This window comes from Dermacentor variabilis, chromosome 3 (assembly GCF_050947875.1).
Source record: "Dermacentor variabilis isolate Ectoservices chromosome 3, ASM5094787v1, whole genome shotgun sequence".
Classification (NCBI taxonomy): domain Eukaryota; kingdom Metazoa; phylum Arthropoda; class Arachnida; order Ixodida; family Ixodidae; genus Dermacentor; species Dermacentor variabilis.
The window spans coordinates 164,238,044-164,382,222 of record NC_134570.1 but is presented as its reverse complement, the minus strand read 5'-3'; the positions used below and the strand labels follow the sequence as shown (position 1 = coordinate 164,382,222).

The 144,179-nt window shown below is 48.5% G+C and overlaps 1 protein-coding gene across 5 annotated transcripts; it reads right to left on the bottom strand.

The window, feature by feature from the left end:
* Positions 1-22,749: 22,749 nt before the first annotated feature.
* Positions 22,750-130,290, bottom strand: LOC142576490 (uncharacterized). 5 transcript variants are annotated; one of them, XM_075686635.1, is made up of 6 exons: positions 130,127-130,290; positions 56,769-57,039; positions 39,397-39,540; positions 33,749-34,041; positions 27,579-28,623; positions 22,750-23,382 (listed from the first exon to the last, which is right to left on the bottom strand). In XM_075686635.1, exons 1-6 carry the CDS (start codon positions 130,148-130,150, stop codon positions 23,162-23,164), a joined length of 1,998 nt encoding a protein of 665 aa, XP_075542750.1. In that variant the 5' UTR covers positions 130,151-130,290; the 3' UTR covers positions 22,750-23,161. The 5 variants fall into 5 exon arrangements, with proteins under 5 accessions (XP_075542750.1, XP_075542752.1, XP_075542749.1 ...); XM_075686637.1 differs by having other exon boundaries at positions 56,769-57,036; XM_075686634.1 differs by lacking the exon at positions 130,127-130,290 and adding an exon at positions 129,903-130,017.
* Between the last annotated feature and the right edge of the window lie 13,889 nt (positions 130,291-144,179).

Genomic DNA, 144,179 nt, shown 5'->3' with positions numbered 1-144,179 from the left:
CGTCTTTGTGGATGTGTAGCCCTAGAACTCGTAGGGTTTCCACTTTTGGGATGGGAGTTCCATTGAAGGTGACGTTGGGATCGGGTTCATCGTAGCTGGGTGGTCTGCCTCTCGTACTTGACTTGAGCACGAGATGTTATGACTTCTAGGGAGCGCAGCGTAGCCATTCATGATCTTAAATTATGGGTATGACCTGTCGTTCTTAGCGTGATAAGCATCAGTAAGCTCAGGCGATGAAGGTGTCGCAAATTCTAGTAGTATTTTATTCAAGTCACACAAAGGATTCAAATAGCCTCTAGAGTAATAACGCATCGCTAATTGTTCAAATATTCTTCAGGACTGTCCATGATACACGCCACCAACCATGCAATGTGCTAAGCAGCAGCTGTAAAAACAGCGAAGAATAATAAACGTACTTAATCGAATTACACGACTGTGGAACGGATGCACGAGGCTGTTCAGCACTTGTGAAGTCTCACTGCTTGCAGTAATCTCGCCAGATGAAAGCGTCGAAAAAGCTTTTTGTCACGGCGAACAAGCAGCAACTAAGTAGCAATAATAAAAAATTAATAAGCTATAATAAAAAAAATAATGTCGTCGTCAGCGGGTGTCGAATGCAGGTACTTCCGCGTAGTAGTCGGAGATACTACCCCAATGCTAGAAGTTCAGCGGAACACGGACGAAACATGTTCTAAGGACATGTTCAATCACCAACTCGCCCAGCTTGCCGTGTTAAGAAGTTTCACTTCGACACAAGGCCGTATTTCTGGCATTAATCTGTTATTTCGAATTGTCTAAACACCCCTCGTACGATTTTTGCTTATTTTAGCGTTTGCGAAGACCAAGCCTTGCACCTTCTAGATATCTTCAAGACTGACCATTTATTTATAACGTATTTAATACGCATACAGTCACATGTAAGCGCCTCTTTCGTCAGAAAAGAGGGAACTCAGCCGCGCTGGAATCGATTGCCATCGAAGCGAGCTACTACTCATACATTCTCTCATGATCGGGCAGGTATCAGCATACAGTATTCACCATTTTAAGCAGACGAAGCAGCAACAAAGTATAAGTTTCTACGAACAACGGCCGAGTAGGCCTTTAAGTGTGCGCAGAAGCACGACGTTCCACACGACACCATATTACATACACGCACCACAAATAATGAATATTTATTAACAGTTTGCTTAGTGACATAAGTTTATGGCACATTATCGTGCAGAAGAGTCTAGACAGCTGCGTATAAGTGAAAGAGCAAGCGATGCAAGTTTTACGTCTGTTTCTGGGAGAAAGGCGACGATCGATCAGCTGTTTGGTGAAAAGTTGGGCTTTTCCCCTTCGGGTTTGTTCACGTTTCAGTAAATGGGTGGATTGGAGGATCGCAGTTTAGGTTTCGACATACTTGTAACTGTGAAATGTACGAGCAGCAACTGCAGCCCGGATAGTTTGCCACCCATCACTCAAGCAAATCGCTAGCACTTTGCATATGTGCAGTGCGGTGAGGCCAACTCGCACACACATGCGAAAAAATATAAATAAAAGTGTAACGATCGCCGGCAGCAAGGCTTTCAAGCTTCTTTTTTTAATGCGAGGGCAAATGTATGCACTATAATCTGCACCATCATCTTTGTGAGCCACATAAAAAATTTTAGCCATTAAACATCCGACGACTACTACGTTCTCTCTGCGGTACACCTGCACGTGTGGCCAGCTTAAAACACACATTGTGCCGTTGTAGTGATGAAGAAAAGTCATACGGTATCAAAACAGTGAGCCATGAAATTTTTTATTGGGCAAACTCGTGCCCAGATAAACAACAAACACTCAAAGCACAACAGCAGCGAGCACAGTCGCCGGTCGTCGAAATCTGGCCTCCAGGTCAAGGGCATATTGACACGTGCACTTGTTTTTCTTTTTCGGTTCACCGCTTTTCACCGTCTAACAAATGTTATCGCTCAGCGCGGGACGCGCCCGCATGTATCGGAAGTTTCTGGAATGTTATCGATGGTTCTTTCTGCTGTTTGTTGTCGCCGAAGCTTGTGTAATCATTGTATGTGCGATGCGAATTCTGTAGAACTTTCTGGAAGGCACGCGGGCACCAGCGATTACTATGGAACATTCGATGGCTCACGTATAAAAGGCGAGGCGCTTGACCGGCAGATCAAATTTTCGACGATCGCCGACAGTGTTCGCCGCTGTCGCCGTTCTTTCAGTGTAGCCTGTTTTTGAGGGCACAGGTTCGCCCAATAAAACGCTAGTTTCGTCATTCCCAGTTTTGCTGCTTTCTTCGATGTCACTACTACGTGACATCTGGTGGAGATGCTAGTGTGTTCTTGTACCGAACGCCCCTGCAAAGCTGCGATCCAAGCCCGAAAACCGAGGACAACACCAATGTTGCCAAGGACCAGTGAGCTAGCCGTAGGCAGCAAGGACTGCTACCGGAATACGGACCTCTTCCCTAGAAGACCAGAGGGAGCAAGCCCAAGTCAGCAAAGCCTATGGCTGCCCCGGCGTCCCCCATTCTGCTGCAACAACCTCGGAACCCACCTACCTTCCGTGGATCATTGTCGGAAGACCCAGAAACCTGGCGGGAGACCTATGAACGAATCGCGACTGGAACTGCGGCGACAAGCTGCGGCATGTATACTTCGCCTTAGAAGACGCCGCCAGAACGTGGTTTGAGAACCGGGAGTCGACCCTGACAACATGGGACCTGTTCCGTAGCGTCTTCCTGCGGACCTTTACGAACGTCGTACGCAAGAAAAGGATCGCAGCTATGCTAGAAGCCCGAGAATAACTACCCAACGAGAACATAGCGACCTTCACTGAGGAGATGACTCGCCTGTTCCGCCACGTCGACCCGGGTATGCCTGAGGAGAAGAAAATTCGGGTTCTCATGCGTGAAATAAAGCAAGAGCTCTTTGCCAGATTGATACGCAACCCGCCCAGGACCGTTGCTGAATTTGTTTCTGAAGCCACAACCATTGAGAAGACGCTCGATATGCGGACAAGGCAGTGTAACAGACGAAACTACACCGATGTTCAGGCACTCGGCAGTGACAACATGCGAGAGACCATTAGAGTGGTCGTTCGCGAGGAACTGCAGAAGCTCTTCCCAAGGTCGCAGCCTAAGTGGCCTTAATCGCAGACATCGTCAAAGAAAAGGTTCAGCGATCGCTTTAAGTCCCCGTCGTGCAACCAAAATCACCGCAGCCCCAGCCGGACAGACAGAAAAACTTTATTCGTAGCAAGTGAGTTTGGACTCTTCTCCATGGGTTCCTGGGCCACCGCACGGTCCCACACTACGCCAAGACGTTCATGTTTCTTTTGTTCATGACGTCGGCAGCCCGAGCCACCGCAGTAAGCTGCGATGTTGGGTCCGTAGACGAGAGCGGGGCCTCCCAGTCCTCCCAGCTTGAGATGGCAGGCTGTCCCTGCGGGGGAGGATCAGCAGGGTAGCTAATAAGGATATGGGCGAGTGTGGCGTGAGTATCGCCGCATAGGGAGCATGTAGGGTAGATGCCACAGTAGTGGGATAGCGGGATAGATAGTGGGATAGTGGATAGTAGGGGATGGGAGAGAGCGGGTTCGGAGGATCTGTTGGGAGTGGGTCAGGGAGGAGTGGGGAGGAGGGTAAGTCCGACGGTCCAAACGGGCTACTTGCGTGAGCTCCGCAAAGCTGTGCGCCCGCTCCCTCGAGAAACCCGGATAGATGCTGTACTGAGCCCGGCAAATTAAACCTCGGGCCAATTTATCGGCAGCCTCGTTTCCGGGGTTCCCAGAGTGAGCCGGCACCCACCGGAGCTCTACCCTGCGTGGTAAATTGTGGGTGGGGGTGTTCCAGAAGTTCCAGGCAGGAGTGTGAATCCTGCTTCTGGCAAACTTGGACAAAACAGTCTGAATCGCTAAAGATGTATTCAGCATACGAAAGGGCAAGGGCTAAGGCGATGGCGGTCTCCTCTGCCTCCTCAGGTGTAGAGACCGAGGGAAGATGGTGAGTTAGGGGTCGGGGTAGGGTTGCGTTGTAAGCAACTGCTACAGCTTCATGCGTTGTACATGCGCCGTCTACCCAAATGGCTTTCTCGACGTGTCCGTAATACTTGTGGAGGGCATTTGCGCGAGCTATGCGGCGAGAGATGTGACACTGGGGATGGACGTTTCGAGGAAGGGGTTTCACTACAAGGGCTGTATGAATGGGTCGAGCAATGGCTATAAGGGTTGACTGATTAGCGGGTATGTTGATGCGAAGGGAGGCGAGGATATGGCGGCCAGTGGCGCTCGCGGCAAGTCTTAAGTACTGCGTTTGAAGGTGCGCCTCACCTAGTTCAGGAAGCGTGTTATGCATGCCTAGTGCAAGGAGTTTGGCTGTGCTAGCACTGCGGGGTAGCTTTAGGGCTGCCTTAGTTTCAAGGCGGATCATGGCGTTCACGCGCTCGGTTTCCGTGCGGTTCATCTTGAGATATGGAGTGGCGTACAGAGAACGGCTAAGCGTAAAAGCATGTACAACTTTCACCCAGACCGAAGCATTTACCTACGCTGCCGTCGCCCGCCGTCAAGGTCCCTTTCCGCGACCGCGCCAGGGCGCTGTAACGCCGCAATTCCGTCGTCCACCGCCGCCGCCGCCAGCGCGCCCACCCGTCGCCCAGCGCAGCTACGCGACGAAGACTGACTTTTGGCGCGCCCCCGACCACCGCCCGCTCTGCTACTATTGCGCAGAAGCCGGCCATGTGTGCCGCCGAAGCCCATACCGCGACTTGGGACTGCGAGGGCTCACCGTCAAGGCGCCGCGTCCACAGCTTGGGGAGCGCTCTCGTGACATTGCCGACTACCTCGCCGCCACTCAGTGGCGTTCTCGAAGACCGCCCCGTTCACCGTCACCAGGCCGCTACCTGTCGCCGCAACGACGACCACACACTGGCCCAGCCCGGGGCCGGTCTGCGAGCCTATATTGCGAAAACCAAAAGCAGCAACTGATGGAGGTGCAGTTGCTGTTCGTTGAACTGAAGATCCTCCGCCGCCGACGAAGACGCTGAAAAGACTATCTCAACGACAATATAAACGAAGTGCCGCCATCCCGACGAAACCTAGAAGCAAAGAATACGCCGACAAAAGACCTGACGACGTGACGTTCCAGCCACAGGTCAACACGCCGCAGCTGTGGTCCGACGCCAAGACCAAATTGCAACGCGCGACAGAGAGCCACCGACCTCGACGTGCTTCTCGACGGCCACGCAGTCACCGCTTTAGTGGACACAGGAGCTGACTACTCCGGCATGAGTGGACCCATCGCCGCCCAGTTGAACAAAGTTAAGACTGCATGAGAAAACCCACATATTTGGACAGCTGGAAGACACCTAATAACGCCGACTGGAATCTGCACTGCAAGAATTACCGTTCATGACCGGACTTGCCCTGCCACCTTCCGTATCCTTCAACAGTGTTCACGAGACGTCATTCTCGGCATTGACTTCCTGAACCAACACGGTGCAATCATCGACCAGAAGTCGAACTCGATAACGCTATCTGAAGATCAAGCGATACCGCCGGAGAGCCTTCGTAGTCGCCACGGCTTGAGTGTGCTAGAAGATCAAGTGAGCATCCCGCCTCGCTCCAGCACTGTCATATCCGTCGGCACCGAAACATACGCAGACATAGAAGGCTTCATCGAGGGCGATCAACGCCTACTTCTCGATTGTGAAATCTGCGTCGCAAGAGGGATCGCTCGGCTGCATGGAGGAAAAGCGAAAGTGCTGCTGACCAACTTCAGCCAGGAGTTCAGGCACGTCAACAAGGGCACGACGACCGCATACCTCGAAGAAATTGTGGAAACCAGCAATGCGTTTGTCCTCTACGATTCTGCAGCATCTACTCCGACGACCATAGTTTCGGAACAGAGTTCGACATAAATCCAAGTCTCACCCTGAGTAAGCAGCAACAGCTCAGAAATCTTCTCCGAATATACACCGACTGCTTTTCGACGTCATCGAGGATTCGACAAACACCAATTGCAAGGTAGCGCATAATAACCGAAGAGTGCCCTCGACCACTTCGCCAGAGTCCTTATTGAGTTTTAACACGCGAACGTGAAAAGAAGTTGACGAAATGCTGCACGAAGGCATCATTCAGCCGTCGAAAAGCCCGTGGGCATCTCCTGTGGTCTTGGTGAACAAAAAGGACGGAGCCCTATATTTCTGCGTCGATTATCGCCGACTAAACAAGATCACGGAGGAAGGACATATACACTGTAAAATAATTTACACCCTTAAAAGTGAAACAGGGTGTAAATGTGTGTATAACTCGCACCGTAAGGGTGTGATTTCTATAACCGACACCGTAAGGGTGTGAGTTATCGACATGTTTACACCCTTTTTCACATTTAGGGGTGTAAATTATTTTTACCCTTTCCCACGGTTAGGCGACGCATCGGATCGGCTACGCAACATAAAATACTTCTCCTCGACGGATCTCAAGACTGGCTACTGGAAAATAGAAGTCGACGAGAGGGATCGAGAAAAAACCGCCTTCATCACGCCAGACGGCCTCTATGTGTTCAAGGTCATGCCCTTCGATCTGTGATCGGCGCCTGCAACGTTCCAGCGCGTCATGGACACGATGTTAGCAGGATTGAAGTGGCAGACCTGTTTTGTTTACTTGGATGACGTCATCGTCTTCGCAGGAAATTTACACGATCGACTAGCGACAGTACTAGAGGCCATTAAGTCATCAGGGCTCACTCTGAAGGCGGAAAAGTGTTGTTTCGCTTACGATGAGCTTCTGTTCCTGGGTCACGTCATCAGCAAATCCGGAGTACGCCCCGACTCGCAGAAGACAGCTGCCATTACAAAGTTCCCACAGCCCATCGACAAGAAGGCAGTGCTTAGATTGCTTGACATGTGTGCCTACTACAGACGCTTTGTCCAGGATTTTCCACGCACCGCTGTAGCGCTTACACATCTAAATAAAGGTGATCGAGTACAAGTAGGAAACGCAGCAGGTCGACGCATTTCAAGAACTCAAACGACGCGGGCAGTCACTGCTGGTACTTGCGCACTTGGACGAGGACGCCGATACCGAAATCCACACCGACACCGATAGCCTAGCCCTGGGTGCCGTCCTAGTCCAGAAGAAAGACAGACTTGAACGGATGATAACTTACGCTAGCCGGTCACTGTCAAAAGCGGAAGGCAATTATTCTACGACCGAAAGGGAATGCCTCGCCATCATCTGGGCTACAGCGAAATTCCGCCCTTATCTATATGGTAGGCCGCTCAAAGTCGTCAGCGACCATCACGCGTTGTGTTGGCTAGCGAAATTGAAGGACCCTTCCAGACGCCTGGCGCGGTGGAGCCTCGGACTGCTAGAATATGACATCACTGTAATCTAAAAGTCCAGACGAAAGCACTCTGATGCCGATTGCCTTTCACGCGACCCCTTTGACCCGCCGCCGCAAGATGACGAGGATGACGACACCTTCCTTGCAATAATACGCGCAGAAGACTTCGCTGAACAGCAACCAGCAGACCCGGAGCTAAAAAGCCTCGTTGAGTATTTGGAAGGGAACACCGACGTTGTCCTTTTAGGGCATTTAGGCGAGCATTGTTTTCGTTCTCGCTTCAGAACAACCTACTCGTAAAGAACTTCTCACCATTCCGCGCCAACTACCTTCTTGTTATTCCCTCAGCGCTGGGTCCAGAAGTACTGCACGCCCTACATAACTATCTGGCCGCTGGGCACTTCGGATTCTTCCGGACGCTATCGAGTATACGGGAAATGTGTTACTGGCAGCACCTGACCGCGGACGTCGCCCGTTACGCCAAGCCATGCGGAGACTGTCAGCGACGTAAGACTCCGCCGTCAAGGCCAGCGGCATTACTACAGCCGACCGAGCCTCCTTGCCGACCTTTTCAGCAGATCGGGATGGATTTGTTGGGCCCCTTTCCGATGTCAGCGTCCGGAAACAAGTGGAGAATCGTGTCGACGGACTACCTCCCCCGCTTCGCTAAAACGAAAGATCTGCCGAAAGGCAGCGCAGCCGAAGTAGCGAAATTCTTCGTCGAGAACATCCTGCTGCGACATGGCGCCCCAGAAGTCCTCATCACCGACAAAGGAACGGACAGCAGAACTCACCCAAGCCATTCTGCAATACAGCCAGGCAAGCCACAGGAGGTGTTACGTTTCGCCTACGACGCGCGGTTTGCCGGCGCGGCTGCAACAAAGCGGCAGACATTTTGGCCCGTTCGGCGTCGCCGCTACGCCTCCCCGCCAAGCGCGTCCAGGCATGTTCCGATGCCACGTGTCTTCATGTGCGTGTGTGAGTGTATGTGCATATTGGTGCCCACGCTTGTCGAAGCGCGGCAGCCGGGGAGAGGAGCTCCCAACCCCTGTGAAGCGAGGGGGTCTGACAGGCGACACGACAGTGTGAGCCACCTTCTCCTCCCCATTGTGCCCGACCGGCGGCGACACGACAGTATGCGTCACCTTCTCCTCCCCATTGTGCCCGACCGGCGGCGACACGACAGTGTGAGCCACCTTCTCCTCCCCATTGTGCCCGACCGGCGGCGACACGACAGTATGCGTCACCTTCTCCTCCCCATTGTGCCCGACCGGCGGCGACACGACAGTATGCGTCACCTTATCCCATTGTGCCCGAGCGGCACAGTCACGTGCTCATCTATAGAGGGGTTCCTTCTTGCCCTCAACTGCGAGAGTATAAAAGCAGCTGCCCCCGGACGCCAAAGGAGGGCTCCGATTTCTTCTGTTGAGTAAAGTGCTCTCCCGTCTCTCTACTTCGGTCGACCTGACCGCCAACTCTTTGCGATGTTAGAATAAACAAGTTGTTTTGTTGTTACCAGTCGACTCATGCTTTGCCGGGACCTTCGGATGCTTCCAGTTGTACCCCAGGCCGCCAGGCCAACGCTACCCTTGGGGCTTGCGACCCAGGTGCAACAACGGGCGTCAGCGCCGAGTTCCCAACAACTCGTACCAGCGGTACGACCACAACAACTGTCTGCCAGCGGTGAGATCGCGACAACGGAGGCCAGCAGCGAAGAGATGCAGTTGACTGTATGCTGAGCAGCTCAACGACCATCCGGGAGCAGTGCAACGAGCCCTGTGTGATGACTGGTTGCCTGCAGCGGAACGACTGCGCGGAATTCTTGGCTGCGAGGTTTGGTGAGTGCGGGACTTTCTTCTTCTGAGCTTTGCCAGGCTTTTGTTAGTGTCAGAAACAGAGCTGGTAATTGTGGTTGTCGTTGCTGCCGGGTTAGTTTGCGGCAAGACAATAGTAGGCAGTAGAGAAAGCAGCATTCAGAGCAGCCATGGATTTGAAGTCGTTGCGCAAACCGAAATTGTTGGAGCTTGCAAGAGAGTTGGGTCTGGATGTCTCGGACAAACTCAGAAAACCAGAACTGCTAAAGGCTATTCTTGAGTTAGAGGCTGAGGATGACGAGCTGTCGGAATGCCTTGAGACTATTGAGGAGAGGTCAAGAAGACAAGAGCGCGAACACGCTTTGGAAATGAAGCGTCTCGAGGTAGAGATGGAACGCGCGCGTAATGGAAGTCAGGCACACGGCGCAGGAGAACGAGTATTGCTCAAAATGACTGACCTGATGCGGCCGTTTAAGCTTGGAGAGGACATTGGCTTGTTTCTGGTTAACTTTGAGCGAACGTGCGAGAAGCAGGGGTTCTCTCGGGAAACGTGGCCACAGCGCTTGCTCACTTTGTTACCCGGCGAGGCGGCCGACGTAGTCGCTCGCTTGGATAGAGAGGAGGCAGAGGATTTCGACAAAGTGAAATCGAGTCTGCTAAAAAAGTACAGGCTGTCAGCGGAGGCGTTCCGTCGGAAGTTTCGGGAAAATGAGAAAGGCACAGAGTTTGCGTACAGGCTTATGTCAAACATGCAGGAGTGGCTCAAAGAAGAGAAAGCGTTTGGTGACCACGAGAAAGTTCTGCAGTGTTTCGGGCTAGAACAGTTTTATAGTCGGTTACCGGAGAACGTGCGGTACTGGGTCTTGGATAGGCCAGACGTTTGTACGGTGGCTAAAGCCGCTGAGCTAGCCGAGGAGTTTGTGACGCGTCGGGCTCGCGGAGCTAAGGACGGTCAAAAGGGTGAATTTGGCTCGAAGTTTGAGAGGCCGAAGTTCACACCCATGAGAGCAAAGGGGAACACACGTAGTGCGGATGCGAGTGAAAGCAGTGCGACCGAACCTAAGGAGACGGCGGCAGCCGAAGCCGAACGCAGAAAGCGGTTCGAGATGAGGCAAGCGCGCGTTTGTTATACGTGCCAGAAGCCGGGTCACTTTTCGGCGCAGTGTCCGGAAACAAAACCAAAAGTTGTGTTTTTGTCAATATGCAGCACTGACGAGAACATGAAGCTTCTCGAGCCTTACATGCGAGACCTCCTCGTGAACGGGAAAGAGTGCCGAGTGCTTCGCGATTCCGCAGCTACGATGGATGTAGTTCACCCCTCCTACGTAGAACCCGATATGTTCACGGGCGAGTGCGCATGGATCAAGCAAGCCGTGGAAGCTCATAGCGTGTGTCTGCCCGTAGCAAAAGTGCTTATCGAAGGACCTTTCGGAGCGCTTGAGACGGAGGCCGCAGTGTCATCTATGCTGCCTCCCCAGTACCCGTACCTATTTTCAAACAGGTCCGATCACCTCCTGCGCGAGAAGGGGCTTTTGTTTGGTGAGGCTAGCGTTCAGGCATTAACCAGATCGAAGGTTCGGGAGCTCGCTGCAAAGGCGGTAGTTGCGGGGCCGACGTTGTCAAACAATGAAAAAGGGTCAGAGGAGCAGCAAGCTGATATTCAGAGCATGCCCGAACTGAATAAAATTGAGCCTGTAGCGTTGAAGGCGCCAGATACTGGAGAGGAAATGCCCGATAAGGGAAAGTTAGAAGAGCTATCTGCAGATTTGCTCATCGCGCCTACGTCAGACGGACTTGATAGGTTGCTAAAAGTCAGCCGGTCGGCTTTGATAGCCGAGCAAAAAAAGGATGGCAGCCTAGAAAACATACGCTGCACTGTCAAGGAAGGTATCGCCAGGAAAAATGCGCGTTTTGTGGAAAGAGGTGGAGTCCTGTACCGGAAGTATCTAGACCGCAGGGGAGTGGAGTTCGATCAGCTGATCGTTCCTCAATGCTATCGTCAGGATCTGTTGCGCTTGTCGCACGGGGGTTCGTGGTCCGGACACCTAGGAGTTAAGAAAACTAAGGACCGTCTCTTGCAAGAGTACTATTGGCCAGGGTGTTTTCGGGACGCAGACCATTTCGTGAGGACATGTGACACCTGTCAGCGGGTGGGCAAACCAGGGGACAAATCGAGGGCGCCGTTGAAGTTGGTACCTATCATTACGGAGCCTTTTAGACGGCTCGTTATTGATACAGTGGGACCTCTGCCGGTAACAGCCACGGGGTACAGACACATTTTGACTGTGATCTGCCCAGCGACAAAGTTCCCTGAAGCAGTGCCGCTTAAAGAACTCAGCTCAGTTGAGATAGTCAATGCACTACTGTCCATATTTGCGCGAGTTGGTTTTCCTGCGGAAATCCAATCAGATCAGGGCACAGTGTTTACTAGCGCTTTGACGACAACTTTTCTCGAAAGGTGTGGGGTAAAGCTGTTACACAGCTCAGTGTACCACCCACAGTCGAATTCCGTTGAGAAGCTCCACTCCGTCATGAAGCGCGTGTTGAGAGCCTTGTGTTTTGAACATCAAACTGACTGGGAGCTGTGTCTGCCTGGGGTGATGTTTGCTTTACGGACCGCGCCGCATGCGGCTACGGGGTTTTCGCCAGCTGAGCTGGTGTACGGTCGCTCGCTTCGGTCTCCGCTTCGCATGCTTCGAGAATCGTGGGAAGGCAGGGGCGACGACCCAGTCGTGGTGGAGTACGTGCTTAAGCTCCTCGAACGCTTAAGAAGGGCACAGGAGTTGTCAGGTGAAGCAATGGCAAAGGCCCAGCAGAGGGCCAAGGTTTATTATGATCGGACCGCCAGGGCCCGTCGTTTTGAGGTGGGCGATGAGGTCATGATATTGCGCACATCGCTAAACAACAAACTAGACGTGCAGTGGGAGGGCCCAGCACGAATTGTTCAGAAACTGTCGGACGTTAACTACGTGGTGAGTCTGCCAGGAAAGCGGAAAGCACAGCAAGTTTACCACTGTAATCTGCTCAAACCTTATAGACAAAGGGAAGCAGTAGTGAGCATGATGGTAAACGTTCCTGAAGAGCTTCCGGTCGAACTTCCGGGACTAGGCTCAGTGACGAACAGGGAAGACACCGGTCAAGTCATTAGTGGCCTTATCAGTAAAGCACCGCTGTCGCCTGAGCAGAAAGCCGAACTACACCAGCTCTTACAAGAGTTTCAAGGTCTGTTCTCTGAGAGGCCTGGTAGGACTTCTGTACTTACTCATGATATAGAACTTACCTCCCCAGAGCCAGTACGATCCAAGGCGTATCGGGTGTCACCCCGCCAGAACGATATTATGGAGGCTGAGGTAAAGAAAATGCTACAGCTCGGTGTTATTGAGGCAGGTGTGAGTGATTATACCTCCCCTTTGATTTTAGTTGAGGTACCGGGCAAGGAACCTCGTCCTTGCGTCGACTACCGCAGGCTTAATTCCATCACCAAGGATCAAATTTATCCGATCCCTAACATCGAGGAGCGCCTTGAGAAAGTTAGTAGCGCTCAGTTTATTTCCACCCTAGATCTTGTCAGGGGTTATTGGCAGGTTCCACTTACAGAAGAGGCTAGTAGGTATGCGGCGTTCATTTCACCAATGGGAACATTCCGTCCTAAAGTGTTGAGTTTTGGTTTGAAGAACGCGCCATACTGTTTTTCAAGCCTCATGGATAAAGTGTTGCGGGGACAGCAAGAATTCGCTTTACCGTATCTAGACGACGTAGCGATATTCTCCGCATCCTGGTCTGAGCATATGGCACACTTGCGGGCAGTGCTAACCCGCCTGCGCGAAGCGGGCTTGACAGTCAAGGCTCCTAAGTGCCAGTTAGCACAGGCCGAGGTTGTCTACCTCGGTCACATGATTGGTCAGGGTCGTCGCCGCCCCTCTGAAATAAAGGTGGCCGCTGTGCGAGACTTCCCGCAACCGCGCACGAAGACCGATATTCGGTCGTTCTTAGGTGTCGCCGGCTACTATCAGAGGTACATCCCCAGGTACTCTGATATCGCGGCTCCCCTGACGGATGCTCTAAGAAAAACAGAGCCTCAAACAGTCGTCTGGGACGAGACAAAGGAAAGAGCTTTTAGCGCCCTAAAGAGTGCCCTAACAAGCCAGCCTGTGCTACGATCGCCAGACTATACAAAAGGGTTCGTTGTTCAGTGCGATGCTAGTGAGCGATGCATGGGCGTTGTACTGTGCCAACGGGAAAATGGAGAAGTAGAACACCCCGTCCTGTATGCTAGTCGTAAGCTGACCAGTCGTGAGCAAGCGTATAGCGCCACCGAGAAAGAGTGTGCATGTCTCGTTGTGGGCCGTTCAGAAATTGTCATGCTATCTAGCCGGCTCGAGGTTTATCATTGAGACGGATCACTGCCCTCTCCAATGGCTGCAGACCATCTCTCCCAAAAATGGCCGCCTCCTGCGCTGGAGCCTCGCTTTGCAACAATATTCCTTTGAGGTGCGTTACAAAAAGGGGAGTCTCAACGGTAACGCCGATGGCTTAAGTCGAAGCCCCTAACGTAGGAATCAGCCTCAAAATTGTTTGTTACTGATGTTTTTCTTCCTGAGGCAGGATTTTTAACATATTGCTTTTGTTTAGTGTTTCAAAGTGATGACATGCTTTCTAGTGCAATTTTCCAATTTGTGGACGCGTTCTAAGTGCTGCTAGACTACTGTAAGGAACTAGGCAGTGGTATAGAAGGGGAAAGAGCCTGGCGGGGCTTAGTGAGGGTTGTGCCGTGCTTGCTGACTGAGCGGTTGAGTTTCAGCGTAGTTCTAACGCTTGCCGGGAACGAGAACAAAAATGTGAACTCTCCCGAAGTCACCTTGCAGTGTCCTGTGCGAACCTGAACGAGAGAACGAGGCCTTCTCTGTGCGCTGCGCTCAAGAAACGTCGAGGGACGCCCGACTTCGGTTATGAGCATCATCGAGCGACATCCCTCCGGACAGCGGATGCAGTCCCCTGTCCATCGGGATCTCCTTCCCCCGGCGGGGCGGTCTGTTACGTTTCGCCTACGACGCGCGGTTTGCCGGCGCGGCTGCAGCAAAGCGGCAGACATTTTGGCCCGTTCGGCGTCGCCGCTACGCCTCCCCGCCAAGCGCGTCCAGGCATGTTCCGATGCCACGTGTCTTCATGTGCGTGTGTGAGTGTATGTGCATATTGGTCCCCACGCTTGTCGAAGCACGGCAGCCGGGGAGAGGAGCTCCCAACCCCTGTGAAGCGAGGGGGTCTGACAGGCGACACGACAGTGTGAGCCACCTTCTCCTCCCCATTGTGCCCGACCGGCGGCGACACGACAGTATGCGTCACCTTCTCCTCCCCATTGTGCCCGACCGGCGGCGACACGACAGTGTGAGCCACCTTCTCCTCCCCATTGTGCCCGACCGGCGGCGACACGACAGTATGCGTCACCTTCTCCTCCCCATTGTGCCCGACCGGCGGCGACACGACAGTATGCGTCACCTTATCCCATTGTGCCCAAGCGGCACAGTCACGTGCTCATCTATAGAGGGGTTCCTTCTTGCCCTCAACTGCGAGAGTATAAAAGCAGCTGCCCCCGGACGCCAAAGGAGGGCTCCGATTTCTTCTGTTGAGTAAAGTGCTCTCCCGTCTCTCTACTTCGGTCGACCTGACCGCCAACTCTTTGCGATGTTAGAATAAACAAGTTGTTTTGTTGTTACCAGTCGACTCATGCTTTGCCGGGACCTTCGGATGCTTCCAGTTGTACCCCAGGCCGCCAGGCCAACGCTACCCTTGGGGCTTGCGACCCAGGTGCAACAACGGGCGTCAGCGCCGAGTTCCCAACAACTCGTACCAGCGGTACGACCACAACAGAGGACAACTGCCCACCACCCGCAGACGAATGATCTTACAGAGCGCCTGCATAAGTCCCTCGCCGACTAGCTAGCAATGTACGTCGACGTCGAACACAAGACCTGGGATGGCGTCCTGCCGTACGTGACCTTCGCTTACAACACGGCGGTGCAAGAAAAAAACACAAATCACGCCGTTGAAGATGGTTTACGGCAGAAATCCGGCGACGACTCTCGACGCCATGCAGCCGCACGTCACCGACGAAGAGAATCTTGACGTCGCCACCAATCTGGAGCACGTCGAAGAAGCCCGACAACTTGTGCGCATCAAGGATTAGCAGAGGACCGACAGCCGGCACTACAATCTCCGACGACGATACGCGGAGCACCAGCCCGGCGACCGTCTCTGGGTTTGGCCCCAATACGCCGACGAGGTCTTAGTGAGAAACTTCTGTGCCGCTATTTCGGACCCTACAAGATCATTCAACGCATTGGCGCACTCGACTATGAGGTCGTGCCAGACGCCATCACAGCGGCGCCGCTCACGACCTGAAATAGTCCATGTTGTGCGACTTAAACCGTTCTGCCGGCGCTAAGAAATTTCGGGAATTTGTACAGCTGAGCTTTGGACGTTCTTTCTTTTTAGACTGTATTACTTTGGACTTTCTTTGTTGTTTTGTTACTGTTTAGCAAGCCTCCTTTGTTTTTTTTTGCTCTCCTGTTATGTTTGTAGCCTCGGGACGACGCTTTCTGGGAGGGGGGCATTGACACGTGCACTTGGTCTTTTTCGGGTGACCGCTTTCCACCTTTTAACAAATGTTATCGCCCAGCGCGGGACGCGCCCGCATGTATCGGAAGTTTCTCGAATGTTATTGATGGTTCTTTCTGCTGTTTGTTGCCACCGAAGCCTGTGTAATCTGGTTGCATGTGCAACGCGACTTCTGTAGAACTTTCTGGAAGACACACGGGCAATAGCGATTACTCTGGAACCTTCGATGGCTCATGCATAAAAGCCGACGCGCTTGACCGGCGAATCAGATTTTCGACGATCGCCGACTGTGCTCGCCGCTATCGCCGTTCTTTGAGTGTAGCCTGTTGTTGAGGGTACAGGTTCGCGCAATAAAACGCTAGTTTCGTCATGCCCAGTTTTGCTGCTTTCTTTACCGCCACTACTACGTGACAATATAAACATTCCAGCCTAATTGCTTGTGCTAGCGCGAGTTTCGAAATGTACGTGCAGCACAGTTACACAAGATTGGCACTGCTACACAAGATCCGCGACAACATCAAAAAATGTTCCGGTACTTGTAGGCACATATTCTGCTGAATGAGAACTTTACTCATAGTTCACGAAAATGGTCACCGGAAAGAGATTCACATTCTAACATTGATATCAATATCGCTGCAGTTCCTCCACAAGAAGGTCACCGACTAAAGGAGAGTTACGACCTGGTGCGTTGCGACAGGAGCCTAGGCTTGTGCGTAACCTAAATAATGTACTGAAAGTACTGTATGTTAAAGGAGTGTAGAGAACAAATTTCTTGGCAGAATTTTTTTATATCAAGCTTTCCACGCTTCCGAAGAACACTTTCGCGAAGTATGATTGACCGCCAAAAAGGTCGTTTATATGAATATTAAAGTGTAAACATGAAACGCGGCTCCCTTCTGCGGACTCGTCGCGGTAGCCGCCGTGAAAACGTCGTTGTCGAGAGCAGACTAGTGTGACGTTAAAGACGCCGGCGGCGACGCATTTTCAGAGCGGCTGCACGTGCGTTTGCCGCAACACGGGCGGGAGACGCTAGTGCGCGTCTTCCACGTGGCTCGGCGCGTCGACGAACTTGGGCGCGCCATGTGGCGCACCTGTGAAATCGAGCAGACGAAGCACGAGTTCGCTGTCGTCAACGCTCTGGTGGTTCACGTGACCTCCGTAGCGTCGGGCACTCGACATTTGCGTCATTCAAAGGTCAATCACACCTGCTGACGCAGATGTGAGAACGAGAAACTGCGAGCTAGAAATCGCGCGGCGACGTTTCGTTACCGAGGACACGATCGTGCATACGCACGTTTTTTGTTCGTTATTATGGTCTTCTATAGACGCTCCGTAAAAGTGCAAGAAGGCCAAAAAAATATATGTCACACAGGAATTTGGTGCATGCACGCTAAATGCTTTCCAGGGTTACTTGCTAACTTACAGATAATTTGAAAGCTCGGTATCTTTTGCTATAGCCTAAATACTCTTCACAGTATATTGTACTCACTATTTAAGATACGCCCTTCGTAACCGCCAGGTGCGGTATCGGCACGCAAAGAGGTCGGCGCGGCAGGCGCAGGGTGCGGTCCCACCGTCTGTCCCGCAACAGTTTGGGGCGGCTTGCTCGCAGGGTAAGCAATACACGAAGCAACGAAGCGCAGCTCTCAAGCTCGACAAGCAGGAAGCAAACGAACTGACCGGACCTTTCTCGCAGCACGCTTATGGAAAGAATGTTTTGCTTTAGAACAAAAAGGAAGAGACGTTGCAAAACTTGGATCAGTCTACACGGGCGACACTGAAGTCACGCCACTGCAGCGATGGACACCAACACGGCCCGTGCAACAATAACGTTGGTGCTGCCTTTGCCTTATTTAGGAGAGTTTTCTTTTTAATGCGGGAAAATTACCGAGAAACAAAGTTTTCAAGCACCGTTGCAAGCTCTGCCTACCGAACACCAAGATTTTCTCGACAGGAACAACGTCCAATTCTAATCTTAGGAAGCACAAGAAAGATAAGTTAGAAGGCAACTTTTCAATAAATGCTTCTTCCATTGCTGTATTTTTCTCCTTCAAAGAGCCTTAGTCTGTGGGAGAAAAAAATTACCGACGATTACGTTACTTCCTAATGCGAAATTTGAGCGCAGAAAATAAGCTGTTTCACCTTTTCGATAGATTGAGGCAAAGAAATCGAGCAACACATGTATGCGCTATCACAGAATTTTTTTTTTATATTTCCCGTACTCCTGGATCATCTCGACGGCGGCGACGGTAAGCTTCTGCTTCGGCGGCACGCACCTCTGGATTCTGACGGCGACGGTGCTGGGCCTCTGCTCTGGCAGCTCGTTTAGCAGCAGCAGCAGCAGCAGCAGCAGCAGACGGAGGACTTCCATCGGTCGTCTCGCTCATGGCTCAGAAAGAACTGGCAGATAATTTCGCAGTGGCGAACGGCAGCGGCAATTTCGACTCGGGCGGAGCACATATACAGATCCGCCGCCACCGATCTGGCTCTCTGATTGCCACCGCACAGGGGTTGCATTGGAGGAGGAGCGAAGAAAGGAATTAAGTTCGAGCCGGCGCTTTGACAACCGGAGACTCGCAGGAAGAGGGGGGAGGGGGGCGGCGTGTACACCCCGCGGCAAACGATGGGGGCAGAAGCGCGCGCAGCAAGCGGACAACACGATAAAGGGAGGAGGGAAGAGATAGCAGCGACTGACTGATGCCGCTGACGCCGATAGTGAGTCAACCCCAGCTGCGGAGTTGGTTTCAGGGACAACGCCGCCGATGCCGACACAAACAATATGATACCCTCGCTTCCGCAGCGCTAAGAACCAGGTCTAGCCGTGGGAAGGTGGTCACGTATTCGTCGACGTGCCGGGACCTACGTGAAATAACCGGCGCGTCGGCAACTGAAGAGCACCCTATCCGCCACACAAGAACAGGGGGGGGGGGACCCTTTCCTCCTCTTTCTGCATGGCGGCGACGGTGTTCTATGCAGTCACGTTATCTTGACTCTCTAGCGGCGTCAGCGGCATCCAGCGGTATCAGTCGGTCGCTGCTAGCGCTGGGGGGATGAAAGGGGGGCGGAGCTGGTTACGAGGCCGACGACAACGCCGACGACGACGCGAAACCCAGGAACGGACGCCAAAGAGCTGCGCTCTAAAAATTGGTGCTGCATCCTTTGCGCTGCCATCGTATTTGCTTAGTGAATCCAAGTATATCACTGCTGGCAAAAATATGCTCGCGGTTGTGGCGTTGGACGTGGCGTTGCGCTCCTCAGCTCGAAGTCGCGGGTTGGATCCCAGCACCTGCGGCCGCACTTCGATGAGGCGACATGCAAAAACGCTCGTGAACGTTAAAAGAACGTTAAAGACCGTTAAAGAACTCCAGGTGGACAAAACTAACTGGGAATTCCGCACTACGCCGTGCGCCTTAATCCGATCGTGGTTTTGGCACGAATAACGCCATAGTCAGATTGTGTCTGGCCCGCGCAGTGTTAGCTGCTTGGATGAAAGCACAGGGGAATGTTGGCCGATCCCGAAGACGATGCAGGAGCGCGCGCTCTCTTGCACGCACGTGCGCACGCTACGCACCAGTCATCGCACGCGCCAGTCATCTAAAAGACCCTGTTGCCGTTGATAGCTATGCGTCTGAGTACGGCCTAATGCAAACAACAACAACAACAACAACAACAACAACAACAACAACAACAACAATAATAATAATAATAGTTAATTTTCCACTCTGTAAAGAACGACGAGCAGCGAAGCTGTGGAGCATTTAAACTCAATCGACGCATCTATTTATATATAGTTATTATTATTAAAGAATTAAATTGTGGGGTTTTACGTACCAAAGCCACTTTCTGATTGTGAGAAAGCGACACGTAATTCAACTTAGTCGAGGACTCCGGAAATTTTGACCACCTGGGGTTCTTTAACGTGCACCTAAATGTAAGTACACGGGCGTTTTCGCCCCCATTGATATGCGTCCGCCATGGCCGGGATTCGATCCCGAGACCACGTGCTCAGCATCTCAACGCCATAGCCACTGAGCAACCACGGCGGGTTATTATTATTATTATTATTATTATTATTATTATTATTATTATTATTATTATTATTGAAGGACACAGACGGCGAATACATCTTTTGACTGTGGAATGATTTCTTCTTACAATTTTACGCAGTAGTGCCGTTTGCAAGTATACCGCCGCATGGCAGACGGGAATTCCACAATATTTACAACTTCACTGCGAACTGCGCAAGTACTAAAAGTAGACGAAACTCGGCGTAATCTTAGAGTCGTCCTAGCGGCTGAGTGTCATGTAATTTTGTTCGGGATAGTTTCGATAAAACAAGCGTTACATCCGTTTCCGGTAACCATACGCCCTCCGTAGACGGCATGTATTGACAACAGACGGTAATTTCGTAACGTTTACAAGTTCACTGCGAATTACGACAAGTAGGTGAAACTCGGCGTAATGATAGAGCGGTCTTAGCGGCCAATTACAGTATGTTTTTTTTTTTTTCAACTTACCTACGTTACGTTGAGGGCTACAGAGCATTCGGGAGAAACTGGAGACGAAAGTTTTTTCCGTGTCGACGCGACGCGTAGACGGACGGACGGACATCGACCACCGCCGGAGGGTAGCTTACGTAAACAGCTTCGCTGTAAAAATCGCTGTACACGGCCCGGCTCGCCGGCCGGGCCGGTCTTGGGCTTCCGGGTAATCCGATGCCCGTGCGATGCCGGCGATAACCATGAACAGACTGCCAATATATTATATCCGCTGGACTGGAAATTCAAAATTAATTGGATCTGCCGCAGATCCAATGCTATGGGAGTGCAAAGATCAATACCAAGACCTTAATCCCGTGACCCTCTCGTCGAGATGGCACGCCGCCCTGCGCAGCTCCCATCTCGACGACCAACTCTGGGCGACCCAGCAGGCCTTCGAAGCGGCGAAGAGGCAAGACCTCGACGTCCCATCGTGGGAGGCCTAGGCCCAGCCGACTGAACTGCTGGTGCTCATTAAAGTTCACTCTCTCTCTCTGCCGCAGTCAACGTGACATTAAAACGTAAATTTTCCACAAACACACCGTACCTGTTAGAAACACAAACATCTAAAACAAATAGCTAGTGCACTACTTATTCCCGCGTCGCTATCAGTGCTTTCGCTTGGGGGCTTCTTGGTTGAAGTGCACAGTTTTAGCGTCATTTTTTTTTCGGGCCCCTTTCTGCAACATATTTTGTTTAAACTTTAATTTTTTTTTTAGGCTGGGAAATCTGGCAGCTCTTTTGGCAGCTCAAGAGAAAAAAGCGTAAATTTTTTTTTCTGGGACATTTTCCTTTTTCGCCGACCATTCGTATTTCTAGCCTTATGACATGCTGTTCGCACGGCACTGGCAAAATGTGAGCAGCACTGATGCTCACTACGTTGCTCTTCTCGAGACTTCACGAGACTTCATGTGCTCTGAAATTTTCAGCCTCAAATCTATCGTGATGCTTGCTTCTCTTCAGCCGCCTCTGAGAGTTAAAATGCGGCAGCGGCGTGACATCTGCCTCTATTAGTTGAAGAAAGGAACGGCGCTGATTTGCATTTCTTTTGCTTGACGTCCATCTTGCGACGTCATTCAACAAAGTTCTTTTTTTTCTTAGTGTCTTAGCACCAAATGCGCAGGAACTGATCGATTCATCGTTCATTTCGGGAATGACGTCAGCGTTTATTAAGCACCATCGTCGCCAGTTAAAAAAAAAACAGAAAAAAGAAATCAATCATTTACCATCTCCCGACAGGCTGCCGCTGCTCCGATGACGTAAATGTCTCATACGTTGATGGTAATTACCTGTAAGGTCAGAGTCGGTCTCTGCAGGTTTGTACCAGTTCATTTTCCGTAGTAACAGAGAAAGAGCAGCGGTATTTGACATTTCTTTCTTATGCCCCTTTACCCGATTCTTGGGCTATGTCGTATATACGGCGTTTCTTTTTAGGTGCACCAAGTTAAAAAAAAATGCTTTTGGAAGATAACACAATTGTGACTCGTAAACTAAATTATTCGATGAGGCGGACAACGAGTACAAAGTAGAAAAAAACTAAGAAATCCCGCTTTCCACAATCTTTACGAACGTTTACTACTCAAGCAAGTAGCTTTGTTTGGTTCTTTCATACGTCGGTATTCGGACTTCCACCGCAGATACGAAGACATCGGACGTGTGCTGTCGCGCAGCTGAGATGCGGTGCGCGTTCGTCAGTGCATTCCGATATTAAACGTATCGGACTAAAACACTCTCCTTGCGAACGTACAGTGTTCACAAACTTATGAGCTCTAGCTACGGCATTTGAATGGTGAAATAAATATTTTGTCAAGTTCTGCCAGGGATGTTGCGGAGCTTGTGAAAATAGGCACTGACCTATTGTAAAAACCCGACACGTAAATAAACTGCTTGGCTTTATACTAGTAAATGTTGCAGTGGTGGGAATGCCTATCTTTTTTTTGTCACAAGCTCTTGTAAACACCACTGCTTTGACGAGCAAATCGAGCGTGACTTAAAATTGACTGTCGCTGACAACGTACTGACAACATATTTATTCAGCTTTGTCTACTTAGTACCAAGTGCGACGTATAGCACTGCACTCCGAAAGCATAACGCTATAACGTCCTCATTTGCTCAGTAGCTCAGATTCAGTTAGAAACGATTCAGGGGGACTCCAGATCTACTTCACTTCAGGAACCATATGGCTGCTCTCTGGAAGATTGCCGTCTTGGTTATGGCAGCATGCTGTTCGCTTCTACGCAATATCGTGCACCAGGATGCCTCTTTTGAGACAGACAGAGAGAAAGAGAGTGAAAGGAAAGTAGGATAACGTAGACAGAAACGTCAACCAGAAGACCATCCGGTTTTCTACTCTACAGGCGTGAGGAAAAGTGGTAATATAAAAGCGAAAGCGTTGAGAGAGCCACTGTGCTGCAGAGGATGAATAAACAACCGTCAATCAGGCCGAATGCACTAGTGATTGAATAGCGCCTAGCCCTAGCGACGAATGCGACCAGGGCCCCAGTATTTTAGGCTGCCAAAGTGATTATCGAGTCAAACTGGTTCAAAATTTTCTGCCGAGCGAGACGTTGGACGTCGTACAGGTTCACTGCAGGTATGCTGTACAGGCACACAGGTATACATACCTACAGGAGTCGCACGTGGTATTATCGGCCATCACAAAACGGGATGAGTAATTTTACAAACACTTATTCACTAGTGTCTAGGGAATACGGGGCAACATCTGCGGGGCCATACGAGATATGGTTCCCATCATATGAGGCTCTAAGCAACGTGCACGAGGGCGCAACGCAGCGATCTCCCACTGCCACTTCGCCCTACGCGACATTGTCTCGTGCTCAGAGTTGCATGTCCGCGCGCCCCTACAGCGTCGTGTTATCGACCACTTCCGCCAGAGTGGGCAAGGGTTCGCCGGTGGAAACGTGCGCACCACTGTCCTGCGCAGGTGCCGTCATTCTGCTTTTTTTCGAAGATGGCCGACCGTTGATCCAGAGCCCGACGTTGAAGAGCAGCGCGAGGGCAAGCATTCCTGCCATCAGTTGAAAGAGTCCGTCGTACGAGCCGATCGTGTCGCGGAAGGCACCTGAAAAATGTGAGTTTGCGATATTAACAAAAAAATAATTCGGCAGAACCCATCTCACTATGACTGTCGACGTTAATGCGATTAGCATTCAATTAATGTAGTGACGCACCGTATTGCCACCACCGAGAGGCGTCATGTGTGAGCCACGTACTGCAGCCGAGTTGCGAGTTTCTATTTACGCCCAAGCCCAGTGCTCGACCGCTGTGTACCATGTTTCTAGGTGCTTTTTTCCCCCGAAGCGCCACTGCGAGCGCCCTAGATCCTTCTAGCTGCTTGGTGGCACTAGGAAGATGTTATGCCTGGGCGCACAATCTGACAAGCCAGCTGTCGCTAAGAGAAAGTAGGCTTTTCAAAACACGGTGCCTAGGCTATTTCAAAAGCAAAGTTGCGTTTGGAAGCTGAGGTAACACTGGACGAAATTTTTCAGCCTGAATAAAGGGATGTGATAAAAAGTTCGTCATGGTGGGCGATGCGCTTCGATCTACAAAATCCGGGATAATCGTGGGGGCATGTTGGGTTTCTTGCACAACGAGCCACATCTTCGATCCAATCAAGCGTCCTTACGTTCTTTGCATCACTATCTCTCTTCCAGCCAAAACAATAGCAATGGAAAGCGCCACACACGACGCATATTAAACAAACTATCGCGCGACGTCCAGGAACAAAAAACAAACAAAACAAAGAAATCACGCAGAAACACCTCCACGAGTTAGGCCAAGTATGCGTAAGCCGCGTGAGTATTGTGCCACTTGCTCATCTCCACGCAGCCCGGTGCCATTACCAATGCTATGTAACTTGATTAGGCCACGAACTTGTGCCCACGGCAGCGCAAGGATCATTGATGGCGCAAGCAAATCACTGCAGCTGGAGGCGCCAGGCGCGCTGATGACGTTCCGATCATTATAAGTCGTTATCGCTCTCTAGCGCCTTATCCATCCGTGTCGAACCGTTACGGACCGTCAACGTACTCAAGCGCAGGCTTCGCACGGCACCGCCGCGCGGACCGTGCCTTGAAAGCTATCTGCGATGGCCGCAAAGAATACCGACTGCTCACAGCTTCGCGCGCCGTGTTCTCGCCGCTTACCTGTAGTGTTGAAGAGACGTGTGCGCCTGTAACTCGAAAGCGATCTGTGGAAGTGGCAGAGTGAGGCGTTTGCTGAGAGCACCGTCGGCGCTGTGTTCTCGCTGCTTCGTTGGCGGTGAAGCGAGAGCCAGCGCAAAAGCGAACTCGCTCGCTGCTGCGGGCGCTATCTCGAAAGCGGTCGTCTTATTACGGGATGGACAGAGGGACGGTTTTCTCGTTGGGTTAGCATACAAATGCATTTAAATTTTAAGATTACCCACCCCGCCTAAACTCTGCCCAAGCGGGCTGGGCCGAACAGACTGCGCGCCCAGGCACAACCAGGGACGCAAAACCAGTACCTAGAAGTATCTAAGGCGTGTGCCGTAGCGCTTCGGCGAAAAAGTACCTAGAAACGGGGTGCGTGCGGGCGGCGCATGGTGGCGCAGCGGTCGAGCATTGGGCTCGGACGTAAATGGAAACACGCAGCCGGGTTCCTCTGTCGGGTTTTCCTCTAGATACGGCGCGCCATCTGGTGGCGCGCCCGCCAAGACCCTCTCCTGTTGCGCGGCATTCGAGATTGCTAAAAGGGGCTTTAGAGATTGCATCGGTGGCGCGCCATTGCGTCCTACCGCTGAGCATTAAGGGGAAGCTTTAGCTCGGAGACCTAATAGAGAGTTTTAGAATAGGGGCCCCAAACGCTCTGGGGCCCCAAAGAAATAGCGTCGAAGCCACTGCGCATGCGCGAGACGCTAACTGCGTTTGGGTTTTGCGTTGGGAACGCTATTTCACCGATTTAGCGGGAGCCCAAATAGCGGCCCCAAAAGCTTTGCGTCAGCAAACATGGCGGCACCCAACGAAGCGACGGCTCTAACCTATAGCAGTAAACTGGGTTCGGTTCGGGGTAACGCGTGAAGTTCGCAAGCTAGGAGAAGTGAGTGCGGTTATCGCTTTCTCTCAACTAGCATGTGTCATGAAGATTGATTCATTAGGCGCTGCGGATTCTGAATTCGATTGTGGATTTTATGGCTCGTAGGCCTAACACGGCTAAGCTTGGCTAGTGAAGGCACGTAAAGTTGGTCTGCTCAAAACTAAGTGCAACCAATTGTTTGCTGCTTACAGGACAACCTCTGAACTGTAATTAAACGCGAATACACGCAAGTCAAAGTTACTATGACTATCATAAATGGTATATTTTGTTTAATTATTTCTAATAACTTTTCTTTGACGCCGTAGTGGCGCAGTCAGCGCAAGACGCTATCCGCAAACGTAATACTCTATTCTAAAACTCTTCACTCCTGCGTGCCCCAACGCTAACACCCGCAAAGCTCTATGGGGCCCCGAACTATTGGGGCCCCTATTCTAAAACTCTCAAACATCTCAAAACTCTGGAAAGGAGAAATTGTTTTTCACGGCAACCACTGCAGCAATTTTGGATGAGGTTTGTTCCACTTAAAAAGGCAACATCCAGTGACAGTTCGGAGGAAATTTTCGGTTTAGGCCGCCAATGTTTTAATAAATATTGTTGAAAACCTCAAAATTTCATAGAACGATATTATTAAGTTTATAGCCCTGTAACTCAGCAATAAAACGCGATATCACAATTCCGTCAACTGAATCTCCGTATGGATTCGTATCAATGTTGTCCACCTTAGATGTACTATTTTACATCTAAGACAAAATTGATGTATTACTGTAGGTTGTCATATATACCACTAATATGTGATATATACCACTAATATGTGAGTAGAAATTTTGCAAAACCCGTGTAAACAAACTACCACTTTTACGTAAGATATAAATTGATACATCAAATTTGTCGGCTTTGGGTGTTCTAACAGATGCAGTTGATAGAACTGCGATATATGTTCTCGGTGCAAAGCTACGAACTAGTAAACTTCTTGCTTTTATTTTTTTCTTTCAAACTTGCCAAGCTTTGAAAATAGTTGTTAAGGAATTCAGTCCTTAAAGGGCCCCTCACAAGGTGCCATAGCAAATTTTGGTTATACGCTGGAAGTCGTCACGTGTCCTCTAGGGGGCGTTCTGCCGCAAAAAAATAAATAAAATGAAATCGGCTCATTAATAGCCGAGATAGAAATATTTCAGTGCCGCGAACCCATGATTTCAGCAGGCGGGCTCCACTGCCAAGCAAGATGCTCTCTCCACTCGCCCCGTCTAGCCTAAGCTAAAGCCCCTCCATCCACGCGCGACCGCCGCTTTCTACCTGGTCGGCGGAAACGTGTATGGAGGCGACTACGCAAGCGAAATTCCTTCACTGCGTTCTTCCGTACCGGACCTCGAGGATCGCGTGACGCATACGTCACAGGCCCCACCTTCTTTTTTTTTTTTTGCTCCTCGCTTTTTTCTTCGGTTCCACGCACTTCCGCCAACGGCGTCGCGCGCGAGATGTTGCAACAGCCTCTAGAGAACTTAGGGCCTTTTGGCTGTACTTCTCCCCTTTAGCTACGCCACGCGAAAGAAAGCCCACATAGAAGTTCCGTGCAGCGTGCTACGAAGCTACGAGCGGCGCACCTGTGTTGAAAATGAGACGCGGAAGACCGAGTGGGCGACGACGGCGATAACAATTCGATTAGTTCCGGGAACTCTGCCGCTCCTTGGATAGCTTCGGGGTTCAAAAAGTCCTGGCATGCCGCGACATGCTTCCGAGTGCACTTTCTTTCTGGACCTGAACCGTGCATGTAGTCTCTGGGCTTGTGCTGCGATTGCGGTTGTGTGTCCGGCAAGCCTCCATTGCCGCGGAATGTGGATTACGTTCATGCCAGGGTATGCCTAATAAGTGCTGCGTGCCCAATTGCTGGAGCAATTACAAATCGTGACCAAAAGATCATGCGTTCATGTTTCCGCAATATCAATGACAGGATATTGGGTGCCAATGCTAAGGCAAAGAAGAGAAAAGCTGGAATTCTGCGGAATAAGGCAGCTGTTTCTTTGTAAATAATTGTGCGAATGTTTCGTATCTTCATTGCTAAACTCATTTGAGGTGTCACACCACTCGTGTCACAGTAAGATCAGTATTGCAAGCGCAGCAAACGCCATCTTTGGTCTTTGTCGGTTAGCCATCAGATCGTATGTATCTTTAGGCCTAGCCATTACGCCGTGTAAGAGTTCGACTTACCTACTACAGGTGGCCGAACAAAGCTTCCCGCGGCAGAGACGAGTACCAGCACTCCGTAGGCCATCGGCAGGTTGTCTGTCCCCAGCTCTGTAGAGATGCGTTCGGATGTGCCAACAAGGATGTAGCCTCCGGGTAGTCCCAGAATCGCAGACACGGCCAAAAAGACAAGCTTTCCCGCGACCAACGGTATAAGTGCCGAAATGACGGAAAGCGAGAGATAGCACGCAGTAATCAACGACGCTGTCGACGCGAGTCCGTAGTCGCTCAGGAACGGTACGAAAAACCGGCCGACGGTATCCATAGCTGACAGGAGTGTCAGGGCGACGACTGACTCGCTGACCGGGACGCCAATGTCCTCGCCGAGATCGAACATGACTGAGAGGTACGAGTCCACGAAGAAGAGGTACGTCAAGAAGCTCAAGGTGTGGAAATACATCCGCGGCGCGCACAGCACTTCCTTGAGGCTCCTCAGGGCGGAGGACCGTGCTTCGACTGCGGTCACCTCGACAGTAGTCTCCTGTAGGTTTCCAAGTCCAGACGGACAGGTCACGCTTATCACCGTTCCTCTTCGCGAGAACGCATCCCCCTGGTTCAACGACAGCCGTTTGGCGGCAAACATGGATCCAGCGACACTCATCATGGTTCCCCTTCGCTCCATCGCTGCGTACTTTGGCGAAACCGTCGGAGCGATGGAAGACACCTCGCTTGGCGACGCTTCGCCCACGCTGCTGGCAAACATACTACTTCGTCGGGATGCGATGGAAGGACGGTGCTCGGGCGACGGTGAACATAGTTTGCCCGAGAAGTCCCGGTCGGCGTTCACGTTTGACGCTGTTCCTCTCCTAACCAGGTCGGCGACCATAAGTCGGCGCACATTGATAGTCGTGCTCTGCAGCACTTCAGTGGGTTTCGCGACGCTGATCACTGTCGATCGCCGCCTTCCGCGCGCCGGGATCGGATCTATTTCCACGCTGATTCTGCCAGGAACCTTGATGTCTTTGTTGTTACAGACCACGGAGACGCGCTGAGTGCCGCCATTAGCCACCTGCGAATTCACAAATGGACCTTCATGAGTGAGCGCAATAAAAGTGCAAAAATGAAAACAGAGTAGAAGAGAAATGGAGAAAAAGAAGCTGCTATATTGAAAAGCATATTAGCTTTTTACCCCGTTGTATTATCTCTAAATAAATGAAAGCGGAAAGCAATCCTTCCTGACGGTGTTGCAAAGTTTTGCGCCTGTGACAGATTGCGTGAATCCTAAATACTTTCCTAACTCTTTTTTTCATCGGATACATTATCTGACTGCTTCTAAGTAAAACACTACCAACAGTACTACTTGCATTGAAGCTGAAACCACTGCATACATTTCGGACCAATTCGTATATATCCTACTAAGTGCAAATAGCATCACCACGCCAATCATAGGTACCAAATGAAAGGTTCATGGACATTTGTAAATTTTACACTTGTTGAACAACGTAGTTGCATTCAGCGCACCGAACGCTGAACGAATTTCCTCCAAAAGAAAGATCCAGCTTGGATCTATTATTATTTTGTCCACATAGCAGCTGGACTGTAATATCACGCTCAACGTCTGCGCCCCCCCCCCCCCCCCGCAGCGCACTCTCCTCAACATTTGTCAAGGACAAGGGGCGACTACAGCTCTGTGTAATTTATACAGTGTTCTCTTCCCCTGTCTTCTTCGTCTTTATCAGCGGTCAGTATGATATGCTGAGCTTAAGGTTTCGAGTTCGTTTCCCACTCGGGGCAAACACATTCCGTTGGAGGCGAAATGCAAAAAAAAAAAACGCTCATGTACCGAGTTATCGGCGCACGTTAAATAACCTCATCTGGCCAAAATAATCCGCAGCCTCCCGCAATCAGCGTGCCCACAGCTGAAACGCGGCTTTTGTACGTAAACCCTCATTAACTATTACTACAGATTAAATTACATTCAAGTTTATTCCATAGCTGGCCACAAACCATGCTGTGCTCCTTACTACGAGCCCAGACCAATTTCTGTTAACGAAGGTATACATATGTTGCAAAAGTACGCGTCGACAAACATACGCGACGTACTACGAAATTGGCCACATGAACGCGCCGTGTCTTATGTGCAAATAAGAACATATTGATGGTTTTGGTGAACAATACGTTATTGAAAAGGCTGTCATTTGAAATAATGAAAATGTATATAATTGGCGTCCTAAAGTATGTAGCCATGCACAGTCGTGTTCCAGCCTTTTCACTCAAACGAGCCCGTGCCGACAAATGCTCTGCGATTCGCGCACGTCACAGAAACCTTCTGACTGCGCTTCTGCATAGTGCTGACCACTTCCCGTCCTTCCAGATACTCCGTGAAATGTGCGCGTCTGCGTTGCACCGGACGAGAACAGTAAACTGTGAAGCTGTCTCATTATCGTTTTCTTTATGCCCACCTTCCTTCATCTACCTAACTTGCTTTGCATGCGCAGTTCCCTCGCATCTTTCCAAGCGTAAATTTATGGTCTAGAGGCGCGCCCCCCAGGCCGACCTCAACATTGTTTTTTCATTAAAGGTCCTCTCTCCATTATTTGGCGGCGGCGGCAGCAGCGGCAGCGCTTCCGTTCTCTTGGCATCGATGTTGTAATTGGTTAGCTGCTTTGGGCGTTACATGGCCTGCTCAACTTGATTTCTTCCTCTTAATTAGAGCATCGCCTACTCCCGCTTGCTCTCCAATCCACATCGCTGTCTTCTTGTCTATTAAGCTAAGGCGCATAATTTTTCGTTCCATCGCTCGTTGCATGCATGGTTGTTATTCCTCAAGAATTTTTTGATAATCTGCACGCCTCTGCCTCACATGTTAGTAATGGCAGAACGCTGCGATTGTACAAATTTAGAACGCAGCTCTTAGGCGCCCGTTCCTGCGGCGCGCGTCGGCGTCCTGCCTCGTAACCGAGCAACCGAGCACAGCGAAAGATGAGAGCGAAGGTGCAGCGCAGCGAGGTATGAAAATATCGGAGATAGTGAAAATAGTGCGAGGAGGAAAGCGGAGGAGGAGGGCATGGCGAAAGCATGAGAAGAAAAGCATAGTGCCGCGCACGCGGGGCTTTGCGACGATGATGGCTACTAGATGGCGCGAGAGCAGCGCGGGCCGCCTGTATAGAAACAAAGCGCTGAATGAGCGGAGGTTGCCTGCGGCGGCCACTGTGAATCGCACTCACGCTTCAGCCACGCACTTCCTCTCGCGATCTGCCGATTAGCGAGCCATTCGCGCCACACTTCGCTCGTTTGCAACGTACCGGACGCGATAGGGTGTCCGCGCCCTCCAATATATCGCAAAATGAAAACAAGTATACAACTGCGCTCAAATTTTGCATTAGGGAGTATCGTAATCGTCGGCGAAATTGTTTTTAAGGAAATAGCGGTAAGCTGCTGGTCGGTAGTTGGTAATGCCTGCCGTCTCCGCTCCTACCCAGTTTTATTCTTCTGTGAGTTTCCTCCTCAGATCAGTCGCATCTGTGACGTATTGGTCCAAGATCAAGTACCGCGGGGGCGTGACGTAGGGATCGAGCATCGGGTTTTTATGCTCTACATTCTTTCGGGGCCCTATTGAAGAACGAATACACTTCTTGCCGTGAAGCGAACCACGCGGGGCTCACGCGATTGTCATCCGGCAACTAATTCGCCATACAGCCGTAGCGCACCATGATGAGTGTGATAATGAAGCGAATCGCATACTTTCACTTCAGGCGCAGCGGGAGCAACACCGATGGTACGCACGCGCTTTAAAGCCACCGCGCATGCACCGTTGCTATTGCGCCCCTACTGACGAGACAAGAGGTGATTGTACGGCGCTTTCGGCTTGGGGTTTGCGCATACACCTAACGTACTGAAAAGATGGCACTAGCGACCTGCTCGAGACGCCGAAGAACAGACAGAAAGGCTCTCCTGTCCAATGCGTCTAGCGCAGAAGTAGCTGTGGACGCTGCTCAGCTACACTGGAAGGGAATTGGAACTGAGAACATCGGAAGAATATGTCTTCCTCAGCTGCACATCTCGCTTAAGGCGCGGATACAGACCGGCGTTTTCAGCATGCCAGGCTGCGCCTGGCGAAGTCGGATACGTCACGCCCGCGACGCCAGGATCGCTGAAAATTTGTGTCAGGTGTATTTCGGTGCCTTGAGAGTCATCCGCAGCAACGTGGCGATTAGCTGTTGCCGGGGCGAAAGCGCACAAGTGCGCGGTGAGCGGGTGCTTTTACAGAGAAGTTATTTACCTGACGGACCTGTATGAATCAGCAATATGCGTGGTCTCTCAGGGGGGTATCTGGGCCTAGCGTCCGTAAAGTGAACAAAAAAGATGGCGCCGCTGCGTGGTCTCGAAAGAGGTTATCTGGGCTTACTAATGTCCGTAAAGTGATCAAAAATATGCTGGCACAGGGTAGTCCCAATGGGGGGGGGGGGGGGCTGTATCTAGGCTGGCTAACATCCGTAAAGTGAACAAAAAAAATGGCGGCCTTGCGCGGTCTCGAAAGGGGTTATCTGGGCTGATTAACGTCCGTAAAGTGAAAAAAAGATAACGAGCGATAGTACGGCGTAGAAGAAAGAACGGAAACGTGATTTCACCGCGCCGCCCCAGCGCAGGTGGGGGGTGGGGGTGCTGCACCCGCGCTGGCCGCTGTTGTTGTCGACTGCGTCTGCTGTCGTCTGCCCTCAATACAACGGCGCAGCAGTTGTAGCGGGAAAACACGGGGATGTGCGCCGCGGTGTGTAAGAACCAGATTGTGTATTGCAGAGGTAGACAATTGCAACAGTTGCAACTCCAGCAAAAGTGGGAAAAGCGAAAAGACCACGCAATGTGTGCACGACCGAGCAAGCCAATACGAGGACAGGCGTCGACAGCAGAGATACGACTATAACCAACGACAACGTGCTCGTGCCAAAGCGGAGAGAGCGGCCACTGACTTTGCCTCCGAAAAATATCAGCTAGAGCAGATGTGAGAGTCTAATCATTGGCGTCGAGCGCAAGCTACCGATGAAGATCGCGCACTAGAGGCCGCTCGTAAGCATCTAGCTAAGTCTTTCGAGTCTGCGTCTAAGTGGCAGAAGCGTGAGTGGCCACCTCCTTCGAGTTTCACCGGGGCAAATTGCAAATTCAACTGAATGTTTCTGGACACGGAAGTTGGCTACCGTTGCTCGGTCTGTGATCTACAGCTTCGCTGGCTAGTCCGCCACCACATGAGCGGTTCGGCCCGAAATTATTCTTCGTCCGCTTTAGCCATACCGTCCTCCTCCGCTTTCTTCCTCGCGGTCACCCCCCCCCCCCCTTTCGACGTCTTTCATACCCTGCAGCGCTCCGCTCGTTCGTTTGGTTACGCCGAGGGACGACGCCGGCACGAAACGCAGGAACGGACGCTTAAGAGCTGCGATCTAAAACAACATACAACGATTACGCCACGTGGTGCTCTGCATGGTAGTTCAGAGGATTCTGAACTACCGAGTGCTCGATATAGCTGCAATGAAAATGTACAGGAAAAGAAAAGAATGGCTCTAACCTCGTAGGTGGCTCTGTGCCGTTTCACGCGTGAGAATAAATGCAGAATTTTTGCCCACATAATTGAATATTTCTTAGCTAGGACCTTAACAACATTTGCGGAGCTTAAAAACAAAAAAAAATGTTTTTAGCACATCAACCGCTTCAATAGCTGCTGCCCAATTCTTTGGTTCGGTGAAGGCGCAAACTGAGCGTTGTCTCTTCAAAGTGTAACCGAATTGCAGGCCAACATGCTGCCATGCTGCCAGCCTGCAGAGATACCGCGCCACGTACTCTGGTCTAGCTGCTCTGGCATGAGATACGGCATGTTCTATTTCACGCGACGACCGCGTCCAACCACGCCCGTCGCCGAATGCCGCCGGTCGCACTGGCTGCGCCGTGACGCTACATTGTGGAGCGCCCATATACGCCATACTATATCCGCGCCTTTAGTGATCACGAAAAGCCTCTGAGCATGGTATACGGTCCACATCATAACTCGCTCCTTTTCTTTTTCATCATGGCTCCTGCCCTGGATGCTATGCCGTAGGAGACGGGGTGAAAGCAAGCCCTGAGGCATCTTTTTAATAAAGTCACCAACCGCCAACGTGCGGGTCACTGCAGCGAACGTTTCTGCTTGTCCCCTTTTAGTTCACCTGAGTGAAGGATTTTTGGTCCAGTGCAGCCGAAGCGTCCCGGATGTTCTTCTCCCACGGAGGGTTGCGTAGCAGCATTCCCAGAACCGGCACGTTGGCCAGGCAGCCGCCCAGCAAGAGAAAGGTGCCGCGCAGTCCGTACTCGCTCAGCAACCACTCGAGCAGCTTTGGAACCACCAGTGACGTCACTGGGGGGCCGGCCAGGTTCAGGCCCAGAGCGATGCCGCGGCGCTTGTCGAAGTATTGGGTCACGGCCACGATGGAGCAGCTGGTGATTATGCCGTGACCGGCTCCTTGAAGCAGCGAGGAAATGAACGGGGATATTGTGGATCTGATCGGTCGTTCAACGGGAAGCAAGAGTCTTGTGTCCTAAAACACTCGGTGTTGCATTGCCGAATTCGTTATACACAGCAAGGAAAGGGCGAGGATATTCATTGCACACACTATATGTTATTTATTCATTTCTTTAATAGGTGCCCTAAAGACCCTAGAGGGCATTACATGGGGGGTGGGAGGGGAGGGAGAAATACCAAATCTTTTTGTCAAACATAAGAATACTTGAGCAAATGAAAAAACAAAGAAATAGATTTGAATTGGGTAAAATGTAAACATCGTGGCAGAAAGGAACTTTAACGACACATTCAGAATGTTATTTCTAGGTAAATCAGGCGTAACGACAGAAATGTTGCACAATTCTAAATCTGCATAAATACCAATAATAGAAAAAAAAATGATTTCCGGGATATGAATCCCGGAAATGGTAACGCAGTATTATAATGTGAAGGTTGCGTGACACATATATATATATATATATATATATATATATATATAAAGTAGTAAAAACAGCAGGAAGAAATGAAAACGAAACGTTATACAATTCAAAGAAACGGATAAACATGCAAACAGCCGTTACTCATGGAGAAGATGCTCCAGAAGTTGCCTTTGAAAAATAACTGCTTTAGTGCAAGCGACAATATTTTCTGTTAACGCATCCAACTAGTTTAGGGATTGCACTAAAGGAGGACATTGATATGTTAGTATTAGAGCAAATATAGGTTGCACTTTATGTCCATGATCTCGTCTGGACGAAATGTGATGTGCTGGCTTAATGCGATTGGTTGCAAATGTTGTCTCGTCGTAATATAAAGAATAAAAGAATGTCAAGTACGAATGTTTGTGTCGGGTGTTCAGGGCGGAAATGTTGATGCTGCTTTTTAACAATGCTATGCTAACATAGGGAGAGTGTGAGGAAAGTATGAATCCTACCGCTTTATCCTGTACTGACTCGATGCGGTTCTGTAAAGTACTTGGTTGCCATATTTTCGATGCATATTTTAATGAAGACCTGATGAGAGATGGGTAAGCGTGAAGCTTCGCTCCTTAGTTGGCAGAACACAAACGATGTTTAACTAATCTTAATTTCTTAAATGCCTTCTTAGTTATGTCGATGAGCAAAACGTGAACAAGGTGAATGCAGGAGCCAACGTTTCGACAAGTGGCCTTGTCTTCTTCAAGGCGACGTACGCTTTCCTCGCCACAGTATATATAGGTGGGGTTCTTCTAACGGGGAGAGGGTGTGAGGCGTGAGGATGCGGAAACGAGGGAAGGTGTGTTAGCGTGTCGAATTGAGAGTAAAAGAACGCTGTGCACAAGGTCAAAGCCAGGGCCACCACTCACCCCCCCCCCCCCTCCCGGTCTGTCAACCCACGCCTGTTAGCCAGCGTCTCAAGGGCGTCTGACACACACAGCTGAAATAAAAGAAAAAAGAAATAAAAAGAAAAGAAAAGGAGAGGAATGCAAAGGAAACAAAAAGGCGCGTGGGATAGGCCAAGAAATCCAACTAAGTGTTGTTGCCTATAGCTTGAAGTTTAGCATAGCGAATAGATTCTAAAGCTCCCTTTGAAGGGAGCTTTAGAATCTATTCGCTATGCTAAACTTCAAGCTATAGGCAACAACACTCAGTTGGATTTCTTGGCCTATTTCCCCCCCTTTTTTTCCTTTGCATTCCTTTCCTTTTCTTTTTTATTTTTCGTTTTTTTCAGCCGGTGTGTCAGACGCCCATGACACGCTGGCTAACAGGCGTGGGTTGAACGAGAAGGGTTGAAATCTGGGCCAGTTGGTACATACTTGAAGGAAAAAAACCAGTCAAAAACACAAAGGACAAGAGGAGAGGTTCACACCACAACGACTGGTTGTGGTGTGGGTTGACAGACCAGGGTGGGGGGTGAGGGTGGCCCTGGCTTCGACCTTGTGCACAGCGTTCCTTTACTCTCAATTCGACAAGCTAACACACCTTCCCTCGTTTCCGCATCCTCACGCCTCACACCCTCTCCCCTTTAGAAGAACCCCACCTATATATACTGTGGCGAGGAAAGCGTACGTCGCCTTGAAGACAAGGCCACTTGTCGAAACGTTGGCTCCTGCATTCACCTTGTTCACGTTTTGCTCACCGTCTTGAATTTCCGTCTCCCGCATTCCCCGTCTTTCCCCTGGGTTCTTAGTTATGTGTGCTACGTGCGTATGCCAAGTTATATCTGTAGTTAAATAGACGCCCAGGTATTTGAAAGCTTTCACTCTCTCTATGATTGTATTGTCCATTGTGTAAGCATTTAGAGGAGTTTTATAAAGTGTAGAAAATGTCATAAGCTTTGTCTTTTTCTACGTTATACTCTATGTGTCAGAGCTTAAACCACTGGCTGAGTTGCACTGGGTCCAGTTATAAGACAGTGACGCCCTCGGGAGGTAATATCTGCGTGTAAATGACGCAGTCGTCAGCAAAAAGTATTATTTTAAAACCTATGTTATTGGTTAAATCATTCATGTAAATAAGAAAAAGCAATGGTGCCAGAACTGACCCCTGTGGTAATCCTGAGAGAACATGCGTGGTTCCAGATGTATGTTCCTTAAGAACAACTCGTTGATATCTATTAGATTTAGGAATTCGGCAATACAACCGGTTGTGGTGGAATCTAATTCTAGGTTATCGACCTTCTTCACTAGTTCGTTATGGACCCGCCGTGGTTGCTCAGTGGCTATGGTGTTGTGTTGGGCTGATGAGCACGAGGTCGCGGGATCGAATCCCGGCCACGGCGGCCGCATTTCGATGGGGGCGAAATGCGAAAAAACCCGTGTGCTTAGATTTAGGTGCACTTTAAAGAACCCCAGGTGGTCAAAATTTCCGGAGTCCTCCACTACGGCGTGCCTCATAATCAGAAAGTGGTTTTGGCACGTAAAACCCCAAATATTGATTAGTTCGTTATGCGTAACACGATCAAAAGCTTTTCCAAAATAAATGAATATTGCGTCTGTGTATTTTTCCTCATGATGTAGTCATGAAGGTCTGTAACTAGTTCAAACAATTGTGTTTGACAAGATTTTGACCATCTAAAAGTAAAGTGTTTATATTCAAACGGTAATAATGCGTGAAAAGAAAGTTTGCTGCTCATAGAGGTCAGTGATATCGGTCGGCAACTGTTAGGACTTGTGCAATTGCCAGATTTGAATGAAGAAATGACATGCGGCATTTTGCAGTCACCAGGAATGCTCCCGCTGTCTAAGGACTGCTGAAAGATGAGCGACCGTGAAATGGAGGAAACGTGCTTTGTCATTTGTAGAAGTTTAGTGTTGACGCCGTTAGGACCAGGGCTTGAATTAAGTGGCAACCGCTCAACAGCACAGGCTACGCTTAGTGCTCTAACGGTTGCCTGTGCACATGGGTGACGAAGAGCTGAATTTGTGTCCTCAAAAATAGCTTGAAAAAGTTACTCGGTAGTGAAAATTTCAGAAAAAATAATTAATAAATACGCCGGTTGTGGTTTCCGCGGGGACAGCGTTACCGCTTTCGTCGTTTATTGGATGAACTGCATGTTCTTCTTTAGGATTAATCATGCGCCAAAATTTTCTAGGCTTAGTTTGTAACAAGTTAGCTAACGTATAATTAAAAAAATTATATTTAGTCTCAATAATTGCTGTCTCACCAGTAACGTATTCCCCGTTGTATTTTTGCCAACCACTGTTCGTGTTTGTTTTGTTCGCTGTTGGTATGCTCTCTTTTTCCAATTAAGACATGTTTTAACATCTGCTGTGAACCATGGCGTATCTATTGTGGTTTTAATGACTATTTTAGGGATACAAGTAAGTTCAGTTGCCGTTGTTTTATCACGGACGACAATCCAGTCCTAATCATTTGTGCGGGTATTAAAAGTGGCTTCGAACATGGGGGCGAACTTATCCAACATTCGGTTTGGTTTTGTGGTGTCAGCTCTGGAATAGTTTAGTATCTCTGTTGTGACAGTATATTTTGCTTAAAAAGACAGCGGAAGTATACAGTGAACGAATCTGTGGTCGCTTATTCCCTGAAGTACGTTTGTATGAGCTTTTCCTGGAGTATCTATATATAATATAAATGCAGCACACGTCAAGCCTCTAGTCGGCTCGTGTGCCAGTTGAACCAAATCGAGCATCTTTATTGTGTGAAGAAAGTGGGAACGCTCGTGCAGATTAGCCGAACAGTTGTTCACACAGGACGTCGTCCATTTATACCAGGGTAATTAAGATCACCGCCTAATATCGCTTGCAATAGGGGTGCTCTATAGTCTTTATAGGGTTTTCTCTATACATTCCCTAAGAAACCTGGACGGGATTTTTCCTCTGTGAGCTTTTCTGAATGGTAATTTGCTGGTTTTATTGTCAAAGCTGTTAAATCTACTGCGTTAGGCTCGATCTACCGGCTACCGACCTTTTACTGTTCCTACATGGCTAGGTATCGAGCACGGGCGCAGAACTTTAACTTAAGGGGGTACTAAAGAGAAAAAAAAAATAACTTGAGCTGTGTTTGCAAATAACCATTATAAATGCTGGAAAGCGCACTCTTACCATGAGCATTATGACCTGGTAAGTGCTAAAAGACGCGAGAAAAAAATAGGGCTCGTGCCGCTGGCATGAAATTCCCGCACCCTAACACTGTGGTGTCACGGATTTTGATGACATCTGCTAGGGCCTGGTCAATCTTTTTTTTATTAGCGAGTATTTTATTAAATTAAATTATGGGGTTTAACGTGCCAAAACCACTTTACGATTATGAGGCACGCCGTAATGGAGGACTCCGGAAGTTTCGACCACCTGGGGATCTTTAACGTGCACCTAAATCTAAATCAGCGAAGATGAACTGCATTGTATTCTAAAGGAGCCAAAGACCACAAGCAGCACGTTTCAAGAACTCTTACCAATACGCATCAGACCAAATACCAAAATATATTTTGAAATCCGTGTCGTCCCAGTGACGTCCCGGCGCTGGGATTACGGCGTGAAATTCGAAAAGCAGAACTTTGACACATTTGTTCCTTATAACTATCTACGAGTAATTGCGACATTTACGAAGGTTAGCTTTTGAAGAAAGCACTTGATCAATCTAAGTTGATTTAGTGTGTCTCGAATTTTCTTTAATATGTCAACTAAGACGACATGTTCAAAGGCCGATGAGCGAGACATAAGGACGAAGGACACGACGAGGATAGGAAGCATGGGAGGTGTTTTCCATGCTGGTAAGCGCTGTATTCCACTTGACAGACGCACCGTGCACGTGGTGTTCTGCGTGTGCCCATTCATCCATACATATTTCCAGAGTACAGCAGACTAGATAAACTTACCTGTTACCACTCCCACTGTAAGCACGATGAACAGCGTTGAAGTAGCAAAGAATGACACGCTGTATCCGATGGACATCATAATGCCACCAAGGACGATGGTATAGCGTACTCCGAAACTTTTAATTAGTGCTCCAGCCACAAGGCCTGAAGAGAGATATTGGTTAAGGAATAAAAGACGTGGAACAACATTTTTCTTTCATGCATTGGTTCTCATTTACAGGAGGCATGCTGTCGGTCTCATATCGAATTGTGCATCAGTAATGTAAGCCTTTCATGGACACAATCTTTCATCCCTACTACCCGCACCCCCTCTCCCATCGTTAAAGAAGTCCAGGTGATAAACGTCAGAAAATCTTGAAATTGGGCTTGTTGGTGAGGTTACACTATTGTTTTTTTTTTGCGCTAGCGTTAGCAAACAACACGAACAAGGACGAAACACAAACGGGCGAGGATGAACATGTGAAGTCAGTGTTAATTGAGCCCTTCACAGGCAATGAAACGGCGGTTGAATGCGCATCTGACACCACACCAAAGCACACCAAATACAAGAATCCCAATGGAAGACAGCATTCGAGCAACGCGGAAGGTGTTCACGTCAAAATGGCAGCACGAGTGGAACCTGTGCTTAGCGAATGGAAGACTTGCCACCACCAAGAACAATTCGTCGAAATAATTTGGTGTGGACTAAGAATTAGGCTCCACACACCTGATCCACATTTTTTTTTACTTTGAAATGAGCACCAACCAGATGTCCACAGTTCTTAACACAATTAATCACCAAAATATTTTCATGAATTATGCAACTTACGCGTACCTTGACATGCCACTTTTTTAAGAGATGATTTACTTGAACCCCTAACGCAAGCCCTAAACTAATTAAATAAAACATGTCTTATGAATAAGCTTCATAGCAACACAGTTTTAGCTACTTTATTTATTGATCTTGTAAAACCTGGTGGCACGCGCCGCATAACCTAAGTTGCTCTAGCTCCATTAAATTCAATTTTACTAACTCTATGGTTTTCAAGGGCATCGGTAAATCATATGTGCTCCAACGTAATTTTATTTGTCTGAAAGCTTTATTATGTTCCTTGTGATATGTGATTAGTTACCCTAGATAAAAACGCTCCTTCACAACTTCATGAGGCCGACTTCTAATCGTGGTCTATTCTCTGTTTCGTCTATTTATCATGTATTTTAGTTTTCTGCCTATTAAAGTGGCGAATTAACTCTTATACATAGTCATTTTGCGTTCTCAGTAAACCCCCCCCCCCCCCCCCCCCCACAGTCACGAATTATGACAGACTGACAATGTGTGGTGTTTTTTGGCCCAAGGACCAGCTTTGGCCAATGAGTGCCAAAGAATGTTGGGGCGAAGTCAATGACGCGGTGAATGACAAGGGTCTGACGTAACGTGGCTTTTAAGAGGCCTAAAATTTTCACTGTAAGGTATGCAATGTATAGAAGTATTAAAATAATGTCAGGGACGATTGATGCGAGTGATTACCCTACATTATATTCCGGAAAGTGAAAAGAAAAAGAAACATCGCTTCCAGTAGCACTACTGCCTCACTGAGACTCTTGAGCACAAGGGCCTGGAGGCATGTGCGCTACAAAACAGTACGCTCGCAGCAACACCTTCTATATAGAAGGAGTGCTACGATTCTCTCGGGCTAGTAACATGTAGCACAACATCATTGAAAAACTTTGGTGCTGCGTTGGTCTAAAAAAATTTTTACTTCCGATGTGAGGGAATATGTAGTCTGTATGCCAGAAGAAAGTGCTTTTTTCATTCTGCTTGTGCTACCCGGTACTCCACTGTACTCCAGCAAGACGTGGAGTACAGTCAGCCTTTCGCCTCATCTGCCACGGAGAGGAGGTTCAGCGCCAGTCAAAAGGAATGAGTGAGTACCGTATGTGCACCCTATTCTGAGGCGGCAAAAGAGAACTTCAGTCGTGACTTTGCTAATGATGCCAGTTGCCCAAAAGTGGCTTAACTACATGAAGTTTATTAAATGTTTGGGCATATAATACAAGTGTTGCCAATAGCTACTGAGTTTTCTGCGTGGGAATGGCTTCAAGCCTGTGGCAGGAAGTGGTATGGACGGATTGCTAGGTTTCGTTGCTATAGAAGTTGCCATTTGATCTGCGAGCTCGTTACCCTCTATATAGGTACTTGTGCCCAGGCACCCAACATATTACAACCTGTTGGTCAGATGCATGCGTACTGTGGAGCAGATAATAGCGGTCGTTCATGACAGAATTTTTTATATTTTTGTAGCAATTGCGAAAGCTTTCACGACACTTAAGGAATCTGTGAATATAATAGCCTTTGGAAGCTTTGTTTTCTTGATGTGTTTAGTAGTCGACAATAGTGCATAGGCCTCTGCCGTATAGACACGGGGGTCTGGCTGCAGAACGTCGGATTCCGAAAACTATGGACTGATAGGTGCGTAAGAGACGCCGGTTTGTGACTTTGATGAATCTGTGTGAAACTTTGGGTGACTGACGCTCCAGAAAGTGCATTTGTATGTGCCCAGCTGGATCGTGTTTGTTACACCAATAAATGATTTGCCATAGTAGTTCTGTGGAAACCACCCGAACAGTTGGATGTCTGATTTTCGCTTTATTAATTACTTCTCTCCACCTTGCGGGTTTCCGCAGAACTACAACGTCAAACACTTGCCTGTGCTTCGTGTTGTCGATAAATTCGACTTCGCCCTGCCATCTGCTAGCCGCCTGGTTAGCTCAGATGGTAGAGCGGCAACCCCGGAAAGGCGGTGGTCTCGGGCTCGAGTCCCGGACCAGGACGAATTTTTCTTGAACTCTGAGAATTTTCTTTCGAGGAACCCGTATGGGTTTCCTTTGTAGCAATTGCCACGAACGGGTGGATGTCTGATTCTCCCTTTATTAACCAATAAATTATGCGTCACACTCAACGAGTTGCCATTGCCACGGCGGAAACAGCTCCGCTGGAGCCATTAGAGAATTTTCAAAGACTGGAACACCCATTTCTCACTGAGGTTTCTTAAACGCAGTGAAAAGGGGTTCTGTAACGAAGAAGAGTAGGCCTACCTGCGCCACAGCACCATCGCTACCGGCATGAGGTCGTGGTTGCTGTCTTTCGCCGAACGCTTTGATGAATATGTCGTTGCCTACGCGAGCCGAACTCTGACAAAGGCCGAAACTAATTACTCTGTTACAGAGAAAGAGTGTTTAGCCATTATTTGGGCCCTTGGAAAATTCTGTCCTTATTTGTATGGTCACCCTTTCGATGTCGTCACTGACCATCACGCCCTTTGTTGGCTGCCTACCCTTAAGGACCCATCTGGCCGTTTTGCTCGCTGGGCCCTTAAGCTACAGGAGTACGACGTCCGCGTTCTCTACCGTTCCGGCCGGAAACACACGGACGCTGACGCCCTTTCTCGCTCACCGGTCTCCGCTGACTGCGCTTGCCTATCCGCCCTTGAGCCCACACTTCCATCTCATGCACTGCGCAACATGCCGCCGGAGCAGCGCAAGGATCCCTGGATCAGTGCTCTCATCAGCATCCTTTCTGATCCATCCACCTCTTCACAATCTCGCGCTCTTCGCCGCCAGGCTACCCACTTCTGCATTCACGACGGCCTTCTTTATCGTCGTAATTACGTCTCTGACGGTCGCAAGTGACTTCTCGTGATACCCCGCCATCTCCGTGACCTTATCTGCGACGCTTTCCACGCAGACCCTCAGTGCGCACATGCCGGCCTCTTCAAGACCTATGCTCGACTACGCGTCCGATTTTATTGGCGCGGCATGTATAACTACGTCAGAAAGTTCATTCGCTCCTGCGCTCAGTGCCAACGCCGAAAATCACCTCCCGGACAAGTCTACCCGTCACAACCCCTTCCCTGCCCTAAGCAGCCCTTTGATCGTGTTGGTATAGACATATACGGACCGCTACCCTCCACTCCAGCAGGCAACCGCTGGATTATTGTTGCAGTGGATCACTTGACCCGCTATGCTGAAACAGTTGCTCTGCCGACTGCCACCGCCTGCGACGTTGCATCATTTCTGTTACGACATTTCTTTCTTCGCCACGGGGCCCCTCGCGAACTTCTGAGCGATAGAGGCCGCGCCTTTCTTTCCGATGATTTGAAGGCACTACTCGACGAATGCCGAATCGTTCACCGCACCAGTACAGCGTACCATCCACAAACTAACGACATGACCGAGCGCTTCAACCGTACTCTTGGCGATATGCTCTCCATGTACGTCGCCTCTGATCATTCAAGCTGGGACCAAGTTCTCCCTTTCGTGACGTATGCGTACAATACTGCGGCGCAAGCAACTACTGGTTTTTCCCCTTACTTTCTCCTATACGGACGAGAACCTTCTACTACGCTCGATACCATTCTTTCATATACACCTGACGCGTCCGAAAGTACTCCGCTATCTGAAGCTGCTCGTCATGCCTAGGAATGCCGCCAGCTTGCCCGCTCTTTTTCCACCGAGGACTAGTGGCAGCAGCAATCCCGTCAACCTGCCGGCCGTTCTGCACCAACTTTTTCGGCTGGCTCTCTCGTATGGCTTCGGGTACCCGCTACTACACCCGGCCTCTCCTCAAAACTTGTCGCAAAATACCTAGGACCCTACCGCGTTCTGGAGCAAACGTCCTCCGTCAATTACATCGTAGAGCCCCTCACGCCATCGACGGACCTACGCCATCGCGGCCGCGAACTTGTCCACATCTCTCGCCTTAAGCCGTACTACGACCCAATAGTAGTCTCTTTGTCTTAAGCCGCCAGAATGGCGCCTTTCTCTGCGGAGGGCGATTGTAACGAAGAAGAGTAGCCTGCCTGCGCCACAGCACCATCGCTACCGGTATGAGCCCGTGGTTACTGTCTTTCGCTTAACGCTTGTGACGGCTACCCGTTCGCGCCCGTTGCTAATAAATCTCTTAGCAGTTCTCTTACTGCAGGTCTGTTATGAAAGAGGGTGACACTAGCCATATCATTTAGAGTTGAAGAGAAGGGTGCTAATTGCTTGCGCTCCTATGAGAAAGTACATGAAGCTGGAGTACGACCTTTGAAGATGAAGCGACTATTCACTAGTTTCAATGTAGATACTTTCTACAGGATTTGTCCTGAAGGCACCGGTCGCCAGGCGGATGCATAGATGATAGACAGGGTCCAGAACCTTCAAGGCGGTGCAGGAGCCTATTGATACACTATGGCCCCGTAATCTAAACGAGTTTGAATTAGGCTTTTGTACAGGTTCAAGATGCACTTCCGCTCGCCACCCCACGTTTTGTATGATATAATTTTAAGAATGTTCATGGTTTTTAGGCATATAATTTTAAGGTACATCAGGTGTGGAATAAAAGTTAACTTTGGGTCCGAAATACTGCCTCAAATTTGTGCTCTCTGTTTACAGGTAAGCGTTAATTGACCATGCAACTCAATATGGGGGTCTGTGACCAGGCCTCTATTTCTACAAAAGAGGAAGCAGGAGCTTATAGTGGGATTTATCTGAAATCCATTCTCTTGTGCCCATCTCGATAATTTGTTCAGACCAAGTTGAGCCTGTCGTTCACAGATTGCGAGCTTTCAATATCCAAAGCCCATCTGCACGTCATTAACGTAAGCGGAATAAATGAACGTAACGAATTCATTTTTATAATAAAAAGGCTACAATTAAGTACTCCACCTTGTGGTACCCCGGTCTCCTGGATAAATGGCCTGAACAGAGCATTGACAACTCTAACACGAAACGTGCGATTCGATAAATAACTTTTTTATTAGGTTAAGTACGTTGCAACGAATAACTATTTACGAGAGATGTCGCAAAGTTCTGTAACACCAGGTGGCGTCACACGCATTTTCTAAATTAATGAACACCGTCAGGAAGAACTATTTGTGGACAAAAGCTTCACGAATGTATGCGTCAATCCGCACGAGGTGGTCAGTCGTGAATAGGTCTTCTCTAAATTCACATTGATAAAGTTCAAGCAATTTCTTTGATTCGAGGAAGCGTAATATCCGACGATTGATTATTTTTTCAAATAACTTACAAGGGCAGTTTTTTAGTGTTATAGGCCAATAACTTGCAATGGAAGATGGATCCTTACCCTGTTTCAAGACAGGGATTAAACCACCTCTTTACATGCTAAAGGAATGTGCCCTGTTGCCCACCTAGTATTGGAAAGAAACAGAGCCATTTGTGCATCAAGATGACGGTGTTTGATCATCAGGTGCATAATTCGATGAGCTCCCGGTGTGATGTCGCGGATCTACGACGAATCAAGTCGCTGATCTCTCAGCCATTGTTTTGTTTTTTTTTTAAGTGGATGGTACAGTGCGCCTCTATCGGTCACGCGAACATGTAGCGTGACGTAACGGAGCTCCGCATGTACACATACTCTGTTTATTAAAATAAGTTCCTGTTCAACTCTCAGCCTGGTCTGATTACATCTGCGCGCGGTCCGCGGAAGTGCGACCCTTTGTTCGCCGGACGGCGTCTACGACGGCTTCGTCGGCGATACGGCACCCGGAGCACTCTTCTCACGAGTATTCAAAGCAGCTCCGAGCTTGGCTGCACCAAAAGGACGGTTGTTATTGTTCACTTCCACTGTATTTGCGTTTCAATGCCGTACTTTCTGCTACATATTTGTGCATCAGGAAAGCTGCGGCGTTATGTTATGAACTAGAAGCACGCTCGAAATGCTCTCCAAGGGCACTGACCTGGTCTTCCTGACTCTGGCCTTGATCGTCATCTAGCGGCAAATGTTGAGAACGCCACATTAATAATTTTGTTACCCTGTACGTTTGTTTCTTGCGTATATGAAATTATACCCGAGATATACTTTTGCCAGCCCTCCCTTCCAGCAATATGTGCGTCGTGTTCTTCCACATTGTGATTTTATGTGTTTTAAGCTTATGAGGTTCTCAGCCATCGGAGAGTCACACAGGAGACAAAACACCTTGTTCTGCCTTCTGTGTGCTTCGTTACATTCCTTATTCAACCATGGAATGTGTCGTTTAGAAGTCTATGGTATGCCCATTGATGCGGCTTCAGTTAAATACGCTGTCGGGTATGCCACTGCATCATCAATATGAGGGCGCGGACATCATCCTAGGAACTGCGTAAGTTCCCGAAAGAGCATGCAGTCACCTGAATCGACTTCCCATCTGGGAATTTATGGATAGCAGTCATCTGGTTTTGTTAACTTAAAACAATCGGAAAATGATCACTTCCGTGAGGGTTCTTTATGACGTTCCACTCTAGCTACGCCATGAGTGTACCTGATGCTATGCTTATGTCTGTGGAGGAGAATGCTTTATGTGCAACGCTATAGGATGTTGACACTTTCTTAATAAGGAGGAACGCACGTGAGGAAATAAGGAAATGTTCTATTAAGCGGCCTCTCGCATCACAACGAGAGGCTCCCCAAAGGGAGCTATGCATGTTTGCATCTCCTACGACTATTTAACGTTCCGGAAGTTCATGAATAAGGCTCTGGAAATCTGTTCTGTGAATTTGACAGCGGGAGGGAATGTAAACGGAAGTAATGGTCACCATCTTTTTGAACATCAGCGCTCGGACGGCAACTGCTTCAAGGGACGTTTGGAGTTGCAATTGCTTATAGGGAACACTTTTATCAACTATTATAGCCACACTGCCCGACGAGGAGTGAAAGTCATCGCGGCCTTTCCGAAAATTGGCATATTGGGTGAGAAAGTTTGCGTGCCTAGATTTTAAGTGTTTCCTGGACGCGCATCACTTTTGGACTTAGTTTATAAAGAAGTTCTCTAAGATCCTCTAGCTTGTGCAGAAGTTCCCTAACATTCCACTGCAATATTTGCCCGTCCATTTTACAGAAGAAATGTGTGCTGTGTGCCTAATATATGAAAGTTATCTTACAGAGGCCTTCTGGGGCCCTGTGATGTGGGGTTTCTCTTTTTTGGAGCAGTCGAGAGATTCTAGACGCTCCTTGGGCGCTGGCGGCGCCGGTTGACTGGAAGTCCCGTCGATAGCCTCTTGCAGGGCGCTGGACTCGCGCTCTTGCGAGCTGTGCGTTCGCCTTGAAGGCCTCGCTTCGGGAGACGAGACTTCTGAGACCACCAACCCAGACGTTCACGGGCCTTTCTAGGATGGTGGAGCAGCGGTGGTTGCACCCATTTAAAGGGCTGGTCGCCGAGCCACGGCTACACTCTTGGTGGTCCGGGCTGAAGCCGGAGTCTGCTGCGGCGCTGCTTCCTTACGCGCCACATCAGCATACCTTGTGGTATGACGAAATCAGAAACGTTCTCGCGTTTCCTTGAAGGAGGTGCTTTCTTTTTTTTCCAGTCATGAATTCTCGTTTTCTTTTCTATGTCAGACAAGCTCGGGAAGGCGCTGTGTGGTTTGCCGTCGCAGTTCGTGCAATGTAGTGTGCCATCGCAGTTGTGTGAGGGGTGACCATGGTCACCACACCTCGCACAAGTTTGGTGGCCTCGGCAGCTTTGTGGACAGTAGCTATATTGTTGACATTTGAAACAACTTCGAAGGTTCCGGATGCAAGGCCTGACACGAATCTTAATGTATCCTGCCTCGATCGTCACGGGCAGAACCCTGGAGTCGAATATATGTATGATATATTTTGTTGGAATTTCTTTGTTCGCTCTCCTCATCTTTATCCGCTGGACATTATTCACGTTCTCACTCATCCATCCCCCCGTAAGCTCTGTCTCGATCAGTTCAATAAGTTAATCTTCTGAAATGACACCTCGAACAGCGTTCATTGCGCGGTGTTTGGTTACGATCACTGGGATGTCCCCGAGTTACACTAGCCTGGACTGCATTTCGCACTGTTTCTTGTCCCGTAGTTCACACAGACGGTCACTTTTGGCCATCTTCGGGGCTTTGTACATTTGCTTTGAGAGTCTGTCAGTGATTTTACTACGTGAAAACGTGAAATCATTCTCGCTGTCTTTTCTGTCTTGTCCCTGTGCAATAACTGTATTTGGGAAATTGATTGATTGATTGAATGAAAACATCTTTATTTGCTGAATATTCGTAGAACTCTTGGCTGGGCCGCCTAGTCCGGTAGTCCACTGGTTATTGCTGCTGCGCTGGCCCTCCCCACCAGCCAGTGCTGATGGTCAGGATCATCGCTGAGCAGAATAGCCTCCCACTGCTCTTCTGAGGGATTTGGAATGGGGTCAACTATGCAATTAAATTGGCATGCCCACACTGTGTGGTAGAGGTTAGCTACCTCTCCACAGTGTGGCCATTGCGGAGAGTATAGCGTAGGGTATCACTGGTGTAACTTAGCTGGCGTTGGGTATGTGTTGGTTTGTAGTCTCCTAAGGGTGTTCTAACTTATTGAGGGATTTATGTGGTGTTGGGTACTCCTTCCTGGCTGTTCTTTATGGTGTGAGATTGTCAGCATACACTGCTAAAGCATTTAGGTCGCAGCACCCTTCAAGGTCATCAGGGGGAGACGCCCGGCATAAAAGAGCTCGGGCGTGCCTATGAGCGGCTTCGTTTCCTCCTGGTAGTTCCAGGTGACCGGGAAACCAGATGACTGAGGCTTGGCTGGGTGGATGCTTAATCAGCAATGACAACCCTGACCTGTGAATTAATTCATTATTGAAGTTGCGACAGGCGTTCTGGGAATCGATGAACACATCGGCGCTTGGGTTAGATGCTATAGCTAATGCAATAGCTGCTTCTTCTGCGTGAGTGGGGTTGGATGTTTTCATCGAGGCGCAGTTCACGATCGATCCTGGAGGCGTTGAGACCACAATAGTCATCACTCCATTCTTTGGTCCTGCGGCGGCCACTTGAAGGGTGTTCTTCTACAGGGCTTCTCCTCTTGCTTTTCTCCTTTCGATGTTATATGCAGGATGCATATTCCGCGGAATGGGGTACACGTTGATGCATCTCCTCACATCACGTGGTACCTCTTCTCTTTGGTGTATCGTGTAGGGCAGATTAATATGAATCTTTTCAAACTTTCTCTTTCGTAAGGAAATGGAAAATGTAATCGTTGCGCCCTTTTTTTGAGGACGATTGGCAAGCACATGAAAATGTGCTGCCGTAGATTTATGCCAGTCTTCAGCAGAGAGGCGAGCCACCCACCACGAAGTCCTACAAGAGGACGCGAAGAAACTACTGCGTGCGCCACTACTACAACCTTCGCATAACGCAATATGCATAATAAAGGGTGGTTACGATACACAAGATTAACCCTTGCTATCTGGAAATGGGGAAATGGAAGGAAGCGAAAAGAACACCCGAAAAGAGGAAAGGCAAGAGAGAAAAAGAAATTGAAGAGTGGGATAGCGAAAAGGTGACTGTCGATTTCGACCAGGTGGGTCAGCCTGGAGGCACCGTCTTTGTGAAGCAGAGGCCGAAGAGATTTCTTGCCTCCGCCGGGGGGCTATGAAGGTCCGAACGCTCACGATCGCTTCAACCCCCAGGGCCCCCTTTCTTGAGACACTGCAAAACCGCGTACGGCTAAGCGCTGAAGGGTCCAACTCTGATGTGCTCGGGTACGTGGTGTCCCAACACACCAAACGCCTGCTTACGCAGACGTCCGTGCGGTGTATGACACTGTCGAGAAATGTGTCAAATGTACAAATATATTGCAAGATGCTGGCAGTGAACTGCAAGAAAGCCGAGCTGTAACGTTGATGCTTTGCACATTTTCTAGTAAGTCCTCATAATTACACACTAATTAAATGTATACTTATTGGGGAGTCACTCTTGTCAAGTTTCCTCAGACGAAGACCTGCATTTCCGACTAGAGTCACGTAAACAAGTCAGTTATAGGCTGCAAGCATTACGAGAAAGCAAACAATAATCTCATCGTGGTTCCTAGCGGAACGCGGTGCGCCAAGTCAAGCATGGCAGTGCCTTTAGCAAGGACGTCGTTTTTATCAACAGGAGGGGTCTATCCCGAAGCCTCAGAGACCACTCCATCCGGGTGGCTGAAGCGGGTCTCGAAGCCTATGGTATTGCAGACTGCACGTGCCGGAAACACGTCACTGATGCTATTTCTTAGACACCACCTATTTAGACGCCATCTATAGACAGCACAATCAAGTGAAATTCAGACGCATGGGGTAGTTAGCTGGTAAATTTACCCGAAGCTCAAAGTCCGTTTATTCTTTCTTGTTTTGCCACCATTTGATCGAACTGGTGAAAACTGGTCCCGAATGCACAAACCTGCGAACTGCGATTGAAGAAAATGATGTAAGTATTCTGTTCTGTAACTGAAGTGAGCCATCTGCATCCGCAGGCTGCTGAGGTCGTCTACGTAAGCTCTGTCATCTGTTCCATCTTTACCTGGCATAGTCGTAGTCTATTGAAATAATGCAGGTAGTACAATGCAATACGCGTTTATTATTCCATTATTATTCCATTGCAATATGAGGGGTGACAGAAAAAGCCACTGCAAAGCATCTTGACTGGGCTCCCATCTCCTTTAGCATGAGCAGCAATGAGTAGCTGGATTTGTAACATCAAAAAGAAGTTCACGCTAGGTACAAGCACGTATAGATGACACATTTTCGTTCCACAAGATCAGCATAATCAGTGCTATGTCGCAGGCAAAGGAAAGAAAGGAGAAAAGGAAAAGAAAGCGAAAGAAAGAGAGAAAAAATATTCGCCGCGACAAAGCCACGAACTCGTACGACATCTGAACAATATTACAGAAATATTTCGAAGAATTATTTGTTATATATGTAAGTATGTTTATGGAGCTTGTGCAGGTTTCGAAGGAATACACTGCGCAACGGAGAAGGATTTCTACAGTTTTACATGGAGCTTCGTGCCGCGGGTTTGACGCATGCTTCTTTAGCACGTGGAGTACTTAAGTAATCCTATTGAAAATGTGCATTTACCTCCTCTTTCACGTTCGAGTACAGCCGGTGCGTATACTTGCCTTTCGGTGTAGCTGCTGCATCGTTTTTTCGTCGCTGCTTTTTCTTCGACTTTATTTTTTTACAAGGTTCGTATTGTGAGGAACCCCTTCTATGTGCATCTCCAACGAAGAATATCCCCTGATGGTGCACTTTTCGAGATACATATATAATCAGTGCACGGTCTCAGTGCCGTCGTGCTTGGCTTTCTCACCAAAACTAAACGTTGTTACTGTTTAATAACTGTGGCAGTATGGACAATCTGGCAACTGAAGAGCCCGCCATCTCAAATTGTAACTATAAAAAAAAACACTAATTGCAATATCAGCAAAATGGGCAAAAAAAGAAATATCAGCTTTAGCAATGGCTTAAAGTGAGAGAAAGAACCACATACACAAAAGAAATCTACTGAGAACTTGACCAAGTTGCTAATGTATCCAAACGACGTACAACTGCAAGACTTGTGACAGCATGAGCAGTCAGCACATGACCTGCGATAATATGAATGGCCATGCGTAGCGTGAGAAAGCATATGGCCTGTGACAAGCATGGTAAGTATCTACTGATGCGGAAATAATTTGTCAGAAAAAATTAAGGCGTACACACACTGACACAAAAGAAAAGAAACGGACAACGCAAACACACTTTGTTTTGTTCCCTTCTTCTTGTAGCCGTGTGTGCACGCCAAGGTTTTCTTCTAACATGCATCCCTAGCAGCTAGCTCCATTTCCTGTCATTCTATGAAATAATTACGCGCCCGGAAAGTCACTAACGCGGAAGAGTTAGGAAATTAAACCAAAAGTGGTCGATTTTTGTGCTTGGTATTATTGATGCGGTCGCATTAAATTTTCTAATATAATAGGCCTACAGTACTGTAAGGATTTTCAATGCTGCTGTTTATCAGAATAATTGCTCTCTGCTTCATATTACATGCGAGACGCGGTGAAAGCTCTATCATTAAAATAAAAAAAACCATAAATGTGGTTGCGATGCACTCATACACAATTACTTCTATGTTACCTTGATGTGTTACGTTCTATACATAAAAACCAAAATCTACATTTCACAAAATTTCGTTTCCCACCTAAAGCCATTCCGGAAGTGCATTGATGGCCGCACGAATGTAGTCTACGTCAGTTCAGTGCATGTTTTTTCCAATGCCCGAAGAAGAGCAGCCAAACTGCGATGAGAAATACAGCAGACTGTGCTTTTAACCCAGGCCAGACTGAATAGTCAAGTGGGTTTACATCCAGACGGCGTGTGAGCCATTATAAAGTGCATATGAAATCAGGGAAGTTTTTTTAGAGCCCTATTGTTGCACCACCTTCGGCCTGCGAGCCAGAGGGGAATCCAGATGACACGTCAATCGACTGTTTCCGACGTATGATTCGGCCGAAGGCAGCACCTTTCGCCAGGATATGTACCAGACAATTTGCGCTGTTCCCTTTGGCTCCCCGGTTTCCAAAAAATCAGCGGCATTTTTCTGTCAGAAGTTATTGGCCCCTAAAGGTACCACTGATTGAGGACGATAAACTCTTCAAGAAATACTTCCACTGACATTGGCTTGTTTAGAGGCCACCTGTCACTACCCTATCGTTTGGTGGTTTAAAAACTGCTTGATATTGAACGCGTCTTCGTCTGGGAAGAGAATTATGCGTTGGCGTGCTGTGCTGCCAAAGCGTTGAGCAGATCTTTGCATCTGATGACCCTGGTCTCTTTTATGTGCTCCGTGAATCTGCGAGCTTTGTGAGCCTTGTACAGGTTCTCTTTTACAATTGTTCTGACAGAACGTTCAGAAATTCCTTCGTCTGGGAAATTTGGCTTTCTGTGCAGCTAATTTTTGGAGAGTGAGCTAACTTTTGCCGCCCCGTGGTAGAATGATGTATGTGTAAAATTGTATATAAGAAAATCTTTGTTTCTAAGTTGTCATTGGTTATGACCTTTACTTTTCTTGATGTCTTTGTCCATACATGAACATTATAATTATTATTACTATACATCATCATACATTGTTATGATTATTTTAATGATACTTGCTTTCTGCCTCTCAGCAATGTACGGGCAATCTAAGCTTACTCCCTTATTCATCATAAAAAAAATAGAAGGCAGGTTTCTTTCCAGCTGGCAATCTCAAAGACGCAAATACTACTGAGGAAAGAAAATGCAAATAAATAAGAAAATATTATAACAAACACTGCAGAGCTATAACACAAGTCAGAATCTCGTAAGTGTGTCGCCACGGGCATCCGCACGAGACGCATGACCTAGTTATTTAGTGAAATCACCAAGTAAGGTAAAAAGAAAACTACACCAGAGCTCGCCCGTAAACTTAAAGGCCAACTGCAATGACAATTCACTTGGGCTAAATTGCCTATAAATGCTTAGCGTAAACTATCACTGTAATCTTGGCAAAGCCACGGGGTTCGTAATTATGGGAATTTCCGATTAGCAGGCTTTAAATAGCGCCTAATCAGACGACGCGTGCGCACCTGGCGGTAAGCGGTAGCGATGCAGAAATGGCGAAGGCTGGAGAACCATACACAACAGCTGATCTCTCAGTTGCGCCTATAGGAGCCCAGGCGCGTGACTTGAGCTGTTGCGAGAATGCCGACGCGTTGCGTGGCCTTCGGGTGCTCGAACACATACTCGAGCACGATAGATAGCTGTGCAGTACACAACGCTGAGTAGAGGAAGGCCGGAAACATCTTTTTTGTCCCAGCTGTCCGGGCGCAGCAGGCACGTTCGACGCGGACCAGCCAACGCGCATAAAGCATGTAAACTGCCCATTTGACGAAGCTGCACACTCCACATTTCAACATTACACTCACTTACCCATGCAAAACCTGCTTGGCAAATGCTTTCTTGCAAGCCGCGAGTAGTACTGTGCCGGAAGTGCTGTAAGCAGCAATGGCGCACGAAAAACAAAGGGGCGATACTCTCGAGCCATCATTTCCGGTAGTAAATCATTCTCAAGACATTTCGCGCATCTCTACATCGTACAAGTCGAAGTAGACGAACGAAAGCTTCTCTGACAGAGCGCTAGAAACGCTGTCAGCAGGAACCGCATGCTCCATTTGCCACGGAGGAGAACGCGACATGGCAGCCGTGGTGTAGATTCGACCGAAACTCATGCGGGAAATGGAGTTGATGCTGCCAGAGCGAAATGGTCAAAACTTTATTGCGGCCGGAGTCCGGCCTGTCTGGCCGTGAGTTAACGTACACTTAGCACTCCGGCCGAGCTAAGCCTCAGCTACTTGTCATCCTTTACTACATATGGCGGTAGTTGTCTGATCGGTCGACGAGTCCGGTGTTTCCAGCGTGACAGGCCGCGGCCGGTGAAGTCGGATACGTCATGCCGGAGTCGCTAAGGTCACAAAAATGTTACCGTGCACTTTAAACGTGACCCGCAGCAGAGGGACGATCAGTTGTTGCCACAGCGAAAGCGCCGAAGTGTGCTGTGAGCGAGCGCTTTGATGTGGGTCGAAGGCGCAAACTCAACGCGCTCGCATCAGGGGACCTGAATTGTGCATTATACAGGTCAGCATGGCTGCAGCAGTAGCGCGCCATGCAACTTCTAGCGGCTCCGGCGTGCGATAGGACATGTCCTATTCCCGCGGCAGTCCCACTAGACTGTAGAGCATCCAATAGTTGTGTGAGCATTCTTTAAAGAGTACCCCAGCACGTCACGCGAAAAGTGTAATATCTTGTATCTGCACAAAAATTTGTAATTAGCGAAGCCATTTAGTCGCTATATTAGTGTATATTTAGATGACTGGTAGCTTTATGGCGATAAAGAACAATTAAAAAAATGATCGGGGAGAATACTCATAGGAATACATAACGCTATATAAAATATGCATAGGGAAGCTTGTAGTAGGGGTGGGCCAAGTTGAAGTTTGGGATGGGTCAACTCGGAATTTGAAGGTGCGCCAACTTGACAGTTTCGGGTGTGCCAACTTGAAATTTGGTGGTGGACCAACTTAAATATGGGGGTGGGCTGACTTGAAATTTGGACATGGGAGAACTGGAAATTTGAACATGCACCAACTGAAATATGGAGTGAGCCAGCCTAAATTTGGAGGTGGGCCAACTAGAAAAATGCAAGTGGGGCAACCCAAATTTGGGGGTGGGCGAACTTGAAATTTGTGGGTCGGCCAAATTGAAAGTAGGACGTGGGCCAACTCAGATTGAGGAGTGGGCAACTTAAATTGGGGGGTGGGCGAATTAAAATTTGGGGGTAGGCCAACTTAAATTTGGGGGTAGGCCGACTTGAAATTTGGACATAGGCGAACTTGAAATTTGAACATGCACCAACTGAAATGTGGGGCTGAGTCAACTTAAACTTGGGGGTGGGCGAATTTGAAAGTTGTGGGTCGGCCAAATTGAAATTGCGACCTGGGCCATCTCAAATTTAGGAGTAGGCAACCTAAACTAGGGGATGGGCGAATTAAAATTTGGGGGTGGGTCAAATGGAGGTTGTGCCAACCTAAATTTAAGGGTGGGCCAACTAAAACGTTGGGATGGGCCAACTTCAAACGGAGGTGGGCCAACTTCAATTTGGTGAATGGTCAACAATTGTACGACTTAAAATTATGGATTAAACTACACGAAATTTAGGGATGGGCCAAGTCAAATTGAGGGGTGGGCAAACTAAGATTTGAGGGTCTGCTTACTCATACATAGAAAATTCCAGTGGAGTTCCTGCATACTTTTTTCGCCGACGTAGTGTAACTGCGCCACGCGTGGATCGCGTCCGCGCTAAGCCGGACTACATACGCGCCTTTAGCTCGGCCACCCCAATGCACTCTTCTTCGAGCGGAGGCAGTGCGCATCGAGGCTCTGCTTGGAGAACGCAGACAACCTGATAGAGAAAACCGGCTTGTCTCGAAGACTACAGCGCGCCGTAAAAGAACATCGCGGGCACACAACGACGTTGACACATCGCACGAAGCAGCAAGCCTAGTATACTAACTCTGTGGCTAGAAGACGTGCGGGACCTGTTCGCTGATAGACGAGAACGGTATACAAGCTAGGGAAGCAGACGACCCAGGCGCTGGTTATCTAGAGTCTGCAGAGTACGTCGCTTCCCGCGACTGGTAATGGCAGTTTTTTTAAGTTTCGGTATGCATCGATTTTTGCGAGCGTTTCAAACAAAAAATCTTCCACAGATGCTACTGTACGTGTAAATTATCAGAAGCGGGGCTTGCTACGTTGCGGTTGGCCTTGAAGAACTGAATTGCGTAACAACGGATTGGCACTCAAACGACGCGGAATCGGCCCTCAGAGGCAGTTCGCCAGATTACTGTCCACTTGAAAGTCGAGATTGGCACCGACTGCACACATTTGCTCATCAGGACACGAACACGGTCCAAGAACTTTGCCCCTTTGACCTAGACAATGTATGCGTAAGTAACGAATAAATAAATAGACGAAACAGTACATCGTGCTGGGAAAGTGTACAAGGGCGCGCGTGAATCAAGTTACCGGCCACGTTGTAGAAACCCCCGTAGAGGGAAACTGGAACGGACGCATCGCCACGGCTCGCACCGAAGGTGTCCATGATAGAGTTGAAGAACATCCCGGTGCAGCGGTAGAAGCAGGACGATATGAAGTTGATGACGAAGCAGGTGATGGCTATGGCCCAGCTCAGCCGTCCATCGGGGCCCACGGCTGCGGAGCCCGTCTTGGCGCGGTCGCTGCTCGGGCGCTTGACCTTCGCAGCACAGCCATTGGCGTGCGGCGCGTGTGGATCCTGCTGCGGCGAAATGGATTATACGAGGCATTGTCAGCTTCCGGTGTACTTTCGCAAAATCGACAAATTATCTTCAAAATAAAAAAGAAAAGGTGGTTTAGCTTTGTAGAATGCATATTTTAGTATGTTACCAGGAACAAAAGTGACAACAAAATGGTGCTTACCAAGGAAATTAAAGGAAAAAAAAGAATATACCCGAAGGGCGAAGCACACAAAAGCGTTGCGCTACATCTCCTAGGCCTGCGCTCAAGCAATACGCGATAGCGACGAGTTGGCGCGATGCAGCGTGCGACGCGACTGCTGCTTCGCATTAGCAACAGTGCCCAGGCGGCTACCAGGCGTCGAACAACGATGGCGCGATGAGGAGCGATGCCAGCGACGTTGCACGAGACAGACGGTAAACCTTCGGCGTTTGTCAGTGCCGAAATAAGGGATTAAATAGTTTTATAGTTTTCGCAGACTTATTCAATATTTGAGACCTTGGTTATAGTTTGGCGCTCGTCGTGCGTTCCGCTTAGATCAGATTCTAAGGTGAAACGCACGTAGACGACGACGTACGTACATAAGAGAGATAGATAAAGCGACACTATCCACAACTAATATACACTCGCCACACCAGTCGTTGCAGCATTATTTAGGAATGCTGGAGGCATCGATAGAAGGGTTATGCATGTCGTGGAATGTTACTAAAAGTTCGGTACTAGTCTTTACGTTAACTGCACAGGTGCATATATATCTACAATACCGCCAAGAAATCATTCCTCAAATCGGCTGAGTCAAGCACCATGGTGTTATTTACGATGTTAAGCTCACCTAGCGCAGTAACATTGAACATATTAAAACAAAGGCAGAACGTGCCGTAGCTATGCTCCGCTGGCTCAGCCACCGTCGCTCTGTATTACGCAGGGATACGTTACTGATGATCTATAAGATGTATGTTCAGCCCATATTAGAATTCGGCTGTGTATAGGGAACGCATGGCCCTGGGAAGGAGTGCTCGGTGTTGCACTATTTCCTGGATCGACGCACACATTCCTGTCGCCCATGCGGTCGTAAGCCGTAGCGCATGCGAGGGTTGACTACAGTGGCTAGAGTCAAACAGCTTGGCTGTAACATAATTTCTTTTGTATTCGCATTGTTGCCCAGGCTTTGTTCCTGTGCTCCTCTTGCTTTTCCTGTGTTCCTGTGCTCCCCCATTTTGCTGACGGCGCGAGGCGACTGCATGTTCTGAAGGCCAGCGATCGTAGCCGTGCGGTTGTTAAATAGTTTAAGACGCAAATATAGGCTTTATCGTTTAGCCAGTAATAAAGTGAACTTCACTCCGCTGCCACAAATCAAGGTTGTCACACCAGATTAGAAAACTGATCTTTTCCTGAAATAAACTGAGTTACGGATCAGCGCTTGCGTGTTACCTTCCTGTGTCCTCCATCTTTTGTGTGCGCTGCAGTTTCACCATGAATATGCCCTCAAAAAATTTTTGTTTGAATTTCTGTTGAGATCCTAGTTCGCTCCTTATGTGTAATCAGAAATTCACAAGGAAATCAATACAAGATGTGCTAGCATTAGTTTTACAAGGCATTGCCTTCAGAATACAGACAAGGTTTTCTCGGTGGAGAACTAAGCAGACTTTGCGTATGGTACCTTATCGGTGAAATAAAGGTGTGTTTTAACATCACCTTCTCAAGAGGCATTCACAGGAAAATACGCACAAGGTCTTCTTGGTGGGAAACTAAGTATACTTTGTGTGTGGTACCTGATGTGCAAAGCCGAGGTGAGTTTTAGCATTTGCTTCACAACAGGTTTTCACATTAGAATACACATAAGGTTTTCCTGGTTCAAAACTAAGCAGACTTTATATGGGGTTCCTTATAAGCAATTTCACGACGTGTACCATCATTAGCTTCACAACAGCAGTTCACATGAGACTAGACATAAAGTTTGTTTGGTCGGTAAACTGTGCTGGTTTTATTATAGTGACCTCAGAGTGCCACGAAGTGTTGTTCCATATTGTAACTGCGCTAAATTTTGTATATGCTTATGTAAACAACTATGACTCATAAATTTACACAGCTTAGCGTGAATCTTACAGGCAACTAATCTACGGGCTTTAAAAAGCATTTTTAGTTGAAAAACGATGATGACATAATCGTTGGAAGAGACTAGGGCGGCTGCATGATCAAAATTATACCGCCATAACTGCAACTGCGGCATTGTAGCAGCGTTTATTTGTTTGATGTGTACTCAAAATGAATAGCAAGGGGATTCTGAAGCTCAAATTTACGATCTTTCGCCTTCGGCAGTCACTAGTAGCAATATAGAACTAGTAAAATTGCCTTAGACCACAAAATAGACCTAGCGAACCGACTAAGTTCGTTATCGATGCATCTGGTCTCAGACATAAACAATTCCGACAACAAAAAAATGAGTGTAATTTCAATAATGGCTATGGTGGTTTCAAGTAAAGTGTTTGCTTTCTGCAAGGTCCTCCCAGCTCTCAAGAAGCTATAAGCGCCGATAGAAAATTTTCTGAATGTGGTAGCAAATGTTCTTGTTTCTAACTTGCAGCTGTGGAGTACGTGTGAAAGCTAATTTGCTTTGCCAATGTGCACAAGATAAACGGCAGCGTGAGCAGTGCATGTTGCTATTTATTAGGTAAAATATGCGATAACAGCTGTGTTCCGGAGTGCCATTGTGGTAAGGCACTGGTTGATTTATAAAGGTCAGATTTTCGAATTCAGCTATTGCCACGATCGCTGGAAAAGCTTCCGAAATTTTCTATTCCTTTTATCCCTCTTTATTCCTGTTTTTTTCCTCAAAACTATTATTGCAAAATTTGGCGGTAATTCATCTAAACGGGTTACGTGTAACGAGTGAGATCATCAACAACTGACCAGAAATTTTGATGAGTAAAAATTGAGAGCACGTTAGAAACAGGAAAGAAATTTGCACATCACGCACCAACAAGACACATGGTGGCCAGTTACCTTTCTAAACACATCACGTACGAAGAAGGAAATTTACGACGAACTCTCATAAAGTTGTGAAGAGTTTATTCTGACAGAACATCAACATTTCATCAGACGTGCACAAAAAATTTTCATAAGGGTAACCTTCTGGTCGCACGAAATTTGATGATCGTGATGGATGGATGGATGGAGTAACTTTATACAAAGGTCCTGCGAGCTACGGGGCGCAAGGTCCCATAGAGCGGGCTACTCCCACGTTGGGACCGGGAGTTGTAACTCCCTGGCCGCATCGTGGGCTCGCTGGACGGCCCAGAGCTGCTCCGCCAGGTCCGTGCTGCGTAATGCGTCTTGTAGCCTGGCGGAGTCTTGATCCTTGTTTGCGTGGGTCCGACCACACGGCCAGAGCAAGTGATGTACGTCTAGTGTTCTATGGCAATTTTCGCAATATGATGTTTTGTATAGGTCAGGCATGTAGTGGTGGAGTCTGTTCTGCGTGGGGTACGTGTTTGTTTGAAGCATTCTGAACGTCAGGGCTTGAGGCCTGGTGAGCTTATTGTGAGGTGTGCTGTATATTCTGCGGTCTAGATAAAAGTGCTTTATGATCTCGTTATATGTGGAGGGAGGGTCCCGATTCTCGCTGGGATGGTCACGACCAGAATAGGGGGCGTCGCGGAAGGTTAGGTCTCGCGCGCTCCTGTGAGCCATCTCATTGAGATTGCGAGGGGCGTCCTCGATCTCTCCGAGGTGTGCCGGGAACCAGCAGATGGTGTGATGCTGCAGCGTTGCGGATCTATTGATTATTTGTAGTGCTTGTCTTGCAACTGCTCCTTTCTGAAAGGCTTTGACGGCCGAGCGTGAATCGCTGTAGACGTGGGTGGTAGTCGGGTCTGTGAGCGCGAGTGCAATGGCAACCTGTTCAGCTATCTCGGACTTGTGGGTCTTGACTGTGAGAGCGTTTCCCACTTGACCTTGCTTATTGATCGTGGTGGCAACGAAGGCTTTCCTGGTTGGGTACTGTGCCGCGTCAACGAAACAGGCTAGGATCTTCTTATCACGTATTTCGCGCAGGATGAACGATCCGCGTGCCAGCCTTCTGGGTTGATGGTGCGCCGGGTTCATGTTCCGCGGCAGTGGGCGAACCGTGTAACAGTTGCGTATGTCCGTCGGAACGCTTTGATGTAGATTCTCGATTACTGTGGTGTCATGACCTAGTTTGGCTAGGATGTCTCTACCCGGTTTGGTTCCAGAGAGTCTTGTCCATTGAGCCCGTTCTTGAGCTTCGGCGATTTCTTCAAGTGTGTTGTGTACGCCCAGTTGCAGCAGGAGCTCTGTCTCGGTGTTCTTGGGGATTCCCAGCGCTAGTTTGACTAGCTTCCTCAGTTGTACGTTGAGTTTGTCCTTCTCCGCTACCTTCCATCTGTGCATGGCCGCCTCGTAGGTGAAGTGGCATAGCGCAAAGGCGTGTGTTAGCTTGAGAAGATTTTCTTCCTTAAGGCCGTGTTGTCTGTTGGCTACGCGTCGTATGAGATTCAATGCATTATTCGACTTTGTCACGATCTTCTCTACTGTAGCGGCGTTAGAGCCGTTGCTCTCAATGAACATCCCAAGGACTCTGATTTTGCTGACGTGTGGAATGGTTCCTCCGTCTTTTGTTCTGAGAGTAATGACGTGTGTGTCTCTGATTTCGTTCTTTGGTTTGGGACCGCTCCTCGATGGTTTGTAGACGAGGAGCTCCGACTTCGCAGGCGAACATCGCAGGCCGGTGGGAGCGAGGTATTCCTCGATCACGTCTATCGCTTCCTGCAGAGCGCTTTCAATTGATCCCAGGCTACCTCCGGGGACCCAGAGCGTTACGTCATCGGCGTATATCGTGTATTTGACGTTCTCGATTTGATCCAGTTTCTTGCCTAGGCCAGCTAGCGCAAGGTTAAAAAGCGTCGGAGAGATGACAGAACCTTGCGGGGTGCCCCTGCCTCCGAGTTTGTATTTCTGGGACTTGATTTCCCCTAGACGGAGGGTGGCCGTTCTGTCGCTCAGGAACGATTTTGTATAAGCGTAGAGTCTCGTGCCGAGGTCGAGGTTGGAGATCGTGTCGAGTATGTAGTCGTGTGATAAATTATCGAATGCCTTTTCGAGGTCTAGCCCTAGGATTACTCTCGCGTCTCTCGTGTCTGCGTCAATGATCTGATGCTTGAGGAGCTTCATAGCGTCTTGGGTGGATAGCCCGGGCCTAAAGCCGATCATTGCTGCGGGGTAGACATCTCTATCTTCGAGATGTTTCGAGAGCCTGTTTAGGACCGCGTGCTCGGCTACCTTGCCGACGCAAGACGTCAGCGAGATAGGTCTGAGGTTATTGATGTTGGGCGCCTTGCCAGGCTTTGGGATGAGCACGATAAGGGCCGTTTTCCAGTCTTCTGGTAGTGCTCCATTCCTCCAGATTTTGTTGATTTCCTCTGTGAGGGTTTCGATTGAGGTTTCGTCGAGGTTTCTAAGTGCCTTGTTAGTTACGCCATCCGGCCCCGGCGCTGACTTGCTGTTAAGGTTCTGAAGCGCCGTGCGCACCTCTTCGGTTGAGAAGTCCCGATCAAGCTCAGGGTTGGCTTTGCCGCGATATGCATCGGCGATCGTGCCTCTAGCTTTTTTGGCCAGCGGGAGGTACTTGTCGGCAAGACGATCAATGAGCTCATTTTCCGTAGTAATTTTGAGTTCCTCGTGCATGATCTTGTTCAGCGTACGACCCTGGTCCGCTTTGGTTTTGGTTCTATCTAAAAGATGTTTGAGCAGGTGCCACGTCGTCCCGCTGTTGATCGTGATGATCGTGATTCTATAATCTCAATTTAATATTCCCGAATGCTGTCATCGCTTTAATGGCGCCACGCGGTAAGACGAGAAGTATGACTGTATGACTAGATTTGGCTGGAATGTTACAAGACACAGGGCGACTGGATAGCCTTCTGATAGGCCTTTTAAAAATTGCCGATGAATTTGAACCTGGGAAGCACCGACAGTGATCCCGTAGAACCGAAACGCGGCTTACGCTTAAGCACGACTGATACATCGATATCTCGCGCTGAATCGAGCACATACACCATATTTAGACTGACAAGAACTCTGATAACATGTTTTCTATGAATAGGTTTGCCCTAAAAACATGCGACTGCACTCTTTTCTATCCTTCAAACGATTTTGTTTCAAATATTCAGTCCTGTTATTTGAGAACTCATTTCCTTCTGCTTCGCAGTTAACCAATCAATTGTACAGCTGCTAGACGACGCCTCGTGGTACAGCTTTTCGAACAAGCCAGTTCCAGCTTGTTTTTGTTCGCTGTAAAACCTGTCGTCGCTAGAGTCAGCTATTATGACGACACACAGTTCAGCGCTCGTAGCGTCGGTCTCGCGGATCGATCACTGCGTTTGCCACGTGCTGCTTACGCTGTAGGCATGTGGGTGCTCGTGAGGAAGTCGACATTTGGCGCACCTTTTATGCAGCGTGTCGACTAATATCTAAAAGAAAAAAATAAATGCAAGACAGAGCGGGACGGGAGAAGCTCTGTACAGGACAATGGAATCAAGAGCGCCAACTGTTTCTGAAATATAGTCGACAGCGCGTTAAGAAGAACCTGGTTAAGCGGAATTGTCAAAAAATGCGTGGGGCATTTGCACGCAGCGACACGCATTGCGAAGATGAAATAAATTTTCCGTATCGTTGAAGTTGCAGCCATATATATATATATATATATATATATATATATATATATATATATATATATATATATATATATATATATATATAATTAATTTACCTGAAGATTAACAATTCATGTATTATTAGGAATGCTCTGGCAATCACGAAATCATCCAATGGCGTTGGTCGGCTCGCTCCTTTCGATGTCGCGGCATTGCCTAAGCGAGCGCGGCCGATTTTTCGCTGTGTTTGATACGAGGTTGCAAATGCCCTGTTGCAGGCAGCGCAGTAATATTTGGCTAACATATTCAGAGCAGATTTTACGACAGATCAGCAACGTTTTCTCACTATGTTGGAAAAGTGTCTTAGGGCCCCTTTAAATGAAGCGTTTAGGAGGAGGAGGAGACAAAGGGGAGGAAAGACAAGGAGGTTAGCCAGTGTAAGTACCGGCTGGCTACTCTGTGCTGGGGAAAGGGGTAAAGGGAATAAAAGAAGAAAGAAGACGAAGTGGAAAAAAATAGGAAACGATAAAATTCACACACTAACGCGATACTACGCGCTACAACATTCAAAGGCGGTCGCACAATTCGCATGTCCTTAAAAATTTCAGCAAAGCCCTTAAGGCCTTGAGTGCCGAAGCACGTCTGGACCAGTGTCCTAGAGCTTTTTCCTCTGTAAAGGGGCGATTGTCCAGTCTTTCGAGCGCGGTCACGAGCACTTTTCTTGGCACTTTGTAACGGGGACAGTCACAAACGAGGTGCTCAATCATCTCCTCGCTGCCGCAGGTGTCACAAGTAGCGCTGTCGGCCGTTCCAATGGGGAATGAATAGGAGTTCGTGAAGTTCGCGAATTCCACGCCGAGCCACAGGCGGCACAGAAGTGTTGCTTCCGCTCGTGGTAACCCTGGTGGTAGACGGAGTTGCAGACGTGGATCCAATCTGTGGAGACGTGCGTTCGTGAATTCACTGGTGTTCCACAGATTCTGCGTAAGCTCGCGGACGAGGGAGCGAAGACTTGTGGCGGCATCTGTTCGTGATAATGGTATTGGTATAACATGGGCACCATCGTGGGCCGATCGGGCGGCGTCATCGGCACTGTGATTACCCGAAATTCCGCAGTGACCCAGTATCCACTGGTAGATGATGTTGGGCCCCTTGTTCATTGCGTGATGGTGGAGTAGTCGGATGTCTGCGACTAGTTGCACATTTGGTCTGTGGTTAAAAGGGGACATCAGACACTGGAGAGCTGCCTTTGAGTCACATAAGATGGACTATGAATGTGATGATATGTGAACAATAAACTCCTGAGCAGCACAGATAGCTGCGAGTTCTGCAGCCGTCGATGATGTAATGTGAGATGTCTTGAACTTGAGGATAGCAGACTCTGCGGGAATCACCACTGCTCCAGCTGAACTTTTAGAGGAGACAGAACCGTCCGTGTAAACGTGGATGCGTCTTTTGTGCTTGTCATGTAGGAATGAAAGCATGGCTTGTTTGACGGCGAAAGTTGACATCTCCGCTTTCTTTTTAATACCGAGAATAATAAGAAGAGCCTGGAGTGCATGAAGGCACCTCAGCGGTAGAGATGGTCGTGCTGCAGGCGTGAAGTTTGACGCTAAAGTTCCACGGTTGGCGGCAATAATCTTGCTAAACGCTGAACAAGGTCGAGCGGCAGGAAGGGAGGCGAGGTGATGCGCTGGAAGTCGGTCGAAGTGCCTGATATGCATCCTTAAAGCGTCGACTTGAAGATACGTATTGATGGGTTGGTCATGCGCGATTGCTATTTTTGCTGCTGTGGATGCACATCTGGGAAGACCAAGGCAAATTCGCAGAGCTTGAGCTTGTACAGACTGGAGGGCACCGAGGTTGGTCTTACCGGTCCCACCCAGTACAGATGAGCTATAGCGCAGGAGACCGAGGAACAGCGCGTTATAGAGTTGGAGCATCGCGCTCACAGACGCACCCCATGACTTTCCAGCAAGAAATCTGAGCACGTGGGTTATCATGACTAATTTCCTTTTTAGGTAGGAGATATGAGGACTCCAGGAAAGGTCTCGATCTATTATCACTCCTAGAAAGCCGTGCATCTTCTCGTAGGCAATCGGCTGTCCATTAATTCTGATAACGTACGGTTTCATTGCTTTGCGTGTGAAAGCGACTATAGAGCACTTCTCGGAGGACACCTCCAGACCTCGCGCTCGAAGATAACCTGAAGTTAGTGTGGCCGCTTTTTCAAGTCTGGCGCGCACCTGGGGTCGCGTCGCTCCTGATGACCAAATTCATATATCGTCTGCATAGATCGACACATGGGCGGATTGCGGAAGGGTATGAACCAGGTCGATGGGCACGAGGTTAAATAGAGTGGGGCTCAAGACTCCGCCTTGTGGTACGCCTCGGTAGGTGTTGCGTTGTGATGACGCACCGTCCTCTGTTTGCACAAAGGATGACCTGTCCTTCAAGAAGCTGGATATCCACAGAAAAACAAGGCCGCCGAGGCCGACATCGCCCAAGGCGTCCAGGATGGCTTGATGGGTTACGTTGTCATATGCGCCTTTAACATCCAGGAACATCGCCGCTGACAGTCTTCGGAGGCTTTTTTCGTGCTGAACAGAAGAGATAAGATCTATGACGTTGTCTATAGAAGAGCGTCCGCGTCGAAAGCCTGCCATAGCGTCAGGATATAGCTTGTAGTGTTCCAGATACCACTCTAGACGCGTCAGTACCGTTCCCTCCATCACCTTTCCTTGACAACTGGCCAGAGCAATGGGACGATAAGACGGCACCTCTAAGGGTGATTTACCGGGTTTGAGCAGAGGCACAAGGCGACTGGACTTCCATGCAGCAGGAACTACTGCTTCACGTCATGAATTATTGTACACGTCTAGAAGTGCATGCCGGGCTGTTTGACCGAGGTTTCCAAGAGCTGCGTATGTCACCCCGTCAGGCCCAGGCGATGAGGAACGTCTGCACGCTGCGAACGCCGCCTGCAACTCCTCGATGGAAAACAGATTGTCCATACGAGAATCCCGCGAGATTGGAACATCACTGGGATCACGTGTAGCGAACGATGGTGGTAGACCAGCAACCTTGAAACAGAAGTCCTCCGCTATGTCGATCTCTCTGCGACCTTGGTAGAGAGCCAGGCATTTGAAGGGGTGGCGTTGTTGGGGTGATGTTCGAAGACCTTGCACTGTTCTCCATATATGTGACAGGTGTTTATGCGGATCAAGGGAATCACAGAAGGTTTTTCATCTTAGAGACTGCGAGACTGCAGGGAGTTGATCCGACGCTGGATCTTCTTCTGTATGCGTCTCGCCTGCCTTAGCTCGTAGATGGACTTGGTGCGCCTGTACCTTCGTTCCGCGCGACGGCGGATTGCTCGAAGCCGCTCCAATTCTGCTTCGAATTCAGAAAATTTAGGAATAGGCCTAAAAGTCGTTGTGGCTTCTTGTGCATCGGCGTTAATTAGCTTCTCGATGTTGCCAGGTAGACAGTCCTGGATCTCTTGGCAATTCTGCTCCATGAGCAACGTGTATTTCGGCCAGTCGATGGGATGAAGAACTGTAGTAGAATGTGACTTGCGTATGCCATCGATATTAACATATGTTGGAACCTGGTCACTACCATGCGTTTCGTTGTCCGTGAACCACTTCACACTGGCATTGAGGCATCTTGAAACAAAAGCCCAGACAGCTGCTGTACGTCAATCTCCGCAGAAAAGTGGGACTGCCATCATTTAGGCAGCAGAGCTCATGGTCCGACGCGAAGGATAGTACACGTCTTCTTCGACAGTCCATATTTAAACTTCCCCATAGCGGATGATGCGCATTGAAGTCACCGGTAATAATTCATGGTCCAGGGGTCGCTGTTAAATTGCACTTAATCTTACGTTGTCAAATCGACTCGAAGGTGAAATGTAGGCACCTACGAGCGTGAGTGCGACGTTCTTGCATTTTATAGTCAAACATACGTACTGACTGTCGTCATCAGGTGCCAATCAGTGTAAAACATACGTGAAATGGCATCTGATATAAACGATGACTTTGCTGCGGTCGCTACAGGTGGCAGACATGCAGGCTTTATATCCTGATAGGCGGATGGCGCTCTCAATGTTTGGTTCACAAATGACAATTATTTGAAATTTGTTTTCAAAAACAAATGGACGAAGTCTGAAATGCGGGATTTAATGCCTCTGACATTCCATTGGAAGATAGACGCTTCCTTGACCTCTTCAAGGAACGAAAGTAGAGGAGCAGCCATGGTGCTTCTCAAGACCGGGCAATACCGGATTCAGGGCATCCAGTATTTGATGTGCGCATCGAGCCGCCGGAGTGTGTATGGCGGACAGCAGTGCTCGTAGCGTGTTCATAAGGGCCCTTATCATGGTGACAACTTGTTTGTCGTCGTCTTGGTTGCTGCCAGAAGGTGAAGCATGATTCGGCGAGCGTGCTACATCTTGTCGCTCCGCTGGTGGATCTAGCCGTGGCAACGGCGGCCACTCCTCGCATGTAGCAATGATATTAGAGACTTTCTGCTGAGGAACTTCATTGCTACTATTGCTAGTTGTATGCGGAAGTTTGTGGACTGTCAGTGGACGCGGTGCATCCTTAGCAATAAGGCTAAGGCGCGACGTCGACGTCGCGCCTCAGCGGCAGCCTCCCTGTGCGGGGAATCATCCCTGACCATTTGCCTCAAGTCTTTCGCCTCATTTTTCACATGTGGGCAATTCTTTGAAGTTGCATCGTGAGTGCCTTGACAATTGGCGCACTTTTGGTTTTCTGCACGACAGGCGTCGGAGCTGTGTAACCCAGAGCATCGTGAGTACATGGCAGCATTTGTGCAAACTGCACTGACGTGCCCTATCCTTTGACACTTCCTGCAACGAAGCGGCTTTGGTACAAAAGGCCGTACAATGTGTCGGAAGTGACCGACCTTGACGTGTGACGGTAGGCTGTCTCCTTTGAAAGTTACCTTGATACACTGCGAGTTTCCCAGACGACAGGCTTGCAATATGGCAATTCCCTCTGTTGCCGGCTTGATAAGTATATGCAGGTCAGCATCGCTTATGGAATTATCTACGTCATACACAACGCCGGCCGTAGAGTCACGATCGTCTTGTTTATAGCAGCGTACGTTGATGCTATCCAGCACTTTAACGTTGCTCAGAATGTCTAGCGCGCTGCGGTTTGTGACAACTATAGCGAGGATGTTCTTACGGGCGTTGATCCTTACATCTTTGATCTGACCCGGAACAAGTGCCTCGACCGACACAGATGTGGCTTGGCGGTTGATCCGGTTTAGATTGTCGCTAGCAGCCACAGGCACAAATAAAATTGTGAGGTCTGATCACTTTCGCGTCGGGATCACAGTTGCCTTAATTGTGGAAGGAGATGTCCTGACGAGTCTTCTCTTTGCTTTGTGCTTCGCTTAAGCGCTTAAAGAAATGCTATACAACTAGTGGTGACGCGTAGAATTGCGTTTACTTTCATTCTACATGAAGTGTAATCTAGCTCAACGGTTATCCTTAAGCACCACAGTGGCACAAAATCTATAGCCGTCGTGTCATGCTGGCCACATTACATCTCAACACATACCCATTCTAAGGGTTTAGCCGAGAATGGGCACCCACCTAGTAGCACATATCGAATGACTAAATAATAGAAAATGAATTGAATAAAACAAACCGCTTAGTATAATGCGCTATTACGTTAAGAGGTCAGTGTGCTCTACGAATGCCTATGAGCCGACATTAGGCGTTCAGGTTGAAGTTGAAATAATTTTTTTTTGCAGAAGGTAGTCTGCTTGCACTACTTTTGCGATCAGCATACAAGCTTTACATGGACGCCTTTGCTGGTACTACTTGCATTCAGAACACACATAATCTACGTATGTATATCAACAAATATATCTGACCCGCCGTGGTTGCTTAATCGATATGGTGTTAGATTGCTAAGCACGAGGTCGCGGGATCGAATCACCGGTCACGGCGGCGGCTCTTCGATGGGTGTGAACAGACCCGTTTACTTAGATTTACGTACACGTCAAAGTCAAAGTGAAAGTCGTGGTCAAATTATTCCCGAGTCCCCCACTACGGCGTGCCTCATAATGAAATCGCCTTTCTGGCACGTAATGCCCATAATTAAGCTTTTAATAAAAATATATGGTGAGAAACTGATGACCTACGTGAAACCACGAGGAAGAGAAAAGAACGTTCGATTAAAAGCTCAGCATAAGAAAAATAATAAAGAGGCAGCCAGTGTGAACACTGGCTCTACTGGGGATGTACGCTAAACAGTCGCAAGCGTTCAAACAGGCCAGCCACCTTCCAGAAGGGCAGTTGGGTTTTGTGGCCAAGTGCACGCAATAGTACTTAGGCTGAGTTGCAAGTATCGTTTCCTGCGAGAACGGTCTCTCATCCAAGTGGCTGGAACTAGCCCGTCTAGCACCTCGTTGAGCGTCAGAGGATGGGAAATGGCACAGAAGGTGCTCTATAGTCTCGTGGCCCCCTCGAAAATTGCACGCAGTACTGTTGGCCCCTTCTATAGAAATACACATTCGTATATACCACGCCCAACGGCATGTGACACAATAAATATTTTTCCCGAAAAGACAGTCCTCGTGGCAGGCGAAGTCCTAAGTGGGGGTGGAGAAAATACAAAGAAGAGTTGGTGAAATCCGGTGCATTCCATTTTCGAAGTGCGATGTGGTGAGCGAGTGATAGGAGCTGCCGCGCAGCATCAGTTCTCGAGAGCGATATTGGACTCGACATGAGCCTCGAGGACACCGTGGCGCTATCTGCTGTAATTTCTCCCGGACTTAGAATACGACATCAGGTGTTACCGGCTCCGAAGTGTTCGGCACCTCCAGTGATTCAGCGATGGTTATTTACGACTGTTTGCACGTTTTAAGCGTTGTGGCGTCTTGGCTGCAGAATCACCTAACGCGTACATCTCGGTTTTGTGTGGAGGGCAGCAAAGGTTTTTAGCGAGCGAGCAACCTGATGTTTTCGTAGTGGTTATTCAGTTCACATGGTCTTTCATAAAAGTAACTTTACGCACTTATGCCTCAATAACAGCCCTGTTCTCAGCATTCTTCGCGGGGAGTGCGGCTTGCCACTTGCGCCAGAATCATCGATGACGATTCAGCACCGGTCTATTATAATACGTGCAACCTCAACTATTGACATCCATGTCTCCTCAATCCACGCTTCCGCTGTTTCCGCGCATGCGAATCGCCTGCATCTCTGCTCAGGGTGTTTTGAGTGATGTCATATAAAGGCGAGCACGCTACAAGCGCCGTGTGCATTGGATGCTCGACTGTTACTGTCTCCATATTATTTCGTTTTTCCGTAACTTTAATAGATATGCATCTCGGTGCCGTTCCTTTTCGGGTACGCGTGAAAACTCGCACCCGACTCAGTCGAATGGATGCGGCACCGAGCGATTAACCATGCCGTAAGAGTGGTCAACTAAACTTTTGCCTTGGGAATGAGGAACGCTTTCTACAATCCTAGAATCAAGAGTTCAATCGTCTTGCCAGCGAGTTGCGTTGGCTGCGGCAAAGGCCTTGGCAAAGGCGCGAAGGCGAGTCACGTGATGTTCCTTCTACGTCACAGCGGTAGCAGTGCCGGATCGTCCAGTTGCGGCCCTCCAGAACCAATAGGCACCCGCAGATCTTGTTGGTGAGCCGAGCGCGCAGCTTTATGTGCGCGGTAGTTGCCGACAAATGTGCAGTGGCTCGGCGGTCATCGAAATAGAATGTAGTGTCTGCACTCAAGCGCTGGGTGGTGAGCGTGCCTTAATTCGTACAGTAGCTGCTCGTGTGAAGCGTGAGGTAAGCCTAACTGCAGAATCTGTACGGCTACTTTCTAGTCGCAGAAAATAGCTCGGCGAGGCTGCTGCAGCACATACTTGATGGCACCTCGATGAGTCGCAAGCTCTGCTGCCATCGACGACGTGACAGAAGAATGTTTAACTGCATAAAGATGGCATGTGATAGAAGAATCGGTAGAGCTGTTGGAACTGGTTGAGCCATCTGTGTAAATGTGCGAAATGATGGAACTCCGCCTTTATGCAGGACAAACGCACATACCCATTGTAGATGGTATGGCAGACAACAATCACTGCTCTGATAGAGCTGCTGGAACAGGTGGAACCATCTGCGTAAACGTGCGAAATGGCGAAACTTCGCTTTTAAGCAGGATGAATGCACAGACGCATTGCAGATGGCATGGCAGAGAACAAGCACTGCTCTGATAAAGCTGTTGTAACTGGTGGAACCAAACTTGCGAAATTGTGTAACTTCGCTTTTAACACACCGAACGCACAGACACATTGCTCACAGTTGGTTTGCGCTTAGGAAAACGTTAAGCCGCCGACGGACGCGGCAGAGCCGCAGCTCTATCAAAAGGTCACAGTGGGAGACAAGGCTTGCGGTCGAGGAACATAACAATCAGCTGGCTCTCCTGGACCAAGCCCAGCGAGCCGCTTGAGCCAGGGCGCCCTCGCCAAGGGGCTCCACCCATGTTTCCTTTTTTCTTTCTTTTCTCAATAAAGTTGGTTTTATTCTTACTCTCTCTTAAAAGGTTACCATGATGTTTTCCATGACGGCAGCAAACAGATCGATGCCCTGTTGTTCAACTGAATGCTTCTTCCCGTACAGCACGCGGTGTAAATCCCATCACAACATCCTCGCATGCATCCCGATTCATTGTACGGAACGCGTACAGTGTTTCTATCAAAGAAATCGTATATGACAGGAGCTAGTTAAACTCTTTTGTTTGCGCAAAGGTAAAATACATCTCGCAGGGTGAATTCTCGTCATTGTATTTTTTGCCACGAAGCTATACTGCGTAGTCAAGGAAGTATAGTAACATATCAAGTCTAATTAAGGCCTTATTAGACAGTTTATAATTGCTTTTTCGCCTTATGTACATTAAACACAAGCACCTTTGCTGGATGCTACGGTCGCGTCCCTAGACAGTTTTAGAATAGCACTTGCAACCAACCATGAACGCATTACGTACGTAAAGAAATAGCGTTGTCATCACTGCACATGCTCCGACCGTTATTGGGTTTCTCTGGTTTACGTTCACGTAGTAATGACGCTGAAGAAAGCAGCAAACTCGGAATGACGAAACTAGCGTTTTATTGGGCCAACATATGCCCTCAAAAGCAGGTTACACACAAAGGACGGCGATAGCGCCGAACACATTCAGCGATCGTCGAAAATCTCATCTGCCGGCCAAGCGCGTCGGCTTCTATACAAGAGTCATCGAAGGTTCCAGAGTAACCGGTGGTGCCCGTGTGCCTTCCAGAAAGTTCTACATAATTCGCGTCGCACATGCAAGCAGATTACACAAGTCTCGGTGACAACAGAACCATCGATAACATTCGAGAAACTTCGGATACACGCGGGTGCGTCCCACGCTGAGCAATAACATTTGTTAGATGGTGAAAAGCGCTCACCCGTAAATGATAAACAAGGCCACGTGTCAAATTCCCCCCTCTCAAAAAGCATCGTCCCGACGCTACAAGCATAACAGGAGAGCGAAACACAAAAGCACGCGTATTAAATAAAAGCAACAAAACAAGAAAGAAACAATGTTCAAAGTACCACTGTCCAAAAAAAAAAAAAAACGAAAGCCCAAGTTCAGCTATGCGAAGTCCGAAAGTTAATAATAATAATAATATTTGGGGTTTTACGTGCCAAAACCACTTTCTGATTATGAGGCACGCCGTAGTGGAGGACTCCGGAAATTTTGACCACCTGGGGTTCTTTAACGTGCACCTAAATCTAAGTACACGAGTGTTTTCGCATTTCGCCCCCATCGAAATGCGGCCGCCGTGGCCGCGATTCGATCCCACGACCTCGTGCTCAGCAGCCCAACACCATAGCCACTGAGCAACCGCGGCGGGTAAGTTCGAAAGTTCGTTAGCCGTAGTAAAACGGCTTAAGTCGCACAACATGGACTACTTCCGGTCGTGAGCGGCGCTGCCGTTATAGAGAAATCCCATCTGGCATGACCTCATAGTCGAGTGCGCCAATACGTCGGATGATCTCGTAGGGTCCGAAATAGCGGTGTAAAAGCTTCTCGCTAAGTCCTCGTCGGCGTATTGGGGTTCAAACCCAAACGCGGTCACTGAGCTTGTACTCGACGTAGCGTCGTCGAAGGTTGTGGTGGCGGCTGTCGGTCCTCTCATCATCATCATCATCATCATCATCATCATCATCATCATCATCATCATCATCATCATCATCATCATCATCATCATCATCATCAGCCTGGTTACGCCCACTGCAGGGCAAAGGCCTCTCCCATACTTCTCCAACAACCCCGGTCATGTACTAATTGTGGCCATGCCATGCCTGCAAACTTCTTAATCTCATCCGCCCACCTAACTTTCTGCCGCCCCCTGCTACGCTTCCCTTCCCTTGGGATCCAGTCCGTAACCCTTAATGACCATCGGTTATCTTCCCTCCTCATTACATGTCCTGCCCATGCCCATTTCTTTTTCTTGATTTCAACTAAGATGTCATTAACCCGCGTTTGTTCCCTCGCCCAATCTGCTCTTTTCTTATCCCTTAACGTTACACCTGTCATTATTCTTTCCATAGCTCGTTGCGCCGTCCTCAATTTGAGTAGAACCCTTTTCGTAAGCCTCCAGGTTTCTGCCCCGTAGGTGAGTACTGGTAAGACACAGCTATTATATACTTTTCTCTTGAGGGATAATGGCAACCTGCTGTTCATGATCTGAGAATGCCTGCCAAACGCACCCCAGCCCATTCTTATTCTTCTGATTATTTCCGTCTCATGATCCGGATCCGCCGTCACTACCTGCCCTAAGTAGATGTATTCCCTTACGACTTCCAGTGCCCCGCTGCCTATTGTAAATTGCTGTTCTCTTCCGAGACTGTTAAGCATTACTTTAGTTTTCTGCAGATTAATTTTTAGACCCACTCTTCTGCTTTGCCTCTCCAGGTCAGTGAGCATGCATTGCAATTGGTCCCCTGAGTTACTAAGCAAGGCAATATCATCAGCGAATCGCAAGTTACTAAGGTATTCTCCATTAACTTTTATCCCCAATTCTTCCCAATCCAGGTCTCTGAATACCTCCTGTAAATACACTGTGAATAGGATTGGAGATATCGTATCTCCCTGCCTGACGCCTTTCTTTATTGGGATTTTGTTGCTTGCTTTATGGAGGCGGGCGAGCTGTCTGGCTTCTACGGCGCGCTGGAGAAAGGTGGCGACCTCAAGATTCTCTTCGTCGGTGACGTGCGTCAGCATGGCGTCGAGAGTCATCGTCGGGTTTCTGCCGTAAACCAGCTTGAACGGCGTGATCTGTGTCATTTCTTGCACCGCCGTGTTGTAAGCGAAGGTTACGTACGGCAGGACGACATGCCAGGTGTTGTGTTCGAAGTCAACGTACGTTGCTAGCATGTCAGCGAGGCTCTTATTCAGGCGCTCCGTAAGGCCATTCGTCTGCGGGTGGCAAGCAGTTGCCTGGCTGTATTGCACATGGCTTGGGTGAGCTCCGCTGTAAAGGCCGTTCCTCTGTCGGTGATGTGGACTTGTGGGGCGCTATGTCGCAGAAGGATGTTCTCGACGAAGAATTTCGCCACTTCGGCTGCGCTGCCTTAAGGCAGAGCTTTCGTTTCAGCGAAGCGAGTGAGGTAGTCCGTCGCCACGACGATCCACTTATTTCCGGATGTTGACGTCAGAAAGAGTCCCAACAAATCCACTCCGATCTGCTGAAATGGTCAGCAAGGAGGCTTGGTCGACGGTAGTAAATCCCGCTGGCCTTGCCGGTGGTGTTTTGCGTCGTTGACAGACTCGGAATGTCTTGACGTAACGGGCAACGTCGGTGGTCAGGCGCGGCCAGCGATGCCTTTCCTGTACCCTCGATAGCGTCTGGGAGAATCCGAGGTGCCCAGCGGTCGGACAGTCGTGCAGGGTGTGCAGTACTTCTGGACGCAGTGCTGAGGGAACAACAAGAAGGTAGTTGGCGAGGACTGGCGTGAAGTTTCTTACTAGTAGCTTGTTATGAAGCGAGAATGAAGACAATCCTCGCTTAAATGCTCTAGGCACAACGTCGGTGTTCCCTTCCAAATTCTTGGCGAGGCTTTTTAGCTCCAGGTCTGCTCGTTACTGTTCAGCGAAGTCTTCCGCGCTTATTATTCTAAGGAAGGAGTCGTCACCATCGTCATATTGCGGCGGCGGTGGCGCGTGATACGTAATAAGAGTCAGAATGTTTTCGTCCGCTCTTGTAGATTACAGTGACGTCATATTCTTGCAGTCTGATGCTCCCCCACGCCAGGCGTCTAGAACGGTCCTTTAAATTCGTTTGCCGACGACTTTGAACGGCCTGCCATATAGGTAATGGCGGAATTTCGGTGTAGCCCAAATGTTGGCGAGGCATTCCTTTTCTGTAGTAGAATAATTGCCTTCCGCTTTTGAAGCGACTGGCTAGTGGAAGTTATCACCTGTTCAAGTCCGTCTTTACTCTGGACTAGGACGGCACCGAGACCTAAGCTACTGGCGTCGGTGTGGATTTCGGTATCGGCGTTCTCGTCGAAGTGTGCAAGTACCGGCGGCGATTGCATGCGTCGTTTGAGTTCTTGAAATGCGTCGGCCTGCTGCGTTTCCCACTTCAACTCGACATCACATTTGGTTAGGTGTGTTAGCGGCTCAGCGATGTGTGAAAAGTCCTTCACAAAGCGCCTGTAGTGGGCACATATGCCAAGGAAGCTATGCAGAGCCTTTTTGTCGATAGGCTGTTGGAACTTTACGATGGCATTTGTCTTCTGCGGGTTAGGGTGGACTCCTGATTTGATGATGATGTTGCCAATGAACAGAAGCTCATCGTAAGGGAAGCGGCGCTTTTCCGGCTTCAGAGTGAGCCCTGATGACTTGATCGCCTTTAGTACTGTCGGAAGCCGCCTAAGGTGGTCGTCGAAATTGTCAACGAAGACGACGACGTCATCCAAGTAAAAAAGACAGTTTGCCACTTAAGCCCTACTAACACCGTGCCGATGACGCACTGGAACGTTGCAGGCACCGAGCACAGTCCGAATGGCATGACCTTGAATTCACAGAGGCCGTCTGGTGTGGTGAAGGCGGTCTTTTCACGATCCCTCTGGTTGACTTCTATTTGCCAGTTGCCACATTTGAGGTTCATCAACTAGAAGTAGTTAGCGTTGCAGAGGCGATCCAATGCGTCGTTGATCCGTGGGAGGGGGTATACGTGCTCTTTCGTGGTCTTGTTCAGTCGACAATAATCGACGCAGAAACGCGGAGTTCCGTCCTTTTTCATCACCAAGACTGCGGGAGTTTCGCACGGGCTTTTCGACGGCTGGATGATGTCACCGCGCAGCATTTCGTCAAGTTGTTGCCTTGTAGGTTCATGTTCTCGTGTCGAAACTCGGTAATGGCTCTGGCGGAGTGGTCGAGCGCACTCTTCGGTTATTATGCGATGCTTTGCAACTGATGTTTGTCGAATCTTCGATGACGTCAAAAAGCAGTCTTTGTATCATCGGAGAAGATTTCTGAGCTGTTGCTGCTTACTCATGAGGAGACTTGGATTTATGTCGAGGTCTGGTTCGGGAACTATAGTCGTCGGGGTAAATGCGGCAGAATCCGAGGGAACAAGCGTATTGCTGGTTTCTTCAATTTCCTCAGTGTATGCGATCGTTGTGGCCTTGTTGAAGTGCTAGAACTCCTTGCTGAAGTTTGGCAGCATCAGTTTCGCTTTGCTCCTTGGAGCTGGGCGATCCCTCTTGCGAAGCAAATTTCACAATCGAGCAATAGGCGTTGATCGCCCTCGATGACGCCTTGTACGTCTGTATGTGTTTCGGTGCCGACGGAAATGACAATGCCGAAGTGAGGCGGGATGCTCACTTGATCTTTGAGCTCACTCGAGGCGTGTTGACTAGGACAGTTCTTCGGTGGTATCGCTTGATCTTCCGACTGCGCTATCGTCTTCAACTTCAGGTCGATCATTGCGCCGTGTTGGTTCAGGAAGTTCATTCCGATAATGACGTATCGTTAACACTGTTGCAGGATAATGAAGGTAGCAGTGTAGGTCGCGTGATGAACCATAATTCTTGCCGTGCAGATTCCAGTAGGTGTTATTGGGTGTCCTCCAGCTGCCCGGATTTGAGGGCCTTATCATGCAGTCTTAACTATCTTCATGTCGGTGGCAAGGGGTACACTCATCAGGGAGTTGTCGGCTCCAGTGTCTATTAAGGCGTTGACTTCATAGCTATCGAGAAGCACGTCGAGGTCGGTGGTTCTTTGTCTTGCGTTGCAGTTAGGACTCGGCCTCAGTGGCGAGGTATTCGGCGATGATAGGAAGGTGCTCTCCAAGCTGTGCACACGGCTCGTTGACGGCGAACCTTCGCAATCCAAAGTCGTGGTATGGGCATCGGCGGTACACATGGTCGGCTTTCCCGCAATGGCAATATTTGAAAGTTGATTATTTAATTAAGACTAATTATCGAATCAGGCATAGTGAAAAAAAATAATTTCAGTATCTCCAAGCGACGGCAAACAAAATTATCTTGGTTCTGCCCAGCTAGGTGGCATACGCATATTTTTAAACTCTGACTAAAGTTAGTGGGACACCCTGCACATATCGACTGCTTAGGACGATCTTATTTTTTGACTGATGTTTCGACGTTTTCAAGAATACTACACTTCCAACATGCTATACACAACATAGCCCAGGAAATTTTGCACAAGCAAGAAATTAGAATAAGTATGGGCACCATGAAAATTAGCGGAATGAATATTTAGACGTAAACTTATGGGCCCTGGCATCAAATGCCATGAGCCAGGCGATGGAAGGCAGTCAACATACGTTAAACGAATGTGCAAGAAATAGGATTGACTGCCTCGTTGAAATCAAATGTGACTACCTTCGAAGGCGCCAGAACGGGTTCACTGCACTGTCTCAGACAACTGCTGTCCGGTTTTCTAATGCCAGCAAAAAGTTCACTTTCTACCTTTGTACGCCTACAGACCATTAGGTATCGGCCAGAGAAAAAAGCTCGCCGCAGAAGAGAGTTACAGCAACTATTTATATTTTGAACTCTTGCATTGCACAGCAGTCATTACTTGTTTTTTTAGAGCGCAGCTCTTTGGCGTCCGTTCCTGGGTTTCGCGTCGTCGTCGGCGTTGTCGTCGGCCTCGTTACCAGCTCCGCCCCCCTTTCATCCCCCCAGCGCTAGCAGCGACCGACTGATACCGCTGGATGCCGCTGTCGCCGCTAGAGAGTCAAGATAACGTGACTGCATAGAACACCGTCGCCGCCATGCAGAAAGAGGAGGAAAGGGTCCCCCCCCCCCCCCCCCCCCTGTTCTTGTGTGGCGGATAGGGTGCTCTTCAGTTGCATCTCAGTCAGTCGCTGCTATCTCTTCCCTCCTCCCTTTATCGTGTTGTCCGCTTGCTGCGCGCGCTTCTGCCCCCATCGTTTGCCGCTGGGTGTACACACCGCCCCCCTCCCCCCTCTTCCTGCGAGTCTCCGGTTGTCAAAGCGCCGGCTCGAACTTAATTCCTTTCTTCGCTCCTCCTCCAATGCAACCCCTGTGCGGTGGCAATCAGAGAGCCAGATCGGTGGCGGCGGATTTGTATATGTGCACCGCCCGAGCCGAAATTACCGCTGCCGTTCGCCCTGTGCGGTGGCAATCAGAGAGCCAGATCGGTGGCGGCTTGACATAAAGACAAACAGCAATTTCCTAACACTTATGCGGGAGAACATCCCGTTCCTCTCGCTCGTAACGCGTCCCACGGCTGTGAAAACCTCGCGAGGCACTTGTATAGATCTCGTCTTTGAGAATCAAGCATTGGTGTACCAAGTCGAACATATATCAGTCTATTTCTCCGACCACAAAGCTTCCTTCATGACTGTCAAGAACTGTTAGTGGAGTCTTTGTTAAAGGAATACGTGTGAAAAATAAAAAAAAAATTCTGTGATAGCGCATACATGTGTTGCTCGATTTCTTTGCCTCAATCTATCGAAAAGGTGAAACAGCTTATTTGCTGCGCTCAAATTTCGCATTAGGAAGTAACGTAATCGTCGGTAATTTTTATTTCATTTGAAGCCCCTTCATCATAAGGAAGGATGTTCTAACAATGAGCAACCTCACAGTTGCTACGCTACATTTGAGTTTACCACGTAGCAGAGTGCTGTAGGGGGGAGGATGAAATAGAAAAGCAGAAGGCAGGGAAGTTAACCAGAGTAACGTTCGGTTGGCTATCCTAGGAGGAATGGGAAAGGGGAAAACAAAGATGACAGCGAGCGAGAGGAGGGAAGGAAAGAAGAAAATTAGCGGTGAGTTCGCTGACGCGTGTGGTCTAATAGTAATTGCACTAATAGTCACAGACGTTCCCACAAGCCCGCCGTCCTCAAGAAGCACAAAATTGCCGTCACCGCTTTATGGGCCGACGAGCGACGGGGGTGGTGTTCCAGCAGCACCTGCACGGAAAGCAGCCAATTGTCCAGTTTTTGTTGAGCGTTAGCAAGTCCTTGTCTTTCTGGGGTATATCGTGGACAGTGGCACAGCAGGTGGTCAATATTTTCTTCGGTGCCGCAGATCTCACATGCTGCACTGTCGGCAACTCTAATTTAGAGTATGCCTTTGTGAAGAAAACTCCTAACCAAAGAGTTAGAGAAGCGTAGCTTCATGTCGAGGAAGTCCAAATGGAGGTCGGAATTGCATGAGGGGTTTAATCGATGCAGTCGTGTAAGTCTTAAGTTTGGCGAGTTCCACTCGGTCAGTGAGAGACTGCGTATCAGGTGTCGAAGCTGCCTTGCGGCGTCTGTCCTCGAAAGCGGAGTTGGAATGCTGTGCTCTTTTTGATGTGATGTGCTAGCAGCGTTATCGGCAGAACATTGCCACTGATTAGATAATGGCGAGGTACCCATTGAAAGACAACCTTGTGACCTTTTTGTTGGACGTGATGGTGAAGTTTCACGATTTCATATGTCAGCTGTTGATGATTTCCGCATCAGAGAACTGACTGCGTGCACTAAAATGCCGGTTTTGAATCGCAGAACACAGCCCATTTTCTAGGTATTTCAGAATCAATGAATTCCAGTCCACGATGCGGAGCCGCTGGTTCGGCCGCCATTGAGTTCGTGACATGCGATGTATTGAACCGCAGTGTTATTCCTCGAGTTGGTATAACCACCGCACCACCAGAACTAGACGACGTAGTCGATCCACAGGTATAGATGTACACGTGGTCGCTGTACTTTTCATGCAAGGGGAGTAAGCTCAGTTGGTTTAAAGCAGGGGCGGGTAGTTCAGACTTCCTCTGCAGTCCTGGAATAACTATATGTACTTGTGGAGGCTGAAACACCAAGGAGGAAACACTGGCTTGGTCGCAGGTGCGTACCCTGAAGTAAACGATGCCCGAAGTAAATTGACCGTAGTGCTAAATGTCGAGCAGGGCCTTTCAGCAGTGAGGCTCGCCAGGTGGTAGGAAGAGGTCCTAGCATAATGCCTGAGATGCATACGCATTGTCTCAACGATAATGTGCGTCGTGATTGGGTAATCCTGCGCAACGGCAATGGTTTCAGCCGTTGGCGCTCTGCGTGGTAGAGAGAGAGAATGAAGAGGAAAGGCAGGGAGGCTAACCAGATATGAGTCTCCGGTTCGCTACCCTACACTGGGGATGGGGGATAGGGGTTAGAAAGATGACAGAGAGGAAAACGAAAGAAAAAATAAAAAGAAGGAACGCGCACACATGGAGACACACACACAAAAGGCCTTCCAGTTAAAGTCGTTCACACAGGCCGGTAGATCGCAAGAAGCGCAAAAGCGCTTGCACGGCCTTCTTCTGTGAAGGTAGGTCCTTTCGATGTTGTAGAATTCTTTTTTCGGATAGCGGTTGGTTGTCCAGTTGGTCAAGTTCGTGGCTAAGGCATGCCCTCTGTGGACTGTACTGCGGGCAGGCGCACAAAATATGGCCAATTGATCCGTCATGGCCGCAGGGGTCACAGGTTAGGGTGTCGGTCATCCCTATGCGGAAGGCATAAGCTTTAGTAAAGGCAACGCCCAACCAAAGTCGATATAAAAGCGTGGCGTCTCTACGGCGAAGCTGTGATGGCGCTCGAAGACTTAATGTTGGATCAAGTGAGTACAGTCACGTGTTTCTTAAATGTGGCTCATTCCATTGCGACGGGGTGCACTGCCGAGCAAGTAGGCGGAGCTTCCGTGCCGCGTCAGTTCTAGAAACAGGAATTGGGACGTGGCGCTCCTCAGTATGGGCTGAGCGGGCAGCGTGATCCGCCCGTTCATTGCCGATAATCCCGCAGTGACTTGGAAGCCACTGGAAGGTTATTTCATGGCCTGCATCACTTATATGGTGTAACGTCTCTGTAATATGGAATATTAGTTGTTCGTGCGGTCCGCGTCGTAAAGGTGACAGCAGAGACTGCAGTGCCGCCTTCGAATCGCAGAATATTGTCCATTTGTGTGGCGGTTCATCACCAATGTGATGAAGGGCAGTAAAGAGCGCTGCGAGCTCTGCTGCCGTCGATGTTGTCGCGTGGGTCATCTTAAATTTGATTGTTGTAGCTTTCGCTGGTATGATGAATGCCGCCGCGGAGCTGCTTGGAAGGACAGATCCATCAGTGTAAATATGCGTAGAGTCACGGTAGTTCTCGTACAAATATAGTAGCGTGAGCTGTCTAAGGGCTGGTGATGACAGATCAGCTTTTTTCGAGGTACCAGGTATTGCGAGGTTGATTTTTGGCTGAGCGAGGCACCATGGAGGGATCGAAGGTCTCGCAGCCGGAGTGAAACAAGCTGACAATGATTCATCATATGCAGTTATCGTTTGGCTGAAAGATGTGTGTGGCCTGTCCGCTGGTAGAGAGGCTAAATGGTGACGAGGAGTCCTGGCTAGATGCCTTATATGGGTCCTGAGTACTTCAATTTCAATGTGGGTCTTGACAAGGTGGTCTCTAGCGATTGCTATCGCAGCCACTGTTGAAGCACTCTGAGGCAGGCCTAGACAGATCCAGAGCACTTGACCCTGAAGACTTTGTATTGTGCGTAGATTCGTTTTGCCTGTGTTGTTTATTGCTGGCAAGTTGTATCGCAAAAATCCTAGAAAAAGCACCCTGTACAGTTGCAACATGGCACTAGGTGACATTCCCCAGGTCTTGCCAGCGAAAAACTTGAACAGGTGGCAGATGCCTGTCAACAGTTTTTTCACGTATGATATGTGTGGGCTCCATGACAAGTCCCTGTCGATTATGACACCTAGAAACTTGTACGATCGGACCCGTCGTATTATTCGGCCATTTATCATTACACTGTAGTTTGCCATGGGTTTGCGCGTAAATAGCACTAGCGCGCATTTCTCGGAGGAAATTTCCAGGCCTCGATTACGGAGGTAGATAGCAGTTTGTGTGGCGCCTCTCTGAATTCTCGCTCGCAACTGTAGGCGTGTTACTGCAGATGTCCTTATGCAGATGTCATCCGCGTACATTGATAGCCTGACTGTGGTTGGCACGTGCTCAAGGAGAGCAATTCGTGTTAGATTAAATAACACGGGGCTAAGTACACCGCCCTGGGGGACGCCGCGGTAGCTATAATATAGAGAAGTATGGCCTTCCTCGGTGCCTACAAAGAAGGATCGCATGGATAGATAGCTCCGTATCCATTGAAACATCCGACCACCCACTCCTACCTCTGCGAGAGCAGAGAGGGTGGCTTCATGCGTAACGTTGCCATACGCCCCTTTAACGTCGAGGAATAAGGATGCGCAGAGACGCTTACGGCGTTTCTCATGTTGAATGTAGGTCACCAGGTCGACGACGTTATCGATCGATGATCGACCGCGTCGGAAGCCCGCCATGGCATCTGGGTAGGTGTTGTGGTATTGCAAGTACCACTCCAGGCGTCCTAGGACCATCCTCTCCATTACTTTGCCCACACAGCTCGCCAAAGCGATCGGGCGATATGATGAGAGCTCCAACGGCGACTTGCCAGGCTTCAGCAGTGGAACAAGGCGACTTGTCTTCCAGGTTGTTGGTAGCGTGCCATTTCTCCAAGATTCATTGTACACCTCAAGAAGAACTCCTCTCGCTCGCTCCCCCAGGTGACACAGAGCTCGGTAGGAAATTCCGTCAGGTCCTGGCGCTGATGTGCGGCTACACAAAACTAATGCTGCCTTATGTTCGTGGATCGAGAATGGTAGATCCAACCGGTGATCACGTGGTGGCGGACAGCTGCTCGAAGGCGATGGAATGTTGGTAGCTGTGAGTTGGCCGGATAATCTGGCGCAGAAATCCTCTGCCACGTCAATCTCCGATCTCTTTTGAGAGAGGGCAAGCGCCTTGAATGGGAATCGCTGTACGGGAAGTGTCCGCAGTCCGCGCACCGTTCTCCATAGTTGCGATAAAGGCTTGCGTGGATCTAGCGACTCACAGAGGGAAGCCCAACGTTACGATTCGAGCTTGTCTAACCGGCGCTGTATCTTCTTTTGCGTGCGCCTGGCGGTCCGTAGATCGTCCATTGTTTTCGTACGTCGGTATCTTCGTTCAGCACGTCGTCGGATTGCTCGAAGTCGTTCTAGTTACACATCAAAATCATTAAGTTTCGAGGAGCATGTTAAGAGTACGCATAGTGTCTTGCACCACGCTCTTGATTGCCTCTTCCAAGTTGAAAGATGGATTGGCGTCGCAGTGTTCTTCCATAATAGACTGAAATTTAGGCCAGTCCACTCTTTGGATCGTATCCCGTATTTTGGAAGCGGTCAATCCTCTGATCTTGATGTACGTGGGGATATGGCCGCTTCCGTGCGTCTCTATGTCCGCAAACCACCCTGCACATCTGACTAGGCTTCGTGAGACGAAAGCCAAGTCAAGACAGCTGCTGTACGTGGAGCCACGTAAGAACGTAGGACTTCCATCATTCAGCAGCCAAAGTTCATTACTGGAGGCGAAAGATACCAGAGCTCTGCCTCTTGCGTTGATGATCGCACTTCCCCAGAGTGTATGATGGGCGTTGAAATCTCCAATGATGACCCAGGGATTGCAAGTTGAGGAAAGGATGTCTCGTAGTCTTTTGTAATCAAATCGACTTGACGGAGATGGGTAGGCGCCTACAGAAGTAAAGGCCAGATTATGTTTCCTTACGTTTAGGCATATATATTGATTACTATCATTAGGTGGTACAGGCTGATGAGTGTAGGTGAGGTCACGGCGAATAAACACCAAAACCTTACTGTTTTCATAAACAGCTGACGACATAAATGATTCATATCCAGAAAGCCTGATTTTGTTCGATAAGTTCGGCTCGCAAATGACGATAATGGGAAACATATTGGCGTACACGAAGCGACGGAAATCCGAAAGGCGCGCTCTGAGTCCGCGGGCATTCCACTGAAATATAGCTGCTTGTCGGACCTCTTCCCCAAAGGACCGTGGCTGTGGAGCCATGACCTACTAAAGGGTTGCAAGCACCGGACTCAGAGCGTCCAGTTTTTGAAGCGCACTTCTGGCAGACGGTGTGTGCATGTTGCTTAGCAGCACGCGAATGGCATTCATTAAAGGCCTGATAAGTGCTACCACTTCCGCGACTCCTCAGATACAGCACCTTGCTGTACTGGGGGCGGCTTCTTCTGCGGCTCTTCTGGAGGTCGTGTACGCGGAAGTGGCGGCCATTCCTTTGTGGAGAGAGATCTGGCAGTTTTCTCCCTTCCAACATCGGTTTTCGGAGCGCTGGAAACGGCCGCTGATGATGATGCTTGACGAGGTGACTTTTCCTGAAAGCTTGATGTTTTCCGCCGTGAAGACCTTCGTCGGTAACGTCGTCTTCGCCGTACTTTCACAGCGGCCTCTTTGTGGGTAGAATTGTCTCTCACCATTTGTTTAAGAATGGTGATCTCTTTCTTGATCTGGGGACAGTCTTTGGAAGAGGCGCAGTGATCACCTTGACAGTTAGAACACTTCAACGTGGTTGCGCTGCAGTTGTCTTCTGAGTGGGGTTCGGCACACCGAGGGCACACGGCCTAATTTCTGCAAAAACCCTTCACATGTCCAATCTTCTGACAATTGAAGCATTGCATTGGTCTTAGAATAAATGGTCGAACCTGGTGGCGAAAGTGGCCGACCTTCACGTAGGGTGGAAGGCAGTCGCTTTTGAAGGTTATCCTCACACAACGTGTGTTGCCGAGGCGACCAACATGCACAATCATGTTGTGTTCGCTTGCTGGTTTTATGAGAATTGGGAGGTCTGCATTAGATATTTCATTGTCAATGTCATAGATGACTCCTGTTATTGTGGCACCATTCGTTGGCACGATTGATCGGACCTTGATGTTTCCCAGCTGCGTTACATGTTGTAGTATGGTCAGTGCACTCGGGTTCATCACATCGATTGCCAGGATGTTTCGCCTAGTGTTTAACCTAACATCCTTGATCTCATTTGGCACGGTGTTTTCTAGATACACGGAGAGTGCTTGCCTGTTGAGGACGCGCAGGTTGTCGGTAGCGTTCTGTGGCACAAACAGGATGGAGTGAGGCCATCGCTGAGGAGCTGTTTTCACAGTGTTCGAGCTGGACGCCGAAGATGAGTTGATAATTCTTCGTTTGGCCTTGGGGTACTGGACAAGTCGAAAGCCGTCTTCCGAGGACTCGTCATCTGATGCGCAGTACAGCTCTGTGTCCTCGCTACCACTCGACGTATTTCCTCGCTTCCTCGAACCGTTGTCCGCGGGTGAACGGGCACCGGGAGGATCGTCGGGGCGTTGTACATCCATCACCGCGATGGAGGGGGCGGTAGACCCCACAGGTGCAGTAAGAAGTCCAGAAAAACACAGAGACGGGCGAGATGTGTTCCGCAAGAGAAGCACTTCGTCTTCTTCCGCCCTCTCTCTGCGTGGTAAGCCAAGACATATCATAAGGGCTTGGGCTTGAATGCTCTGAATCGCACGCAGGTTAGTCTTGCAGGTGTTGGATAATGCAGGCAGGCTGTACCACAGGAATTCAACGAACAACGCCATGTACAGCTGTAACATAGCGAGTATAGATACTCCCCAACTTTTTCCTGCAAGGAACCTGAACAGGCAGCAGATAGCAGTCAGCCGCTTTTTCCGTAATTCCCGTGTGGAGTCCAAGACAGGTCTCTGTGAATTACGACTCCCAAGAACGTGTGACTTCTGCTGTATGGTATAAGTTTTCCGTTAATTGATGTACCGTAAGCAGACAATGGCTTCCTTGTGAAGGCCACCATTGCACACTTTTCGCATGAAATTTCAAGACTTTGCTGACGAAGGTAGCAAGATGTCATTGTGGCTGCCTTCGGAAGCCGAGCGCGAAGCTGAAGTCTTGTTACATCTGATGCCCAATAAAGATGTCGTCCGCATAATTGGAAAGTCGTACGGTGCATGGCAGCTTGTCAACTAATCCAATGAGGGTTACATTGCAAACGTCGGGCTAAGCATTCCGCCTTGAGGCACTCCTCGGCTACCGTAATGCTCTGATGTCGGGCCATTTTCTGTGTGCACGTCGAATAATCTCTAAGAGTAGTTGAACACCCACATATATATCTTACCAACAACGCCTAAGGCTTCTAACGCCTTAAGGATGGCTTCATGGGTGACATCGGTGACAATGTCTAGAAACAGAGCAGCAGATAGTCGTTTACAAGCCTTCTGGTGCAGCACAAATGTTACCAAGTCCACAACATTGTTCGTTGACGAACGGCCACGCCTGAATCCAGCCATAACATCTGGGTAAAATTCGTAGTACTCTAAGTACCATTCCAGACGTGTTAAAATCATTCTTTCCATTGCTTTTCCGACACAGCTGGCAAGTGCGATTGGACGGTATGAGGAAATGTCCAAAGGCGACTTGCCAGCTTTGAGAAGTGGAATGAGGCGAGTTGACTTCCATTCTTGCGGAACCGTACCCGTCTGCCAGAAGTCGTTGTACAGGAGCAAGAGTGCCTTCCGAGCTTGGTCTCCTAGGTTACACAGGGCACGGTATGTAATGCCGTCAGGTCTTGGCGCTGAAGAACGCTTGCACAAAGCCAGCGCAGCTTCTAGTTCTTCCATAGAAAAAGGGCATTCCATGCGTGGATCGCGTGAGAACAGTGGGTGGTCGAGCGTTCCCGTACCCGTTCCATCGGATTTTGCTTCGCCAGCAGAAAGCTTCAGAGACGTCAATATCTCAACAGTGTAGATGGAGTGCCAGAGATTTAAACAGGTGTCGCTGACCAAAGGTTGTGCTAAAGCCACGAACAGTCCTCCATATAATCGACAGAGGTTTTCGCGGATCCAGGGGCTCGCAAAAGGATACCCACTGTCGCGAAGCCAGCTTGTTCATGTGACGCTGTATTTTCTTTTGTGTTCGTCTAGCCAATCTCAAATCATTATTGACTTTGTGCGTCTCTATCTTCGTTCCGAACAAAGGCGAATTGCTTGAAGTTTCTCGAGTTCGATGTTGAAATCGATGCGGGCAGGACTCTTCAAAAGGGAATGCGTCGTTGCTCCTACGGTATCCTTTATCGCGCCCTGTAGGTTATAGCAGGTGCCATCACGACAACAGCCTTCCATAATTGTTTTGTATTTAGGCCAATTGGTACACTGGACGGTTCTGGAGGACTTGGAGCTAGTCAAACCTTCGATCTTCAAATAAATTGGGATGTGGTCGCTACCCCGCGTTTCTAAATCCCAAAACCTGTGCACTCTTCTCGAAAGCGAACTATATTAGCTACTATGGCAGCTACTATAGGCTGATCCACTCAGATAAGTAAGGCTTCCATCATTGCACAGGCAAAATTCGCGTTCAGAGGCAAAGGACACCATCGTTCTGCCTCTAGAGTTCACTTTGGAGCTTCCACGTAGGCAATGGTGGGCATTGAAGTCGCCAGTGATCCCCGACGGCTGTGGAGTCGGTGTCGAAATTCCCCGTCAGCGCTCACAATCTAGATGACTTGTTGGAGATAAGTAGGCTCCAATAATTGTGAACGTGAGCCTTTTCTTATTCACTGTTAAGCATACATATTGATGTACTTAGTCAGGAAGCACTGGGTGATACACGTAAGTTAAGTCACGGCGCATTAGCACAACAACCTTGGTGCACTCTCCGTGGGTAGAGGACATAAAGCACTCATACCCGGACATACTGATGGGAGCTGACAGGTTGGGCTCGCAGATCACGATAATGGGGAATTGGTGCGTAAAGACAAACTGTCTAAAGTCGGACATGCGTGACTTAAGCCCTCTAGCATTCTGCTGACAGACAGATGCGTTCTTGACCTCCTCTTGAAACGACGGCATCTCTCGGGCCTTGGCTTTACCCTAGAGTCGCAAGCACTCGACTCAACGTGTCCAGCACCTGCAGTGCGCTATTTTTCGACGGGGCTTTCATGTAGCTCACTAGAATGAGCATGGCGTCCATAAGTAACTTCAACATCACTATGACTTGGCGATCCTCAGTCGTCGTCGCATCAGCGCTTCGTGAGGTAATGGAGGGCGGCGCGATGTGACTGCGAGGCAGGTTGTGCTCGTGGAAGTGTAGGCCAATCTTCAGGAGGTGCGAGTCTTGCCCCTTTCTTTGTTTTCGCAGTGTCCTAGCTTTGTGGAATTCGGCGTTGAAATGGTAGCCACTTTGCCGGAAGATGGCAATCTATATCAGTAAATGCAACTCTTCGTGATGCTCTTCGGTGGCGATGTCGTCGTCGCCTGAAAGCAGCGGCAGTCTCTCTGTGCGTTCAATGGTCCCGTGCCACTCGCTCGCTCGTACCAAGCGCTCGTTCTTCACCCGCGGGCAATCATTGGATGAGGCCTCATGAGTACCATGGCAGTTAGGGAACTTTAACACAGTTGCGCTGCAGGAATCTGCTGAATGAGATTCAGCGCACCGTGGGTGCACGAGGTTATTCCTACAGACACCTTTTACGTGTCCCATCTTGCAGCATTTCTGACATTGGCAGCTTCGGTACGTACGGGCGGACTGGATGGCGGACGTGGCCAACATTGACGTGTGAGGGGAGGCTGTCTCCCTCCAACCCAAGCTTCAGGCAACCTGCATTGCCAAGTCTTGTGATGTGCGTGATAAGAGTGCCTTCTGTAGTTGGCTTTATTAGTATTGGTATTGGTCTGTTGGTACAGGAATATCACCATCATAAATGACGCCGACAGTGCCATTGCAGGCTGTAGGAAGCATGGATCGCACTTTCACTTTGTCGATCTCCGTTACATACCGCAGGCTTTGCAGCGCACTACGGTGTAGAACGTCTACTGCGAGTACATTCTTCCGTGCGTTTATTCACACGTCTTTTATCTCGTTTGGCAGAATTCCCTAAAAAAACGCAGAAAGGACTTGCCTGGTTAGGAGTCGCAGATTGGACACAGGCTCCACAGGCATGAATAGCATAATGTACGGCCAGCGCTGTGGTGTTGTCTTCACTGTGGAGACACTTGGCGACGATGACTACCGTAGCAGTCTTTTTTTCGTAGTTTGGCTCATGACAAGTGTGAAATCGTCGTCCGACGAGTAGACGCTGTCCGAGTACAACTCGGTTGGCTCGCTGTCCATGTCACTTGGCGCGTTTCCACGTTTCCTGGACGCGACTCGACGTGATCGTTGGGCGCCAGGAAGGTCCTCGAGGGCTTCTTCATCCATTGCCGCGACAAGGGAGCGGCAGCTCCCTGATTTTGGAGAGAAACAAAGCGAGTCAAGGGTACAAGCTTTCGATGAAAGAAACACTTGATCGTCGTCCCCAGAGTGCAGTAAGTACTTCTTAAAATGAATTTATTTTTTAGCATTCTAAAACGTTGTTGTACCGAAGGTCAGTTCTACTATAGAAAAGTTGCGCGTGAAGTCGAGGGCCCATTATCATATTTTGTAGCTCGCTTTAATACAATTAGGGAAAAAATTGAGATCGGTCTAAACGGCTGTTTACATATTTATTTATTGCGGATTTATTGAATTATTTTGTTTACATGGAAAGAACAACAATATTTAGGAGTAAAGCCGCTGATGTGAACCTGGCAAAGGCTCTGGCCACTGCGCAATCTGCGCTTGAGCGGAACAGACGTCGTGTTGGATTGCATTTCCGACCGATAACACTGACGGACATTGATTACGCAAACATTTTGTCTGCTAAGAGCTGCAGAAGACGTACACACACGTCTACCATGTGGACCAACCGTGTATATTAATATAACCCACGGTGACTTCCTTTTTTTTTATGCTGAACGTGTGCATTACATCCGTCCTGTCAAATATTGGTTCGCAAACCAATCGCGCCTTGCAGTGGGCTTTCACAAACAATCAATCAGTGCACACCACACTGCATTTCTACAAAGAATCACTGCTCATCTCTTACCGACGTGACTTCGGGCTTTATCAGTTATGTGAACGACTTGCCTACTGGCATATATAGTAAACTGCGAATTTTCGTAGAGGACTGCGTAGTTTACAACAGTGTGAACTCCACTGATGATGTCCTTTACTTCAGCGTGATCTAAATGCCATCTCGTGATGGCGCGAAAAATGGCACATGCTTCTTAACTTATCGGCCTTGCTTTTGTGGGGTAACACAAATCAGAACAATGCGCCACAAAGCTGGGCGCCTCACATGGGTATCCAAAAATAAAGCTGAAAAACGTATTCCCAGAAGTAAAAAAGTTAGCATACGTGACATTAAATTTAAATACGTATTTAAATATGTATTTCCAATCCGTGTTTTTACCCAAGCATGACGCTCCTTCCCAACCGCACCCAAGCACGTTTCCACTGATGCCACCGGTGGAACTGAGCGTTCGTGGCATACGTTCTGTTCTTGAAAGCCAAGACGAATCCAAAGCAGTTGGTCCTGATGGTATCTCTCCTCGTGTACTGAAACGATGTGCTGCGCCCATTTCGCTTTACCTTTACATAATTTACACCAAGTCCCTTTCAACGGGCACTTTACCCGATGATTGAAAAATTTCCCATGTTGTTCCGGTTCATAAGGGTGGCTCAAAAAAGGATGTAACAAATTACCAGCCCATTTAGTTAACATCGATATCATGTAACCTTTTTGAACATATCCTATTTAAGCACATATTGACCTATCTTACAGAACACGATGTTCTGATAAATGAGCAGCACGGTTTTCGCAAGGGCTTTTCTTGTACCACGCAACTTGTAGAGTTCTTTCATGAGCTGGCTTCCAACGTTGACGAGGGTCGGCAAAGAAATTGTGTGTTTTTAGATTTTCGAAAGGCCATCGACACCGTGTCGCACTCCCCTCTTCTCTTCAAACTACAGATTTTAATTTTGACCAGAACTTACTAACTTCGATAACCAATTACTTGTTCGACAGGCGTCAATGCGTGCTTTTAAATGGGAGGTGTTCATCCTATGTTGGTTGGTGTCTCATCAGGCGTGCCACAAGGCTCCGTCCTTGGACCGCTCTTATTCCTTATTTTCGGTAATGATATTTCTGCGGGTACCCCGGCCACAGCGGCGGCATTTCGATGGGGGCGAAATGCGAAAACACCCGTGTGCTTAGATTTAGGTGCACGTTAAAGAACCCCAGGTGGTCAAAATTTCCGGAGTCCTCCACTACGGCGTGCCTCATAATCAGAAAGTGGTTTTGGCACGTAAAACCCCAAATATTATTATTTCTGCGGGTATTTCGCCGCGCATGCGTTTATTTGCCGACGATTATGTTTTATATCAGCAGATTAGGAACGTAAGTGACGGCGTTTCTTTGCAGGATGATTTGGATCGTATTACAAGGTGGTTCCAGAAGTGGCAAATGACGTTGAATCCAGAAAAGTGTGTGCACATGCGTGTTTCCAAAAAGAAACAAATTGAAACAGCTTGCAGCCTAAATATGTATGTGATTACTACCGAACCAACATACAAATATATTTGTGTTGTTTTATCCCATGATTGTTAATGGAATGCCAATATTGATCATGTTATTGGTAAAGGAGCAAGGGCTCTTAACTTTATCCAACGAAACCTAAGATGGGCACCCCAGAATTTATTGAACACAGCCTACCTCGCATGTATTAGGCCGATTTTGGAGTACGCATGCCCTGTATGGGACCCGATGCAGGCCAGGTCTGTAGACAAGCTTGAAAAAATTCAGAATAGAGCTGCGCGGCTTGTTTTTAAGGGCGGTACAAGCGGACAGACAGCTGCACGGCTATGAAAGCGGAATTGGGTTGGGAATCGCTTTCTTTGTGCAGAAAAAAAAACTGCGGTTGAAGTTCTTCTTTTGTGTTTTTCATGGTAACACTGGAATTGCTTGTAATAACTACTTTGATGAACCCAATTACATATCCAGTCGAAATGACCACCGACACACTGTGAAAGAGTACCGGGCCAGGAGAACTATGTTTTGCAATTCCTTCTTTGTGATGACTATCATAGATTGGAACCGGCTGCAAGAGACGCAAGTGTGTTGTGTAGATGAAGAAGTGTTTTATTTAAGTCTGTAACCCCCCTGCTGTAACGCCTTTTTGGCAAAGCGGGGCACTCACTGAATAGAGGATAAAGAAACCGCCCGTCCTGAACTGGAAGTTGCTTCCGCTGTCTGTCATCCATCTGGATTGCCTAGGCGCATAACTGGAATCCGTTCAAAACCGAGCCACCCGCTTCATCACATTACAGTATTCACGGTACACTAGCGTCACTTCCTCGAAGCAAACAGTTGGCTTACCATCACTAAAGCCACGCCGCATCAGATGAAGTCTTTATTTGCTTCATTCCTTTTTTTAAAATCCACGCTCGAGGTAGTAGCTCTTCAAACGATCATTGCGAATTTCCCCTCGCATAAGTCACAGCACCGCCATAGCAGGTTTATCCGACCGCTCAACAGCCATGACCACTTCCTTCTTCCATGATGCAATCGTTTTCTGGAATGCGCTCCCTGACCGCTTCGTTAACTGTGCTAACCGCAAAAAATTTTGTGAATGCCCCAAAAAATCACTTTCAATAACTTACTGTTCCTAGTGTTATACGTTTCGAATCCGTCATAAAGCACTCTGAATAGTCTACCTTTGTCAACCTAGTGTATACTATCACTTATGTATGCCATGTTGCTTCTTCACTTTCGTAATATTTATTTGCTTGTTTGAAGTTGTAGAAAAGGAGCAATGATTTTTTTGTGTGGTTGTTAGCTTTATTTGTACGTCTGTTACCATACTTTTGTTTGTATTGTCCCCTTCTGTAATGCCTTCGGGCCTTCAATGTGATAATAAATGAAATGAAATAAAAAAATGGCATTCCTAAACGGCAGTTAAACACCGCAACGCCCGTGCAAGCTGGTTTGTGACGTCATGCTACTGGGGCCGAAATTTTCATTGCCAAGTCCGGCGTGACAAAAGCGCTGACGTCAAGATCACCGTAGCTGATTTGGCAGCACTATTATGAGAGTATATGGCAGTCTGCTCTAGTAGCATGACGTCATAAAGAAGAGTACAGGATTTGTGCTAGCTAGGTGCCTTTGCGTCAATAGCAATAGCAATAGCAATAGCAATGAAATAGCAACGCAGAGTTACATTTGAAACTGATACAGTTTTCTCAGAAAGAAAACGTCGCAATTTCTTGAACATTTGATGCAGAAGCTGTAGAGCGACTGCCCCCAAATGCATTGTTTCTGGCTTCGATGCCTGCACCAGGTCATCTTTTTTCCGTAACCTGCGAAGCTTTCTTTCTGATAAAATACGTGTGGGTCTGCTTTGTAGCTCTGTGCTGTTTTCTCTGGTGGATGACTTTTGTTCTGCAAGAGACTTTCTTCACTTTGCGGATTTTCCCAGGACCAATTTTGCACATTTTTAATTTTCGCGCTGGGGAGAAGACAATGCTGATGCGCCTTACATTGCATGCGATATTTTTCATTTGGTGTCACCCTCGGTGCATGGGAACCATGGTGACTAAATAGTTGCATCTACCACCGCCTCTATCGCATTGCTGTCTCATAATGTTTTAAAGCAGCGCGCTAATGATTGAGGATATCAAAAACCTCGGGCACCAACTCACTTCTAGGCGTTTCATATGAAACCCGATACCAGATTCAGCTGTCTATGGACAGGACTTCTTCGTCACCTCAAGCGGGGTATCACTGTTCTGAAATGCCGATAGTGTATTGCAGCAATACTCTTTTTTCACCATTTGTTTTTAAGTCGAGAACGCGTGCTAACTCAAAGGCAATTTCGAGTTCAAGATATTGGAGACCGTCCTTTGGTAGTTCGTAAATTAACTTAAACGCACTGTACACCGTATTGAAGGTCCTTGTGTTATTACCCACTTTTAAACTGAAGCTTACTTTGCGCCTTTCTTGCTAACCATGGCTGCCGCCTGCTGCTATTACTGCTCATGGCATGGTATGGCATAAGCTTCGGCTATTCGGAAAGAACGCATGAGCTTCGTGCGTTCTCGCCGAACAGCTAAAGCTCGACCGTGGGACGGCGGCCCCATCTAGGATTGATGGCTCACAATATTTCATCCACAGCAGTCGAAGGTATAGTCTGAAGTATGGGAGAGGCCTTTGCCCTGCAGTGGGTGTAACCAGGCTGATGATGATGATCAGTCGAAGGTATAGGGGGGAAACAGGTCTGCACATGCGGGTCGTTGGCCACTGGTGGAGTCTGACGGAGTCACGACGCGAAGAGCCGCGATAAGCCGTGAGAGAGAACCACAGGTCGGCAGTGTGGGAGAATGCTCACTCACACTCATGCACCATAATATTTCCAGGCCCCGCACTCACTCACGTTCTCGCTCACCTCCACTCACACTTACTAGCGCTCACTCACGTTCGCACTCACCTCCACTCACACTCACTGGCACTCACTCTCACTAGCACTCATCTCCACTCACAATCACTGGCACTCACTAGCATTCGCACTCATCTCCGCTCACACTCACTGTCACTCAGTCGCACTCACCTCCACTCATACTCACTAACCCTCGCACTCACCTCTACTCACACTCACTGGAACTCACTCGAACTCGCACTAACCTCCACTCACACTCACGGGCACTCACTCGCACTCGCTGGCGCTCACTCGCACTCACATCTGCTCACACTCGCTGGCACTCACTCATGCTAGCTCTCACCTCCGCTCACTTTCACTGGCACACACTCGCACTCATCTCCGCTCACAGTCACTGGCACTCACTCGCACTCACCTGCATTTACACTCGCTGGCACTCACTCGCACTCACCTCCGCTCACGCTCACCTGGCACTCACTCGCACTCACCTCCACTCGCACTCGCTGGCACTCAGTCGTACTAGCACTCGACCCCGCTCACACTCACTGGCACACATTCGCACTCACCTCCGCTCGCACTCACTGGCACTCACACTCGCACTCACGTCCACTCACACTCACTGGCACTCACTCGCACTCACGCCTTTGAAATGAGTGAAAGTGAATGTGAGTGAGTGCACTCACGAGTGAGTCTGCTGCCCTCTGCCGCTCACAATTCGTGTATATTCATAACGAAGCTTCCAATTTAGCGCCTATTATATCTGGAGTGCGACAAGGCAGTGGTCGGGGCCCAGCTTTACTTTTTATATACATAAACAATTTGTCTTCCTGATTACATAGTGACATCCATCTATTCGCTGACGATGGTTTTTCGTACTGCAAAATTAATTGCAATGATGATCACCATATACAAAATTCTACCTTTTCTTGGTGTCAGGAGTGGCAGATGACTCTAAATGCCCAAACATCAGTAACTAACAGCAAGTAGAAAGAAACAGATATCTGGCTTTACATACTTTATTAATGACACACCTCTCACTTGTGTACTTGAGGGTATATATTTAGGTGTCACTTTAACATGCGCTCTCCGATGGGAAACCCAAGTTGACAACATAACCTCAAATGGAAATAAATGTATATGTTAAGCACTAAAGCGACTCATCTTTCTGAGAAGACGCCTTCGTCTTGCGCCAGCAGATACAAATATGCTGGCCTACAAAATGCTTGTTCGACCAGTGCGGGAGAACGCCAGTATTGCTTGATTTACGTACACAAAAAACTCATAAGCGGCGGCGCAGAGGAAGGCAATAAGGTTCATTTATAATAAACACAAGTTAACAGATTCATCGACTTAATATTAAAAATTGCTCGTTTATTAGCACTGCAAAGCAGGGCAAAACTAGCACGACTAAAGTTTTTGTTTCAATTTATTCATGGGGAGAAAACGATTGGCACATCCGTACGAGGTTCTTTGAATCGTTCTAGGTCAACACGCAGCAGGCACTGTAGAACACCTAATGAATACACCTTTAACTCAAATTGCTTTAAATATTCGTATTTCCTTAAAACAATAAGGGAACGGCATGAACTTAGTCCTTCCATTACCAACGCTTTATATTAAAATAACTTCATTACTTCGAGCGGCCGCCAACTTCAACAGCGCTCGCTCGGAGCTTGCCCCTAGTTGATCATGGAGGGAACGGCAGGTAGACGAGACGACGTATTATTATTATTATCAATATTATTATTATTATTATTATTATTTGTTTTGAACACATATACACATATACACAGTTAGCAGGAAAGGGAAAGCGAGGAGCAGGCTGGCAACTGCCACCGGAAGGGGCACAACGCCTGCCTGCTCTTCTGAAGGGAGGTGACAGCAACACAGAAATGGAAGATAGAAAGGAGGGGAGGAAAGAGGAAAGAGGAAAGGAAGAGCAACAGGACAAGTCTAAAGACTAAAGTAGAACACAGTACACTACGCACGTTGTTCAGCCGCGTTTCGACTCTGCAGCCGGAATTAAAGTGACGCCGCGTCGAACAGCCTCCACAGTTATCAACCACGTTCATGGCTAGTTCGCTATGCGGCTAATTGTGCTCTCCACGATGAGACGCCGAGCACCGCTGCACGCAATCACCGTTTCACCGGTAGTCGGTTCACAATATACACTACAAGATGTTTGAACCCGCCACCTCCCATCTTCGAAGGAAGAAGCGTTAGGGCACAGTACTGATCACACACGGTAGGGCCGGTCACTGAAGGTCACGCTACTACAGAATGTTGAATGTTCATGGTACATACGTGAACCTAAGTTAGTTAGGCCTATAAAGGTTAGTAGGGCGCGATGGGCCTGATCACGTTTAGATGCACAGCCACAGGGGTATAAACATTCCTCGAGTGTCGCACACCGCAGGCCAAGGAGATGATAGTTTCTCACTAGCGACATGCGCTGCGCACTGAAAGCGGGACACTCAATTATAAGGTGCTTAAGTGTCTTGTAGCAGCCACAAGACGTACACAATGGACTTGCCACACGCCCTTGTCTGTGTATACGTTCGTGCACGTTCTCGCAACCAACCCTCAGCTTGAGTAGTTGTGCTCTAGCGCGACGAGGCAAGCCTCGGCCACGAGCATGGGGCGGGAATGTTCCATTTGCGACGCGCTGATCTGGATGCTGCTTGAGTAGGTGGCGACGAATCAGCAGACGAGCGTCATCAAGCTTGCACAATATTTCTGGGCAGTCACAGTTGTTATGAGCGCAACTTGAAGCGAGCCGATCAGCTTCTTCATTTCCGGAGATTCCTACGTGTGAAGGTATCCATTGAGCAACGAGAGATACCCCACGTGATGTAATTTTGCTCGCAGAGTCAGTAATGCTGCGCACAAGTGGACAATCAAGCTCCCTGCGTTTTACCCTCCTAAGGGCAGCACGGGAGTCCGTAAAGATGACAAACTTCGATGTAATTAACTCCTCTTGCACGTATTTAAGTGCAACATTAATCGCTGCTGGTTCCGCAGTTGTTGACGAAGTTGGATGGGGTATTTGAAAGATACGTCGTACCTGAGTTGAAGGGCAGAAAAAAAGCTGCAGAGGCGCCTTGACTGATGTTGTGTACAGATGCATCTGTGAAAACTTGGAGATAATCTGGAAATTTTTCGAATAAGTGAGACTGAGCCAATTGGAGTATTGCCGAAACAGCCATATCAGACTTTTTGTGCATGCCAGGGATTGTGAGGTAAATGGGGAACACGTGTTTCGTGATACCTTTTGGAGGCGGAGACGTATCTGAAGCAGCATGTTCAGAAATGGTAGTGATATCCATAAATAATGCCGCCATTTTCCCCATGCGAGATAACTGGGGGTGGATGAGACGATCAAGGAGCGATTGACCATTCGATGCGCGGTGCAGACGCTCAATATGATGCAGAGCTCTTTGATCTGCTTGCAGCCTCAGGGGTAACTGATGCGCTTCAGTAAGTTTTGCAATAGATTGCGCCTCACGAGGTAATCCAAGCATTAGTCGAAGGGCAACGCGATGATCTCGCTCCAGTTGGGCCATCAAACTAGGTGGTGTGTTCAAAATTGGCAATGCGTACAGCATGCCTGAGAGTACAGATGACTGGTACACCTGAAGAGCCGTTGTTTGGTCGCAACCAGCACCTCGAGCAGTCAAGGCGGCCATATACTTAAGGAGGGAGTGCGATTTGCGTCGTACAGATTTAACGGCAGGACGCCAAGAGATGCGATCATCCACAATTAACCTCAAATAACGGTGTTGTCGCACCCAGTTTATAGGCGTTTCGTCAAGATACAGTCGGCTCATTGTTCGACGAGAGCGTTGTTTAGGGTGATATGCTATTGCAGCCGACTTAGCAGGTGATAAGAGCAGGCCAACTTCACCCAAGTACTCCGAAGTAGCGTTGAGAGCTTTTTGCAAGCTTGCACGAAGCCGCGGACCAAGGTGCGAAGGGCCGCTTGTCGACAGAGCAATGTCATCTGCTAGACAGCTATGCTCACAGGGAAGTCAGTGTCCCGAGGCAAACGACTTGGAAGCGCGGCGAGTACCGCGTTAAACAAAAGCGGCGATAATTATACGCTGCCCTGTGGAACACCGCACATCACATTTCGGTATTCACTAGCTACTCTACGACACGCACTTTCATCCAGCGCTCCGAGAGAAAATTATGCACAAATTGGAGCAGACGGCCCGAAATTCCCGCAGTTGCAGGAGCGAAAATAATCGCCTTATGCGGAACTGAACGGAAAGCTCGCGGTATGTCTAGGAAAAGAATGAAGGCGGAATGCTTGTTTTCCTTAGCAAATTCGAGTGCTGAGACAAGGTCTGATATGCTGTCCAGATCCGAACGGCGGCGACGAAAGCCACTCATGACATCAGGGAAAAAATTCAGCTCCTCTAGCCTGACATCTAAGCAAAACAAGACCATTCGCTCCATTAACTTGATGACATTTGAAGTTAGGGATATTGGTCGGTAGGACTTGAGGTGACTTGCAAGACGCCCAGGCTTTAAAATTGGTATTACCACGGACGATTTCCACTCAGCAGGGATTACACCGGTTCTCCATACCTCATTATACTCGTCCAATATACGGTCATGGAAACTCTTATCAACGTTCCGCAATGCTTGGTACGTCAGACCATCTGCGCCTGGAGCAGTGCGGCGTTTGGAGAGGCTCAGCGTGTGTCGCAGCTCCTCAAGAGTGAAATCTGCCTCGTCCATCTGGCAGGCTGGACCCTAGGAAGCGGTTATGGTGCTGCGAATTGTCAAAGAAGGAAGGTCGCTAATTGTGATGTCAATGGATGCAGGAGAGACGAAAATGTCTGCAAATGCCTCCGCTATTACTTTTGGTGACTGGCCAGTCGCTATGCTCAAATGCAGCCGTAGGATTCTTGCAGATTTCAGGGGTGCGCAGAGCCTTCAGTATGCGCCATACATTTCCAAAACCACTTCCAGTATGCAACGAAATACACAAAGCTTCCCAGCTCTTGCGACGAAACTGTTTTGTATGCCGCCGTATGGCTGCATTAATGCGATTGTAAATAGTCCAGTCGGTGCGTCGCTTAGAGCGCTGTGCCCGTCTATACGCGCGCCGTCGACATGCTCGGAGCCGCAAGAGTTTCAGATCGGGATTTGGTTTGCGAATACTCCGTCGTCGTTGTACTGTAGCTTTTGTAAGCACTTACTCATAAGTTCAAATAGGCTGTCTAGATGGTGCCTCTGAGATCAGCTGTCGAAACTTGTCCCAGTTAGTAACTGTATAAAGGACATCCTGGCGACCCGCAGTATGTGTTGGTGTTAACCAAATGGGTAGGTGATCTGCGCCCCATGGGTAGGGTTCACATGACCAGGCTAAGCACACATCTCTCGTTGATATCGCAAGGTCTATAGTGCAATGCTCCTTTGCTCTACCTATATATATATAGGTGAACTGTCATTCAGTATTTGGAGATGGTTCTTGATAATGATCTCGTTAATCCCTGCCCCACGATTGTCTTGGGGACGCTACACCATCGTGGATGGTGGGCATTATTAAAATCTCCGCATAACACAAACGATGCACCACACCGAGACACTAAGCACTCAAGCAGCGAGGTATCGGAAGAACGTGTAGGCCTGTTGTATGTGCTTGCCACCGTTGTACACGCACCTCTGAGGCTCACAGTAACAGCTACACACTCAAACTCATCGTCACAGATGCCGTCTGAATCAATAACCTCGAAGTGCAAGTCAGCACGAACGTACACTGATGCTTTTGAAGCATTGCGCGTATGCGCCGCCTCCACTCACTGGAAAGAGCCACAAGCTGGTTCCGCGAAATCGAGTGTTACTGTGGGCACCCACGAAGCCTGGCAATCGATATTAGTCTTTGCTTACGTTAGTTTCCTGAAGCGCTATAACGTCTGGTGGAGTCTTCATAGCGATGAGTCGAAGGACTAGATCAGAGTGCCGCGGTCGCATCGACCTGACATTCCATTGCAGCACCAAGGGGCGAGGCTGCTGACAACTGTTAGAATTGTTTCCGGTAAAACGTCTAGCGAAGGCCGTCAAAGACAGGAACGAGTGCCTCCAAAAGTTGCTCTGCTGCTGACGCTGCTGGTGTCTGGCGACCGGCGATTAGAGATCTGATGACGTTGACAAGCATCTTTAGAAGATTGACAAGTTGCACATCGTCGTTGGCTGGTACCGGTTTCGGTACTTTGTTTGCAGTGCTTTCCACTGTGGTCGAAGTCTTTGTAGATACTTGTTCGACTGTTTCGATGGAAGCGCTGGACACGATGTGTCTGAGAGGCAGAAGGTCCACTCCCCTACTTTCCGATGCGTTGTGTCTTTGTCACTCTTTGAACGCGCTGCTTTTCCAGTCGCTGGGGCAGCACTACGGCGACAGGAGCTTTCATCTCCTACTGCCTTCTTTTTGACTGTATCTTTTATGGCCTTTAGTTCATTCTTCAATGAGGGACATCCTTTATCCGTTACCAAATGTTCACCATTACAGTTAGGGCACCGATATGCCTGACTTTCACAGGAATCTACATTGTGATTCCCACCGCATTTGGCACAGACCAGATCTCTGGCGCAAAAGCCCTGAACACGATCAATCTTAAAACATTTATGGCATTGCAAAGGCCGGGGTACGAAAGGCCGAACAGGATAGCGCACAAGAACAGCCTTTATATGACTAGGCAGCTTTCCAGAAGCGAAAAGTATCTTCACACACTTTGAAGAGCCCAGCCTTCGAGCGCTAATTATTTGGCATGGTGGCGTGGGAACGATCATGTTCTTAAAAACGTCGTCTTTGCGATCCAAGTTCACATCAGATACGACACCAGCTGCTATATTTGTACTCTGTGGTATGTAGGGACGCGTGTGGACCCCACAGATTTCAGACAAACCAAGTAGAGTTTGCACCATCTTGTCATCAGTTGTGTCAACAGCAATGACATTTTTCCAGGGGTTCACGCGAACCTCTTGGATTAGTCCAGGGGCAAATTTGAAGAAGAAATAATTAAGTTTCTGTGGAGATATAGCATTCAGGCTTACCATCGCGTCGACGGGAATGAAAGCTACTGTTGTAGTCTTGATGGTGCTGTATATGATAGTCCCTTCACTTGAGGACGATGCCGGAGACGTCAATCGTGGACGGCGGTGCTTGACAGGTATGAAAGCATTCGAATCTTCCGATCTTGAGTCAGAAAGCTCGGAATCAGTAGCGTCGGATCCTACTACCGAACTGAGCCGCTTCCGAGCCGCGGGCGGTCTATGCTGACCGCCAGACGCGCCCAAGACCATATCTTCCATGGCAAGCTCCGCGGGGAGGATCTCGCAGCAGAGTAGAATACTTCAGGGATGAGCACAAACGTCGTTGCTGTTACTGATGCACGCAAAAAGGTAAATAGAGAAAAACTGCAGCACCAGAAGAAAACCAGCAACCGATCGCAGTAACTTCATCGTCGTCCCAAAAGCACGAGACGACGTAAAACAAACTGGTTTAATACATTGCTACGGGGGAGCGAACATCGAGCAACAGAGAATCGTAGTGTATGCCAGCAACTACGAAAGTTAGAAGCAGAGTTCTTATCTACAGAGCAGCGCGCTCTCTCTTTATATCCCGTACGGAGTTCTGTCTTCACAACACTGGAGTCTGGAGAAGGTGGAGGAAGCATGTAGCGACCCGGAGAAGTTGGCATAATAATAAAGAAAAGCTGCTTTGTAGAGGAGGGGCCACGCGGCTCTTGTTCCTGTTGCCATGACGACGCAAACAACCATATGCGTCGCCACTTTCCTAAAGTACCGCCCGCCCGAAAGAGCCGTAACTGAAGGGCGCCTTGGCGCTAGCGTCGAAAAGAGCGGCTGCATTAACTCCACTAATGGGAGCCATGCGAAGATTTACACGGCGGTCTGGAACACGAGCACGGATAGAGTGACCTAAGATCGTCCTTGCCTAGCAAACTGGGAGAGTGTCCAAAGCGCCGGCTCCCGCCTGAGGCCCTTGCGGGGAACTGCCGAACCGCGCCACTGGTGTGCTGGACCCGTGGGCTTTCTGCGCTCGGGAAGCAAGCGGAAAGCCAGTGGCGTCTGCTGCGCGCTGTAGTTTTGTTGCGTTCACTTTCTACGCAAGTCACTTGGAGGCTGTTTAACTTCAATGGTGTGGTATGGCATGGAACTTACCCATCTTTAAGCGTTGTCTTAGTGCGGGGCAGCAAGACAATGTGAAAATCATGCGTCACACGGCATCAGCACGGCCTAGTTCCGGTGCTAGAGTTCGGAAACGGTACTGTGGGAGCTGTACGTGCGTAGAAACGCGCAAAATGAAGTCACACGCACAGCGAGAGAATGAAAACAAAGGCATTCATATGGGTAAGCGGGAAAAAGTGCGATGCATGCAATAGTTAAGAGTAACGAAAAAAACTACATTGGGGGGCGGGGGGGGGGGGGGGCTCGCGCAGTCAACTGCAATACTTAGGTACAGAGACAGGTTCGCTCACCACTACGAGCTTTCCAGTCACGGTTGTCAGTGGTTTGCAGCCATATCCAAGTGTCTAAATGCGACAAATTGCTAGCCTCGACTTGTACTTAATTATCCAAAGAGCACAGAAACATAGCTTAAGGGAAACGAGATAAAGAGTAGAGACTGCCGTAGCGCCGTGATCATGCTAGCTCATTTCGCTTCGCAGATAGCGTGCAGCAATGAGCTTCGCCGTGCTCAGACGAAGACTTTATTAAATGCAGACGACGTTAGAAATAAAAGCAATGCCAGGTAAACCTTATTCCGCAACGTTTTACACAAAGGGTGTCCCGCAGAAAGAGACTTTACGGATACCCAGATGAATTTAAAGGAAAGGCGTAGGTACTAGCATTTCTGCTGTATAAAATAACTGCCGAATCAAAAATACGACAAGAAATGTGCAAGCGTAAAAGTGTTGTATCAACCACTTTAGAAAATTGTTCAGGAATACAAACCTGCTTTATATAAATAATAAATATAATCAACAAATGTAGAGATCTCCTATATTCCGTGCCTGACGAAAATGTAGAATGACACAACAAATATTCATTATAAACAAGTACAGAGTGGACGTTTCGGAGTATGCTGGGGTCAGTCATGCATCGGCTTTGTGTCTTTCTGTAGGGATCACTGTACATCTTTAAGAGATATTCATCCGAGGTGCTGGTATTGCTTCACCATAAAACGTGCAATAGATGAGAACGTTTTCAACAGATTCAACCAACCCAGTCTCACGTACAGCAGCATAACTTCACATATTTTGAAGATTCACGGCGGTTTGCGTTCACGCGTCTCGAAGACTTTGCAAAAAGAAGGAGGCGAGTAGTTGCACAGAAAGCAATAATTTCAGCGGCAAATAAGTGCATGCGAATGGGGTGAATGGGGCACCCGACCACAACATCCAGCTCCTTCCTGATGAGTTCAATAATGTCTATGCATCACGCATTCCTGATGAAGCTCCCGAGTACTTAAACACCATGTGAAGAGGTTCTCAGAATCTCTGATAAATGTAAAGAGATGACCAGACGGGTTCAGCAAGCGTCCCATGTCCCGCAGCTAGACACGTGTAATCAGCTGCGCTCAGCTGACTAACATGCTCTTTCCTGGTTAGCAGAATATCGCGACAGTGTTCACACTTTGTTTTCAGAACAGACTTCCTGTATATATATATATATATATATATATATATATATATATATATATATATATACATATATGCGCTCACATAGCCGCAAATGTAGAATGCGCCTTTCATCACTTTTTTGAGACACGCGTTCAGCGTGATCCGGTTCTGCACTGGACTAGCTGCTTTCTTCTATCAGGCTTTCGATCCAGCCACATTTTCTGGCTTTGCACCACCCGCATAATATTGAAATCATCATTGGCTCTGAATTGATGCAATGATGCATCAGCAATGCGGGGGAGGCGTGTAACTACGGAATGAGCGAAGTGAAGAGAGAAAGTAAAGAAACATAGGGTGAGGTGATGCACTGTGGGGACGACATTCGACCAAATACATGATAGCTCAATATGAGAAGCGAGAAATGTTAGGAGACTGGAGGTGAAGATGTAGTGCGGACACATTACCAAGATTACCCTGTAGGACTAAAATGTGCAGGGTCTTTATTTTACGTATGATAGGTGAATGAGAAGAGAGAACGGAGCGAGATGTGGTCAACCTGCCAGAAGTATCGAATCTTACATCAGCGCCATTTGCATTTGTCCGGCCACTCCACCTTTTAGGAAATTTTCCATTAATACACAATTTTTTTTCTAGGTTTAAATGAATATGTAACTATTACTGGTCCAGCCGTTTACGCATTGTTATGTGAAAGTTTAACTTTAACAACAGCCTTGTTATATAATCCGTGAGTCCCCTCTTAAATCATCAACATGTAACTTGTCTCATGCAAATAGCCCTGCAGTGGGATATTTGCAAGCGTAATTTATTGCCTAACGTAGGATTGTTACGTAAACTAGCAAGCATTTAATGCGCATGACGATGTCTGTGTTTTCATTAAATTACCACTCTTGATGCACTACAAATATTTCTATTAACTTTAAATATCAGCACTGCTATTGCCTGCAATGGCAGTAAAACATGAAAAGTTTACGTCCTTATAATAAGTTGTCTCATTTCATTAGGCAATTACAACTACATATTAATTGACCAGCAAGTATAGTTGCTATGTACGAATCGGCGAGCATTCGGAATAAATTGCTAAATTTACTTTCATGTTGAGAAGGAAACAGCAGAGCGCGGGAGGCAGTCTTTTAAAGCAAATCCAACGCATGAAATAAAAGAAAGTAAATAAAAAGCACAAAGCGCTATAGCATGAGTAAGCCTTTTATATCTGCTTCGTTCTCTTGGTTATGCGCGTCATCCCTTGCTTATTCTATATAGCAGCTCGATTACGTTCATCATGCCACATTTAAATAAATTAAAATTCCTCCGCCCGAAATGAAGTGCGCGCTGAATGCGTGCCTGAAACAGCTCCGTAAGTGCGGATCATTACGGTGAGAAACCGTAATGATCCGCTTAGAAGGAAATATACAAAAATCCCCGTATTTACAGCCCACAACCGCGTTCTTTGTGTGGCATGTCGTTGCAGTGTTATCTTGCAGTTACGTAGTATATTATAGGAGCTAAATTATCGCACTGTTGACTAGTAGCGACCAAAATATCAAGCGCATAGGAGGCGCCCGCCGCTTTGGCGCAGCTTCCACAGCGGAGGAAGCCCGCGGGTGCGGCAAAGCAGCGCGGCGCCGCGGCAGTGCTCCAGAAAAGCTTCACCCTGCCAGTATTCTGGGTCACCCTAGCGCGGTCTGGTCCAAACAGGAACTGAGGCGCAAGATCGGACCATAAATGGGCACAACCGTCTCGCGCGCGCACCTGCAAGCACGCGGCGCCAACTTGTCGCGTCGGCAGACGGGGAGAAGGGGTTAGCGTCCGAAGGAAGAGCAGGCGCCGCTGCTGCGCACACGCACGCACACGCACGACTTCCAACGGTCGTGTCTCGGCGACTCGTCGGGCGCCTCCCTAAAGCCGAGGAGCCTTACGCTTCCCGGCCCTGTGGCGCCGTCTGCAATAGGCTTCCCATGCCCGATTTTGAATGTCCCTGCGCTTTGCGCTCGCGCTAACAGTTTCCACACAAGCGAAGCGTAACATTAGCTATGAAATAATTTAATGTACATGCTGTACAGTTTCAGTGAACAATTCTTTTTAAAACCTCTATCGAGAATTTGGTTGAATAATCTGATCGCCATCATCGCGCATCCTGTCATCGTATTTTTCGCGATTTCTATTTTTTACTTAAACCAAGCATACTCCTACTAATAATTTCATGTATTAATTCTGCTAGTGTTCTAGTCTTTTCCGTTGAATAAATTACTTGATCCTGCTTCTTTTGTATTTATATGTATGCCCTCCCTGCTACGATCTGTTGTGAGGTGTGCAGTATTCCTAAAAGAATAAATAAACGCAACGCGCCTTCCGTTCGTCTGCTTGAGCGCATTCAATCCGCGCTCTTTTCGCTGCAGGAAACGAAATATTTTCCCACCCTCGGCCCACCTAACAACGAGAATTCAGCAGAAGAGCCATTCGCATAATAAATGCCGAGAACACGAAAAGGCTATAAACTACAGCAATGTGGTACGTGCAAGTTTCGCAGGGCTGGAGAAAGTGACCAGGCTTCAAAACACTTCCGACTAGCACCAGACAGCCAGCACAATGCGACAAAAGAATGTGGGGTGCTTCATGTTGCTTCCTGTGGAGCTTAGTGTTAATAGAATGGAAAAACTATTGAAGGATGTTGATGAGAGTAAATCTAGTGGTCCGGATGGAATTTCCCCACATCTGCTCAAACGCTGCGCAGGGCCAATTTCCATGTGCCTTTATTTAATTTTTGAAAAATCTTTATCGACAGGTATTTTACCACATGACTGGACAATTGCGCACGTTGTTCCGGTACATATAAAGGGCGGTCCAAGAAACTATAGTTGATAACTATGGGCCAATATCACATACGTCTATCTCGTGTAAAATACTTGAACATATACTATATAACGAAATAATCAATCATTTAAATGAGCGTAAGGTACTAACTAACGGGCAGCATGGATTTCGTAGGAAACTGTTTTGCACAACACAACTAGATGAGTTTTATGATGACATAATATCGAGCGTAGATGCAGGAGGACAGGTAGATGGTCTGTTCCTGGATTTTCGCAAAGCCTTCGGCACGGTATCACATTCACTCTTGTGGTTTAAGCTTAATACCCTAGACATTGATGCAACTGTTTTAAATAGATTCAATGTTACCCAGGCACGTACCCAGGATTTTTTTCGGGGGGGGGGAGGCAACCCAAGGTAACTTTTCTATGTAAATGAGGGGGGGGGGGTACCTTTACTAGTACAAATGCGAATAATGCCCACCATTCACCAAAAAAGCGCGTGAATCCACAAAAGAGAAATGAAATAAGGTATATTTTACAGGTAAGCCTGTGCGATACACGTACCTCTCTTTTACTTGGCAAATAAAGAACTACGCCAAATGGATTCGCGCAGGAAAGAAGCGCAGGAAGAACACTGCCAAGAACAAGCAAAGAAGCCCCCCGGAAGTGTAAAATAGAGATTACTTTAGTAGAATAGAAATTAAAAAACAGCAGTTGGCAACAAAGGCACACGGACCGCGCAGAGTTGTGGTATACTCCTCCAGCCAATCACAAAAGCAAACAAAATGGTCATCATGCGGCCTTTTCAACATGGCGCGTACTTGACACCTCCGGAGCGTCTGCTGTTTTTGAAGAGTCTTTTCATCGGCGGAAGCAATGAGGTGTGCAACAGACATGGACAAAATGTATGGAGTCTGCGCATTTCGCATGAAACTTCACTGCCAACTGAAGTGAAACCTCACAATAAATCAGGATGTCTACCAAGTTGTCATTTCGAAATTCCCTGATTTTTCCAAGTTTTGCATGGGTGCCTAAATTTGCACAATTCCATGAGTGATGCAGAACAATGTTTTATGTTAAGACGGCCTGAAGCCATATCGCCAGATGCTGTCACTTTCTAATAAGCATATGAAAAAATTTAAAATAAATTATTTAATCCAATTTGAATACTAAGGAGTATTCAAAGGAGTTATTCAAGAAGAGAATTGAAGGGAGGACTTAAAAGTGCACAGTAGATAAAATGTCTTCGAAAAAATTGCAAATGGAGTCGGACATTCTCAAATACGAATAAAAAGGAAGTGCATACAGAAGCAAATATTTTCGAATATGAACTATTTCTACCAACTGATAGCAAGCTCAGTGGTATGAGGCCCGAACATTGTCACGATTGAGATTCTCTCTCAACAGCCCGAAAGTCAACCTCAACTGTCCTGACATACTCGTAGCCCGGGCACCACGCCTTTGTGCTGTGTTTCACTGCTTTAAAGAGTTTATTTTGGTTTGGATGAGGGACACCTGCATCTCGGCATCAGCCAACCGTTTGTTTTTTGAGCTCAAGCTCCTTCAAAACGGCGGCAGCAGGCTTCCTTTCCCGTTCATTACTCAATGCATAGGTCTTTTCTGTTCTTGTCCTTCCGCTACTCGTTCGCCCCACGGACAATTTGAAGCATATTCTTGGTCAGTCACGCTGTCCACGTCCGATTTTTTCAACTCCCTAGGAGCCGCAAAAATGTAAAAAAAATCGGCGAGTGGCAAAAGATGAAAGCATGTCATTTACTGCCCTTAGGGGCTCAAACCACCACAGGCACACTTGAAAACACTCAGAAGGCCTGTAGGTACACGTATTAGGCATATCGGTACTCGTACTGTGACGGGAAATACCGGGTGCACGCGTGTATAATTATGGAATACATACTGTGTCCCGTGGCAATAGGCTCTTCCCACGCTCGTTATGCTTCACTGCAATAACTTTGCGAATGCTTCACCAAGTAACATTTCTGTATCGAGGCGAAGCTGACTTTCGGGAACCGGCATTATGCAACGCACCGTGTTTTCCAAGCTTCTAAGCCAATCGCGAGGACCACAAAGAGTCCGTGCCATTGCTGACAGCAGCGAGTTCTTTCAATAAAAAACGCGGCACTCAACAGCAAGAAGCTTCATAGCGAACGTCGAAGCAGTTAGGCCTAAAGTTGCCGCAGCGGTGGCTACTGCTGCCGGCGGATCTGTGTGCGAGAGCGCCGGTTCGAGGCGTCGAGGTAATCAATATGGCAGCGGTGGTGTCTTTGATTAATGCCGTTTTGGATCTGAGGTCACAGCAAAACGTCCGGAAAATCGCACGTCGAAAAGTTCTTGCGTCCGAAAATTTCAGACGTTCAGATACATTGACTCTATGGGGCACGTGGTGGCGGTGCCGTGAAGCCGTCCAAATTATCGGAAATCCGGGAAGTCGGTCGTTGACTGTACACTGGCAACTCCTCTAGCCGACGACAGGGCGTCAAAGACGATTCATTACGATTCCTGTCTGTACTCTAGCCAGCATTACCGCCACTTTCCACCGTTTCAATAAAAACAGCTAATTTGCGCTAATAGAGGCACAAATTCCCTGAGTTTTCCCTGAGTTTTTCCAGACTACTCAAAATCACGGAGAATTCCCGGTTTTCCCGGTTGGTGGACACCCTGCAAATAGTTGCAGAGAAGCGAGCATGTTATTTCAGTTCAATAAAGAATTAGGCATTGCCATTCCACTATAATAGGCGAGGGAAAATTACTCGCTAATAATTTTATTTTTTTAGTTACCGCCTTATTTGGGTTACAGAAAAAGTTTGAAATATGAATTATTTGCAGCCTCGCAGAGGAACAGTGGCTGGCGGTTATAAGGACGTTGGCGGGGCTTCATTGCATACTTAAGTTGTATCTGACTATAGTAGCGTTTTTTTATTAGCTCTGGAAGAATTATACAGAAATATATATTTGCGGGACAATCACAGTTCTTTTAGGTCCCTCGTTTAGTGCTCTAACAAGTGCCACAGCCGACTCGTATTGTTATTTGGGAAGGTACGTAACCATGCGTGGCCGCCAGTCGCGTACAACCGCGTATGGCGCAGGAAGCTGCGATTCTAGACGTACTGGGCCCACCGCGGAAGCTTAGAAAAACACCTACATAAGCACAGCAGAGAAGTGGCAATACGTTAGGCGGCTCGAATGATAGCTGTAGCAGCGTCATTCAGAACACACGGAATTGTCCTCCACTTCTGGCGGCGTTTTCTCTACTTCCTTTTTAAAGAAAAAGATGTTGATTCATGAATATTTTCATGAAAAACGGTTAAATTTGTTAATTTCGCTTTTCCTTCCTGTTTGGCTGTTGCCTTGGCACTCTCCCTTCGTAGGTCGCTTAATTTCTCAAATCCTTGCGATTCTTGTTTCCAGTTGGCAATTTTGCACGAAAAGAGTTGTACGATTACGGAAAAACCAGACGAGTTAACGGGTGACAGTCATATTGCGTATGAGTGTAAGGGTTATTGTAGGGTTTGATGATGGACGCTGTCTCGCATTATCTTATTTTCCACCTTATCTAACCCATATCACGGGTGCAAGGTTCCGAGGATCTGTCAGCGTCGCGGCGAGCCGTCACTCGAGGAAATAATGAAACAGAAAGAAAAGTTAAACGCAATTGGCATTTTCTCTGGCCTCAACTCGTTACATGTGCATACAGAACAGCTGACCACGAACCGAATCCCTTTCCTGGTCCCTGGATCAGTCTAAATGAAGAAGGATGAACTAACGAAGCAACAACGATGCGCGTGACCGTTGAACAAACGGTGACAGCTGAATGCGTCTGGAGTTATCCGTGCGGGCACCGAATTGATGATGAAACTGGCCTTCACATCCCAGGAGACGCCGATAACTACCGCCATCCAAAGGAGTGAAAAAGGCAGCAAAATGTTGACCGCCGAATAGTTGTCAAGTCTCAGCATTGATTTGGCCACGCTTTAGGAATGTGTATGAGAAGTAATGGCGTGGGCGGGGAGGGGGGGGGGGGGGTATGCGTCCTAATTTTGGGGGGGGGGCGAGCCCCCCCCCTTGGGTACGTGCCTGATGTTACCTTTCCCAAAGAAGGCAATTTGTAATACTGAATGGAAAACGCTCCGAATATGTAGATGTTACGTCAGGAGTCCCGCAGGGCTCCGTTCTGGGTCCGCTATTATGTTTAATCTATATTGATAATATTTCTGCTGGAATGTTATCTTCTATAGGGTTGTTTGCGGATGACTGTGTTGTGTACAAAAAATGCCCACCATAATGATACAATTGAACTTCAGAGCGACTTATCACTTATTCATGACTGGTGTACTAAAATGGAAAATGACTTTGAACGTAGCAAAGTGTGTACATCTCTCATTTACTAAAAGGAAGAAACCAGTTCAGTTGAGTTGAGTTTAAAGGAAGAAACCAATTCAGTCACGGTATCATCTGGAAACCTTAGTATCTTCGTGGAAACCTCAGGTAGACAGCATCATAGCCAAAGCTGGTAAATCATTGAATATCATTCAGAGAAATCTGCGATGTTCACATGCGAATTTAAAACGTACTGTATATACAACTTGTGTTCGACCAATCTTAGAATATGGCCGTGTTGTGTGGGATGACCCCCCCCCCCCCCCCCCCCCCCCCGAGGTAACCATTACAAATCCGTGCTGCCAGGTTCGTCTTGGGGCGGTACGGAAGGAAGGAGAGCTGCACTGCAATGAAGGCTGAGCTAGGATGGCAATCTCTGTCTTCCCTCCACAATAAACTGAGATTAAAATGTATATATTCGATTTACTAGAATAAAACTGGAGTTAATAGGCAAATTTACCTACGGAAACCTCATTACATTTCAAAACGAACTGATCATAGTTGCGAAATTCTCGAGTGCCAAGACGAACATGTATGCCAACTCATTTTTTGTTCGAGCAATTAAACAGCGGAATAGGCTGACTGAAAAGCAAGTGCATTGTGTGAATGAAGATGTATTTTATTCCATGTTGTAACCACCCTGCTGTAACGCCTTTGGGCGCAGCGGGGTAATTGATGAATAAAAAAAAATAAACGCAGATTTTCTGCTGAAACGCACTAAAATCACTTGCTTCGTGCAGTTTAGCGGCGCTCTCTCATTGCTACTCAAGTATTGCACAATATAAGATACTGCGAAAACACATGCGCAAAAAGCAGAACTTATTATTTAATGTCTTAACTCGCGTAACTAAATGAGAGATGCTCCACGCCTCCCGAGCAAGTGCCAAAGCTGGGAGGGCGAGTGTCAAGTGACGAGAGGAAGCGGGGCCGCAAGGCGTTTGACATGAGGAGCTATGCTTCTTTGCTTATGTCTTTCAGTCCTGAAGAAAACAGTTAATTGTGACGTTTTGCAGATTTTATTTCACTTTGCTACCAAAGCAGTTTTGGGCGGAACTATCACAAACATGGTGAACAGACCAGAATACCTGTAATCCTAGAATTCACACCAGTAGGTACATTAAATTGAGCATAATATAATCCGTTTGCTTTTGTGTTAGTGCTGTCGTTTGAGACTGTTCTTGTGGTTCTGACAAGCGCCATTATATTTGAAAAGTAGCACTGCTAAGCTCGAGTACAGGGGTTCGATCGCCGTCCGCGGCGGCCACATTTCGATGGGGCGGAATGCCAGAACCCCAGATGTTCAAAGTTAATCCGCAATCCGCCACGGCGGCGTGCCTCCTGATCATATCGTAGATTTAGAAAGTAAAGCCCCGGAAATTATTATTTGAGAAGTTCGTTGAATCATACGTAATGCATGCACCATAAAGGCAAAATATTAAAGTAACCTCACGTTCCTCAAGTAACCTCACGTTTTAAGGTAACCTCAAGTAACCTCACGTTCCAGTAACCTCACACACTCACGTTCACGCTCACCTCCACTAACTCACAAGCACTCACCACGTTCACACTCACTTTCCCTCACACGCAGGAGCACTCACTCTTGTTCGCACTCACCTTTACTCACACTCACAGCCCTCAGTCATTTTCATACTCACCTCCACTGACACTCATTTACGCTCCCACTCTCGCTCACTTTCACACTCACCTCCACTCACTCACAAGCACTCACCACATTCACTCTCACTTCCGCTCACACTCACTGTCACACGCTCACATTCGCACTCACCTCTGCTCACACTCACTCGCACTCGCACTCATCTCCGCCCAAACTCACTGGCATTCATTCACACTCGCACTCACCTCTGCTCATACTCACTGGCACTCACTCCAACTCACGCCTTTCAAATGAGTGCGAGTGAGTGTGAGTGAGTGCACTCGTGAGAGAGTGTGCCGACCTATGGAGAGGACATTGGAGGAGATCGCCTCACGTTGCGCGTGTGCTGCGCTCCCTGGCAACCACGTGGACGGTCGCATCTACGCTTCCAAGGGACGTTGAGTACCCCACAGAAATGACGCAGAAAGGTGTGCTCCTTGTTTAGCGCCAGAGCATGAAAGTGACCACCACAAACACGTTTGGTTAACCGTTGTATGCACATACGTGCTTCGTTTACAAGACATTGTATTTGCTATATAACACTGAACAAACACAAACACGTGTTTCAGCAATCCTTATGCATTTAAGGAAAGGTATCTCAAAAGTATCTCTTCTCATCGGGGAACACATAAAATTCAGCTCACAGGGAATTAGTACCGGTTTCCGCCTATTTTAGAATACTTAAAATCGAACAAATGCCTTGTGCAGGGTGGCTTAATATAAGCAAGGAGAACCCACACAAGGCGAAAACACTACGATGGAGGCGCCGTATATTTAAGTTCTTCCTTTAGTGAACACCTCTTCGCCACTCACTGGATTCGAGCCATCGCCGTTCATGGCAGCATATGTCTTGCTGTGTTAGAGAAGCTACAGGAGCTAGATTTTTGCAAAAATGGAGATTCGCGAGACACTTCGCCTGTTCGCGTTTCTCTGTCTTGCATGCTTGGGTACCTTTGATATACGCGTAGTCACATATGCAACCAAAGACATAGTGACGTCTTTAATGCCGTGCATAATTATGGTTGTAGAACATTCGTGCAGTCAATGCTGATTATAAATGGCCGCTTCCGATGAAATCAGCACCAGATGCGAAGTAATTGTTGCTACTGTGGAAATATTAAACAAAGTTACGGTCTTAACGGCCGTAGTAGAGGGACTCCAGAATCATTAGGACCTCCTGCGTTCTTTAACGCGCCTAAAATTTAAATACACGGGTGTTTACGCCGCCATAGAAAGGTGGACGCCGTGGCCGGGACTCGAACCCGCGTCCTCGTGCTTAGCAGCCCAACACCATAGCCGCTAAGCAACTACGGCGGGCCCGTGGAAGTATGCAGGTAGCGATATGAATCGATGTCAGAAGAGCGCGGCCGTAGACAGGGCGCTTTCGTATACTGGCGTACTACGTGCCCCTTTGTGTATACAGAATTTTATTGGCGGCCATCATAGGCTTTAGTAATACAGTTCACGTCGTTACCCTTAGTATATTGACACGTGTACATGTTGCTCTTTCTCGGGTGACCACGTTTCACCGCTTAACAAATGTTATCGCACAGCGCAGGGTGCGCCTGCAAGTATAGGAGGTTTCTGGAATGTTATCGATGCTTCTATCCGCTGTCTGTTGTCGCCGAACCTTGTGGTACCTGATTTCATCGCGTGACGCGAATGGTATAGAACTTTGTGGAAGACATGCGGGTCCCAGCGATTAGTCTGGAACATTCGATGACTGCTGTATAAAAGCGGACGCGCTTGACCCGCTGATCAGATTTTCGACGATCGCCGAGTGTGTTGGCCGCTATCGTTGTTGTTTGAGTATAGCCTGCTTTTGAGGGCACAAGTTCGCCCAATAAAACGCCAGTTTCTATCATCACTGTTTGGCTACCTTCTTCACCGTCACTACCACGTTTCATCTGGTGGAGGTGCCTTACGTTCATGTACCGAACGCCCCCAACAAGCCGTAATTCAAGCCCGGACCGCAAAGACAACACGAACGTCGTCCCGGGACATCGCGCAAGCCGCCGGCTACAGCAGCTGCCCCCGAGACGCGGAATTCTACCACAGACGACCAAGAAGATCGTCCGAGAAGATCGTCCAGAGATGACCAAGAAGACAGGCCCAATGGCAGCCTCAGCGGCCCCAATAGTTCTGCAGCAGCCCAGGGAGCCACCGACTTTCCACGGTTCCACATTTGAGGACCCGGAAAGCTGGCTGGAGACGTATGAGAGGGTCGCTACGTTGAACAGTTGGGACAGCGACGACGAGCTGCGACATGTCTATTTCGCATTGGAAGACGCGGCCAGGACCTGGTTCGAGAATCGAGAAGTCACCTTAACGACGTGGGACCTGTTCCGATGCGGATTCTTGCAAACGTTTAGAAGCGTCGTGCGAAAAGAGCGAGCCCTAGCTCTACTAGAAACCAGAACGCAGCTGCCAAATGAGACAATTGCGATCTTCACGGAGGAGATCGCCCGTCTTTTCCGGCACGCCGACCCGGAAATGTTGAAGGAGAAAAAAGTCCGCTTCCTGATGCAGGGCGTCAAGCAAGAACTTTTCGCCGGACTTATTCGTAACTCACCGAAGACTGTAGCTGAGTTTTCTGCAGAGGCATCGACGATCGAGAAAACTCTGGAGATGCGCACCCGGCAACATAACCGCCAGGGGCCCCCGCCGCAGTACGCCATCCAATGACTGGGATCCGACGACCTTCAGCAGACCATCAGGGCCATTGTGCGCGATGAACTGCGCAAGGTATTGCCTTCGTCGCAACCTCAAGTGGCCTCGATCGCCGACATCGTGAAAGATGAGGTTCAGATGAGGATTGCCTTCGTCGCAACTTCAAGTGGCCTCGATCGCCGACATCGTGAAAGATGAGGTTCAGCGATCGCTGAACCTCAAGCTCGCTGGCCCAGCACGGGGGCGGTCAGCGAGCCCATATCCGGAAAACTAAAAGCAGCAACCGATAGAGGTGCGCTTGCTGTTCGTCGAACTGACGAAGATCCTCCACCGCCGACGATGACACCGAAGAAACTACCTCGACGACATAACGACACGCCGCCGTCCCGACGAAGTCCGGAAGCCAAGACTAAACCGACGAAAGACGACTTGAAGACGCGACGTTCCAGCTTCAGTTCAACACGACGCAGCCGTGATCCGACGCCAAGACATAACTGCAACGCACGACAAAGAACCACCGACCTCGACGTGCTTCTCGACGGCCACGCAGTTACCGCCTTAGAGCACACAGGGGCCGATTACTCTGTAATGAGTGGACACATCGCCGCCCAGTTGAAGAAAGTTAAAACTGCATGGGAAGGCCCTCAAATTCGGACCGCTGGAGGACACCTCATCAGGCCGACTGGAATCTGCACGGCAAGAATTACCATTCACGACCAGACTTACCCTGCCACCTTCGTTATCCTCCAACAGTGTTCACGAGACGTCATTCTCGGTATGGACTTCCTGAACCAACACTGCGCAATAATCGACCTGAAGTCGAAGTCAGTAACGCTGTCCGTAGATCAATCGATACCGCCGGTGAGCCTTCCTATTCACCGGCCTTGAGTGTGCTGGAAGATCAAGTGACCATCCAGCCTCGCTCTAGCATTGTTATTTCCGTAGCCACCGGAGCACCTGCTGACGTAGAAGGCGTCATCGAAGGCGACCAACGTCTACTCTCGACTGCGACATTTGCGTCGCTAGAGGAATAGCTCGACTGCACGGAGGAAACACGAAAGTGTTGCTGACAAACTTCAACCAGGAGTTCAAGCACATCAACAAGGGCACGACGATCGCAAACATCGAGGAAATTCTGGAAAGCAGCAATGCGTTTGTCCTCTCGGATTCTGCCGCATGTACCCCAACGACCGTAGTTCCCGAACCAGACTTCGACATAAATCCAAGTCTCCCCATGATTAAGCAACAACAGCTGAGAAGCTTACTTCGACGATACAAAGAGTGCTTTTCGACGTGATCAAGGATTCAACTAACACCAGTCGCAAAGCATCGCATAATAACCGAAGAGTGTGTTCGACCACTCCGCCAGAGCCCTTATCGAGTTTCTACACGAGAACGTGAGGCCATCAGGCACCAAGTCGACGAAATGCTGCGCGACGACATCATCCTGCCGTCCAAAAGCTCGTGGGCATCTCCTGTAGTCTTGAAGAAAAAGGACGGAACCCTACGCTTCTGCGTCGATTATCGTCGTCTGAACAAGATCACGAAGAAGGACGTATACTCCCTTCCACGAATAGACGACGCATTGGATCGGCTCTGCAACGCTAAATACTTCTCGTCAATGGACCTCAAGTATGGCTATTGGCAAATAGAAGTCGACGAAAGAGATCGCGAAAAGACGGTCTTCATCACCCCAGCCGGCCTCTACGAGTTCAAAGTTATGCCATTCGGACTGTGCTCGGCGCCTGCAACGTTCCAGCGCGTGATGGACACGGTTTTAGCAGGACTGAAGTGCCAAACCTGTCTCGTTTACTTGGATGACGTCGTCGTCTTCGCCGCAAATTTCGACGATCACCTCAGGCGGCTTGCCACAGTACTAGAGACCATCAAGTCATCAGGGCTTACTCTGAAGCCGGAAAAATGCCGCTTCGCTTACGATGAGCTTCTGTTCCTAGGCCACGTAATCAGCAAATCTGGCGTCCGTTCAGACCCGCAAAAGACAGTTGCCATCGCACAGTTCCCGCAACCCATCGACAAGAAGGCAGTGCGTAGATTACTTGGCATGTGTGCCTACTACACATACTACTGTCAAGGACTTTTCACGCATCGCTGAGCCATTGACACGTCTAACTAAATGTGATGTTGAGTTCAAGTGGGAAACGCCGGAGGCCGACGCATTTGAAGAACTCAAACGACGCACGCAGTCGCCGCCGGTACTTGCGCACTTCGACGAGTACGCCGATACAGAAATCCATACTGACGCCAGTAGCCTAGGCCTCGGTGCCGTTCTAGTCGAGAGGAGAAACGGAGTCGAACAGGTGATAGTTTACGCTAGCAGGTCGATGTCAAAAGCGGAAGGCAACTATTCTACGACCGAAAAGGAATGCCTCGCCATCGTTTCGGCTACAGCTAAATTTCGCCCTTATCTTTTGGCAGGCCATACAAAGTCGTCAGCGACCATCACGCGTTGTGTTGGCTAGCGAATATAAAGGATCCTTCCGGACGACGGCGCGGTGGCGCCTCAGACTACAAGAATACGACATCACTGTAACCTACAAGTCCGGACGAAAACACTCCGATGCCGATTGCCTATCACGCGCCCCCATTAATCCGCCGCCGCAAGATGACGAGAATGACGACGGCTTCCTTGGCATGATAAGCGCGGAAGACTTCGCTGAACAGCAAGTGGCAGACCCGGAGCTAAAAGGCCTCGTCGAATATTTGGAAAGGCACAACGACGTTGTCCCGAGGGCATTTAAGCGCGAATTATCTTCCTTCACGCTTCGAAACAATCTACTCGTGAAGAAGAACTTCTCACCAGTCCGCGCCAACTACCTTCTTGTTATTCCGTCGGCGCTGCGTCCAGAAGTACTGCACGCCCTACATGACGATCCGACCGCCGGGCACCTCGGCTTCTTCCGGACGCTATGGAGGATACAAGAAAGGTATTACTGGCCGCGCCTAACCGCCGACGTTGCCCGTTACGTCAAGACATGCCGAGACTGTCAGCGACGCAAGACACCACCCACAAGGCCAGCCGGATTACTACAGTCGATCAAGCCTCCTTGCCGACCTTATCAGCAGATCGGGATGGACTTGTTGGGACCGTTTCCGACGTCAACGCCCGGAAATAAGTGGATCATCGTAGCGATGGACTACCTCACCCGCTTCGCTGAAACTAAAGCTCTGCCGAAAGGCAGTGCAGCCGAAGTGGCAAAATTTTTCGTCGAAAGCATTCTACTGTGACATGGCGCCCCAGAAGTCCTCATCACCGACAGAGGAACGGCCTTTACAGCGGAGCTCACCCAAGCCATTCTTCAGTACAGTCAGACAAGGCACAGGAGGACAACTGCCTACCACCCACAGACGAATTGTCTTACGGAACGCCTGAATAAAACCCTCGCCGACATGCTAGCAATGTACGTCAACGTGGAACACAAGACGTGGGATGTGGTCCTGCCGTATGTAACCTTCGCTTACAACATGGCGGTGCAAGAAACAACACTTATCACGCCGTTCAAGTTGGTTTACGGCAGGATTCCGACGACGACGCTCGACGCCATGTTGCCGCGCGTCACTCACGAAGAGAATCTTGACGTCGCTACCTTTCTCCAGCGCGCCGAAGAAGCCCGACAGCTCGCCCGCCTACGGATTAAGAACCAGCAGCGTACCGACTGCCACCCGCCGTGGTTGCTCAGTGGCTATGGTGTTGGGCTGCTGAGCACGAGGTCGCGGGATCGAATCCCGGCCACGGCGGCCGCATTTCGATGGGGGCGAAATGCGAAAACACCCGTGTGCTTAGATTTAGGTGCACGTTAAAGAACCCCAGGTGGTCAAAATTTCCGGAGTCCTCCACTACGGCGTGCCTCATAATCAGAAAGTGGTTTTGGCACGTAAAACCCCAAATATTATTATTACCGACTGCCAACACTACAACCTCCGACGACGCTTCGTCGAGTACCAGCCCGGTGACCGTGCTTGGGTTTGCACCCTAATACGTCGACGAGGACTCAGTGAGACACTATTGCGACGTTATTTCGGATTCTAGAATATCATCCGACGTGTTGGCGAATTGGTCGTGAGGTCGTGCCAGACGGCATTTCGCAGTCACAGCGGCGCCGGGCACGATCAGAAGTGGTCCACGTAGTGCGTCTGAAGCACTTTTACGCACGCTGACGAACTTCCTTATTTTGTTGTTTTCTTTGCTACGAGTGCTTTTCTTTATTACTTTCGTTTGTTTGCAGCATTGGGTCGATGCTTTTTTTTTAAGAGGGGGGTATTGACACGTGTACATGTTGATCTTTCTCGGGTGACCACGTTTCACCGCTTAAGAAATGTTATCGCTGTCCGCTGTCTGTTGTCGCCGAACCTTGTGGTACCTGATTTCATCGCGTGACGCGAATGGCATAGAACTTTGTGGAAGACACGCGGGTCCCAGCGACTAGTCTGGAACATTCGATGACTGCTGTATAAAAGTCGACGTGCTTGACCCGCTGATCAGATTTTCGACGATCGCCGAGTGTGTTCGCCGCTATCATTGTTCTTTGAGTATAGCCTGCTTTTGGGGGCACAAGTTCGCCCAATAAAACGCCAGTTTCTATAATCACAGTTTGGCTACCTTCTTCACCGCCACTACCACGTGACAATATTGAAATATGTAAACGTTAATATAACTTGTCTTTAAGGTATTCTGCGACACGTAGTCACGAGAAATATGCACGCGTCTGATGTATACGAGGCCGTTGCACGCATTTTGTCCATTCCTTATATATCAAACCTTTAGGCTCTTCAACCATTCCGCTGTTAGTTATGCACAAGACTCCTAGAATTTCGGTTGTATATAATAATACGTTTTCTTGGTTACTGCTTAAGCATTAAGAATTTTTCTTGATGATGAGCCTGTCCACTGTGCAATTCTTTCTCAGTTGAATGTTTCACTTGGCTTCCACGCTACAGGAATGCTTCTAGTTCTACTGACGGCTAAGCTATCGTGACGCGAATAGTATTTCGCATACCATCGATCAACGCGACCTTTTAGAATGATACCAGCAAGACGGGAACGAACTGAGCAATGAACTCGTAGCATATTCTAGAACGAACGAATGCATATACGGGAACGCGAATCGTTGGTGCCGTCAATCCCTGCCGGCGCACATGCACCTATAGCACTGAAGTAGGTATAGGCTGTCAAAGCTATACTCGAGGACAGGTTCCTGTGGAAACGAAGGGAACGCTACGGGCGTGTGGCTGCTGCACATGCGTTACGGCGGGAAGTAGTCCGCCAGCGTTTGACAGTGCTTTTGGTTGCTTAGAACAGACGCTGAATCGACGCAGTTTCACGGTCGACGGTATCGCATTTGCCCAGACGCGGAAGGGAAAAGCCGCAAAATAAGTAAACCTTTACGTCCAGTGGTGTGTTTTACGTTATTTAACTGTTGCTAATAAGGTGTTTATGTTTTCTCTTCCCCAGCTTAAACTAACGTGGATGAAAACACGGGATTCTTTTCAGAAGCGCTCCCACTTGCGCGTGCTCTGCCTCCGTGGCTTTCCCTTCATTGCCACAGAAAGTTGTGCGCGAGTATATAGGCCGGCATATTGTAGTACAGCGTCCCGACATTACATAGTCAAACATGCGTTTGAAAGAGTTACGTTTGAAAGAGTTATAAATTCGTCATTCATCACAGCCAGCCGGCGCGTGATAACGCGCAAGTTAGGAACGGCGAAAACGTAGACAGGAACGAAACGCTGCTTCCAACGACAGGCAGAGGGCCTTGCAACAATGCTTGAAAAGTCACAACGGCTCGCTATACCGCGCGCTATAGAAGGTGTGGTGGTGAACCGCTATTAACGCGAAAGCATTCTATGCCACATGAAGCGCAAAATCTAGCGAGCGTCCGGCGTTAACATCCGACGGTACCGAAAACTCACATGACGAAGCGATCACTTCACATTCCTGGCGCTAGACCTACGGCGGCTCGCACTGCAAAATCCCACAGTGAACAGCGACGGCGTGGTAAGGTCGCCATGGCCCACACCAAAATAAATTGACTTTGCCCCATTCGAACATTGAATTGACCCGCGTTCGAAACCGACTTGGCCTGCTCCCAAAATTGACTAGGCCCATCCCCAAAATTTCGGTGGCTCACCCTCAAAATTTGCCCAGTTAAATCACATGACCAAGTGAGAGGTACGGCGCACAAAAGTCATGCTGCTTTCGCTTTCAATGAACGTAAGGAGACATAAGTACCTCTGTAACTTTTACGCGATTTCCAGTTCTCAGAAAAGGTGCAGTAAAGAGACCCTGCGCAACATTACGATTGCAGCTGATGTTGTTAATCATTGCAAAAGTGCGCATCACTCCGTTCGATTTAGCTGCACGAAAAGGCGACGACGTACTCACAGCACATGTAGTGCTCACTGACTGAAATGCGATACTCAGACAGCATCACGGCCGACGGTTTCTGCACCATCGGTGCGGGCTGGGTTATCAGAAGGACTCTCTTGCGAAAACACCCGTGCATTTTGATTTAGGTGCACGTTAAAGAACCCCTGGTGGTCCAAATTTTCGGAGTCTCCCACTACGGCGTGCCTAATAATGAGATCGTGTTTTTGGCACGTAAAACCCAATATCTTAATTTTAATAGAAACTCTAGATTTCATGTGATACGAAAATGAATCAGGTCGATGCCTCCAGCGCCCAAAAAGAGTGTGCAGCCACAAGCTTCGAGCACTGCGTTTCAATCGCTCAGCACGTAGGCTTTATGCATTGCCAGTATAAGATCATTCGAAAGGTAAGCTTGTTTCTGTCCATTGTTTCCCAACTACATTGCGATCTTTCATGTTTTGACAGTAAAGCATGTCGGCAACGGGCCATTGCATTTGCACAGAATGTACTGCGCCCTGCATTCCTACATGTGCGATGTTTTATAAATTGGCAGTGGAAGTAGTCCTTAGTCTGTGTTGCAGTCTCTTTGTATTTTGTATTCCTGAGATAGCTGCCTACAACACAACATGCCATTTTTTGTGTGAAATAAAATCGCCAGGTACGTGGACTCGATCAAGGTGACTTAGAGAGATATGACTGTATAGTAAACCACAACACGTGGCTTTATGACGCTGAAGAACCCACGCATCTTCAAGACAGAATTACCCGCCACGTACGGTAGCTTGGCGGCATTCGGGTTGCACTGCTTGAAGGTTCGATGCTGCCCTCGACGACCACATTTAGATGGGGCCGGAAAACAATAGCGCTCCTGTGCTTAAATTCAGGTATTTAGGTGAACGATAAAGAACACCTACTAGTGAATATTTATTTATTTTTATTTATTTATTGTACATACTTTCAAGGCCGGCAGGCACAACAGAAAGGAGTGGTAGAGTACATTATTTGCAGAACGAGAGAAAAATAAAGAAATAATGAAGGAACTATAAGGCACTTTGAACAACAAGCTTGAAATTGGTGCTGTCACAAATGGTGACTAAGGAGGTGGGAAGGCGGTTCCATGCAGTGGCGGTTCTTGGTAAGAATGAAGAATGGTATAAATTAGTGCGGCAAGATGGCACTTCAACTTTGTGTTGATGATCGATGCGAGATGAGATGTAACTGGGTTTGGTGAAGAGATTTTCTTTCAGGAAAGGATTGAGGTAGTATATTTTATGAAAAAGACAAAGGCGAGAATGCTTGCGACGTAGGGAAAGGTCAGGTAGATCTAATGTTTTTTTCATGGATGTTACGCTAGAATGACGTGAATAATTAGAGAGGATAAAGCGCGCTGCACGGTTCTGAATGCTTTCAAGTGAATTAATGAGATTGGAATGAGAATTGGAATATTATTGCGAAGTCCCCCACTACGACGTCTCATGATCAGATCGCGGTTCCGGTGCGCGAAAAAAATGTTTTAAAATTAATTTTTTGAGGCGGGATTAATATTCACGAGTCTATAGTTTTACGATCGTTTGATGTTCCCCTGCCTAGGAAGCACATTCACGTGTCGAGTGACTGAATGAAATTACCTAAAACCCAAAACTTTGACGGTTAAACTTACAGCCTACAGTTTTAACATGCTTATAACAATTCCTCACTAATCGCATGCCGTTGGTGTACGTCAATAACAATACTTCTGAGCCCCTACCCATAACGTCAGGCGTCCCTCAGAGCTCGGTACTAGGCTCCGTCCTATTTTTAATATATATTAATGATCTACCATCACACGTGTCGTGCAAAATCTGTATGTACGCTCATGACTGTGTCATTTACCGCTCAGTTACTAACGATAATTATCAAATCGCCCCTCAGGAAGACTTAAACAATATTCAAAATTGGTGTCAACGTTGGTTAATGGTCCTAAGACCTACTAAATGTAAAGCAATGTCGTTCTGCCTCCATTCTAGCCCCTTGGTATTTGAATACGAAATCGCTAACGAACAAATTCAGTGTGTAAACAATTATAAGTACCTGGGTGTTACCGTCTCAAATGATCTGGACTGGTGTGTGCATGTGACTAATGTTATCTCTTCAACAAACAGATCACTTGGGTTCCTACGACGTCACTTAAAAGACGCACCGCAGCATGTGAAACTATTAGCTTATACGACACTAAACCGACCCAAACTAGAATATGCATCAGCCATTTGGAGCCCTCGCCAGACTTTCATTACCGCCCTTGAGGCATTTCAGAATCGGGCCATCCGGTTCATTCACTCCGCTTTTTCATACGATGTCAGCGTAACTTCAATAAAAGCGGGATCTGGCATACAAACCCTTTCCCACCGCCGTTTATTCGCCAGATTATCATTCTTTCACAAATTCTACCACAGAAAACTCACTTGTGCACCTTATATCTTGCCACCATCACGCCTATCCCATCGCATAGGACATTCCTTGAACGTAGCTCGTACGCATGCGCGCACTATCACTTTTGCATCTTCTTTCTTTTCCCCGAACAGCCAAAGACTGCAATGGCCTTGCGCACAACATCGTTTCTATACCCAGCTCATCTCCCTTCATAGAAGAAATTGCTTCGCACTATACCTTGTCACACTTTGATATTCTTTGTTTCTCGTATTCTTTGTAACCCACCCTTATGTAATACCCCGAAAAGGGGTCTTTAAGGAAATAAAGCGAAAGTGAAAGTGAAACCTATGGCCTCAATCGCCAAATTGTTTGAAGGAAATTCGTCATTAAATTGCTTCCATGGTGTACCGAAGGTTACCTCTACGTGCAATATATTCAAGATATACCATGCCGCGTATACCTGCGATGATTGCATCCAGTCATCAAAAATTTGTCATTTCAGAAGAAATTGTTGCTTTTGTTGACAAAGTTTAATACAAGCGACGGACATAAAAGTATTCGAAGAATACTCGCCAATGAGCCTATTGCTGAAAATTGTTTTCATTTGACAGCGAAGCTCTTTGTGCAACTATAGAAGCACTCAAAATGTTATATGGCTGTTTTCATAGTTTCCTTGAGAAAGTAGGCACCTGACGAAGTTTGTATTTAGCGGAAATGTTGTAAGTGCTAGGGGTGGATATTGAAATGTTGAAGTGTGCACGTTAATTGGGGGCTAAATGAAGATTGCTAAACCCTCATTATTGGCCTCTTTTAACACGTTATATGAAATACTCACAGAAGTACCCCCTGCCCTTCAAGGACCCCTACCATATCAATTTTACATTTAGAGAAAATTGGGGCTAGCAACGGTTACACGTACCGAAATTTTCAAGTTGCTTGGGTAAATATGTACATTTAAGATAATTACCGAATACTCGCTTCCTTGCAATTTTATTGCTATATAAGGGGCTCGAAGTTAATTTTTGCCCTGTCTCCTTGACGAACTATGCCAGGCACATCGTCGACACGTTACGAGTGACGGGTGATAAATGCTTAGTCTGTGCAGTTTAATTACAGCCATTCTTCAAAACTACTTATTTAAGCTTTCCACAGTTTTACACTGCCGTTACCCGCAATGCTATCCAGACTCCTGAACAACAGTGCGTGAGCCCTAGTTAGAATTCGGCGTGTTAAAGGGGTCCCGAAACACATTTAAACTTCCCCCAGTGCTTGGCGAAGAAACACAGTCTGCCGATAGAATACGCTGCTGTCAACATCTCAGCCAGTGTTTTCAGCCGTGCGCAGCGGCATGGAGATCGCTACTGGTGCGCGAAGTCAGCTTTTTCTCAAAGACTCCCGTTTTATCCGAAGCCTTCGCCTCACTCTTATCGGGTTATCATATCTTATCTTATATAGCAGATTCTCATTCGCGGAAAGTTATTCGCCAGTAGCTAACATCAACTAAGAAAGGTGTGTGGACCATTGTGCTTTTCCTCCTGTTACTCTGCATATTTATTGACTCAGTTTAATAAACAGGCTGGAGTAAGCGAAAATCTGCGTTATCAATTTTGATAGGAATTACAAATTTCCGGAAGAAGCCGAGTATCGTCTACTGATGCTCGGCAGCGCCCGCCCGCGTAGAAATGAACTCTGGCCACGCTGCTTATTAGTGTCGCAGCCGTCGGTCCTCGCTGCTTTCTAATAGTATTGAGCACTCAAGTAGCCTCGAGCTGTTTAGTTCAGACCAGATGTATGCTTGACAGCGCGCAATCACTCCTGGCCGCTCCTGGCTAGATGCCTGGGCAGACTTCACATCGTATTGAGCGATTGTGCAAAAATCGAAATTTTAATGTGGCTACTATCCGTTGGTCAAGCTGGTTCAGGTCAAAACCGGTCCGCATCACATAGCACGGCCAGACTGGAGCACATGAGTGCTATAGATAGATAGATAGATAGATAGATAGATAGATAGATAGATAGATAGATAGATAGATAGATAGATAGATAGATAGATAGATAGATAGATAGATAGATAGATAGATAGATAGATAGATAGATAGATAGATAGATAGATAGATAGATAGATACATAGATCTTATTAAAAGAATAATTAGAAGAATCGTTAGTGGTCGGGGCCCTTAGTCCAGGGCTCCGCTGGCTCTTGCCATCTTCCCAGCTCTCTCTATCAGCTTGAGCTGGTCGTCTGGGGCCGAGCTGGACAGCAGTGCCTCCCACTGCTCCCTCGTGGTGTTCGTGCCGGGGTGTTCTGTGTTGTGCAGCGTGCACTCCCACGTAATGTGGTATAGGGTTGGTGTGGCCCCGCACCACGGGCATTCGTTCCTGTAGGCTGTGGGGTGTATGCGATGTAGTATGTGTAGGTTCGTGTAAGTGCCTGTCTGGAGCCTACGCCAGGCAGCGGCATCCTCTGTCTTTAGATTTCGATGGGGTGGTGGATATCGCGAGCTACTTCCTCTATGGTAGTTTCCGATGGCCAAATAGTCGAGGTCGACAGGGTCCGGGCCTTCTGCAGCCGGCGTCATGGGGGCTCGGCTATGCATGAGTCCTCTAGCTGCTCTGTCGCCCTGCAGGTTGCCCGTGATGCCAGTGTGGCCCGGTATCCAGATGATGGTTTGAGTGGTGATGCCCTCAGGGTACTCCTTGAGTATTTCGGCTAGGGCTTGCGCAGCAGGTCTTTAAATTCTTCCATGTAGAAAGTTGCGGCTGGTCTGCTGGGAATCCGTGAGGATCGTCAGTGGTTTGTTCGCGTGTTGGCCTTCGCGAAAGGCTAATGCGATGGCCAGCTCTCTTGCACATCAGTGCTAGAGAACATTCAATAGCCTTGTCATGCACATAGTCAGCCACTGCCGCTGCATGTAGCTGTGGCTGCAGCATAGCGTAGTTGCCGCGGCCGCCACGGAGTGCCGTGAAGAGCGCTCTGGCTGAGCTCCTGCGGCTCTGACCTCTGATTGGTATCTGTGGGTGACGTGTTAGGCCAGATTGCTCGCCAAGATATGAAGAACAGGTCACCTGTTTCCCGAGTTGAAAACCCTCGAGGTGAGTCTCCATCATGATCGAAGCTCGTTACGTTTAGGAATCCTTTAAACATGAATCCGGAGTGTAGCATCCACCGCTTAGCCGATGTGCGCGATGCCGACGTATTTGCACGAACGAACATGAAGGTGAAGATTGTTCGATCTCAGGAAATTGCGTGATTGTCGTAGCGATAAGTGCGAAAGGAAATTCACTGCTCATGTCACTTGGTGCAAGAATAGCCGCACGTGGCTATCTAGCATACTGCAGCACAGCAAATGGATGAGGCACCGGGAACTCAACCGTAAGTTGAGGGATAGCCTCAGAGTTTCGCACGTCGTAGGCGCCAAAATCAGAAGTAGTGACGTCTATGTGAACATCCAAAATCAACTTTAAACTGCGCGCCACAGTGACATTCAGTAGGCGGAGCGTTGTGGGCATCACCATCCTGTACCGTAAGCTTCGCAGTGCAAGGCATTGAAAAAGGACTGGGAGCACCGCAATGGGCATTACCGGCGATCTTTGATTGCCAATAACTTCCCTTCTACTGAATGAATGTAAGTAATTTTTTGAGGCGTAGTACTTGTATAATGGTCCGTTTTAAAAGGGTCCTGAACCATTTTTTTCCGAAGTTGAGAAATGCATTTGTCGTTAAAACAGGCTACAACAGCGAGCTTATATGTCGTGAGAATGGGGGATATGAAGTGTAATGAGTATGCGAAACAAGCGTTTCTGGCATAACTAGAAGCGTTGTAAATATTTACAGTACCGTCATATTTTTCTACTTTTATGTGTTATACGAAGTTCGTAGTAGGTTTTCCCGGTGTCGCCCATGAACCAGATAAGCCCTATTCATACAAAGAATTAGATTATGGGTGATATGTAAGGAACAATCAAAGTCTCGGGGGTAATTGTGGCGTTTGTAAAAAATTTCTTAAGCTGGCATTCCGGAGAATTAGAAGTGTGTTTTAACAACAACATATAATTTAACCCGCTGCAATGGAGGAACTATGAATGCTAGTAAGACCAAGTTTAGTTCAAATGGGGGGCATATTATTTGGCCAATGTTGTCGCACCGTAAAACCTGCGTGGACGAAATTCTGTCGTTCTAAATATAATTACATAACAAGTGCTCGAAATCGGGCAAGCTTTTTAAGGCGCGAGTATTTGTCGGCAACTGTTTAGGGTATGCGTTTTAATCACGAATTCTAGAAACATCTCGAAATATTTATGGCAACAGCTCGAAAGAAACTCCCTGCTGCAAATGTGGTTTTTATTCTGCAAGTTCTCCTAAATATGCACTATTTTTTACTGATGACTTGAGAAGGCATGTTGTCTCTGCAGAATAAAAGTCAGTCAGAACTCAAAGCATACTCGTTTGCTAGAAACTTTATGTATAGCACCCCTTACCTTTCTCTCTTCGTCCACTGTATTTACTTGGGCAATGTAAACGTACTCTTGCATTGTTTCAAGGGTATGGCTGCAATTAAAAATTATTTTGCGCTGCCAAGGTACTTAACAGCAGCCACGACTGTAGCCCTAGGCATAAAAGCTGTTGACTGTCTACGATGTGCAAGTGCTGATGGTAGCGACGACCTCCAGGTAATTTTAGTGAAAACGGTTCCGCTACTCACCGGGCTCCAGTTGTCGACGCTCATGGCTGCGAGACCGGGGCGCGCGGGCGAAGCAACCCGAGCTGTCTATGTTGCACAAACAGAGCTGCTGGAATCATACCCTTTCGCTGATCACGTGGTTCACAGTCAAAGTGCGCGCACGGCGCCTCTACCTTTCCCGGTGTCGCGCGAGCTCTGTGCAGGCATTGTGAAGGTGCAGAAGACAAAAGATATGACGACGGTCTCACAGCGTACATCAGCAGTGACGCAGGGCGTTGGCGGTGAGCTCTTCATGGAATGTGGTCGAGCACCTCGACAATAGCAGCGCCGAGCTGGCGGGCTGCACTTGTGAGAATTCGTAGTGAACTCCGCGAAGCGATGTCGAAAGGGCTTGGTTCTGTGTAATTGAGCACTGATAATTTATTTATGTATTACGTAAATGATCAGAGGCTTCGGAAATCATGCGAGACTTGGAACGTGTTTGATTCACCTCTCGCGGTTCGTACTGACGTATCTTTGTGTAGCACTAATTTCCTTACGATTATCAGGAATGGACGTCACGCGAAAACTGACAGTGAAATCGTTACGGCAACTATTTTAATGCTCAGCATGATTTGGCTCATACCGCACACCTGAGGTTGGTGAGTGAGCGCCTGCCTCGCATCGCCTGCCGCGCCTGCCCATCGCGCAAGAGCTCGATTATCTAACGATCGGGTTACGTTCGCTTTTTTATACCGAAGCTGTTCATCTGACTAGAAGCGCTCAAAAACCTTATGTCTGTTTCCATTGTTTTGCAAAAAGTAACTGTCGAAACTGTCGAGTTTGTTTGGCGCGATATGCAGATAAGTATTCAAGCGTGTGTGTTCGTTAGGGTAAAACGAAAATTGCTAAATCCTTGTTTTCGACCTGTTCAGCAGCGTATTTTTGAGCCCCTCAAGTTACAAAAACAGCCTAAATAAAAATGAGGGAAACCCGCACCACCAAGGTATAGCAGGTTTAAGCCAATCGAAAATAAATGAAGAGGGATAAAAACCCAAAGTGTAATTTGAGAAAAAGCCAATTGCAGAAAGAAAAAAAAGGAAACCGAGGTAAGCCGACATAAAATGAATACAAATCAAAAGTAGGGAGCAGGTAGGTATTAGCGTCGAAATAGAAGTCCGAATTCGCACGGCATGTGGCGTCTCGCGATTCCGACCAGTACTCTATTAAGGCGCAGAGCAGAAGAAAGGTAGGAAGAGGGAAATAAAGGAAGAAATAAGAGACAGTAGAAGAAAAAAAGGAAAGAAGAAAGAATCAGGACGTCAGGAGAGGGCAGGACCAGAGGAGGCGTAGCCAGATTCAGCAGAATGCCGGACATCAGGAGCAGATCTTCGGGTGAACAGAACTGCAAGAGGCTGGAGACAGAGTGGCACTTGGTAGGTGGCTCCCCGTCGACTAAAGCAGTGGTAGATGTGCTGAAGGCTCGTGGTGCGGCGCGTCTTGCACATGTTATCGGAGGTCTCAGGTTGGTCCGACATTGCGCCGGGCGGCAGAAGCAGAGCGGAGGGTCCGCTTGACTGCCGCGCGACTGCATAACTGGCTTGAAAGCGGCATCAAAACAGTTTCGGTGAGTGTGTCATGAGCATTCGTCAATGGAGACAGACATGGAGACAGACATGGAGACAGACATGGAGACAGACGGGAGATGGACGGAAAACAAGAACGGGTCTGAGTCGGGAGGTCAGGCGTTCCGTCTAGAGTGTCCCCGGAGACGAGCTCCACCTTACTTGGCGTAACTGAGCAAAAAGCGAAGAGCAAAGTGGGAGGAAGAGGAAAGGGAAAATGAAAAGAGAGAAGAAAAAATAAACAAGTAACTTTGAAAATAAAGAAAAAAACGCATGACGAAATATGGATGGCTGAAGGAAAGATTATACTAGGAGAGGTCAGGAAAAGTGAACAAAGAGCTGACGCGATAAGGCGAGCGGGAGTGCCCGTTTGCGTTGGTCGGTGAGAAGAGAGTGAAAAAGATCAGTTGTCACGGTAGGCTGGTGCTTGTCTTTAAGGAGATGAGCAATGTCAAAAGTGAGAGGACAGTCGTTGAGATAATGTAGCAAGTCCGAGTAAGGGGTGCCACGTGCGCAATTACAGTGAGATGAAAGATGAAAGCAGAAATAGTAAAAAGGGAAGCGTCCATGAGTGGTGATGAGGTGAACAAGGGGTCTTTTCGGCGGGAAAAAAGGAGGAACGTGAGTAACGTTTTCGATCCATTGAAAAAGTGCAGTGTGCATGTGCAGTGTGCAGTAACGTTTTCGATCCATTGAAAAAGTGCAGTGTGCAGTGTGCATTGAAAAGTGCAGGCGAAGGAAAAGGCACGCATCTTAGATTTTACGGAAGAAGAGGCGGCAAGAAGAAACCTAGAAAGACCATGGAGGCGGCGGAATTAGCAAGGAAGTCCGCCATCTCATTGCCATCGACGCCCTGATGTGCCGGCACATGAAAGAGATACACCCGTCGCCAGGTAGAAATGGAAATAAGGAGTTGCTTGATGTCCCGGACACAGGTATTGGTTCTTGTGAAAGTGTTCAATGCAGTAAGCAATGATAGACAATCCGTGTAAATATGCAGAGGGGTGGTATGAGGCAGAGTCCGTATGTAGGCTAGGGCCTCTTATAACGCGACAGTTTCAGTGGCGTACGAAGTGGCACCGCTGAATTTAAACTTGCCGACCTTAGTGATGTGACCAGTTGGACTATAAAGTATGAAATAAACGCCAGCAGAGTGGGAAGTATATGAACTATCAGTATACAGGTGGTAGACCGGCAGGGCGGTTACAGAGGGTACCTGTTGGAGTTGAAGGCGATGATGAAAAAAAAAACGATATTTGAGGCTGGGGTGACCGTTCCAAGGTTTCAGGAGGTATTGGACAAGCGACGGATGGTAGGTGGCAGGGCTATAAATGGTAAAGGCCTTAAGCGTGAATAAAGAAAAGTGGGCATTTCAACGGCTGAGTTCAGTGGGTAGTGGTAGAGCATTAGTTAAACCTGGAGAGATGAGGTACGCCTCGTACGAAAAGCGCCGGTGATTGTAAGAAGATTACGTTGTATAGAGGTAATTTTGAGTTTAAACTGTGACGTAGGAAAATTCGGCCACCGTACAGGAGAAGCATATGTTGTGGCAGGTAGCAGAACCTGATTATAGAGGAGACGGAGAGCAGAGGGAGGCATCGAATAGTGCATTCGAAGGAACAGGAGAAGACGGGAAGAAAGTCTGCTTTGGTATGAAGATATGTTAAATGCGCGTTAAAAGTAAGATGTGTGTAAAAGATGACGCGAAGAATTTTAATACTGGGCTGAGATTTGAGGGCGATACCGTTAAGGCGAACAATGGGTAGACGGGCTCGTGAGGAGGAAGAGGAGCGGCTATTGGGGAAGTAAAGGAAATACGATTTCTCAGTACTGATAGTGAGTTTAGTGCTTTTTGCCCAGGTCGAAATGAGATTGAGAGTGAGAGATGCCTTAGGTTCTAAGGCGCGACGATTGGCTGCAGAGAGCACGATAACAGTGTCATCGGCGTAGGCCTGCGCAAACACGTCCGACGGAAAGGGGAGGTCAAGTAATCAGTAAATAACAATGTTCCACAGCAGCGGACTAAGGGGTGACCCTTGAGGGCTGCCCAATGTAGGCGTGGCAGACACCTCACTAGCTTGAGATCGGAAAGTGACCACGCGGTGCTCTAAGAAGGATTTTAGGAGATTGTACAGGTTAGAAGGACAATTGTGGAAGCGTAAAAAGTGGAGAACGACAGGGTGCCAAACATTGTCGAAAGCCCCTTTGAAATCTAGGCAGATGAGAATGGCGTGCAGTTTCAAGTCCTTATAGGTGTTTAAATGGACACTAAAGCGAAACAATAAACCAGTTTAGACTAATGAAGCATTGTTTGAGAACAATGCAGGCAGTCATTTAAAAAAATAGTTTCATTATTAGATGAGAAAATGAAGGTCTAAGTATCATTATTTGAATTTCGCGCCGGTACGTCAGCGTGACGTCAGGAATACCAAAGTATGTTTTCGCATTTGGGTCGCGTTGGCTGAATAAAGGTTCCCGAAACTTGCCATGTTTAATATTCGGTTCCTTTAGAACACAATGTAGTCAATCTGTACCACTATATATAACTAGCAGGCCCTAGAAGATGCCATCAAAATCCAAGACGTCAAAGCCCCCAGCTGCGGGAACTTAAGTAGGCGTCGCCACCCGTATTTCTTTCTTGCTCTTTTTCTGGCTTACCAAACATCTTATCGTTGTAAGAGTGGTGTTTTTTGTGTTGTAGAAATGTAATTTACTGATGCAGAAGAAATCATTTTTCACTTTAGTGTCCCTTTAAAGTTTTTCGTAGGCGGTTTAAAGTTTTCGTAGGCGGTGGACGCACTCTTCCCATGCGTAAAACCAAATTGACGCGTATGAAGTAGGTTATTGGAATGAAGAAAAAAGCTGAGTCGGGAATTTAAAAGACGTTCGATAATTTTGCTAAATAATTAGTGCATAACAATAGGACGGTAGGATGAAGGAGAGCCAAGAGTGCAGTTAGGTTTTGCAATAAAAATGACACGTCCTTTACGCCAATGAGCAGGGAAATAAGATAGATGTAGACATTGATTAAAAATAAAGTGGAAAAGGACGCGTTGCTTGCTAATAATGGAAACTGAACCTGGCAACATTTAACCCGCAAACCCTGTCGAGTGAGGTTAACTTATCAGGGCTCTTTGGTTAATTAAAACGCATTGCTTGGGATATCATAGGCTTTAGTAAGGTTAAAGAACAGCCTTCGGTTTGCACATGACATCGTCCTGTTCAGCAGCACTGAGGATAAACTGCAACAAATGATCGAGGACATTAAACGAGAAAGTCTGATAGTAGGGTTCAAGATCAACGTGCAGAAGACAAAAGTAACGTTCCATATTTTGGCAATAATTCCTAATCTCTAGGTACCCCCTGGAGTCTGTGCAAGAGTACGTTCATCTAGCTCAATTACTCACAGGGGTGCCTGATTATGAGAAGGAAACTTACAGAAGATTAAGAATTGGTTAGCGTGCATACGGCAGGCTTTACCAACCCCTGACTGGAAGCTGAAGCTGTCGTCGAAAACAAAAGTGTACAATCAATCCTTTCTACCGGTGCTAACATGGTGGTGTTGTGCCCGTACAACCAGCCCGGATTCCGAATCTACAAGATGCAGAATTTATCCTGCGAACGCCCTTTGGACAAAGCCGGGGCTGCGCCGAAAGGCACAGCGCCCTTACTCTCCCTTGACAAGTCAAGATGCTTAGCTGCCAGGTAGCGGTGTCCTGAGGAGAAGCATCGACGAGCGACATGTCCAAACGTGCAACAACGTGGCAGACAGCCCGGCGCCGTATTTCCTTCACCCTGGAAGTCACCGCGCGCGGCATACTTGAAACCGGTGGCCAGCGTTGTCGCTGCTTGGACCTCTCGAACGACTGTCGAGTGCTGGCTTTGTATTGGGCCGTTTGAGTGACAATCGTGTCTCGGGGCTTTATAAGCCCCGACGCCGCCGCCGGGAGAACCGGATCCACCGAACCACCCTGAGCCGAGTGCCGCTCTCGAGTGGAGTGAGATGTGTCACTCGTTGGAGTCTCGCCGGACGTCGCCGTGCGGGAACAGTCGCGTTTGCTGTTAGCTCTCGGCCCCTGTGCCGATCCGATTTTGTCCTGTATAATGACCTGTACATAGTGTATAAAGTCCCTTTCGTTATTCTCACCAACGCCTGACTCGGAGTCTTCGCTACCAACACTCTGTCACGAAACGGGTGACGAGCGCTACGGAATGTTTAGGGTTGGCGTCGGACACCACGGGCGATACGTCATCCCCCTACCCTCTACTTGGTCGGACACCACGGGCGATACGTCTTCCCCCTACCTTCTACTTGGTCGGACACCACGGGCGATACGTCATCCCCCACCTTCTACTTGGCCGGACCCCACGGCGCCGAAGAGGTCATTCACCCTACCTTCTCCCCGGATTCGTCGAAAAGAGGATCGACTTCTCCATCCCATGTTCGGTAATGCAGGAGAAGGAGCCCTCTCTCTGTGCCTGTCACGTGTCATCGACGGAAGCAATAACCCGCCCACACTTGTAGAGAGCCTATTTAAGGGGCTCCGAACTATACTTCATACGAGATACTTCATACTTCATGCTCTTATTTTCTTTCAACTACCTTTGAATAAACAGTGCAAGTTTCGCACTAGCAAATCGTCTCATCCTTGCTCGATCGCCATGGTCTACCGGATGCCTGCAGCCCGCCGACAACGCCATGCTACCCAATAAGTAATGTCGGTCGAGCTTCCATAGGCAGGCGTCGCTACTTCTCGGCAGCAGTACGGTACGCTACCCTGGAGTACGCAACAAACTGGTTGCTAGCGGTGGGATCGCCTCCAAACGCAACAAACTGGCTGGCAGCGATTGGGATACGGAATCCTGGAGACCCCAACTTGGACGACAACTACAAAATCGCAGCCTCTTCTTCCTGGCAACAACGTTCGGAAGGAAGGTGTCTGGATCGTGACTGCACATGGTGAGTGCACGGCTTTTCTTCACTGAGATATCACTTGGCTTTTACGTATTTTTTGGAAAGTACATAGCAGTGATATTTTTAAACCGTTGACCGAAGTTTGAGTACGTCAAGGTTTTATAGAGTGAAGGTTTAGCAGCACTAAGGGCAGCCATGAATTTGAAGGCACTAAAGAAGCCAGAATTGTTGAGCTTGGCCAAAGAGTTGGGCCTCCAAATTGCTGAATCAAAGAGAAAGCCGGAGATCATTGAGGCGATGGAAGCGACCGGGGCAGACGACGAGGAACTGACGGAATGCCTAGAGGGCATTAAAGAAAGTGAGGAAGAGCGTAAGCGCCTAGACGAAAAAGAGGAGCGCGAGCGGGCTGCACGTGAGGCAAAAGAAGAGCGCGACCTCGAAATGAAGCGCCTAGAGAGTGAGCTCTTGAAAGCACAAAATTCTGAAAGACCTAGCACAGAGGTACGCGAAAATGAACGCAGAATGACAGACTTGATGGCACCCTACGCAGTAGGAGGGGACATAGGTCTTTTTCTGGTACAGTTTGAGCGCACGTGTGAGAAGGCAAAATTCGCGAGAAACACGTGGGCGCAACGCTTGCTTACGTTACAGCCACGTGAGGTAGCTGATATCATCGCCCGCATGGGGAAAGAAGCAGAGGACTTCGATGAAGTCAAAGCGAAGCTGCTTAAAAAGTATAGATTATCAGCGGAAGCATTCAGGCGAAAATTCAGGGAAGTCGAGAAGACCGAAAGTGAGTCATACTCAGATTTTGCATACACCTTGGAGGTAAACCTGAAGGAATGGCTCAGAGAAGAGGGTGCATTCGGCGACGCCGAAAAGACAATGCAGTGCGTTGCTTTAGAACAGTTCTACCGCCGGCTGCCAGTAAACATCAAGTATTGGGTTCAGGATAGGCCAGGCGTAGACACTATCACGAGAGCGGCCGATCTCGCTGAGGAGTACGTAACTCGCCGTGCGGACGAAGGCAACGAAGCTCCTAAGAAGGAGATGTATAAATACAGACCCTACAAGCCAAAGCGATGGTCAAAGTCGAGTAGGTATAAAACAATGGAAAGGTCAGATTCGGTTAAAACTAGTGACGAGGAAAGCGAGGGAGAAAAGGAACCACACGAACGCAGTACAGAAAGGCAGAAGGAAAATACTTTCGGGGCAAAGTAACCAGTAGTTTGCTACAACTGCCAGCAAACGGGGCATATCTCCGTGGGGTGCAGAAATCCCAAGCTAGTGTTGATGTCACTAAGTAGTAACGCAGAAAATCTGAACTTGCTAGAAGCGTACATTCGACACCTCGTGGTAAACTGCAAACCGTGTAGAGTGCTTCGCGACTCGGCAGCCACAATGGACGTAGTGCATCCGTCGTAAGTAGATGCAGGCCAGTTCACGGGGGAATGTGCTTCGATAAGGCAAGCCGTAGAGGCCTCCAGTGTTTGTCTCTCGGTGGCCAAAATTCGTATTGAAGGCCCTTTCGGAGTACTGGACACTGAAGCCGCCGTCTCGGCACATCTTCCGCCGCAGTATCCGTATTTGTTTTCTAACAAATCAGAGGATTTGCTACGACGCGAGGGAATCGGGTTTGGTGAGGGAACAGTGCAAGCCCTAACTCGTACCAAGGCAGTGTACGAATGTCCAGTGGTGGAGAAAACAGGTTTGACAACTGATTCGTCAACCAGTACTGAACAGGATAGCCCTATAGGGGATGAGGCGGAAAGAACGCCAGTTAATGAAAAAACCAGGAAAGCAGTGGAGCCTGAAATGTCGCGAGAAGCAGAATGCAGCAAGTTATTGAACGTAAGCCCTGCCACAATGATCGCTGAGCAGGAAATGCGTAAGGGACAAAGCAATGCTGAGTATTACTATGACAGGACGGCTCGCACGCGACACTTTGAAGTTGGCGAAAAGGTAATGAACCTGAAAACCTCGTTGAATAACCAATCTGAGGAAATGCCTGTCGACTTTCCAGAGTTAACAGCAGTGACGGAGACAAAAGACATTGACGAGACCATTGATAAGTTAGTAGAACAGGCGGAGTTGAATCCCAAACAAAGGGCGGAACTGAGGGAACTCGTGTTTGAATTTAAAGCCGTATATTCAGATACACCGGGCAGGACAACTGCGATCGTTCACGATATCGAGTTCACCTCGTCGGACCCAGTTCGTTCGGAAGCTTATCGCGTTTCGCCTCGACAACGTGAAGTCATGACCGCTGAAATAAACAAGATGTTAGAGCTAGGTGTAATCGAGCCAAGAGAGAGTGATTATACCTCGCCTCTTATCTTGGTTGAGGTCCCAGGAAAAGAGCCGCGGCCATGTATCGACTACCGCAGGCTCAATTTAATCACGAAGGACCAGACTTATCCAATGCCGCATATCGAGGAAAGGCTTGAGAAAGTGGGCAGTGCTAATTTCATTTCTACGCTCGATTTAGTCCGAGGGTATTGGCAGGTTCCATTGACCGAGAGGGCAAGCAGGCTTGCAGCGTTTATTTCCCCGATGGGAACCTTTCGTCCGAAAGTTCTGAGTTTTGGATTGAAGAATGCGCCATATTGCTTCTCTAGCCTTATGGACCAGGTGCTACGAGGAATGGAGGACTTTGCACTTCCCTATCTCGATGACATAGCTATCTTTTCTTCATCGTGAGCGGACCATATGCAACACCTGCGAACCGTGTTGTGTCGCCTACGAGAGGCCAACTTAACTGTTAAGGCTCCCAAATGCCAATTAGGGCGCGCGGAGGTAGCTTATCTAGCTCATGTAATAGGGCAAGGCCATCGTCGGCCTTCCGAGGTTAAACTGATCGCGATAGACAACTTCCCGCAACCACGCACCAAGCGGGACATCAGATCATTCCTTGGCTTGGCGGGTTATTACCAAAGATATATTCCGCGGTATTCCGAGATTGCAAGTCCTTTAACGGATGCTCTCAGAAAAACTGAACCACAAACGGTAAAGTGGGATGACGCAAAAGTAAAGGCTTTTAGTATGCTAAAGAACGCACTAACGAGTCAGCCAGTGTTGAACGCGCCCGACTACTCTAAGCCATTCATTCTTCAGTGTGATGCCAGTGACAGCGGTATGGGGGTGGTGCTCTGTCAAAAGAAAGATGACGAGAACGAACATCCTGTACTGTACGCCAGTAGAAAGCTTTCAGTTCGTGAGGATGCATACAGTGCATCAGAAAAGGAATGCGCCTGCGTAGTTGGGGCGGTACAGAAGCTAGCTTGCTATATCGCTGGCTCAAGGTTCACCGTAGAGACTGATCACTGTCCCCTCACATGGCTGCAGTCCATGTCTACGAAAAACGGTCGTCTTTTGCGCTGGAGCTTGGCTCTTCAACAGTACACCTTCGATATTCGCTACAAGAAGGGTAACCTTAACGGCAATGCCGACGGTTTAAGTCGTTGCCCCTAGAATATGGAAAGCCTCATGCTCATCCGGGTTTCCGTGGCATTTTTTTTTCGTGCATCCATATGTTTTTCCGAAGTGAAGCCGATTGTTAGCTGATTTTAATAACCACGTCCTAATGCTTTCAAGAAATGGTTGGTTTTAGTGTTGAGCGGGGGGGGGGGGTGTAGGACGCGCGTAGGAAATGGGAAACGTGTAGCGGGTTTTGTGTTTTTTTTAAAAGCCAGGTGTGTCTTGGGGGAGTGTGGCCTTGTGCTCGCTGCTTTGTGGTTGTGGGTCCGGCACTGTTCCGGGGTGATTGCTTGCCCACGCAGGAGACGAAAAGTTGCGAGATCTGCTTGCAAAGACCAATTTCACCGGACCGGACCAAGGAGAAATGTCACAAGAGCGCCACGAGGACGGATGACCACTCCCCGGAATCTACCTGCTACGAACGAAGGGTTCGTGACCTCTACGGGGAATCCTGATACCGAAACGCCGATCCCTCGTACAGCGGCTGCTGGCCCCTACACGTCGGGATCTTCCTCCCCCGCCGGAGATGCTGTTAGGGTTGGCGTCGGACACCACGGGCGATACGTCATCCCCCTACCCTCTACTTGGTCGGGCACCAGGGGCGATACGTCATCACCCTACCTTCTACATGGTCGGACACCACGGGCGATACGTCACCCCCCTACCTTCTACTTGGCCGTACCCTACGGCGCCGAAGAGGTCATTCACCCGACCTTCTCCCCGGATTCGTCGAAAAGAAGATCGACTTCTCCTACCCGTGCTCGGTAATGCAGGAGGAGGAGCCCTCTCTCTGTGCCTGTCACGTGTCATCGACGGAAGCAAGATCCCGCCCGCACTTGTAGAGAGCCTATTTAAGGGGCTCCGAACTATACTTCATACGAGATACTTCATATTTCATGCTGTTCTTATTTTCTTTCAGCTACCTTTGAATAAACAGGGCAAGTTTCGCACTAGCAAATCGTCTCGCGCTTGCTCGGTCGCCATGGTCTGCCGGATGCCTGCAGCCCGCCGACAACGCCACGCTACCCAATAAGTAATGTCGGTCGAGCTTCAATAGGCAGGCGTCGCTACTTCTCGGGCAGCAGTACGGTACGCTACCCTAGAGTACGCAACAGGGACCACCTCAAAGTCGAAATAGTGGATGGCAGCTACGGGATTGACCGGCATCGGCTACCTCGGCGCGGTGAGTGCCTGAAGTTTACCTCAAACACCAGACTTTCTCTGACACAGGTTATAGTAGCCTAGGGAAGGATTTGGTGTTGCATTGTGTTAACCTTGTGTGTTTCAAGCCTAGTGAGAGTGTTTTGAAAACCAGGGGATGCTGAGGGGGTAAACAGGGCAGTGTGTGAAATACTTGCGAATGTCTTGCTAGTAGCGTTATAGTAGCGTACGGCAGGTATATTCAGAAAGGGTAAACAGCAGGAGGACAGTGTGAACGATGGAGAAGTACAATGTCAAGGAACTTCTCCAAACTTGTGAGGAATGGGGCATTGAGTTGGGCTCAACAAAAAGAAAGAATGCGATCTTTGAGGTCATGAGGACTGGGGACGTAACGGCTGAGGAAGCCGGAGAGGCTTGGGCGGATATCAATGAACGTCGGGAGCGGCAGGCAGAAAAGGAACGTCACGAGGAGGAAAAGGAGGAAAAGAAAGAGAAGGAACGTCGCGAGCACGAGCTTAAAATGAAAGAGTTGGACACCCGAAATAGCTCGCCGGCGCCTAGTCTCACTTCTAACGGTCCAAGAATACGCGATCAACTTCCACCCTTTGTCGTCGGAGAGGATATGGCCAAATACCTCGTGAAATTTGAGCACGTGTGCGAACGGAATAGCATTGAGCGATCCCTCTGGGCACAGAATCTGTTCGCCTTGCTTCCTGGGGAAGCACCAGACGTAATAACTTGCTTATCGAAAGAGGCGTTTGAGAGCTACAGTGATGTGATTGAAGCGCTACTGCGGAAGTACAAATTGTCGCCCGAAGCTTTCCGGCAGAGGTTCCGGTATGCAAAAAAGGGCAGGGAGTCGAATGTTGACTTCGCGTTTCGTCTAAAAGCCGACCTGGTGGAATGGCTGAAGGGCGAAGAGGTTTACGACGTCCGCGACAAGATCATCGAATGCATCGCGTTGGAGCAGTTCTACCGTTGCATTGATGAGGATGTCAGGCTCTGGCTGCAAGATAGGCTAAAGGAGGTTAAGCTAAACAAGGCAGCATAGTTAGCGGAAGAGTATTACATCCGCCGCAGCTTGCACAGCAAGGCAGTGCGCGTAGAAAAAGCAGATAGGAGAGATGGGTTTTCCGGGAAGCCCGACGAACGGAAGCAAATCACGCGTCGCGAGTTTCGGGAAGACGAGTCCCTTACCAAAGAAAGTGTAAGGGAAAGACAGAATGCATCTCAGAATGATAACGATGGTCCCAAACAGCGAAACGATACGACGCGTTCTTTTGAAATACGAAACCGTTAACCTGCTACAATTGCAGAAAGCAAGGGGAAATCGCTGCGAACTGCCAAGAGGAAATTGCTTTTGCATGCAACAATACAGGAAACTCACAAAACCATACGACTATTGGAGCCATATATGCAGGAAATTAAAGTAAACGGTAAGAAGTGCCGAGCACTTCGGGACTCTGCAGCAACTATGAACGTTGTCCACCCGTCTTTCGTCTCCTCGAGTGATTTTACGGGAGAGTGCGCTAGGATACGGCAAGTGGCCGAGGAGGAAAGTGTCTGTTTACCGATCGCAACGGTTATCATTGAAGGAGAGTTTGGGAAACTTAACACAGAAGCCGCTGTGTCTGCCGCCCTCCCGGAGCACTTTCCCTACCTCTTCTCAAATAGCTCGGAGCAGCTGCTGAAGGATCAGGGCAAATCATTCTTTGCCGACGTGGCGTACATGGCCCTCACGCGATCCTAAGCGCGCCAGCTGTCAAAGGAACTTGACTTTGCGTCGGTGAGCGAACAGCGGTGCGGCACACGGACCGATCAAGGCAACTTGAGTGGCGAGCAGGCACGGGAGAGGCAGAACTTGGAGGCTGGCCTGGGCGAGCGTGTCCTGGAAGTGAGTGGGAGTGACACGTGCAGTGCTCGCCGCGATATGGACGCGACGCCGCAGTTACGCGACGCGGGCTCCACACTCACTGCGGTTTCCGCCAGCAGGCAGGAGCTGGCTGCAGTTGAAAGGGAAACTCTGATTCGCGAGCGACAGGAAGACTGTTCAATAGCCGATCTGATGAAGAGCGTCAAACTGGGAGTGGAAAAAAAGAGGGTTTCATTTTACGAGGAATCTGGCTTATTGTACCGCCGCTACAGGGATAAGCAGGGTCGCAAATATGAGCAGCTTCTGATTCCTCGAAAATATCGCCGACAGTTACTGGAACCCGCGCACGAAAATGCGTGGGCAGGGCATCTTGGCTTAAAAAAAGACCAAGGCTAGAATGGCTGAGGAGTTTTATTGGCCGTATTGTGTGAAGGATGTCGAACAATTCGTGCGCTCTTGCGACACCTGCCAGAGAATTGGCAAATCCACTGACAAGTGGAAGGCACCGATGAAGTTGGTGCCAGTCATATCCGAACTTTTTCTTCGACTAGTAATCGATATTGTAGGCCCTCTGCCAGAATCAACGAACGGTTGTAGGTATGTTCTGACCGCCCTGTGTCGCGACCAAGTTCCCCGAGGCAGTACCTCTTAAGGAGCTAAATTCCTCCCAGGTCGTGGACGCTCCGCTCTCAATGTTCGCACGCGTCGGATTCCCTTCCGAGATTCAGTGCGACAATGGCAGCGTCTTCACCAGCTGCCTAACTTCTACTTTTTGGAAAGATGCGGCATTAAAGTAGTGCACAGTTACATCCATCACCCGTAATATAACCCAGTAGAGCGGATGCACTCGGTGCTGAAGCGAATATTGAGAGCCCAGTGCTTTGAGCGTCACTGTGACTGGGAGGCCTGCATTCCCGTCGCTATGTTCACCTTGAGATCGGCTCCCCATGACAGCACCGGCTTTAGCCCCGCGGAGCTTGTATATGGCCGGAGCCTAAGAACTCCGCTGCGCATGATGCGAGAGTCTTGGGAAGGCAGTGACGA

Excerpts from the sequence above, each read along its gene's own strand:
- LOC142576490 (XM_075686634.1), bottom strand. The coding sequence starts at position 129,956 with ATGCAAGAGTACGTTTACATTGCCCAAGTAAATACAGTGGACGAAGAG. Across the intron at positions 39,541-56,768 it reads GGGTTTCTACAACGTGGCCG|GCCTTGTGGCTGGAGCACTA; the intron begins GTAACTTGATTC and ends ATCTCTCTTCAG. Across the intron at positions 34,042-39,396 it reads TACAGTGGGAGTGGTAACAG|GAGCCGGTCACGGCATAATC; the intron begins GTAAGTTTATCT and ends CGCTGCTTCAAG.